Source organism: Aotus nancymaae, unplaced genomic scaffold (assembly GCF_030222135.1).
Source record: "Aotus nancymaae isolate 86718 unplaced genomic scaffold, 86718_ANA_hifiasm-v0.15.2.pri h1tg000020l, whole genome shotgun sequence".
Lineage (NCBI taxonomy): Eukaryota > Metazoa > Chordata > Mammalia > Primates > Aotidae > Aotus > Aotus nancymaae.
In genome coordinates this window covers 18,967,429-19,104,432 of record NW_026988432.1, presented here as the reverse complement: position 1 = coordinate 19,104,432, position 137,004 = coordinate 18,967,429, and the positions used below count along the sequence as shown (strand labels likewise).

The following is a 137,004-nucleotide window of genomic DNA, read 5'->3' as shown; positions in this document are numbered from 1 at the left end:
AAATGATTAAATATTAAGAAATATAGGAGTGATGTGTTCTGTTTTTTGTTTTGTTTTTGTTTTTGAGATGAAGTCTCGCTCTGTCACCCAGGCTGGAGTGCAGTGATGTGATCTTGGCTCACTGCAACCTCCATTTCTCGGGTTCAAGCGATTCTCCTGCCTCAGCCTCCTGAGTAGCTGGGATTATAGGTGCATGGCACCACACCTGGCTAATTTTTGTATTTTTAGTAGAAACAGGGTTTCACCATGTTTGTCAGGCTGGTCTTGAACTCCTGACCTCATAATCTGTCCGCCTCAGCCTCCCAAATTGCTGGGATTATAGGCATGAGCCACTGCCCCTGGCCAGATGTGTTCTGTTTTTCAGTTTTATCTTTATATGAGATAAAAATATATTAAAGCTGAGAACACTGTAAAAGAATGACTGTCTCCTGGGGAACACATCTATGAAATGCAACAGAACACAGAAATTACTAATTCTTTGCAACTGGGTGGCTTTGTGGAAAGCTGAGGTCCTCATAATGTAAGGTCTTTTTCAGATAAGAAAGAGGAGATAACTTCAAGTAGGGAATGAAGAGAGGAGGAAGGTGTGATGATAAAGAATAAATAAATGCTGTCACACACCACAGGAGAGGGACAGCCAAAAGTGAAAGAATGTCCCAAAGCAATAGATTAATGTGATATGGTTGTGAAAGAAGTGTTGCCTGGGAGTTCTTAAATGGAAAAGTTGAAATTCACTATGAAACTTAATTTTATTTCTCTGAAATAATTTGAAAAACCAACTCCCTCCACTCCTAGCATTCATCTCCTAGCAAAATAAATGTAAAGAGCTGAAGGTATATGTGTGTGTGTGTATATATATATACACACACACACATACATGCATATATATACACACACATGTACCTACATATATATAATGGATTTAACTGTATTTGTTTTATTCATCTCATGAATCTGCAGCCACAGAATTTAATATTTTAATCTTAGTTTGGGGACGAGGCATGAAAGAAAACCAGAAACAGAAATCTTGGAAATAACTCAGATTAGGCCTGTAATCCCTGCACTTTGGGAGGCCAAGGCATATCACTTGAGGTCAGGAGCTCGAGACCATCCTGGCCAACATAGTGAAACCCAGTCTCTACTAAGAATATAAAAATAGCGAAGTGTCATGGTGCACTCCTGTAATCCCAGCTACTCAGGAGGCTGAGGCAGGAGAATTGCTTGAACCCAGGAGGTGGAGGTTGCAGTGAGCTAAGATCGCACCACTGTATTCCAGCCTGATGGACAGAGCGAGAGTCTGTCTCAAACAAACAAACAAAAAACAAAACTCAAATTAGACCAGGACACTAGTTGTGAATTTTCTGTGAATATCGAAAGAGGGATGGAAGAAGTGAGACGTTGAAGAGAAAAAGAAAGTCAGTTCTGTGCCCTGGTAATAGCATCAAAAAATACATGACTGTCTTTGTCACATCTACTGTGAGAGTGAAGACCATTCTTAGCAATCAGACTGTTGCCATTCCCGAAGATGTCAATATCACTCTGAAGGGATACGGTTATTGTGAAGGGCCCCAGAGGAACCCTGTGGAGGGACTTCAGTTACATCAGCGGAGAATTCAGTCTCCTTAGAAAGGAAAAGAAGAGGCTCCAGGTTGACAAAGTGCGGGGAGGTAGAAAGTAGCTGGCTACCATTGGCACTATTTGTAGTCATAAACAGAGCATGGCCCAGGGTGCTGCACAGGTCTTCTGTTGTGAGAGAGGGCTGTGTGTGCTCACTTCCCCATCAATACTGTTAGCCAGGAGTCTCTTGCTGAAATCTGAAATTTCTTGGGTGAAAAATACATGTGCAGGGTTTGGATGAGGCCACATGTTGCTCACTCAGTATCTCAAGCCCCAGAAAGATGAGTTAGTCCTTGAAGGAAATGATATTGAACTTGTTTCAAATTCAATTGCTTTAACTCAGCACGCCACAACAGTTAAAAGCAAGGATATTGGCAAAGAGCAGGGGCTCATGCCTGTGATCCTAGCACTTGGGAGGCCGATGTGGGTGGATCCCTTGAGCTCAAGAGTTTGAGACCAACCGGGACAACATGGTGAAACCTCATCTACAAAAAAAATACAAAAATTAGCCAGGCGTGGTGGTGCATGCCTGTAACCTCAGCTACTTGAGAGGCAAGGTGGGAGGCTGGCTTGAACCCAGGAGGCTGAGGCTGCAATGAGCTATGATCATGCCACTGCACTCCTGCCTAGGTGAAAGAGTGAGATCTTACCTCAAAAAAAAAAATCAGAAAATTTTTGGATAGTGTCTATATCTTTGAACAAGGAACAGTTCAGCAACCTGGTATATAAGATCTAAGAGTTATCCAGCTGCACAAAGATGATTCCCCAGACCTATGTGTGATGTTTCATAATTCAACAAAATACCTCAATTGAAAAAAAGTGAGTTTGAGATTAAAAGTAAAGACATAAAAATGTTTAGTATTATTCCAAGCAAAGTGGTATAGAGTATAGGAAATTATGTTTAATCTCTAATTTTCTGAAACTATAGGGATAATTTTCTTAAAACTTAATTTTTAGGAAGATTTTCCTTCTAAGGAATGGAGTTGGAAATGTATTTTTATATCAGATATTTATTAATTCTCTCTCTGCAAGGCTTTTTCAGCTTTCCCAAGTTCCAACTGTTACTTTCTTAGTTTCTTGAGCGAATGAGTGCCATTTGGTTCACCGACCACCCTAGGTTTGCTGGAGACTAGGATTGAATCAGTTCCCAGCCGATCTAACAGTTAAAGTAAATTCATTAGGCTTTTATGCTGCTCTTTGCTCCTATAACATGGACTGGGATTGGTACGTGAGGGGTTTATCTGCTCTTTTTATTCTTGCTGGCACTGGAGGCCCTTGAATGCTCGTGGCAAGGCTGATGGTACACTCTTCCCAGCAAAGCACATTCTTGGCCGAGGCTTAGTACCAATCACATGGCAGATCAGGGACTCTGCCAGGGTCCTTGGCCCAGGCTGGAACTGAGCAGTTCACTTCTGCTGCAGAGAGAACTGTCAGTGTTTGGGGAGCTTTCTCCTAGCACTGAGCGCCTCCCTCTCCAACAATTCATCCCTTTCCAGGGTCCAGGGATTCCCATTAGCAAATGTGACCTGAATCATGCATTTGCAACCTTCATTCACTTCATTTATTTATTTATTTATTTATTTATTTAATCTTATTTTTTTAGAGGGAGTTTTCACCCTAGTTGCTCGGGCTGGAGTGCAATGCCGCAATCTCAGCTCACTGCAACCTCTGCCTCCTAGGTTCAAGCGATTCTCCTGCCTCGTCCTCCCAAGTAGCTGGGATTACAGGTATGCACCACTACACCCAGTTAATTTTTTTTGTATTTAGTAGAGATGGGGTTCCACCGTGTTGATCAGGCTGGTTTCAAAATCCTGACCTCAGGTGGTCAACCTGCCTCAGCCTCCCAAAGTATTGGGATTACACATGTGAGCCACTGTGCCCAGCCCAATTCATCTATTTACAATAGCTGCCAGTCACTTGGGTAGGTCAACTAAACAGGCATTTTCCCCCTTAAGTACAGTGGCAAAAGAAGTATTAATGTGAATAAAACTCTGTTTTCTCATTATGTTTTTCATCCCAGGTTACATGTTTCTATAATATTCTTAATGAGAAGATGAAATTTAAAAATATTTGCAAAACAGACCAGGCATGGTGGCTCATGCCTGTAATCCCACTACTTTGGGAGGCTGAGGCAGGAGTATCAATTAAGCCCAGGAGTTTTAAGACCAGCCTAGGCAACATAGTGAGATTTTGTCTCCACAAAACATCATAAAATTAGCCAGGTGTGGTAGTGTGCACCTGTGCTCCTATCTACTCTGGAGGCTGAGGTGGGAGGACTTTTTGAGCCTCGAAGGCAGAGGCTACCATGTGCCATGATTGTCCCACTTCACTCCAGCCTGGGCAACAGAGTGAGACCCTGTCTCAAACAAAAAAATTACATAACAACAATAAAAATGCAGTGTTATCAGAATTGATACATCTGAGGGGGACTTTTTCAAGCATATGAGTTTTGTTTGGAACCTGGAATTCATTTTCCCCCAGAGAAGCAAAATTATAAATGGTAGTTAGGTTCACAGACACAGAAGTATTTTATCCATCATGCTCCTGAAGGACTATATTTGAACGACCTAAAATCAAAATAGCAAAACCAGCTCAAAATTCAATGTAACAAAATATGAGAATCTAAGTAAGTACCTGAACAAAAAGTACCCGAGTTTCCAAGATTAAAGTTTGTCATGGTTCATTCTAGTGCTTCAGTTTCAGTTTTAGAACAGCCACAAAAATGCATTGCAACTCTCAGAACAGTAGCAAAATTCCAGTTCTGTACATGTGAGGCCCTATTTCACAAATGCTAAGTAAAATTCATTAGTGAGACAGTGTGAAAATTTAAAAATTTAAAAAGATTTGCATATGTTATATGTACTATTTTGGAACAGTTTACCTTGTATGGCCTTTTTTCTGATTATAAGAGCAAAACATACTCATTACTAAAACTTTTTGATATTTACATCCACCAAAGGCATGTAACAATTTGAAAAGCATTTATGGTTGAAAAACGTCTCGGCTTTGGGTACTAACAGTGAGTCTCTGCAGTGCTCTTGTCTGGAACTGCCCCCATTCCCCAGCCCTGCTCTGCTCTCACAGGGGTTCTACCAGGGCCAGCTTTGAGCACTGGCATTTTCACTGCCTTGGTCAAGGGGGTTCACTGGATTTGAAGCCTTGGACAGCACCTATGCACAGCAGTGTTTATTGATGGACGTGCTCCTGGCAGCTGGCCAGTGGAGTGGGACTGGGGCAAGCATCTGGCTGACTTGGGCTGCATGTGTGTGCGGGGCAGACCATGGAGAACCCAGCTATCCACACATCCCCCATTCCCGGCATGCTCAGAGGAGACAGGAAAGGGCCCAACAAAAAGTGAGTATCAGGGCAGACTTGAAAATGGAAGAAACTTAAATGCAACGTTTGTGTTTCACAGACATCATTACCTGTCACACACTGGAAGAAAATATTTGCAAATCATATCTATCACAAAGGACTTGCAGCCAGAATATATATTTTATTTTATTTTATTTTATATTTATTGAGACAGAGTCTTGCTCTGTCACCCAGGCTGGAGTGCAGTGGCACGATCTCAGCTCACTGCAACCTCTGCCTCCCGGGTTCAAGCGATTCTCCTGCCTCAGCCTCCTGAGTAACTGGGATTACAGGCATGCACCACCATGCCTGGCTGATTTTTGTATTTTTAGTAGAGACAGGGTTTCATTATGTTGGCCAGGCTGGTCTCAAACTCTTGACCTCATGATCCACCTGCCTCAGCGTCCCAAAGTGCTGGGATTACAGGCATGAGCCACCGCACCCGGCCTTATTTTATTTTTTCAACAACTTTTATTTTAAATGCCACGGTCCACGTGCAGGATATACACGTTTGTTACATAGGCAAAGGTGTGCCATGATGATTTGCACATGGTCATTTCTTAAAATGTTAAACACAAGCTTGCCATATGACTCAGCAATTCCACTCCTAGAACTCTGCCTATGAGAAACAACAACACAAGTCCAGATAACAACCTGTATGCCAAAACCGGAAACAATCCAAATGTCTGTCAACCAGTGAATGGGTAAGATAAGTTATGGCCCACGTACGATTCAAGAACAAAAAGCAAAGGACAATTGATTCATGTTACAGCTTGGATAAACCTCAGAAACACTGCGCTAGCTCAAAAAAGCCAGACACAGAGGCTACATGTTGAATTATTCCAATTTTATGAAAGTCAAAAAATTTACAAAGACAAAACACCAGTGGTTTCTTAAGGCGGGGGGAGGAGGGTGTGGGTGGTTAGCTGCAAACAGACGTGAAAGAATCTTGGAGATTATGGGACTATTCTCGAAACAAATTATGATAACAGTTGCACAAACCTGTAAATATAGTAGAAATTGTTATATTGTACACTAGCAATGAGAAAATTTTATGTAAATTATGCCTCGATAAAACTTTTTATGGCTGAGTATCGTGGCCCATGCCTGCAATCCCAGCACTTTGGAGACCAAGGCAGGAGGACCAGTTGAGGCCAGGAGTTTGAGACCAGCCTGGGCAACATAGTAAAATCCTGTATCTACCAAAAAATTAGCCAAGTATGGTGGCATGCACCTGTAGTTCCAGTTACTCAGGAGACTGAAGCAGGAGGATCACTCAAACCAAGGAGGTCAAGCTGCAGTGAGCCATGATTGTGCCACACTGAGCTCCAGCGTGAGTGACAGAGTGAGACCCTGTCTCAATATTTTTTTTTTTTTTAGTGATGAAGTCTCGCTCTGTTACCAGCCTGGAGTGCAGTGGTGCAATCTCCATCTTCCGAGTTCAAGTGATTCTCCTGCCTCAGCCTCCTGAGTAGCTGGGACTAACAGGTGCATACCACCACACCCAGCTAACTTTTTTTGTATTTTTAGTAGAGACAGGGTTTCACCATGTTGGTCAGGCTAGTCAAACTCCTAGCCTCAAGTGATCCACCTGCCTCGACCTCCCAAAGTGCTGGGTCAATTTTTTTTTTTAAAGTAAAACAGCAGAATAAAACAGTTAGTGGATCCCTTGCTTATCTTGCCCTGGGCCAATAGAGTATTTTCTGACCTTTATTCTTAAGTCATGTTAAAAAGCATCAGACCTACTTGGTAAAACTGTGACTTAAACGACTCCTTCAGATTTTATCCCATGAGCTTGAGAAGCAGATACCTAGTGAGTAAATCCTCCTGAACATGATAGTCCTCGTGACAGAAACCCAGAGAGCCAAAAGTCTAAGGCAAGAATTATCACCAGCTGCCTCATGTCCCATTGCTCATTTGACAGTGTTACTACGCTGTTCCCTTACGTACCAAGACAGCGTGGAGCCTGTCCTCTGACAGATGGCAAGGTGGCAGGGAGGGCAGGGTGCTCTAGGAGCCCCGCAAAGGTCAGGAGATGGAGTCCTGGACTCTTTTGATGCCTGTTGCCAGCTGGTCAGGGAGCCTTGAAGAATGCTGTGCCCAAGTTCTGCATTAGTGACATTCTTTTTTCATAAAAGGTGTAATGAAGCTTACCTGGTCTTAAATCAAAGCTTTTGGCAAAATATTATGTTTCCTGTCCCTACCATTTACTTTTATGGTTACATGGCCAATTAAGAGATAGATCACTTCTACCTGATGGATAAATCCAGAGGAAAAGTGTAAGCTTCTTGCCTGGAGCATTATTTCACAAAGGAAGTTCACTTCAAGCCACAGCTTTCTAAAGTACGGTCTATCCCGTTGCCCTCTTTCCCTTTCTTGAGCGCCTAAGTCTCATTCAAGCTTCATGCAGTTAGTCTTTTTCTTGGTGTTACAGATCCACAAGACTGAGTTCTGGGCTCAGTTTTGCCAGCCTGGCAAAATCTCGTCCTCATTGCCCCCAGGAGAGGCCATGACTACACCCCTGAGGACTCGGCCCTTTCTGCTTTTTGTGTTCCACACCTGCTTTCTCATAAGCTGTCCAAACTTGTCCTCCTGAGGACAGAACGAACTTCCCTACAGGGTGAAAAACTATCTTCCCAATCTGCAAATGTGGCTGCACGTGGCAGTAATAATCACTTCTCATCCTCATTTGCTTTATGAGTGTTCATTTATGAATCCATTATTTTCTGTCCAATACCATGCACTGTTAGATATAGTGAACCCCAAGTTTCTCTTCAAAGAATCAGCATGTCAGTATGTTCAGCTCTCTTATTCTTTCATTCTGTATTTTAAAGTTTAACTTTCTTGTAGTGTCAGTAACCAACCTTTTCCACCAGTTCTAATCAGTAGTTCACATCTGTTCCCCTCGTCCCCTGCCCCATCCTGAGTCATCCTGGTCACTTTCTATGGTCACCTGCTCTGGTCACCTGCTTTGGCCCCTGATTACCTGCTCTGACCTGCTGTAACCATCCTTCCCACCAAACTACCCACCCCGCCACTCCAGCTCGTACCCCTACTCCCTTTAAAAAAGTCAATCAGAATTAGACTAGACTGTGTAGTCTAACTCTAGCCAGTAGGGGAACGACACAGCAGTAGGGGCCACCTCCATCAGGCATAAGGACCCCTTCCTTTCCTTATCCAGGTATGCACTCTCCATTGTTCCATCTGTGAGACACACCCTTCTACAGAAGTAAATTGCCTTACAGCAGAAGTTTATATTGGAGTGCTACTTCTTTTGTGGCATCGAAAATTCTACTTACAACAGCACCCATCAGTAATGAGTCCTCAGCAATAGCCTCCCCATCTCCTCTTTCCAAATCTGACATCACAATCTCTTCCCAGCACCACAGCCACTATCATGGGACTGCCCAGACAGCCATCAGGCCAATCTTCTTAGACACTTGTTTTTCATCTCTCTCTCTCTCTCTCTCTCTCTCTCTCTCTTTCTCTGTCTCTCTCTTGCTTATAAATCTTCTGTGATTCCCCAGCACAAATAGAATAAAGCTAAAACATCTCTACTTGCCATTCCTGAGTTTAGCCAGCTCTATGTGTATAAAACTCTTTCTCCATTGCAATTCTCTTGTCTCAATAAATTGGTTCTATCTGGGCATAAGGCAAAATAATCCACTGGGCAGTTACAGAAGAACAAGAATAACTTCAAAAGCACTTTGCACTAGGGGAGGGACAGTGCGGGGGGTGGGGAGTTGGGGAGGGATAACATGGGGAGAAATGCCACATATAGGTGACGGGGAGGAAGGCAGCAAACCACATTGCCATGTATGTACCTAGGCAACAATCCTGCATGTTCTTCACATGTACCCCAGAACCTAAAATGCAATAAAATATATATATATATATATTTTTTTTTTTTTTTTAAAAAAAACACTTTGCAATTACCTCATCCAACTTCCTCATTTTACTCACTTCAAGATTCAGACAAAGATCCAGACACATTCAAAGACCTGGTGGGGGTAAGGAGTGACGATAATTCTGCTGCATTCTGAAAACCACACCATCCTTGTTAAAACAGATTAATTCCTGGTGTTCAGAGAACCATTTACATTGCTGATGAATTCATTGCTTGTGCCACAATGCTTTCTTACCCATTGCTTGACTGAAAAGAAAAAAAAAGTCTCAAACCTTCTAAGTCCCCATTTTAACTTTTCCCCATATAGTAAAGTTGAAATGCAATAACAAACTCGCTTTCCGTTTTTGTTGTTAACATAGCAATTTATTTCATTACTCCAAAACTAAAGCTTTGAAAAAAATGTCAATATCAACATCTAATTTTGTTACCTCTCTCTCCAGCCAGTCTGTAAGTCTTACGAGATGTTTGCTCACCCTTCCATCTCCAGCAGTTAGTGTAGTGTTTGGCTGGCACTGGCTCAAAGCACAGTCCTTGAGTGAATGAATGGATGGATCTTAGATATACAGTCTTCTCACAGCAGTATATGCTCATTCACTCTCAAAAGACTAACTTAGCAAATGGCAATGATTAAAGCAGAATGTAAAATCGATCCTAGTTATTCTGAGAAGCCATACAGCACCAGCCCCAGGAAAAACTGAAAAAAAAAAAATTTTTTTTGAGGCAGGGTCTGGCTCTGTTGCCCAGGCTGGAGTGCAGTGGTATGGTCTTGGCTCACGGCTACCTCCAAATCCTGGGCTCAAGCCATCCTCCCACCTCAGCCTTCCTAGTTGCTAGGACTACAGGTGCACACCACCATATTGGGCTCATTTTTGTATTTTTTGTAGAGATGGGTTTTGGCATGTTGCCTAGGCTGGTCTTAAACTTCTAAGCTCAAGCGATCCTCCTACCTCAGCCTCCCAAAGTGCTGGGATTACAGACATGGGCCACCGCACCCAGCCAAAAACTGAAGTTTTGAAGGGTCATTTCCTAGGCCTTTTCTTTCAATCTCATTTTCTCCCCATTTTCAATATTTCCTCTGCCCTGACCATATAATATTGTGGAACTATTTTCCCCTATAATTTTCATACTGGTATAAAAGTAGTGAGAAGAACAAAACAGACTGAAAAATATTTTCATCTCATTTTATGGTAAGCTTAATAGACTTAAAGCTGTTAGTTTTGAACTTCACTATGCGTCAGAATCACCCGAAGCTCTCATTCAGATGCAGATTTTAGAGGCCCGGAGATTCTTATTCAATAGATCTGAGTACAGGGCCACAAATCAACGTTTTAAATAAGCTCCCAGTGAACAGCACATCATGAATCACTACTTTAAGACATTTATAGACAATCAACCACATTTTGCCAGATTGCGTAATCATTTTCTGCTCAGTATTTTTCCAGTCTGCTTTAGGCTGGAGTAAATCTGTGAAAAATTCATACTCAATATACTGTTAGGAATTTAATGCCTTAACATCGGAGAACATTTGCATTTTAAAGAGAATGCCCAAAGACAGCAAACGTTTAACTCAAAGCAATGAAACTCCGAGGGTTGATTCTGAGTTTCAACCATCATCATTAAAAATTTGGGCAATGGGTTGAGGTGTGGGGCAGTAAAAAGACACCCTCTTTAATATGCAAATATACTCGTATTATTTAAATAAAGGAGGCAGTCTCATCGGAGGAGTTATCTGTTTTCTTAGGTTTGTTTACACCTTGCTGTTTCAAATGTAGGTTATTAATCTATTATGGTTTAGGTTACTAGTGAGAATAAATTATGTTGTTAATTTCAATTCACTTTTATTAGCACCTCTGCTCCAAGATGTGTGAACCTGGACGTGTTTTATCTCCCAGAGTCTCCTTTGTTAAAGGAGAATGACTACAGCTCCTTCTTTGGGTTGAAGTGAGGGTTAAGTGAGTTGCTTATGCACTATTCCTAACAGCATACTTGCTATGTGGGAAGTACCCACTAATTGTTGCTAATTGACACTATGATAGGGGCTGGGCACAGAAACTTGCAGAGACAAAATTCCTGCCTTTAGGGAGGTATGCACAGGGAGCCAAGGGAGGTAGGGGAGGGGCACATACCAGGATCGGAACAAAGGATGCCTCCTGGAACTGACATCTGAGGGGTTTTGATGGATGGGTAGAAGCTTCAGGCAGGAGGATGCAGGGTCTGTGGAAGAAAATTCTGATAAAAGCAACAGCTTGTACAAAGTGATGAGTAAAAGCTTGGCTTGTTTAAGAGAACTGCAAAAGCAGTTTAGTATGGATGAAATATAATTAATGAGAAGCAGGCAGGATGGCCTCAGGGGCCTGTGACCTGTGCAGACACACAGGGCCCCGTGTGTACAAAGACTGTGCTTTTTATTTTGTTTTTGGTTTTTGTTTGTTTGTTTTTATTTTTTAATTCTTTGTTTCTATTTTTTTGTCTCCCTCATTCCTTGGCTGTAGACTCTGTGCTTTTAAAATGTTCTGTTGTCACCATCTTGAAATTACTCATTTTTGAGCAAGAGGCCTTGAAATTTTCACTGTGCCATGGGCCCTGCCAATTATGGAGCTGGTCCCGAGGGCAGATGTGATAATATCCTTCATCAGAAAATGTATAAGCCTAGGATTACTGGCAAGTTACTCATAGACAGGGAAATACAGGTATTTATAGGAGAGGAATTCATGTAAAAATTAATGTCAGTCAAAGAAAAAAATCTTGAAGAGCTCCTTCTCCAGCTGAGGGACTGTATTATAGAAGCTTCTGTTCCTGGGTCCTCAAGGGGCGTGGTTTCAAAGGCAGGCGTTTCCTGGCTCCACCCCTCCATCCAGGAACCAGAGGGGTTTCAAATTTAAAGTTCTTTGTCTGGGTTTCCCACCAGATGAGGCTCCTTTGTCCCCCAAAACCCCTGAAACCTCTGGGAGTAGGAGGCTCTGTAACTCAAGAGTTGTCGACCAAGCAGCCAATCCAGTATCAGAGTCAAAGATCAATCACTCCAGAGGACGTTTGGAAGAACTCCTCTCATTGGATGAGAACATGAATAGGGAGGGAATAACTCAAGGGCTAAAACTCCAGCTGCTCCTTCCTATAGGGATTCCTTCTCTGCGTCCCCTCCCACGACAGTGTGGGAGCTGTCTTTCTTTCTCTTTCTGTCTAATCCCTTTTCCGCAAAACTCTTTGGGGCCACAAACGGCAAACTCACCACGCTTCCGCGGCCCCTTTCCCCATTCTTCGGGGTTAGCGAGGCCAAGAACCTCGGATCTCTTGGAGTTGGATATGCTCCCCTAGTTACACAACCTTTAGAACTCTGGAAGCAATAGTTTTTGCTTCACTTAGGTTTTTTAAGTCATCCATATGAGCATACATGAACCATATCACACATCAGCTGTCAGTGAGGAATTTCTTTTATTGTAGCTAAGAAAGTGTGTGATGTTTTATTCTTCTGGTGATGATTCCCCTCTGAAAGTTGCTTGTGTATCCTCCCTTGCCAGAATTAATAATTGCTTCTAGAATGTTCTTAGGGTATCTTTATAAAGACATCTTTCATAATTTTCAGAAAAATTACTGTAAGTGAAATTGCTAGAACAAACAGGAAATATGTTTTTCATTTTGATAGATATTTTTAAATTGTCCTTTGAAGAGTAATGGCAATTTACATTCTTCCTAACAAATATATGAGATGTCAGACTTGAAATACTTTTGCCAACACAATGTAATACCTGAAATTTTTCTTTGGTAACTTGATAGATAGAATTAGTATTGTATTATTTAATTCCATTTCTGTTATTTAAAAAGAGGTCAAGTATCTTTTCATATACATATTTAGAAACCATCTTAATTATTATTATAAGTATTATTATTTTTAAGGCAGAATCTCCCTCTGTCGCCCAGGCTGGAGTGCAGTTGCCCAATCTTGGCTCACTGCAACCTTCACTTCACTGGCTCAAGCGATCCTCCCTGGCCTCTGCCTCCCGAAGAGCTGGAACTACAGGTGCATGCCACCATGTCCAACTAATTTTTGTATTTTTTGTAGAGACAGGGTCTTGCTATGTTGCCCATGCTGGCCTCGAACTTCTGAGCTCAAGTGATCCTCCTACCTTGGCATCCCAAAGTGCTGGCATTACAGGCATGCGCCATGGCACTCAGACGATTTGAATTATTTGTGTGAACTGCCTGTCCATGTTCTTTGTTAACCCTCCTGTTTATAATTGTTCTTTTTAATTGATTTGTAAGAATACTTTATATATATTAAAGATAGTAGGCCTTGTCCTTCGTATATTTACCAGCGTGTCATTTCCATTTTTCCAGGAAGAAAATCTTAATCCGTATGTAGACAAATTTACCAATCATTTCTTTGAAAGATTCTGAGATATTTCATTTTTAGAAAACTCTTTGTATTCTGAACATAAGCATTCTCCTGAATTCTCTTTTTGAATTTTTACAGTTTCACTTGAAAAATATATTTTTAACATCTTGAAACACTTGGAACTTGCTTTGGTGTGATGTGTGAGTTAAGGAAACAAGTTTTTTCCCAATCTTCTCAACACTCAATTATTCAAAAACAAATTTTCCCTGCTGATTCAAATTGCCACTTTATTATAATTTAAATTCTCATCTATTTTGGGTCTCATTTTTGGTTCTCTGTTTTGTTCCATTGGTTTGCCTACCCATTAGCTGATGTGAAACCAGTTTAGTACTTATGGCTTTTACAATCTGTTTGTTTGCTTGTTTGTTTCTTTTATGACAGAATCTTACTCTGTCACCCAGGCCAGAGTGTAGTGGCATGATCATAGCTCACCGTGTCTTCAAACTCCTGGTCACAAGTGATCCTCCCACCTCAGCCTTCGGAGTAGCTGGGACTACAGGAGCATACCACCACACCCAGCTAATTTTTTTATTTTTTGTAGAGATAGAGTCTCACTATGTTACCCAGGCTGGTCTCAGACTCCTGGACCCAAGCCTTGGCCTCCCAAAGTGCTGGGATTACAGATGTAAGCCACCGTGCTTGGCTTGTAATCTACTTTGATATCTGATGGGGCTGACCCCTTCTCATTACTCTTGTTTTTCAAAAACTTTCCTAGTGTTACCTGTTTACTTTTCCATTTGAACTTTATAATCGTCTTGTTAGGTTTCTCCCAAAAACCTGTTGGTGACATGATCAGATCTGAATTTCAAAAAGATCATTTTGGCCACAGTGTGAAGAAAAGAGTATATGTAGGAAGACCAGCAAGATATGCAGAGGTTCACCAGAGATGAGGGGACCTTGGACCAGGATCATGGCAGTGGAGATGGAAAGAAAGCAAGATCAAGTGATATGGAGGAATACAAATTGGCAGGACTTGGTGATGAATGTGATTTAGCAGCTTAGGAAAATGTAGGTGTTTTTCTAGTCTTGCTTAGAGCAGTCCTAGACTTCAGTTCAGTTCCAGAAAAACCCCAGTCCACATCAATCCAAGGTTATAGCTTTAGTTTTAGAGTTGCCCAAAAACTAAGGGTTTTTTTGGGAAAGGACCTGGGGCTCTTCTGTAGAGAGATATCACAGATTCAGATAAGGTACCCCAAACTGAATTGCCCTGTGTGAGAAATACCAGACCAGCTTCTAGAGCATTTGATAGGCTGAAGGGATATCCCGACGACCCCAAGCCTCATTCTAAATGACAATGGTGTATTCTGAGATATTCTGTCACATCACATTTGGGGCATGGAACTACAAGTTGTGGTTGGTAAAGAGAAAAGTAAAAAAGTCTGATACCGCAAAAGTATCAGATGGATTATTTAGCCTTAAAACCGAATGACACTCTGATTGAGGCTACAGCATAAATCCTCCTAGAAAACATTATGCTGAGAGAAACAAACCAGACACGAAAGGACAGATATTGTTTGACTTCACTTCTATGAGGCACCTGGAGTAGTCAAATTTACAGAGATAGAAAATAGAACGGTGGTTCCCAGGGACGGTAGAGGGGAAGAGGGAGTTATGGTTTAATGGGAATGGATACTGGTGATGGTTGTACAACCTTGTGAACTTAATGCCACTGAATTACACACTTGAAAATGGTTAAAATGGGCCGGGTGCGGTGGCTCACGCCTGGAATCCCAGCGCTTTGGGAGGCCAAGGTGGGCAGATCACTTGAGGTCGAGAGTTTGAGACCAGCCTGGCCAATATGGTGGCCAGGCTCGTCTCTACTAAAAATGCAAAAATTAGTTGGGCGTGGTGGTGGGTACCTGTAATCCTAGCTACTTGGGAGGTTGAGGCAGGTAAATCACTTGAACTTGGGAGGCAGAGGTTGCAGTGAGCCAAGATTGTGCCACAGCACTCCAGCCTAGGTGACAGAGCGAGACCCCATCTCAAAAAAAAAAGAAAAAGAAAGAAAATTGTTAAAATGGTAAATCTTACGTTACATATATTTTACTACAATAAAAAATTTAAGTTTCTTCTTTCCTAGGAAAGAACTGGTCTTGGGAGAAGCACCTCCTCTCATCACTGGGACGAATTATGATCATGTGACTATGTTTATAAATCATATCTCTGCAGCCTAGGTATCACAGAGTAGTCAATGTGCTCTCTCACACAAAATGATGCAAAATATTTTGGGAAACAAACTGTAAAGCCTGCATCTCCGGAAATCCCCTCCCAAAGTGGCTAACCACAAAGGGAGGAAACGTAACAGGGCGAAACCAAAAGTTTACAGTCAAAACTTAGAGTCCTTGTCATTTCATTCTGGACTAGATAGGTGCAGTGCAAATGTGCATTCAGGAACGATAGGATCGGAGCATTTAAACTATCTTTGCTTTAGTCTTTGCTCCATATTCTAGCAATAGTCTTATCCCCCAAATGTCTTTTGAAGCAAATAAGTTTGAAGCATTTGGTTAAACAAAAGCTATTTAACGCAATTGTCAAACCACCTGAATATGAAGTTAACAGAGTTAGTATCCATTGAAAACATAGGAAGACAGCTAGGGACAAAACTGAGTTATTATCAGTCAATGTGGTGTTACAAATGAACACTGACCTAGGAGGCTGTCAAGCTGCCCGTACTACTTCCATGACCCTACCCAAAAATTTTCCGGAGGACAGCTTTAGTGATCTGTCGAAAATATGGGAACATACACATGCATACATGCATGAACAATCTATAGAATGAATAGTAACATGGTATCCAAAAAAAGGAAAGCATAATTTATTAATAATATCATGCTCATTGGTGGCTATCAATTACTTATAGTGATAAAGTTCTTTGGCCAAGTTCCACATAAAAAACAAATTTTTCTAAACACATAGTCAACATAGGATTATAGAAGATGCATCTGCTCAGGTGCTGGCTTTATGGTAGGAAATGAAGTGTAGGAATGAAGGGAAATGTGTCTCAAGGGAGGAAGGCAACAGTCCTTTCAGAAGTCATCATTGGCCAGGCACGGTGGCTCATGCCTGTTATCCTAGTACTTTGGGAGGCCGAGGTGGGCAGATCACCTGAGGTCAGGAGTTTGAGACCAGCCTGGCCAACATGACAAAACCCCATCTTTACAAAAATACAAAAATTAGCCAGGCATGGTAGCACATGCCTATAATCCTAGCTGTGCAGAAGGCTGAAGCAGGAGAATCAAGTCTCCTGGGAGGTTTAGGAGGCTTGAGCCCAGGAGGCAGAGGTTGCAGTGAGCTGAGATTGTGCCACTGCACTCCAGTTTCTAAGGTTCTAAGGATTATTTTTTCTAATTCTGTGAAAAATGGCATTCGTAATTTTTGTTTTTTTTTGACATGGAGTCTCACTCTGTCACAAGGCTGGAGTGTAATGGCTCCATCTCAGCTCACTGCAATCTCCACCTCCTGGGTTCAAGCCATTCTCCTGCCTCTACCTCCTGAGTAGCTGGGATTACAGGTGCACACCACCACGCCCAGCTAATTTTTGTATTTTTAGTAGAGACGGAGTTTCACCATGTTGGCCAAGATGGTCTCAATCTCTTGACCTCACGATCTGCCCACCTTGGCCTCTCAAAGTGCTGGGATTGCAGGAGTGAGCCACACTGCACCCGGCCGGCATTGGTAATTTAATAGGGATTGTATAACTTAATAGGGATCTCTTGATTGGCCTGGAAAGTACAGTCATTTTAATGATATTCATTATTCCAATTCATAAGCATGAGATGCCGTTTGTTTATGCCATCTATAATTTCTTTCATCAGTGTTTTGTAGTTCTCCTTATAGAGATCTTTCACCTCCCTGGTTAAATATGTTCCTAGGTAATTAAGAAAAATTGTAGCTATTGTAAATGGGATTGCCTTCTTGATTTGGTCCTCAGCTAGATCATTATTGATGTATAGAAATGCTACAAATTTCTATGTTAATTTTGTATCCTGAAACTTTCCTGAATTCGTTTATTAAATCTCAGAGTTTTTTGGTGGAATCGTTGGGGTTTTCTAAATATAAGATCATATCATGCAAACAGTGTAATTTAACTTCTTCTTTTCCAATTTCGATGCTTTTCATTTTTTTCTCTTGCCTGATTGCTCTGGTGAGAACTCTCAACACCATGTTGAATAAGAGTGGTAAAAGAGTTCTTCTTCTAGTTCTTATAGGAAATGCCTTCAACTTTTCCCTAATTAATATGACGTTGGCTGTGGGTTTGTTGTATATGGCCTACATTCTGTTGAGACATATTCTTTCTATGCCTAGTTTGTTGAGGATTTTTATCATGCATGAAGGGATGCCAGATGTTATCAAGTGTTTTTTCTGTGTCTATTGAGATTATCAGTTTTTGTACTTAATTCTGTTTATGTGATGTATCATGTTTATTGATTTGCGTATGGTAAATATTCCTTGCATGCCTGGGATAAATCCCACCTGATTATGGTGCATTATATTTTTGGGGTGCTACTGGATTCAACTGCCTACATTTTGTTGAGGATTTTTGTGTCTATGTTCATCAAAGGTATTGATTTGTGGTTTTGGGTTGTTGTTGTGTCCTTGTCTGGATTGGGTATCAGGGTGATACTCCTCCTGGATTTTTTGGAATAGTTTCCAGAGGATCAGAATTAGTTCTTCTTTGTATGTTTGGTAGAATTTGGCCATAAATCCATCTGGTCCTAGACTTTTTTTTTCCTTGGGGAATTTTTTTTTTTTTTTCAGACGGAGTTTCGCTCTTGTTACCCAGGCTGGAGTGCAATGGCGCGATCTCGGCTCTCACCGCAACCTCCGCCTCCTGGGTTCAGGCAATTCTCCTGCCTCAGCCTCCTGAGTAGCTGGGACTACAGGCACGCGCCACCATGCCCAGCTAATTTTTTGTATTTTTAGTAGAGACGGGGTTTCACCATGTTGACCAGGATGGTCTCGATCTCTTGACCTCGTGATCCACCCACCTCGGCCTCCCAAAGTGCTGGGATTACAGGCGTGAGCCACCGCGCCCGGCCCAGAAATGTTTTTTTATTACTAATTCAATTTTGCTGCCCATTATTGGTTCATCCATGTATTAGTCCATTTTCATGCTGTTGATAAAGACATACCCGAGACTGGGCAATTTACAAATGAAAGAGATTTAATGGACTCACAGTTCCATGTAGCTGGGGAGGCCTCACAATCATGGTGGAAGGTGAAAGGCACATCTCACATGGCAGCAGACAAGAGAGGAGAACTTGTGCAGGGAAACTCCCCTTTATAAAACCATCAGATATCGTGAGACTTGTTCACTATCACAAGAACAGCATGGGAAAGACCTGCCCTCATGATTTGATTACCTCCCGCTGGTCCTTCCCCCAACACAAAGGAATTGTGGAAGCTACAATTCAAGATGAGTTTCGGGTGGGGACACAGCCACACTACATCAATCCAGGTGTTCTATTTCTTCCTGGTTCAATCTTGGCAGGTTATGTGTTTCCAGGAATTTATCCATTTCCTCTAGATTTTATAGTTGGTGAGTGTACAGCTACTCATAAGTCTCTAATGATCTTTTGTGTTTCTGTGGTTTCAGTTGTAATGTCTCCTTTTTAATTTCTGATTGTGTTTATTTGGATCTTCTCTCTTCTACGTTAGTCTAGCTGGTGGTTTATCATTTTTGTTTATCTTCTCAAGGAACCACTTTTCATTTCAACCATGCTTTGTGTTTTTAAATCTGTATTTCATTGAGTTCTGCTCTGGTCTTTGCTATTTCTTTCCTGCTAACTTTGGGGTTTGGTTTGTTCCTGTTATAGATTGTTAATTTGTGATCTTTCTACTTTTTTGGTGTTACTTCTCACCTAGCACTGCTTTTGCTGTATCCCACATGTTTTGGTATGATGTGTTTTCATTTTCATTCTTTTCAAATTGTTTTAACTTCTGTCTTCATTTATTCACTGCCCCAGCAATTGTTCAGGAGCATGTTGTTTAATTTATATAGATTCCAAAGTTCCTCTTGATACTGATTTCCAGCTTTATTCCACTGTAGTCTGAGAAAATATTTGATATAATTTTGATTTTTAAAAATTTTTTAAGACTTGCTTTGTGGCCTAACATGTGGTTTATCTTGGAGAACATCCCATGTGCTGATGAAAAGAATGTACATTGTAGTTGTATGTGGTTTTTGGGCAGAATGTTCTGTAAATGTCTATTAAGTCCATTTGGCCTATAGTCCAATTTAAGTCCAATGTTTCTTTCTTAATTTTCTGTCTTTCTATGAGTTGTCTAGTGCTGTCAGTGGGATGTTAAAGTCCGCTGCTGTTATTGTATTGCTGTCTATATTTCTTTAGGTCTAGTAATATTTGTTTTGTGACTTTAGGTGCTCTGATGTTGGGTACATGTATGTTTTGAATTATTATATCCTCTTGCTGAATTGATCCCTCGATTATTATATAATGGCCTTCATTTTTTAAATTATATTACTGTTTTTGGTTTAAAATCTGTTTTATCTGATAGAAGCATAGCTATTCCTGCTCACTTTTGGTTTCATTTGCTTGGAATCCCATTTTCCACCTCTTTACTTTTAGTCTATGTGTTTTTATGGTTGAAGTGAGTTTTTTGTAGGCAGCATATAGTTGGATCATGTTTTTTAAATCCATTCTGCCAAACCATACCTTTTAAGCGGCACATTTATTCCATTTACATTCAAGGTTAATATTGATATTTGAAGCTTTGTTCCTGTCATATTGCTGATTGTTTTCAAATTGTTTTTTATAAATTGTTTGTTTCTTTTCTTTTCTCTGTCTTTGTGGTTTGATGAAACTCTGTTGTGTTGCTACTTGATACCTTTCTTTTCCTCCTTTGTGTGACTGTTTTATATGAACTGTGAATTTTATATTTCTGTATGTTTTCATAATGGTGAATATTAATCTTTCATTTCCGTGTTTAAGACTCCTTTGAGCATTTCCTGTACAGCTGATCTAGTGGTGACAAATTCCCTCAGCATCTCCTTGTCTGGGAAGGAGTTTATTTTTCCTTGATTTATGAAGTAAGCTTCTGGCAGGACACAAAATTCTTGGCTGACAGGCTCTGCTTAAATTTAATATTTTTCTGTGGCTGCTGATTGTTCAGATGTTTTCATTACGAAGTCATTTTAATGCCACTTTAATGGGTTGTTAATCCCTTTGGGGCCTCATACAAGCAAGAGCCAGCACAAAGGATCAATTTAGATTTTGTCCTGGGGGTTACCTGGAGGGGCAACAAAACCTCAGCAGAGTAAGCCATAAATAATCTGAAGTTCTTAATGGCTGAAGAAGGAAATGACCATCCAAAATAGAGCTGTATTTGCCCCAGCTGGGGAAATTAGGAATGAGAGATACCCAGTGATGAGGGTTGGGTGTTTGAAGAAGAGTCTATTAATATGGCCACCAGAGAGCTCTAAATATCTGCCAAGTTTCTAGAGCCCACTGTTAGCTCAACATAACAGTACCAGCCAGGTAAGCATTCCCTGTACCCCACACCTCTTCTCCATCCCTGCTGTTCATGTTTACAGCGTCAGAAACCACACTTGGCAAACCGCAGAAGAAAAGGTTAAAGCATTAGGTGGAATCATATGGAAATGATCTACCTTCTTCTTTCCTCACTGTAGACTTCTCATCTGAACTTGGGAGAGGAGGAGAAGTCTCCTAGATTTGATTATGTGATGATTACCTAGGATTCAACATTTTAATTATAAGACTAATTACTTTTTTATTACATATGAATAAATGGAAAAGTCATATTGCCCTAAATTTAATCAAGGGTGAGACAAAGGCTAATTCGACAGAATACATTTAAAGCAATGGTGGGAGTTTAAAGTAAAATATCATTATAATTAGATCCTCCAAGTCCTGCTTGTTCAACATAAGGTTCCTCCACTACTGAGTTGACATAGAAAAGTAGTTGGTGAATTTCAACTGGAAAAGTGTAGCCATGAGAAGGAACCTGGGAGTTTCATCTCTCATCTGCCCAACGTCTCAAAGACCTCAAGAATTATTTTCAAAAAAGTATTAGAATGCAAATAAAACCACCATTCTACTTTTGACTAGAAATCCTCTGGTGGTTGCCTGAGATGGGGAGGTATTGTTTAATGGGTATAGAGTTTCAGTTGGGGAAGGTGAAAAAGTTCTGGAGGTGAATGGTGGTGATGGTTTCACAACAATGTGAATGTACTTAACATCACTAAACTATACGCTAAAATATGGTTAAAATGGTAAATTTTATGTAATGTGTGTTTCATCACAATAAGAAATAGCATAGGATAATTGTTTATCCACCGGGAAAATAAAATAATATAATCATTCTTACTTCTAAAACTAAAACAAAACCCTGATGGATCCTTTGCCAGTTAAAGCATCTCCAGAAAGATGACAAGAAGTTAGACACTGTATCCAGAGGGACAATTTCGCTTAGGCAGAAAAGGGAGACTTGTTGGCTCACCCAACTGAACTGCAGGAAGGGTGGGTATGAGCTGGACCTCAGGAATGACCACACCTGGGACTGGAAAGCCACCCACCCTTTCTCTGTCTCTTGTTTCTGCTTCTCTCAGTTTACCAGCCACTCTTTGTCACCACAGACTGGCTTCTGCACAGCCTCTTGGACATGGCCACCAAACTGCTCAGACTCATACCTCACAAGTTTGCCACCTGAGCAAACCCAAGATCTTCTATCTGGTTGAAGGTCAGACGTCTCTGGGCTGAACTTGGGGAACATACCTACCTTGAGTCAATTACTGAGTTAGGGAAGGAGATCAGTCAGAAACTGGAGGATCCCATTAAACTACACTGTGGGAAGCAGTATTTCTGAGAACAGAGTGCTACTCCACTCTAGGCAGACAAAACAGTAGCCAACATCCATCTGCACAGCCCTTCCCTTCTCTGGAACAGATCACAAACAGTGCTGGGAAGACCTCAGCAGCATTGTTGGACCGCCTACGTGCTCCCTTCTGTCCTCATTACTTGGACATCCTGGCTCCCGGGATTTCTCAGCTAATGCTGGGTTGGCAGAAATGAGGGGGAGGGGGACAGTAGAATCCTGCCCTAAATTGCAGCCAGTCATCTAAGGCCATTTTTTCCTTGTCAATGCTATGTCCCCAGAGGGTTGGACCCTTCTCTATTCTGTCATGCTTTATTCAGACAATTTCTAGAGCAACATTGGCCAGTATAGATGATTCCCATCATCTTCTCTCTACTACCTAGCTCCAAAGATTCCCCACCCCCACTCCCCCGACCTTGTACTTTTCTGACTCAGTGTTATTAGTCTTAAAAACCCAGGTCCTAAACCAGACCATGCTGTGCTCCTCTTTGGAGTGGATCTTGGATTATCAAATAATCAAATGATGGCTCAGATCAGCCCTGTTTCCCCATGTCCCTGCTCAGTGCCTGCTCTGTCTTCATCCCCTTCCAGGCTTGGCTCCCCTTCTGCTGAGATGTACCCTGGCCTGTTGCTTATAAAGGAATGTGAGAAAAGTATCTACATTTGTGAAAATAGTGTGCTCCACTCTTCAAAGATTTAGGAAGATAAATTTAGACATAAAACAGGAAGTATTCTCTGTGTGGCTGAGAGTGATCTAAGAGAAGTTGTTGCCTCGAAATATTTTGAAGCTGTAGTGTGAGGAAGCAGTTCTCCAACCCCAGTGTGGATCAGGATCAGCTGGAGGGCTTTTTAAACCACATATTGTTGGGCCCACCCGACAGTTTCTGATTCAGAGAATCAGGTAATCAGAGATGGGGCCTAAGAATTTGCATTTTTTTAACTTTTTTTTTTGAGACGGAGTCTTGCTCTGTTGCCCGGGCTGGAGTGCAGTGACAAGATCCTGGTTCACTACAACCTCCGCCTCCCTGGTTCAAGCAATTCTCCTGCCTCAGCCTCCTGAGTAGCTGGGATTACAGGTGCGTGCTGCCACACCTGGCTAAATTTTTATATTTTTGGTAGAGACGGGGTTTCATCATGTTGGCCAGGCTGGTCTCGAACCCCCTGACCTCAAGTGACTCACCCACCTCAGCCTCCCAAAGTACTGGGATTACAGGCGTAAGCCACTGCGCCCAGCCAGAATTTGCATTTTATAAAGGTCCCTGATGATGCTGATACAGGACCACATTTTGAGAACCACTGTGGTGGAGGTTTAGGAAGAGACAGAGAAAAATCTCAGACTTCAAGGCTGTCTGATGCTGAAGGTCTTGGCCTAGCTCAGCTAAGGTGCTCTTCAGGGCTGACATTCTGTGATTGTTAAACAGGTGACTAAATATGTACCTGTGTCAGGCTACTCTTATTATCATTAAACAATTCTTGACTGCTTACTTTATTAAAATATCATAAGAATTTCCAGGAGCTTCGGACTTCTCATCTATGTACAGCAAAACTTCATTACACATAACTCACTAAGTCACTTAGTGAAAAGCTTGAATTACAGCATCGTCTAACTAAATGCCCTTTCAACTAGGCATTTGACAATAATCTCAACTAGCCTCCTACAAAAATGTTTCACAGCAAAGCTTTCACTGATGTTGCTTTGCAAAATGAATTTAATGAATAATTATCATATAAGGGTTATCATATGCTGATATGTAACTATCTTGAGTATGATTTAAACTGTTGAGTCAACTGAACATGTACCTTCCTCTCCCCCTTCCTCCAACAAATAAATCTTACTTGTATTTTTATACTGTGTCCATTCTTCTGAAATAGCTATGTGTATTTTCAACATCTAATTTTAGACATATAACTAATATGTTACAATTTTCAACTCCCAGTTATTTAAATGCTGCCCCTCTCCCTGACACAAATAAATCTTATTTACATATTATTTGCTTCATAAGTATTTCGCCATCCTGCAGTCACCGTGATCATTGTCCCCAGCTAGTCTTTGATCTGTGGTAATTGTCCACAGTTAGTCTTTGATCATATGTTCTTCTGTCTGGAGGAACTAATGCGCTTCCAACTCTGTCCAGCCTTCAGGGTACAATCTAGGCCCCTTCTTTTCTCTTAGGCATTCTTTAGCCACTGTAGCTTTCTTTACCTTCTCCCTTATCCAAAGTCCCTTACCGCTTAGAACCTCAGGAGTAAAAGGACCTCAGAGAACATCCAGGCCACCACACTGCCCTCTGATTAAATGTGTCTACAGTGTGCCACACCAAGGAACTCCCACACTCTGAATGAACAGCCCAGCAATCAGGAGCTTTGAATCAATTCTTGGCACCTAACACTTTGTGAAGAGTCTGCTAAACTCCCTCTATCAGGAGTTCCAGAAGACTGGGAACAGGTCATCCTTGGAGGCATGGAATATAATATTTAACCACCCTTCTGCCTGAGTGGGCATACCTGCAAAGGGTAATGTTGACATTAACCAGGAATGATCACGGGTTTCACATTTAGAATAATAATAATAAAGTACACAATTATTATGCAGGAAGAATCATGCCTTTATAATCAGCCTTCACAAAGATTCCTCACTCTCTGCACCCACCATTCCTGATCCTAGAAAATGATTTCTCTTTGCTCTTGGCTCATCCATAAGCCCTTTGACAAAAGTCTCTGAAAGACTACTGAACTACATACATCAACAATACAGAAGTCCTAATGTCCAAAACCTTGCTTGTTACTTTTTTGTTTGTATAATTTATCTCCTTAACTAGATCATAGGCTTCTAGAAAACATGAGTTCTGTTTTACATTCTGCCCTTTGGCAGCTGTATCTGAACGGAGTTAGGATCCAGAAGCCCAAGTCTCCTTGTCAATGTCTGCTGGGTTCCCCAGGACACATGCAAATGGAAGAGGGGCATAGTACACGGGAAACGTTGCTGGAAAGTGTGCTCTCTTTATAACTGGCTGAGTCATCCGCTGAAATATTTCTAATGGACTTCTACTTCGATGAAATGGGTTGGACTAACGAGGAAGCACCCTTACCCCAAAGCTCAGAGCAGAGCTGGCCTCATCATCTGTCTCCACACGTCCTGTCTTCTAGGTGCCACCCTGATCCCTCATTGCCTTTCAGCTGCAGGTCTAAATCCCCACCCCACCCCTCATCTAGTTGGCTTCGGTTCCAAGGACCTAGGGCTGGAGTAGGGTTTTCACAAATAAGGCGGCAGGAATGTAATGCAACCTAATAAGCAGACTGAGAAAGCGTCTATACAGAAGAACAGACATACAAATACCAAGGCAGATAAGAGTGACAAAAGACAAAAAAAAAAAAAAGAAAAGAAAAAGAAAAAGCTGAAGTCGGTCAGAATTCATCGGGGAATGATGTATGTCTACCACCTCAGTGGTCCTTTAAAGGTAAACAGGCTTATTTTTCATGCACCAGCCTATGGTCTCTTCATTGGGACACTCTCAACAGCCCCGTCTTTTTATAACTCTGGCTGGACAGGTCAGCTCTGAACTGCTCCTGGACAGTCAGAGGAATTCAAATGGGGGTTGGGGATGGAGTAGGGGATCAGGGGAGCAGTGCCTATATTAGAAACTGGTAGGAAGGCCGGGCTCAGTGGCTCACGCCTGTAATTCCAGCACTTTGGGAGACTAAGGTGGGTGGCTCAACTGAGGTCAGGAGTTTGAGACCAGCCTGACCAATATGGTGAAACCCCATCTGTACTAAAAATACAAAAATTAGCCAGGCATGGTGGCATGGGCCTATAGTCCCAGCTACTCAGGAGGCTGAGGCAAGAGAATTGCTTGAACCTAGGAGACGGAGTTTGCAGTGAGCCAAGATCGTACCACTGCGCTTCAGCCTGGGTGATAGAGCAAAACTCCCATTTCAGAAAAAAAAAAAAAAAAAGCAGCAGCAGCTGGTAGGAGCTGGAAGCCTGGAAGAATAAAGAGCCTTTCTCCCTTAGGAGTGAGCCTAACAGATCATCTTCACTCCCCTTCTCCTGGGCCCTCTACTGGTCTTTGCTTCTCTCGTTTTTCACATTCTGACTGCATACACATACACGATACATAGAGAATGTGGCCCCTTGACTCTCACCAGAAGCCCCTCCCCCACCGTGTCTTTGATTTCTTCAATGATATATGTTAAGTACTTTTTCTCCAAAGGTGAAATGATCCTGGTCTTTCTCAAGAGCAATGATTTTGAGCCTTAACCACATTTTAGAATCAGCTGAGGAATCAGAAAAAAAAAATCTCAGTGACCAGGCAGCACCTCCACGCCAATTAAATAAGAATCTTGGGTATAAGACCCAGACATGAGTGTAATTCTTTACTTGTTTATTGTTATGGGTACATAGCAGGTATCTATATTTATGGGACACACGAGCTATTTGGATATAGGCAGATAATGTAGAATCATCACACCGGAGGAAATGGGGTGTCCATCACCTCACGCATTTCTCATGTCTTTGTATTTCAAACATTCCCAGTATGCTTTTAGTTATTTTTAAGTGTACAATAAATTATTTTTTACTTTAGCCACAGATCTGGGTATATTTTAAAACTCCCCAATTGATTCTAATATGCAGTCAAGGCTGAGCCAGCTCCCCTGGAGATGGCCCATCCCTTCTCAAGCCTGGCTGTACATCAGACTCATCTGAGGAACTTTTAAAACCACTGTTGCCTGTGCCCCACCCAGACCAATTAAAATCACTGTCTCTGGGGACTGCAGCCAAGCTATCGGTCATGTAAACTATACATAAACTGTATGTATAAACTATATGTATAGTTTATCGGTTATGTAAACTATACATAACATAAAATTTACCTTTGAACTATTTTTGAGTGTGCAAATCAGTGGCCTGAAGTCCATTCACAGTGTGTGCAGTCATGACCACCAGCCAGCCCCAGAACTTCATCATCTCAAACAGAAACTCTGTACCCACTAACCAATACCTCCCCATTCCCTTCTCCCGCTAGCCCTGCCAATCACTATTCTACTTCCTGTCTCTATGAATTTGACCATGCGAAGTACCTCCTATAAGTGAAGTTGGACAATATTTGTCCTTTTGTGCCTTATTTCACTTAGCACAATACTATCTAGGTTTATCCATGCTGAACATGTCTGAGAATATCATTCCTTTTTTATGGGCCAGACATAAAGGCTCATGCCTGTAATCCCAGGTGTGGAAGGGATCATATGCTTTTGAGAGACCAAGGTGGGAGGATGGTTTGAGCACAGGAAGGGTTTGAGACTAGCCTGGGCAACAAAGGGAGACCCCATATCCAAAAATAAAAAAGAGGCTAAGTGTGGTGGCTCATGTCTGTAATCCCAGCACTTTGGAAGGCTAAGATGGGCAGATCACTTGAGGCCACGAGTTTGAGACCAGCCTGGCCAACATGGCGAAACCCCATCTCTACTAAAATATACAAAAATCATCTGAGTGTGGTGGTCCATGTCTGTAATTCCAGTTACTCCGAAGGCTGAGGCATGAGAATTGCTTGAACCCAGGAGGCAGAGGTTGCAATCGGTCGAGGTAGCGTCACTGCACTCCAGCCTGGGAGACAGAGTGAGACCCTGTCTCAAAACAAAAACAAAACAAAAAATAAAAACAACAAATAGACACTTTTTATTTATTTATTTTTAATTATTATTTTTTTGAGATGGGAGTTTTGCTCCTGTTGCCCAGGCTTGAGTGCAATGGCACAATCTCGACTCACTGCAACCTCCGCCTCCCGGGTTCAAGTGATCCTGCCTCAGCCTCCTGAGTAGCTGGGACTACAGGCATCTGCCACCACAACCAGCTAATTTTGTATTTTCAGTAGAGATGGGGTTTCTCCATGTTGCTCAGGCTGGTCTCAAATTCCTGACCTTAAGTGATCCACCCGCCTTGGCCTCTCAAAGTGCTAGGATTACAGGCCTGAGCCACCATGCCCAGAGGAGACACTTATTTTTAAAAAAAGAGAAAAAGGAATGTCATTCCTTTTCATGGCTGAATATTATTCCATTGCAAGGATATACTAATTTTTAAAAAGAATTTTCAATTCCTTGGGGTATGTACCTAGCAGGGGCATTGTTGGATAATACGGTAATTCTATGCTTAGCTTTTTGAGGAATTCTGTTTCCCTCGTGTAACTCTTAGGTGCGGCCAAGGGAGAGGAAGAAACACTGATATGACCGGCATTCCTCTTAAAACCTAAGAGTGTACTGATTGGTAGTTGGTAAACATGATTGAATGAATTTCTTCATAAATTACATTATAGCCCCAATGCATTTGTTATTGTCACACATTTAAAAACATTCTGTGGATTAATGTAGTTTATTACCCTATTGAAAATCCCACTTTCCAATAGAAATAAGATCCCAACTGAAGTTTCTACCTGCAGTTGAAATATCCCCTGTGATAATTTAAGTATCAGAGTTTCTAAATGATTTGCTTCATAGATAATAAATTAGGCCTGATTCAAGACTTGTTCTATCACAATGCCATCTTTATAATAAAGCCTGGTGTTATTCCTCTTGTAATACTAATGCTCAGCTAGCTTCTCTTGAATAGGAAGGAGAAGCTGGCTATATCCATAGGAGCAAGTACATATAAATGTCCTCCTTCTCATAAAGCATGGCTAAACTATCCTTTTTTTATCAAGCCCCCAAATTTCTACCTGAAAATTAACTGCAAGGATGCATTAGTACATGATAATATACCCTTCCTATCCAAGCGGTGCCTGCTTTAAGATGTTAACACCTTTTTCAAGGCACTATCACCTTTTCTGCAAATTGGACAGTTTCTTCAGAATTTACAACTTCTGTTTCAATGTAGAAGCCAGGTGGGACGCTCCACGTAGAGACAGGGATTGGTAGAGAGAGACAGAAATACATGCAGTCCCCCTATAAAGGTTCTTCAACCCCATACCTCAATGTATACAAATCTGTAAAAATGTACACATGTATAAACATGTATCAAATACAGAAATCCCACCATGAACTTTAGGAGGAAAAAAAGAGAAAAATTTGACAACCAGTCTGAGCAATAGTGAAAACCCCTGTTGTCTCAAATAATTGATCAACCTCTTCCCTTTTTCTTGTTGCTGTACCATTTTTTAAAAACGTGTCTGAAGTTTTACAACCATTTCTGGATGTGAAGAGAAACGATAGTGGTTTGCGGCATCAGCTGGGGTAGGTCAGCAGGTAGGAAGAGCAGAGGAGAGTCAGTGCTGCCTGGACAGTTGACTGAACTGAGAGGAGACGTGGCAGCGCCTGAGTTTGGAGATCTACTAGATATGTTCTAAGATAGCACTTTCTAAAGGAAAATCCGCAGGACGCTAGTTCTGGGACACACTTAGCAAAAACAGGCCCAGTCAGTTTGGAGACACTCTATAGATCCATGAAGCCACAACATTTTGCAGTTTATTAATTAAAGGCTCTGAGACATACAGAAAAGAAGCCTGAAAACATTAACACAGGGTTTACCAAATTAGTTTTGCCATGGAACTCTTTTTTAAAATAATGTATTAATAATGTGTTTCAAGGAACTGGTGTACCCCAGGACATAACTTGGGGAATTTTCCCCTAGAACAACTGGATACTCTTGCAACCATTGTTCATATATGCCTGGACCTTCAAACCCTATTATAATTATTATTACTATTTTGAATGGAGTTTGGCTCTTGTTGCCCAGGATGGAGTGTAATGGCGCCATCTCATCTCAGGTCACTGTAACCTCTGCCTCCCAGGTTCAAGCAATTCTCCTGCCTCAGCCTCCCAAGTAGCTGGGGTTACAAGCATGCACCACTACGCTTGGCTAATTTTTTATATTTTTAGTAGAGACAGAGTTTTAACATGTTGGCCAGGCTGGGCTCGAATTCCTGGCCTCAAGTGATCCATCCACCTTGGCCTCCCAAAGTGCTAGAATTACAGACATGAGCCACAGCGCCCAGCCTTTCAAACTCTATTCAATCCTCCTAGTGTTCCAAGCCCTCATTCAACCACAGATTCTCACAACTCTCATTTTCTTTTATTAGCCACTTTTCTTTCCAAAACAATGTGTATCCCATCCCTTAAATGCCGCCTGTTAAAATCCACCTCCTGCACCTTTGACCCTTCAGATTTCCTTCACTTGGAACATATCCAACGCTCCCTTCAAGATCCAGCCCTAAACTCTGACTATAGGAAGACTTTTCTGAAGAAGTCCACTTACATGGAATGTTCAGTTATTTAAATTCTGCTTTATTTAATCCTGGTTTATCACAGAGAAGCTGCTGATTGATACAGTTACATGAATTTTCTCTTGGGAATAATCTGTCATCTCTGCTTTTCACTCTTACTCATTTAACAACAAGGCTAAATCTTCTAATACCATTGCCCTCTCTACTGCACACTTACTATATTCCATACAACAAAAATGTTTGTTTCATTTCCTTCTGACTAAAGCAAGTAGAATGTAGAATAACACATTCGTAAGTTGGTCAAGGCAGGTAGATCACTGAGGTGAGGAGTTCGAGACCAGCCTGACCAACATGGTGAAACCCCGTTTCTATGAAAAATACAAAAATTAGCCAGGCATGGTGGCACATGGCATAAAACCCTGTTTCTACTAAAAATACAAAAAATAGCCAGGCATGGTAGCTGTAGTCCCAGCTACTTGGGAGGCTGAGGCAGGAGAATCACTTAAACCCAGGAGGCGGAGATTGCAGTGAGCCAAGTTTGCTCCATTGCACTCCAGCCTGGGCAAGAAGAGCAAAACTCCATTTCAAAAAAAAAAAGTTTAAGCATTCTTTAATGCATTGTGATTCATACAACTGGGTACGACCACAGACTAGTGAAAAATAATCCCAAATATTTGTTCAGTGTGTCCCTCCTCTCCATGCCCAGTGTTGTGGCTCTTGGAGGCCTTTTTTCCCATCTACGTTATTAGAATACTTCTTGGACTTCCAGTCTTTCCCCTCCCTACATTGCTGCCCAAGAGATGTTTCAAAAGCCCAAAAGTGAAATCACCATTCTACTTAAAATATTTCAATTATTCTCCATCACTTAAAGCAGAGTTTCTCAAACTGTAAACATTTAACAGCTTTAGGGGTTTTGACATATCCACATACCACCTGTACTTTTGGGTATTTAATACACTTTCTTAAAATCAAATTTTAACAAGGAAATTTAACATCATCCTAATCAATACTATGGATTGAAATGGCAGTTTTGACTGGCAGCTATTTTTCTTTTCTGAATTAACGTATAACTACTAAGATAAAAATGTTTATCCATGTATGACTTAAAAGCATCTTGTATAACACCAGTGGGGCATAGATGGCTCTGTGGTAGACATGTATCTATAGAATAAAATCTCAGAATTTTGGCATGACATCATCTGGTCTTCACTGCCTTTTACATCCTGGTCTCTGTCCCTTTCCCATCAGTATCCCCAGCAATCCTGAAGCAACTGTAGTTCTCCAACCTTGCTGTGATGTTTCTGGCTCTGTGCTTTTACAGGATGGTATTCTTTCTACCCTGTTTCCCAAGCCATCTCCTCTCATCTTTTCACATGGACCGAAGGGCTCTCCCCTGGATCTGTATACTTCTTGCTATCCACAGAGCACTCACTACTCCCATTCCTTGTCTTAAGCAGACATTGGGTTTGGTCAACATTGTATTCTGCAAACTCTAAGGGAAAACTGGTGAAGACTGAACTGTTGTGTGGAAATCCTGACTAGCTCATCTGCCTGGGTTGTCTTCGTCTTTGTCTCATGACTATGCTATTTTACAACTCTGAGATAGGAGTGAACTTGTAGAAAACTGATAGTGATGCAAGTGAATCTTGTTTATAATTAAATAAATTCTGTCAGGTATAGATTCAATTGAATTCCCTCCGCCACTGTGGAGGAAGCCAGTTTTGCATCTAGAAGCAAGTTCATTTCTTTTTTTTTCTTTCTTTCTTTTTTTAAGACGGAGTTTTGCTCTTATTGCTCAGGCTGGAGTGTAATGCCGATCTTGGCTCACTGCAACCTCCGCCTCCTGGGTTCAAGCAATTCTCCTGCCTCAGCCTCCCGAGTAGCTGGGACTACATGCGCACGCCACCAAGTCTAGCTAATTTTTTGTATTTTTAGTAGAGACGGGGTTTCACCATGTCGGCCAGGCTGGTCTCGAACTCCTGACCTCAGGTGATCCACCTACCTCAACCTCCCAAAGTGCTGGGATTACAGGCGTAAGCCACTGCGCCTGGACCAGCAACTTCATTTCAATGGTCTGACATATTAATCTGGTCTTTGGATTCTCCTCTGAATTAATTGTAACACCTTTCTGATTCCCTCGTTAATGAGTTAAAATCTCTGATACGTGTTCATTGTATATTTGTTGCATCATGATTTAAACTTTGTTTTATAAACTATTCTTAAAGCTGGGTGCGGTGACTCATGCCTGTAATCCCAGCACTTTGGGAGGCCGAGGTGGGTGAATCACCTGAGGTCAGGAGTTCAAGACCAGCCTGGGCAACATGGTGAAACCCCATCTGTATTAAAAATACAAAAAATTAGCTGGGCGTGGTGGTGCACACCTGTAATCCCAGGTACTTAGGAGGCTGAGGCAGGAGAATCACTTGAACCTGGGACTCAGAGTGTGCAGTGAGCTGAGATCCACACCATTGCACTCCAGTCGGGGCAAAAAGAACGAAACTCCGTCTCAAAATAAACAAATAAATTAATTAAATAAAAACTATTCTTTAACAATATGTATTTGATACAGAGCCTGGTGCCCAATGAATATGTGTTAATGTCAGAATGAATGATTGAGTGAATGAATAAATTTAGATAAGTAGGTGTAGTCTTTCCATGGTCAGCATCAAGTATTTAGGTTTAGATAATTCATCATGAAGGAAGGGTGTGGAATACTAGTATGACACTTAGCTACTATTGCAAAGTTGAAATCGAAATGAGAAAATTTCCCTAATTCTTTGGAAGATGGTGGCAAGAATGGGCTGCAGGGGATGTACTGAGTCTGTGTCTGTGGATCACCTGAGTGGCTCCTACAGAGGCTGAGTCAGAAAGGTCACAAAGCAGGCTGAGCATGGAATGAGGGATGGGAGACAATGAATGTCATTTAAGCCACATAACTCCTGCTTCCTTTCCTCCACTGTACACAGATCCAGGGACCAACAGATTTTCTACTGCACTGGGTCTTGTAAACCCTGTCCAACTGTGAAATAATGTATCATTCTGACATTTTCTTTTTTTAGTTGGAGTATCATCTTCAGTTAAATTGTATAAAGGAAAAAATCCTGAGTCAGTTTCCAGATCTATGAGTACTTTGAAGATTACATCAATGGAGTTCCATATATTGAAACCACAAGCTTGTCTGGATTTACAAAGATCTATCTCACTTTGGACTAATGAGGAAGAACTCTCAAGGCCATTATTTATAGACGTGCATGAACTTTTAAGGAACATTTAAAAGCCAGATCTTTACCCCCAATTTTTCTCCTATCTTTATACAAACATAATGGTTAATACAGAAAAGGAAGCTGAATTACTACTTATACTGTTCCCAAAATTGATGTAGCAATTTGAAGAGTACTAATATGCAATGCACATACTTTTTCCTGACACTATATCGTACTATTAGGTACTATATTATTTTCCACTTTTTACAGGTGTGGAAAATGAAGTTCAGAGAGGTTAAGTAACTCCCTAAGGCCCACCGCTAGTAAGGGGCAGCAGCAGCAGCAAGTTTCCAATTCAGAACTAACTTTAAAGGTCACATTCTACTACACCATTATGCCCATAAGAGAACCAGAGGAGTGAAATGATATAATGGAACTATTGACATTTGGTTGAGGGGAGAAAAAGACCAGTCAAAAAATGTAATATCAGTTTGGGTAGAGGATGGAGGGTGGTGGGTAGAGTGATTGGATACATTATAAAATAGCTAGGTGGAAAAAAAGATAGGGTAAAATGAGGGAGCCAGTCACTTGGGAAGCGGCAGGGTGGGGCGGGAGGGGGTGTTTACAACTGGAGCTCAAAACAGTGCCCAGCTGAGCTATACTGGCTAAGAGTAAATAACACTGGCGCCCATTTAACTCATAGCCACACATGAGAAGGCGCATAAGCAACAATTTACATGTTTGTGCTTTTCTAAGAAGTCTAAATTTAGAAGACATCTGTTGAATTTAAATTAAAAAGTAGGATTCCAGTAAAGACTAGAAGATTTGATTTCCATAACTGGCACATGCAGGTAATAGATCCTCAGAAAATATTCGATCAATGATTGAGGACAAAACAGGAAGGCGCCCGAAATGACTGGGAAAGGCTTACCAAGTCAAACTGAGTATGAGACAGCATTTGTATGTGTAAGGGTAATAGCATTTATTGAATATCTACCAGGTACCAGTGACCGAGTTAAGTGCTTCACATACATCAACTCCTTAAATTCTAGTAATAACTCTGTATAAACTGTAATTTTGGTCCCATTTTAACAGATGAAGTGGAGAAATTATGCAAGCTCGTAACACTTGAATCCAGCAGATCTTTCCAGGTCCAAAGGTCATGCTCGTAGCCATTGCACTGCAGTCTGAATTCGGAATTTATGCTAGAGTGAAATTTAATGACTGCTTGTGCTGGAATGTGGTGGAGACTGAAAGGCGCACCTAACTCGCTAACATGTATAAGAATTTAGGTATCCAGGCCGGGCGTAGTGGCTCACACCTGTAATCTCAGCACTTTGGGAGGCCGAGGCAGGTGGATCACGAGGTCAGGAGTTCAAGACCAGCCTGGCCAAGATGGGGAAACCCCTTCTCTACTAAAAATATAAAAATTAGCCAGGTGTGGTGGTGGGTACCTGTAATCCCAACTACAGGAAGCTGAGGCAGAAAATTGCTTGAACCCGGGAGGCGGAGGTTGCAGTGAGCCGAGATAGCGCCATTGCACTCCAGCCTGGGCAACAGAGCGAGACCCGGTCTCAGAACAACAAAATAATTTAGGTATCTAAATTATTGCCCAGAAAATCCTGCTGCCTTGGGTGATGAAAAGCTAATGGCAACAGAAATTGGGCGAGGAAGCCTTGAATAGGAGGCTACCTGGCTGGTCACATTTCATAAGTTGCTTCCTTTTTGTCCCAAAGTAACCCACAGTTTTCAAAGGCGTTAACAGCCTTGGATGTTGCTAAGATTGGCAGAGAGAGCTCAGGTGTCGTCCATTCCGGATCATTCCAGGGAAGGGCATCCTCAACAGGGTTGCCTACTTTGATGAGAAGATTGCCGGCGGCAGTCTGACTCGGTGTAAACCAGATGATTCCTGATGAAAACAATCATTTCCAAGATCTGATTAGCCTTAAATAGATCACAGCTCAGTTTGCAAAGTAGTAATTTTTTTAAAGTCTACGCAAAGATTTTGGCCAATTCCAACTCAAGTATCAGGATCTCCAGCACTACTTCCCTCTAGCAATGCCCTACACATCTAACCCTAAAACGAGGAAGCGTCCGCCTGAGGTTGCCCACTGCAGGATGCTGGTGAGTCGCCGGACACAGGCAAGTCCCGGAGTCACGGGAGAGCAGCCTCCGGAGCCTGTGGGCGGGGCCGGCGACGGAGAACCACTTGCCCCGCTCGCTGGCGTGAGCACGCAAGCTGCCTCCCACGGTCTCGGGAAGCCCAGACGCCGCAGGCTTCCTCGCCGCAGAGGAGCTGCCGGGGCGTAGTTCCTCCACCGCTTCCTCCTCCAGCTGCACCCACCCGTCCCTTCCTGCTCGGCAGGACCTCCCCACCTCCCGGGTTTGAAGCGCGCGCCACGGCCAGCCCGGGGCCACGGGGGAGGGCGAGGGAGGCGCGCGGCTCGCCCCGCCCCTCGGGGTCAGGCCACGCCCCCCGGTGCCCGCCCTTCTGCGCGGCTGGCGCTGCAGGACGGCCCGGCTCCCCCAGGCAAACCTGTCTCGTTGGGGCGGGGAGCGGAGCTTCCTCTTCGAGGGCCGTGCCGCGCCGCCAGATTTGTTCTTCCGCCCCTGCCTCCGCGACTCGGCGGCGAGCGGAAGGTGCCCCGGGGTCGAGGCCCGTGACGGGGCGGGCGGGAGCCGCAGCAGTCCGGGGTGGCCGGCGCGGGCCATGTCGCTGCCGGGAGACCCACTGCAGGCCCCGCCGCCCCCGGCCACCCCCGTGGGGCCGCCGCTTCCCACTCCGGCCGGCGCGACCCTCAACCGCCTGCGGGAGCCGGTGCTGCGGAGGCTCAGCGAGCGCCTGGACCGGGCGCCCGAGGGCCGGGGCTGGAGGCGACTGGCGGAGCTGGCGGGGAGTCGCGGGCGCCTCCGCCTCAGGTGAGTTCGGGACAGCGGCGGGCCGGGCGCGCGGGCGGAGCGAGGTGGGCTCTGGCGGGGAGGCGGGGGCCGGCGGCGTGAGTGAGCGGAGGTGCTGAGGAGCTTGGGTCACTGAGACGGAGCGGAACCCACCAGCGCCCCGGAACGCCTGGGGTTCGCGAGCGGGGCCCGGGGCTCCGGAGGGCGGAGACAGAAGTGGCCCAGCGCCTGCCTCACTCCCTGTTCCCACCCCCGCCCCGGGTGAAAGGGAGAAGTCGAGGTCGACCCGGGAGGACAGTGAAAGAAGAAAAGCAGTCAGGAGACCCTTGGGACGGGGCAGTCATCCAGAGGACTTAGAATGCAATAGAAAGGGATGTGGACTCAGCCCTGGGAGACCTAAGGAAGGTTGAGAAGAAGCGCAGGCGAGGAGGTGATGAGAGCGGAGGGTGGGGTGCAGGAATTCGTGAGTATTTTGCAAGGTATTGGAAAAGACGGCCGCCGAACTCATCATCTCCCTCCATCAAACCAGGTTACCACATTCTCTTCCTGACTTCACCATGAACATGAAACTCGAAGTAAAACTATTTTCCTTGTCAGGTGTGGAATGGCTGTTAGGGTTCCTAAAGTTTTTGGTCTCGAGACTCCTTTACCCTCTGAAGAATTATTGAGGACCCCAGAGGGCTCTTATGTGGGTTAGCGATATTACATTCATGTAATTTATACGGATATTTACCACCTTTGAAATTAAAGCTAAGACATTTTAAAAATATCAATTTATTATTTGAAAAGAACCCATTACAGGATAACAAATAATACTTTCGTGGAAAAACAAATTTTCCAAAACCAAAAAGTTAATTAGAAAAGCGGCATTGGTTTTCATTTGGAAGATCTCTTTAACGTCTCGGCTTAATCCCAGAGCTGGATGCTTTTATGTGCTTCTGCATTCGGCCTGTTGCACTGTTACAGGTGCCAGGACACTGGAAAGTCCAGTGTTCACTCCTGAAAGAATGAATGGAAAAGCTAAATAAAATCTTACTATGATTTTGAAAAATCGTTTTGACCTTGTGAACCCCGCGAAAGGGTCTCAGGAACTGCATTAGGGGTTTCCATTACTCTATACCATTGTTATTATTTTGGCCTGCCTTTGAACCCCTTAGCAGCTTTTAAACTTCTCAAATGACTAAGATTTGTCGTATAATTATTTGTACACATCTTTATAAATGCCTTAAAAGCAGAAACTGTCTGTTAATATTCTGTGACGCCTAGAAGTTTGTAAATACTTGATGAGAGGGAAGTCATTCATTCAAAATTGTATTAAGTGCCTATTATTGGCTAAAATCTAGATTTTAGCTCATGGGACTGAAGGATAAGACCAAGAGGGTGAGAGGGAAGGCTTTTTTAGTTTAAATGCTTACGCCATTTAAGAAAATTTAGATTGCTAGATTTTGGCAAATAATCAGCACTTAATACAATTTTGAATGAATGACTTCCCTCTCATCAAATAATGTTAGAAGATAAACTAACAAATATTCAGTTCCTATTCCTAAGGGTTTATCTAGCAATGGACTATTATTTGGAGACATTTACAATAACATATTAAATGCTATGTTGGGTATGAATGATAATGGATTTTTATCATTTATTGAGGACATAGTATGTACCATAAAATGTACTAAATGTTTACATGCTTCTTCTTTATTCTTCTTATTTTTGCATTATCTTCTCCTGACCGCCCCCTCTCACCCCCACAGAGTTTTGCTCTGTTGCCCAGGCTGAAGTGCAGTGGCTCTGTCTTGGTTCACTGCAACCTCCACCTCCCGGGTTCAAGCAATTCTCCTGCCTCAGCCTCCTGAGTAGCTGGGATGACAGGTGTGTGCCACCACTCCCTGCTAATCTTTTTGTATTTTTAGTAGAGACGGGGTTTTACCATGTTAGCCAGGGTGGTCTTGAACACCTGACCTCAGGTGATCCACCTGCCTGAGCAGCCTCCCAAAGTGCTGGGATTACAGGTGTGAGCTATGGTGCCCAGCCACATTCTTTTCTTTCTTGTCTTCTTTCTTTCTTTCTTCCTTTCTTCCTTTCTTCCTTTCTTCCTTTCTTCCTTTCTTCCTTTCTTCCTTCCTTTCTTCCTTCCTTTCTTTCTTCCTTTCTTTCTTCCTTTCTTTCTTCCTTTCTTTCTTCCTTTCTTTCCTTTCTTTCTTTCTTTCTTTCTTTCTTTCTTTCTTTCTTTCGAGACAGGGTTTCGCCATGTTGGCCAGGCTGGTCTCAAACTCCTGACCTTAGGTGATCTGTCCGCATTGGCCTCCCAAAGTGCTGGAATTACAGGTGTGAGCCACTGTGTCTGGCCAACACGTTATTTTCATAGATCCTCCCGACAACTCTGAGTTTCAGAGTTTGGGATTGAGGTAAAGGGTAATAGTGACTTGGAATTATTGCTCATGTAAAGGAGTGATGATGTGAAGAGGGAATAGCTGGTAACATCTATCAGAGAGGTGGCATAATTTTTTTCTGTTCTATCTAGGAAAAACATGTTGGGCTTTTAGCTATGGAAAAATAAAATCCAAAATACTGTTATGCTAGGCCCATAAATTTCTGAATTTCTGGACCTACAATAATGTAAAAAGTTGTCTTTGGGGGCAGATCTCCAGAGTATTTCGGTGTTAACAAGTACTCTAGTTAGGGAAGGTTCTGGGCTTCCTGAAGAAAGCCGAGTATCGAGGACTCCTACATGATCATGCAGGAGAGAGAGGAAAGTCAGTGAGACCCTGCCAGGGAGGAAGCATGGCTGCTTCTAATCTAAAAGCAATGGATACCTGATGTTGGGTATTGTGTTTTCCTCGTCTGCCTTCAGTCTGTTTTTTGTTAAAGGCTGCAGAATGGTCTTAGCTTTGTTTTGGGAACTAAAGGAAAGATTTGAGGCCACTTTTCTGTGGATTCACACAGAGACAAGGACAGTTGCCTAGCCAGAGGCTGGCAAGCACCTAGGCATACAGTTGTGGAATCTGAGAATCTGGAGTGGGAAGTCTGATGAGAGGTAGATGAGTTTCACCCATCTTTCAGGATGGTAAAGGTTAGTTTTGAGGAGGTTGGTTGGGGTGGGAAGGGTTGGAGAATTTGGGAACATTAAGCTCATCCCTGTTGAGATCAGAAGAATTAAACTGACTCTTTTTTAATAAACGGCATTGGGAACTTGGAGGCTAGACGGTGAAGCAAGGTCAGCTGGGATGCTTACTCTATTTAAGACAAAAAAAATAGTTATTTTAAAGTGATTTCATACTGATGGGAGAAGATCTGTGATGCTAAAAGTCCTAAAGGTATTTTTTCTCTAGTGCCAAAGAAGGGAATTGTATGAGTGTCTAGTCCACGTGGCTGACAAAGTCCCACGAGGCTGAGAGGTGCTTTCTTCAGTCACTGGATCTGCAGCCCTAAAATTTCAAAAGGTTGCCCATTCTGTTTCTTTTTCTTCTCTTCACTTTTTTTTTCCTGACACTTTACATCTTCCCTCAAACTAGGTGAAAATTTAATAATACAAACAAGTAAACCACAAGCAAAAGAGCCTGTTCAAACTGTCTACAAGGGATTGGGAATAATTGTAAATGTTTTCATTGCTGATGACTCAGAGTAAATCCTTGTTTATAGTTTAGTTTCCCGAAACCGTGTACATTTGGGAATGCACTATAGTCAAACCCAGCCCTAATTCCATCAAAACTGACCTGGACACCCTTTGCTGTTAGCGTAGATGGGCACAGACTCTGAGGGTCTTGTCCAAGCTATGTAAATTCTTTGGTGGCATGGAACATCTGAGCCCTAAGGATGACAGACCTTACAAGAGGCTCTAAATGCTGCTTGAAATTCTGTTAAGTAGGGAGCTTAGAAATGGGGCTGGACTGAGGAAAAACAGTCATTGCATACCTGCTGAGTAGAAGGTATACTTTTAGCTACAGAAATCCTGCTCTTAGGCAGTTTATTATAGGAATGAGAATGTGTAAAAGGCTCTAACAAAAGGTTTCCTTCCAGCCTGGGAAACATACTGGGACCCTGTTTGTACAAAAAATAAAAAATTAGCCAGGCTTAGTGGCACACGCTTTTAGTCCCAGCTACTATGCAGAATGAGGCAGGAGGATTGCTCGAGCTCAGGAGTTCGAAACTGCAGTGAGCTACAAGCACATCACTGTGCTCCAGCCTGGTCGACAGAGTAAGACCTTGTCTCTGAAACAAACTAAAAAGGTTTCCTTCTCACCCTCTTGGTCTTATCCTACAGTCCCATGGCTTTACATTTATTTAGGTTGATTACTCCCAATTTCTATCTCCAGCCCATTTCTCTGCTTTGAACTCCCAAATTCAGGTGTGTAAACACCTGTTTGCCATCTTCTCTTGAATGACTAAGAGACATCTTAAATGTAATATGTCCAAGATTTAACACGTCTTTCCTTATAAACCTCTTTCTTTCACAGTTTTCTGCACCCTCTGGTTGTTCAGGCCAAAAACTTCTAAGTCACCAGGCATGGTGGCTCATGCCTGTAATCGCAGCACTTTGTGGAAGGCCAAGGCAGGCGGATCACCTGAGGTCAGGAGTTCAAGACCAGCCTGACCAACCTGGTCAGGAGAAACCTTGTCTCTACTAAAAAAATACAAAAAATTCGCTGGGTGTGGTGGCACATGCCTGTAATCCCAGCTACTCCGGAGGCCAAGGAAGGAGAATCGCTTGAACCCAGAAGGTGGAGGTTGCGGTGAGCCGAGATCACACCATTGCACTCCAGCCTGGGCAACAAGAGCGAAACTTCGTCTCAAAAACAAAAACAAAAACTTCGAAGCCATTCCTGACTCCACTTTTACACACACATGGTTTTTGTCAGCACCTCCTGCCTGCTGTACGTTCACTATATATATAGGTAGAACCCAGCCTCCACTGCTAGCACACTGGGCCAAGCCATGTTGTCTCTCAGCTGGATTATTCCAGTAGCCACTTAACTTCTCCCTCCTTCACTTTGCTCCCACCCCATATATTGTCTGTTTTCAGTATAGCACTAAGAATTATTCTTTTAAAACATCACATCAGGTCTTATTCCTCCTCTGCTCAAAACTCTCCTATTGTGGCCAGGCGTGTGGCCTCACACCTGTAATCCCAGCACTTTGAGAGGCTAGCGTGGGAGAATTACTTAAGCCTAGGACTTCAAAACCAACCTGGGCAACTTAGTGAGACCCCCTTAAAAAAAAAAAACCAACTCTCGTATTGCTTTTCCATCTCAGAGTAAAAATGCCATTAGCTACCAGTTCACTCTTCATCCTGATACCTTCTTACCTCCAAAGCAAAAAACCCACACGTGCTTTCTTGCTTTCCTTTGGACACAGTAGTCCTTGTACTTGCTGCCTACTCAGTCTGAGATGGTCTCCACAGGTAACCACATGACTTACTCCTTTACTTTGTCAAGTGTTTGCTTGCAAGTCACCTCACTGAGCTCTTCTTTGATCATAATATTTAAAATTACCCCCTATATCTGCTCAGTGTTAACCTGTCCACCTGCATTACCTTAGTTTTCTCCAAAACACTTATGACCATTGGCTAGATGGGTACACACACACATAACTCCGTGTATATTTAAATTTATCTCTGTATGTCTCTAGAATAAAAGATCCAGGAAGATACAGAATTTTGTTTTGTTTGCTGCTGTATCCTCAATACCTAGAAAAAAAAATGGCCTATTTTAGGTAATTGATAAATGGATCAAATTAATGAATAAAGATTCCAGATAGCAAATGTAACAAGAGGAGAAGCAGAAAAACCTAAAACCAGCATTGTGGTTTGTCCCCTAAAGTGTGTATATGTTCTATTTGATTATTTTATTTATTTATTCATTTTTGAGACGGAGTTTCTCTCTTTTTTGAGATGGAGTTTTTCTCTGGATAACTCCAGTTACCCAGGCTGGAGTGCAATGGCATGATCTCGGCTCACTGCAACCTCCGCCTCCTGGGTTCAAGCAATTCTCCTGCCTCAGCCTCCCGAGTAGCTGGGACTACAGGCACGCGCCACCATGCCCAGATACTTTTTGTATTTTTAGTAGAGATGGGGTTTCACCATGTTGACCAGGATGGTCTCTATCTCTTGACCTCGTGATCCACCCGCTTCGGGCTCTCAAAGTGCTGGGATTATAGGCGTGAGCCACCACGCCCGGCCTTGATTATCTTTTTTTAAAGTGAAGATAAAAATAGAGATTTTCTTTTAAAGCAAAGTACATTTGTTTCAGTAGTAAAGCAGTTTTTAAATTAAATCAAAAATTCTAAATTAGGACTTGCAGAAACCACTTCAAAGCACACTCTTACAGGAATGTAACTTAAAAAGGAAAGAAAGAAAAGTTAGGTACGTATAAGTATCATCTCAGCTGAAAGCCAGTACCCTTGCGGAAAATCAGTAAAACAAAAGAAGACACAGAATCTTCTTTTTCTCCTGTTCCTCTTGTAATGGAAGAGAAGTCATCTATAGTTTAATTTGATCTTTGTTCTTTTGGGGGAAAGGAAAGCCAAGTGTTTTTAATTTTCTCTTTATCAATATAGACATTAATTAAAGTATCACTTGGTTCTATTTGATGAGATGGCTTCTTAATTTCATGTATCAGATCCTGGTAAACTTCTGAATCATAAAAATTATATTTAGCATACAGCATTTTTATTTTTACAGATCTCATTATTTACAAAACTAGTAATCCTTATATTGTTTAATATAAGTTTCTTCACTTGGGTATTTTGGAAACTAGTAAAATTTTACAAAATGAGAGCACTAATAGGCAACTTTTTATGTTTTCTGTCATAGTCACTATTTCTGAAAAGAAAGGACACTTGAACACTTAAAAATAGAAAAGACAATTTTAGAATATAAAACAGTTTTATTGTCCTTATTTTTATCATTTTACCTTGGACCTCAGCTTGTGCTGCTGCACTGGTCTACAGTCCAGAATTTGGGACTGGTTGAGTTATGATATGATTCATATTTAATAAGAATAGCATATTGAATATAATAAAATGGAACTAGAATGCCTAGAAAAGAATACCTAGTAAATACAGTGATCACAGGAGGCTTTAGAGGACATTTTCAGGTTACCAAAATAATAGTTACTCAAAAAAATGTTTAAGGAAAAGCTAAAATTGTTCCAGAAATAAGCATAGTTAAGAAATTAATATTCTTTTAATATTCCCCACATTCTTACTGCATAATAAGAGTTAACCTTTATTGAATATCTGTTACCTGCCCAGCACTGTGTTAAGTACTTCTTACATGGACTAGCTATTTAATTCTAACAACCCTATGAGGTAGATAACATTACTAATGAAGTTAATTTGATTGGATACATATTTTCCATATGAAATAATCAGCATTATCACTGAATTATAAATCCTGGATGACTATAAATGTTATGATAGCATCTTAAGACTGCTCAAAATGAATGAGGATTAATATTTCAAGCAATAAAATAGCTTGCTAACCTCGATTCTGCCGCACCCCTGGCGCTATTATGTTTGACCCCTTTCACCTATTCAGGCTTTCAGCCTTGACAGTGATGATTGAAATTCATTCAGTAATCATTTATGAATAATTAATATGGACAAGACAATTTTAGATACTGAGGGATTTTATGTCATATTTTATTTAACATGATAGGGTTTCTGTTTTCAAGGAGTTTACTGTAACCTAGTTGGATAAAGAAGCTTTTCTTCATGCCCATAAAGAAAAGCTCACAGTTTTAAGGTGAAATTATGTCAGATAAAACATGAAACAGGTCTGCACATGACTGCTTAAGTCCCAAATCCAGGCTGCTACCTGTTTTATATAGCCCATGATCTAGACTGATTTTTGTATCCTACAAGTTGTAAAACAAAAGCAACAAAGAAGAATGTGTTATAGAGACTCTGTGACCCAGAACATCTAAAATATATACTTGCTGGCCACTTAGAAAAACAGTTTGCCAACCTTTGGTCTATAAAGTAAGTCTAATAGGAGACTATGTCTATAAAGTATGTTTGGTGGACTGGTGTGGTCTAGGAGGACCTTATAGAGAAGCTAGAGTTTATATGGGACTGTAATTCTAATTGGCAGGAAAAGGAGCAGGATCTGCAAAGATAGATGTGGTGTGAATTCTATGGTGTATTATGCAGATTATCTAAACACTTTGATTGGCTGCTGTTGTTGGTTATGTTTCTTTGGGAAAGTTTTTGTGTCGTTGATTGCTTGGTTTTACTTTATTCTTCCGTCTCCTCTTAAATGTTTCATACTTGTATTTTCCCCTTCTATAAAGTGATTACAATTCATATTATTGTTCCATTCTTCATGGCATTCTATGATCTGATCTTAACCTGTCTTTCTAATCTTATATACCACTACTGCACACAATAACATGGAAAAGGAAATTGTATATATATGTTAAATACTGGTATTTTTAAAAGAATAGTTTCAACAAAAGGACAATAAGACATTCTTTAAAGCAGGGGTTAGCAAACTATTTCCATGAAGGGCCAAATGGTGAATATTTTTGACTCTGCAGCCAGCTATTCAGGTCTGCTGTTGTGTCAGGAGAGCAGCCATAGACATTTGTAAATATGTAAATGAATGAGTGTAGCTGTGCTCCAATAAAACTTTATAGAAATCAGGTAGCTGAAAACATTTGGCCCACAGGCCATGGTCCCTGCAATAGGATATTTCTAGGTGCTTAGAAGTACTTTGGTTTTTTTTCTTCTTCTTTTTTTTTAAGACAGAGTCTCACTCTGTTGCCTAGGCTGGGGTGCAGTGGTACGATCTCAGCTCACTGCAACCTCCACCTCCTGGGTTCAAGTGATTCTCATGCCTCCTGAGTAGCTGGGACTACAGGCGTGCACCAGCACACAGAGCTATCTTTTGTATTTTTTAGTAGAGATGGGGTTTCACCATGTTGGCCAGGCTGGTCTCAAACTCCTGGCCTCAAGAGATCCTCCCACCTCAGTCTCCCAAAGTGCTGGGATTACAGATGTAAGCCACGCGCCCATCCTAATTAGTTTGAATGCTAGTAGTACTAGTTTTCTTTCTAAATATACTTTTTAAAAATTATTGAAAGAGCCAGGAGTGGTGGCCTCAGCACTTTGGGAGGCAGAGGCGGGAGTATCGCTTGAGCTCAGGAGTTTGAGACCAGCCTGGCCAACATGGCAACACCCCATCTCTTTTTAAAAAAAAAATTATCGAAAAATAAATGCACATAAAAAAATCAACAGTACAAAAGGTTTTATAGTGTAAAGTAGATCATCCAGCCATGAGCTCTACTCCCTTAGTTACCCTCTCTGAGGCAATAACAGTTACCAGTTTCTTAGATATCTTTTCAAAATTTAGTCTGCGTGTATGAGAACACACACAAATGATCTTGGTAATAGCAAACGCTTTTCTGTATCTTCCTTTTTTGTATGAATACACACATAGACATACCACCTTGTTAATATAAATAGTAGTGTATTATATACAGTTTTTTATGTTAATTCCTTCATTTTTCAGTATGTCTTGAAGACCTATGCCTTTACCTCAGCCTCAGTTTTTTAATGAATTATTTCATTTGATGTACATACTGTAATTTATTTAAATGGATATTTTAAGTATTTTTCAATTGCTAACCTTGTAACATTGATTGTTCTATGTAGTGTCATCTTCTAGACATCAGCCTCTCTTCCTTTCAATTCAGAGTACTACTAACACCTTTTATGAGCATGCGTGTGCTATGATTTAAGATATTTTGGCTTCCTAATGGAATGAATGCATATTTCTTTCACTTGGGAGGCAACAGAGTCTACCCTACTGGGGCTTCATTTGGGGTTATTTTGTATTTCATCACTTTTGAAGAACAAGTAAGGACATTTTTCTGGCCTTCCTATTCCCCATTCCCAATTAAAGGCCAAAAACCTTCATCAGTGTCAAGGCTCAGTTTCTCTCACATCCTGTTTCTGCATTTCTCATTCTCCTGATTTAATGATCATGGGAGCTGAGTGCGAGAAGGGAATAAAGAAGAATTCCCCATGATGAAGGAAGAGGAAAGGACACTCGGATTCATTCTGTGAATAGTTTCTCGCCACCCACCCACTCACTTGTGATTTATTCTGTACAGCACCACCGTGGTCCAGATATATAGCAGGTGTATCACGTGGAAGAAAGCTGTTGACGTGAGTTCTTTCTGTTGCTTTCAGTTGCCTAGACCTGGAGCAGTGTTCTCTTAAGGTACTGGAGCCTGAAGGAAGCCCCAGCCTGTGTCTGCTGAAGTTAATGGGTGAAAAAGGTTGCACAGTCACAGAACTGAGTGAATTCCTGCAGGCTATGGCACACACTGATGTTCTTCAGCTTCTCAGCCCCCCAGGTAGGTTTTGTTCTTAGGAATATTCTCCAGGAGTTCATGGAGTCAGACTTAGAAGAAAATACCTCTTTTGAATAGGTGAATTGTGTTAAGTATTTTTGGAAAATGTAAAGGTGTAGTGCCTTGTTTGCTTTCCCAGGTTGAGACTAAAGAACACGCAAAAAGCAACTGCAATGCATGAATATTGATTGGATTGTGGTTGAAGAAACCAGCCACATGAGACATTTTTGAGATAGTTGGAAAAATTTGAATGTAATTACATATTTGATATATTAAGTAATTATCATATGATAATGATATTGTAGTTCTATAGGAGAATGTCCTTTTATAAAAAAGAAGATGTGTTTTAAAGTGTTTAGGGAGAAGATTTCTATAACATACATTGGAATAGTGCAACCAAAAAAATGAACATTTATTTATTCCTATGTATATATATAGATGAGATAAAGCAAGTATGACAGATATTTATTGTTTGAGTTTTTTTGCTGCTATGAGGCTTTTGAATGTTGATTAACTCAACCTTATGAGTTTTTCCTGAATTACCAATATTGGGTGAGGCTTTGCGCTTCCCACAGCAGGTGAAAGTTAGGAAACAGTCCCTCTGTTCCACTCAGTTCTTCTCCTCTCAGCTGCAGATAGAGTTGGTCTACAGCACTGGTGGGAGGCAGGACGGACATGCCATTGAAGTCATCTGGTTGTGGCAGCACTGCAGGCCTCCTTCCTTACCCAGGGCTCCAGCACTGCGGGCCTCCTTCCTTAAGGCCTCCTTCCTTACCCGGGGCTCCAGCACTGCGGGCCTCCTTCCTTACCCGGGGCTCCAGCACTGCGGGCCTCCTTCCTTACCCGGGGCTCCAGCACTGCGGGCCTCTTTCCTTACCCGGGGCTCCAGGACTGCGGGCCTCCTTCCTTACCCGGGGCTCCAGCACTGAGGGCCTCCTTCCTTACCCGGGGCTCCAGCACTGCAGGCCTCCTTCCTAACCCGGGGGTCTAGTGCTGCAGGCCTTCTTCCTTACCCGGGGGTTCTAGTGCTGCGGGCCTCCTTCCTTACCCGGGGCTCCAGCGCTGCGGGCCTCCTTCCTTACCTGGGGCTCCAGCGCTGCGGGACTCCTTCCTTACCCAGGGCTCCAGCACTGCGGGCCTCCTTCCTTACCCGGGGGTCCAGCACTGTGGGCCTCCTTCCTTACCCGGGGCTCCAGCACTGCGGACCTCCTTACCCGGGGCTCCAGCACTGCGGGCCTCCCTCCTTACCCGGGGCTCCAGCACTGCGGGCCTCCTTCCTTACCCGGGGCTCCAGCACTGCAGGCCTCCTTCCTAACCCAGGGGTCTAGCGCTGCAGGCCTTCTTCCTTACCCGGGGGTTCTAGTGCTGCGGGCCTCCTTCCTTACCCGGGGCTCCAGCGCTGCAGGCCTCCTTCCTTAAGGCCTCCTTCCTTACCCGGGGGTCTAGTGCTGCAGGCCTTCTTCCTTACCCGGGGGTTCTAGTGCTGCGGGCCTCCTTCCTTACCCGGGGCTCCAGCACTGCAGGCCTCCTTCCTTAAGGCCTCCTTCCTTACCCAGGGGTCTAGTGCTGCAGGCCTCCTTCCTTACCCGGGGCTCCAGCGCTGCGGGCCTCCTTCCTTACCCGGGGTTTCTAGTGCTGCAGGCCTCCTTCCTTACCCAGGAGTCCAGTGGGCCATTATTTGTCCCACTGGAAGCAAAGAAGCTGGTCAAGCTTAGAAGGGCAGTGGACAAAGAGCCTGATGTGCTCTATTTTACATGGTTTTGATTTATACCATTTCATTATATAACCAGCTTGCTTATGATATATTTTTAAGTTAACTGAGGAACTTAAAGCTATAATTGAGATCTTATTTTTTACTGTTAGTTCTGGGATAGGGAATTAGGAACACATGGTATAGTGGTGTGCTGTCAGTTACATGTACCAGAAACCCCAACTCAGATAGGCATAATAAAGAGAATATATTTCTTCTAATTGAAAAGCTTAGAGCAGGTTTGGCTTCAAGAGAAGCAAGGAACAACCCTGTTCCCAAGGAATTGGTTGGTTTTTGTCTTTGCTTTTCCTTTCTTGGCATTGGTGTCCTTCCACGACTGACTCTCCACATGGGCCAAGATGCCTGCTTGCTGTTTCTGGGCTCCTTCATCCTGTCCCAGCAAAACCCAGAGGGTTCACTGTAGTTAACTAGCTTCAGTCACATGCCTGTCTCTAAACTTGTCACTGTGCCAAGGAGATGGAATGTACCAACTTGCCTGGCTTAAAGCCAGGAGTGGAGTTGGGTTGAGTCAGCTTTCCTGGATCACCAAGCAAAATTGGAACTATTAGAAGGAAAAAAGAAGCAGCAAATACTGGAGAAGTAAACAAAAAGTTTAGTACAAATGGAAAGGGCCCTGGATTATAAATAAGGAGACTTAGACTCCCAGTCATCCCCTGTTTTACAAGGCCCGCTGTAGATGGTGAAATAGGCCTCTGATAAATGCCCTGTGAATGTGATACATACTATATTGGATGCTTGCCTTCTGTTCCCCAGTGCCTCTTCACACCAACAGCGCTTGAGTGGGAATAACTAGCTGCTCATGCCACCCTCCCAAATGCAACTGTTGACTGGCACCAAACAGTAAACTTTCTTTTCTAAACCTGGCCCATTACTGATAGAAACAGTAGACTTCCTAAAGTGGTATTTATTAATTTTTATAGTGCTAGTGCCTGAAGTAGCACCCAGGAGTTGTGACAGTTGAAATTTGCTAGTCTAGGTTCCATACTGGTAAAGTCTATGTTCTCATACTTTAGGGAAAGTCTTATACTTAGTAAAGTCTACTTTGCTTACTTTACTAAGTTCTCATACTTTATGGAATACCAGGGACTCTGAAAGCTTAGGAAACCTTTCTGGGAAGTAAATATAACATGTGTTTCATTCTCTTTTTCAATAATTATGCTTAATTACTGTCACTGTTAGTTGCCAAGTCTATAAAATGAACCTAAGTATTCTCTACCTTGAAGAGGTATAGGAGCTACGTGAAATAATGCGGTGTTGAATTTCATCTATACGATGACAGGGGCCTCATATCTCCTATGATTTGTGGTGTGATCACTAGCCTGAGATGTAGGGTTTCGGATTTTTAAGGTTCCCATATGTGAAACCGGGCTTGACTGAAATTGAGTCATACATTTTTTTAGGTGTAACAATTTGCCTGAATTTTAAAAATAACGCAGTATTTTTTTTTTATTTTTGATAAGCCAGCAACTAATAAACTGCCACCCTAATAAACATTAGTAATCTTCCTTTGAAAAATCCATTTTTGTTCTTCGTGTTTTTCTCCAAATAGGATTAGCACTTTTCTATCAATGTTTCCCAGTACAGATTATCCTGATATTTGGCTTACAGGCTATTTCAAGATTATTTTACAGGACTTTTTTTCATTTGAGGACAGAATAGGAAAAGGAAAGCAGTTTTTTTTTTGTTTTGTTTTTAATTTTCTCTTCAGTCCATTTGTGAGCTGTAGATAAATATTTGTTTTATTTTACTTTTTAAATTTTTTGTGAGAAAGGATCTTGCTCTGTCTCCCAAGCTGGAGTGCAGTGATGCGATCTTAGCTCACCGCAACCTCTGCCTCCCGAGGCTCAAGCAATCCTCCCCTCTCAGCCTCCCGAGTAGCTGGGACTACAAGCACGCACCACCATACCCAGCTAATTTTTGTATTTTTGGTAGATGTGGGGTTTTGCTGTGTTGCCCAGGCTGGTCTCAAACTCCTGGGCTCAAGTGATTCAACTGCCCTGGCCTCCCAAAGTGCTGGGATTACAGGTGTGAGCTGTCAGCCTGTTTCTGTGTTACTGCTTGTGCACTGTTTCTGTGAAGTTTTATGTCGTGTTAGCCATATAATATTCTTAGGAATCAGTTGTTGCTTGAATGTTACTTATTGATTTAAGAGGAAATATTTCGGGATCTAATAAAGCTCAGTAATTTTAGGAAGAAGTGATTAATTTGTTAGCTTACTATCTGCATTTAATACGAATAATCTAAGCTTACTCTATAGATAGTAGAATAAAGAAATATAAGAATTATAGAGAAGAATTTTAATATTTTTATAGATGTTGAGGATAAAAACTATTGTAATTATATAAAAATATAGGCTCTGATACTTAATTGGTGGTTTGCCTCATGCATTCAATGAAGTTTACTGTATTGCAATACCTTTGCTATACTAGGCATTATGCTAGGTACTGTGAGTTTAGAGATGAATAAAACAATAGTTTCCACCTGCTGATCGATCATAGTTTAGTAGAGGAGACAAATATGTAAATGATCATATCCAAGACAATTGTAAATATATATATATGTATAGTGAGTTTATCTGATCTCCAGTTTTACCGCTTTGCTATATTCTTAGTCATAGTGAAAATACGAAATAGAAATATTCTAATGTTTTCTCTTTTTTTGCATTAATACTATTTGTAGGAGGACGTTACTTCTTATTCCACAGAAAATCTAATGATTTTTCTCTGTTCTTAGAGAGAAGTCTGGTTTGGGTTATGCTGTGAGCCTCTGAACTGGCCTTTTGGGTCTAAATGCAGGGAGAAGGTGATACTTTAGATTTATTTTTATTAAAAGAGAAACTGTAGTCCTACGTTGCCATATTCTGTTCCAGGTGATGGTGGAACAACAATCAGAGGTAGCTCTAAGAGGTAACTGTCATGTGATGTGGAGTTTCTCTGTCTTTTGAGAAACTGACCAAGTTTCTTTTCTGGATTTGTTTTGGTGCCCAGAAACAGCGAGGGCAGTGTCCATCCATCTCTAACTAGAACGGTTTCCATGATGAGGATACAGTTTCAACAGTCACTCAGCATGAAGTCTGAGTGTAAACTTACTCTGGAATTATAATTTAATATATATTTTCTGAAGGAGCCTCAGAGGATCAAGGTTTACTTTCTGTTGCTTTCTGTCTTGTCGAGCATTTCCACAGCACATGAGTTGGCCAAATTGCCCCTCAATCTGGTCTTACTTGAATTATATGATAGAGAAATCATTTCTAGTTTTTGTGTGTGGATGGTGTTCATCCCGTTTTCCAGCACTAATAAATTGTTTTCCTACTTTTACTCCTTTATTCATCTCAGTGGGAATTGGAGAAGGGATTTAAATGAATATGTTGAAATGGTTTTGAACCAAAGGTCTGTAATGATTTTTTTTAGATCTTTATTTATTTTTAAGTTTCAAAGACTCTTAATTCCAAAGCAACCAGTATTGACATCTGTATTATGGGTAAATGTAGATAGACTTAGATATGTAATTCAAGGGTGCTTTTGTTTCTTTTGGTGGTGTTGTGTATTTGCTGTTTGAATCTCACCCTGTCACCCAGGCTGGAGTGCAGTGGCGCGATCTTGGCTCACTGCAACCTCCTGGGTTCAAGCGATTCTCCTGCCTCAGCCTCCTGAGTAGCTGGGATTACAGGAGCACACCACCACACCCAGCTGATTTTTATATTTTCAGTAGAGACAAGGTTTCGCCATGTTGGCCAGGCTGGTCTCGAGCACCTGACCTCAGGTAGTCTGCCCACCTCGGCCTCCCAAAGTGCTGGGATTGTAGGCATGAGCCACAGCACCCAGCCTATTTGTTTCTTTTGTTTTAAATGAAAACATTGTGAGTGTAGAATTATAGGATTCATCAGTCCTAGTTACACACATCACAAAATGGTTGCCTGGGGAATTGATGCCCTTAACCTGAGGGCAGAGACTGAACGATAGGAACTGTTTAGAGAGAACTAGCATTCTTTATGTGGGTTTCATGAGGATGAATCCCAGGTCTCTTTCCAGCTGCAGTGTTGCGATGTTGCCGTTTTATTTCAGTCTTTATATGAAAGGTGCCTCACTGAGGGTACCTATGAGATGTCTGTGGCAGGGTCATGTGCTGTCTCTTCAGTAGCATCTTTTCCATTTGCCTCTACTCCTTTTTTATTTCATATCATTTTTTCTCAGATCCGTTGTAACATACACATTGTTATGTTTCGGCTATTAATTTTTATCACTTTATCTCTAAAGTAAGTGCAAAGATTGTTGAATATTATTCTTCAGTTTCTGAAATACCTTTACTTCACATTTTGTCTTCATAATTCTTTGAAGCGACAGAACAGTACTATTGTGAACATTTAAATTTTAATCAGCAAACATTTACACCGAAAATGAGATTTCCAGAAGTTGTCATTTGGCCAAAGTCACAGTTAGTGACAAAGGGAGGATTAAAAACCAGGTCTGCCGACCCTGACTTGAACTCAATGCCATTTCCATAATGCTAGGAAATTTCTGAATTAAGAAACTTAGTTCTGAATTATTATTACCTCCGTTGCCTCTTTGACCCAGGGACTTAAATTTTTTTCTTCTTGCCAACTTAAAAAGTACTCAAAGACTGTATCTTATTTGTAAGGGACTTTTCTTATTTCATGAACATCAAGAAGTTGGCAATTATTCCTAAAAGAAAAATATCAAGAAGTGGAAAGAGAAAAAGGTGATATGGATGGGCATGAGGATAAGGAAGAAGTAGAGGGAAAGAAAGGGCTGAAGGAATGTCTTTCTGGGTGTGGAGTGTTGAGGGGAGTCTCAGGCAATGTGGCAGAATAAGGATTGTGATGTGGGAAACTAGATTTAGCTACAGTTGACACAAATGTCAGTTGACACATGAGAGAAACGTGTGGACATACTTTGTATAATGCTGTAGGAGGGACACACATGGACCTGCTTTGGTTATGTAGTCTGGGAGATCGTTAGAGGAAGAAGAATGATATTTATTCAGGCACACTGTAGGGTGTGTAGGTACTTGGCTGTGATGGCATAGAAGATTGCAAAGTAACTTCGAGGACAAGTTTTAGATGGAAGTTGATGAAAATCATTTTTTGTTTCATGGCCTCTGAAAGTAGATGCACTTCACTGTAGGGAGTAAATCTGTTTCTGGAAAAAGTATTTATTGATAAACTACATCAACATTTGAATGCATTGTGAGACAGAATAACTTCAAGGGGAGCTATGATGTGTCCTTTTGTCAAAAATCATCCTAGTTTATCTTTCTTGTAATTCCAGTGAGGTTTTAAATTTTTGTTTTGTTGCTTAATGGCATGTACTTGTTTATCTGCATGTGTGTGTGTGTTGAAAGCACGATCCTTAGTTCCATTGTACCTAGTCACATTCTCCCAGGCTTACAGGAAATCAAGTAACCTCTCTGACTTCTTTGTAGATGTTATCTGAAAAATATGCTTGTTTGCCAGGAAGCTGTGTTCGCCGTTTAAAATAGAACTTTCATTTGTATGCCTTCGTACATCCTACATAGCACTATACCATATTCTTTTTTTTTATTTTTGTTCAGCACCTTCTCACTATGGGTGCTGCATTGGGGTGGCTAAGGCTTGACCATGGGTCCCTGTCACACAAGGCTTTGTGGGAGGAAGGAAATTTGTGTGGTTAAAACATGGGAGGTATTGCATCTCATTTTCTTTACTACTCACCAGGGGTGGTTTCCAAATCACATTTTGCCTTTCAATTCTCAGTCTTTGAAGCAATAAATTGTATATATATTTTATACACACACACACTCACACAGACACACACACTTGCTTATTGAAGACTAGACTTCTAAAGCTGTTGGTGCAGGACAGGCTTATAAACTGTGAATTTAAATGTACATTAAAAGTCACTTTGTCTTGGCTGGGCACGGTGGCTCACACCTGTAATCCCAACACTTTGGGAGGTTGAGGCAGGAGGACCCCGGAAGGCCAGGAGTTCTGGGCAACCTATTAGGCCAACCTGGGCAACATAATGAGACCGGTCTCTACAAAATATAAAAATAATACTAATTTTAAAAATCACTTAATCTTATGTCCCACACAAAGGAAGGATAACTTTTAGAACCTGGCCATTTAACCCCTTTCCAGTAGTCACCTACTTCTTTGTAAGATACTCTAGGGGAAAAACTCTTACCATCATTCTTGTCTCTTATATCCTTGTATAATGGCAGAGAATATTTGCCATGGCATATTTATGAGCAGTGTTCTGGTGAGGGATTGCTTTTTGTGTGATGCGCTTTCTCAGTAAGATAGGCTTGCTGTGGCAGAGGGCGGGATTACCACAGGAGATATATTGAGAATCACCAAGAGGCTGGGTGTGGTGGCTCACTTTATAATCCCAGTGCTTTGGGAGGCTGAGGTGGGATGGATTGCTTGAACCCAGGAGTTCGAGACCAGCCTGGGCAATGTGGCAAAACCCAGTCTCTACAAAAAATGTAAAAATTAGCTGGGTGTGGTGGTGTGTGCTTGTAGTCCCAGCTGCTGGGGGGCTGAAGTGAGAGGATGGCTTGAGCCCAGGAGGTTGAAGCTGCAGTGAGCCCTGATCTTGCCACTGCACTCCAGCCTGGGTGACAGAGCAAGACCCTGTCTCAAAAAAACAAAGAATCACTGAGAAAGCAAAACATAAGGGTGTTAAAGCCAAGAAAATAAAATATTAGTCTTGGAGAGTTTAATTTAGTAATTTGGGATACTTTCTGCAAATTATGTACCTTTTTTTCGTTGTAAAATAGATCTAATTAGTATCTACCTTGTGTGGTTATTTCAAAGGTTAGTGATAAAAATGCCTACTGCATTTAAAGCAGTCAGTAACTTGCTGCTGTAGTAATTTCTATTATTATTATGTATATTCATTCAACAAACACGTATTGAACACCCACTAACTCCCACTGCACGGCTATATGCTGGGCACAATTCTAAGTGCCGAATGAACTGGTGAGTAAGACCATCAAGGTCCTTGTTCTCATGGAGCTTCTATTTTAGTGCCTAAGATAGACAGTAAGAAACAGGGATTTCAGAGAATGAAGGATACTGAACTAGATGAATATAATAGATAACTGGGGGGTGGGAGGAGACCTAATTTGGAGACATTTCCCAGAGAAGCTAGTGATATTTTAGTAAGAAACCTGGATGATGAGAAAAGAAAGAACCTACCATGAAACAGTAGAACAGTGGAAGCCAGTGGGGTGGCGGTGGGGGGTGGTGGCAGAGTGGAACCTGAGGGGAGAACCCAGCGGAGGACTGGTGAGTGGAAGGGCAGAAAAGAGCTTGACTCGTGAAAGGAAGGAGGCCCAACACAGCTGGAGCTTGGTGAGCCTGAGAGCGGGAGGGACCGAAGGAAGGGAGCAGTTCATGGAGGGCTCTGAAGCCATGGTAAGGAGTTTGGGTTTTTATTTAAGTACAGGCACACTTTGTTTTATTATGCTTCACTGTACTGCCCTTTGCGGATACTTCATTTTTTACAAATCAAAAGCTTGCAGCAACCCCGTGTCTAGCAAGTCTGTTGGTGCCATTTTTCCAACAGCATGTGCTTACTTCATATCTCTGTGTCATGCTTTGGTAATTCTTACAATCAGACTTTTTCATTATATTTGTCATGTGATCTGTCATTGGTGATCTTTGATGTTACTCTTGTGATTGTTGGTGTGTGGTGATTGGTGGCATCCAAGTGGCAATCTTAAGAAGACCAAATCAGTATGGTGTTGGCACTGAGGCCCACTAGGCAAGCGCTGGCTGGCTCCATACAGCTCAGCCTTTGGGGCCTTGGGGCTTTGGGCCCCAAGATGTGGAGCCTGTGAGTGGGACATGTGCTCCATGTGGAAGCCAGAGCCTGGATAGAGTGTATGAGATCCCTGGACTGGAGCCCATCACCTCTGTGGGAAAGATGTACTTCATGCCTGGAATACCACCGCTGATCTTCCTGCCCTGAGACCATGGCTAGAAACACCCAAAGTTCTGCTCACCCCCTTTTCATGACCCTAGCGCCCTGGCTAGAAGCACCCAAAGTTGTAATGCTCAAGCCCCATTCATGAGCAGCCACTGTACAGAGATCAGGCCTGCTACGTCTTTCACCAGTGTTGCCACCTTCTCAGGGGTGTAAAGCAGGCCTTCTGGCTTACCAAGGCCAAGTTAATAAAATGCCTTCCTTAGAAAGTACTTAGCCTTACTCTGATACAAGGAACCACATAGAGAACCAAGATGAGCGTCTTCTGGATTTGGTCTCTCATGCCTGTCTCTGGCACTGTACTGAGGACATCCCCAGAAGAGAGGCCTGCTGTCCAGTCATTGTGTACAGTCTGATACAGTTGTGTAAGTCTCAGATTCTCAGGCATCCTTCTCTGGCCAGGCAGATTTGTGCCCAAAATTCCACATTATCCACCACCTGGAATTGAGTCTCTTCAAAGTAGGGTCTTGGTTCTAGTGGAGCCCATCCTGAGTGCCAACTATCCTCTTCCCCCCACCCCATCTCCTCCAGAGAGGAGGTTGAAGCTACTAAAAATCATGTTTTTGAGACCTTCTATCCCATATCCCCCACTGCTGACCTTTAGGAATGTAATGTTTATGATGTGAAAGATGACACAGACTTCTGGGAGGGCTATCCTTACCCCATCTCCATATCCTGCACTTCCTGGAGAGAGCCAATTTACAACCACACAGCCTTCAGCCAGATCAGCTGTGGGCAAAGATGATCCTGTTTGCTTTTGGCATTGCCGTGGCTCAGGCCTGGCTCCTCTATGGGAACGACACCAAGATCTCAGAGCAGCCCATGGTTGTGCGGACTACGGGCACAGACAGATGTGTGTTCCATTTCCTGGTGTTACAGCTGAACACCACAGACCTGGCCTCTAACAAGTGTGGCAAGAGTTTGGTCTGGGTGGAATCATACCAGCTCCTCTCTCCGCATTTTTGATGTCTCGCAGTGATCAAAAAGAAGGTAGGACTGGGCACGGTGGCTCATGCCTGTAATCCCAGCACTTTGGGAGGCCGAGGTGGGTGGATCACGAGGTCAGGAGATCAAGACCATCCTGGCTAACACAGTGAAACCCTGTCTCTACTGAAAAAAATACAAAAAATTAGCCAGGTGTGGTGGCACGTGCCTATAATCCCAGCTACTCAGGAGGCTGAGGCAGGAGAATCGCTTGAACCCAGGAGACAGAGGTTGCAGTGAGCCGAGATCATGTCACTACACTCCAGCCTGGGTGACAGAGCAAGACTCCGTCTCCAAAAAAAAAAAAAAAACAAGGATGGCTGTGTAATGTGTTGGGCTGACTGGTTTTCAGTGGAGACATCTAGGAAGTTTTTAGCTCTGTATTTGCGTGCTACTGTGTGAGCTGAGGACCAGTCTGAGGCCTGAAACCCCACTTTCCCTTCTCCCTCCGAAGAGGGCCTGGGGTCCCCCTGGAGGCTCAGTGCTCATCTGGCCTGGTGGTCTCACTGACAATAAAGAGCCCTTGCATTACAAAGGGAAAAAAAAAACTATTATAATTGTTTTGGAGTACCACAAATTATGCCCATATAAGAAGGCAAGCCTAATTGATAAATGTCATGTGTATTCCGACTGCTCCACCGATTAGCCATTCCTCCCTCTCTCTCTCTCTCTGTCTGTCTCTGTCTGTCTTTCTTCCCCCACCTTTCCCTCCCTATCCCCCTTCCCCCTCCCTTTTTGCACCTCCCTATTCTCTGAGACGCAACAGTTTTGAAATTAGGCTGATTAATAACCCTACATTGGTCTCTGACTGTTCAAGTGAAAGAACAGTGAGACACAACAATGTTGAAATTCGGCTGATTAATAACCCTACAGTGGTCTCTGAGTGTTCAGGTGAAAGGAAGAGTCACACGTCTCTCACTTTAAATCAAAAGCTAGAATTGAGTATACTTAATGAGGAAGGCATATCAAAAGCTGAGACAGGCTGAAAGCTATGCCTCTTGTGCCAGTTAACCAAGTTGCAAATGCAAAAGAAAAGTTCTTGAAGGTAATTAAAAATGCTACTTCAGTGAACACATGAATGATAAGAAGGCAAAAACAGCCTGATTGCTGAGATGCAGAAAGTTGTAGTCATCTGGATAGATCAAATCAGCCACAGCATGCCCCTAAGCCAAAACCTGATCCAGAGTGAGGCCCTAACTCTCCTCATTTCTATAAAGGCTGAGAGAGGTAAGGAAACTGCAAAAGAAAAGTTGGTTCATGAGGTTAAGGAAACCATAACATAAAAGTGCAAAGTGAAGCAGCAAGTACTGGTGGAGAAGCTGCCGCAAGTCTGCCAGAAGATCTAGCTAATGCCAGCCATGGTGGATCACGTCTGTAATCCCAGCACTCTGGGAGACCAAGGCAGGAGAATTGCTTGAGCTTAGGAGTTTGATACCAGCCTGGGCAACATGGTGAAACCCCATCTTTACAAAAAATTAGTCAGGCATGGTGGCACCTGCCTGTGGTCCCAGCCACTCAGGAGGCTGAGGTGAGAAAATCGCCTAAGTCTGAGAGGCAGAGGTTGCAGTAAGCCGAGATCATACCACTGTACTCCAGCCTGGGTGACAGAGTGAGACTTTGTCTCCAAACGAAAAAACAAAAAAAGATCTAGCTAAGATCATTAAAGAAAATGGCTATAATAAACAGATTTTTCAATGTAGATGAAACAGCCTTCTATTGGAAGAAGGTGCCCTCTAGATTTTTGATAGCTAGAGAGAAGTCAGTGCCTGGCTGACTCCCTTGTTAGGGGCTAATGCAGCTGACAACTTTAAGTTGAAGCCAGTGCTCATTTACCATTCTGAAAATCCTAGGGCCTTAAGAACGATGCTAAAAACTGCAAAGATTTTGTCCTGAGTAGCCGGATGGATGGTGGTAGGCTGTAAGCCTGGTTTACCATCTTTAACATGGGCAAACTGTAGGGGACTGGCAGAGAAGTAGATTTTGCGTCAGAAAGGATTTGGGACGTACAAAGTTTGTGGTGGCTATAGGACGTCCTAATTTAAAGCCAGGGTAGCCAAAACTATATTTTTCAGATTTATTACTTGTTCCCTTTTGTCACTGTTAACAGTTTTTTTTTCCTATCATATCAAAAGCTGGGAAATCAGGATCTTTGTATTTTAAAGTTGTGATATAAAACTGTCCTGGCAGATAAATGGTAAATGTGGGGATGTTAAAATTCCGTGTTATGAATTTGCTGGCTTCAACAAGAGTGCTTATCCCGTTTTCCAACTTTCCTACCAACATGTGTCACAGATTTCAGAAAAATTCTGAACTTCATCCATCCTGTACCAAGTTGGCCTTGACATAAAGGATTAGTAAATAGAATGTTCTCCTTTGGCAAGAGTTTAAAATTCTCAGAGGCTCTACTATATTTACTAAAGATTTTCTAGGGTTTCTTGAGACCCTCAAATGTGATAGGTATCTAATAAATATGTACCCATTTTTAATTTTGGTTTTATTTAGCATCTTTCTGCTGTGACTTTCGTGAACATTATTTTTTTCCTAGAAAGTTTAGTACCTTTGATGTATTAAGATTACTGTTATTTACTCTGTTTCCTTTTTACTTGTAATCTTGTTTTGTTTCTTTGCGTTGGTGGGTGGTAGAAGAAAAAGATACTGTTATGAGATGACATTTAGTATAAACAAGGAAAGGAAAAGTAGGTGCATGAAATTAAGTTTTTTAAGTTTGAATTATCATTTCTCTTTACTTCCTAAAAGTATAAACCTAGTTTTGTGTATTACAACTTTTGCAAATGTAAGCTTTTCTATCTTTGGTTTCTTTTATGTCAGTTATCTATTGCTGCATAAGTAAATTACACCCAAGTCAGAAGTGAAAACAACTATTTATTATCTCACACAGTTTCCGACGATAGCAGTCCAGGAATAGCCTAGCTGGGTAGTCCTGGCTGAGGGTCTCATGAGGCAGCAGTCAGACTGTCAGCCAGGTCTGCAGTAATCTGAAGGTTTGCCCAGGGTTGGAGTATCCTCTTCTCAGATGGCTTGCTCACAGGTGTTGTCAAGAGACCTCATTTCCTCACTGGCTGTGGTGGGAGGTCTCTTTCTTTCCATAGTGATATGATTTGGCTGTGTCCCCACCCAAGTCTCATCTTGAATTCCCATGTGTTATGGGAGGACCCAGAGAGGTAATTGAATCGTGGGGGCAGGTCTTTCCCGTGCTGTTCTTGTAATAGCAAATAAGTCTCATGAGATCTGATGGTTTTATAAGGGGGAATTTCCTTGCACAACCTCTCTTCTCCTGTCTGCTGCCATGTGAAACATGCCTTTCACCTTCCACCATGATTGTGAGTCCTCCCTAGTCACGTGGAACTGTACGTCTACTAAACCTCTTTCTTTTGTAAATTGCCCAGTCGTGAGTATGTCTTTATCAGCAGCATGAAAATAAACTAATACACTTACCACTTGGACCTCTCTGCAGGGCTACCTGAATGGCCTCCTGCCACAGTCCTGTGCTTCCCTGGGGCGAGTGAGTGAGAGAGAGAGGCAAGAGAAGGAGTAGGGGTGTTCCGTTATTGACTCTAGGATTTTCTTGCAAATTCCTGTCAAAAGTCTTCCAAGCTTCAGTGTTGGCAGTTGTTCCTCAAAGGAGAGATGTTTGTGTCACAGGTATATCAAATACGTATCCCACTGCTCTGTGTCCTTCTCTTCCAAAATCATTTTCATTTTAGTGCTAAATAAGAATGCAGTCATTTGGGCCGGGCGCGGTGGCTCAAGCCTGTAATCCCAGCACTTTGGGAGGCCGAGGCGGGTGGATCACGAGGTCAAGAGATCGAGACCATCCTGGTCAACATGGTGAAACCCCGTCTCTACTAATACAAAAAATTAGCTGGGCACGGTGGCGCGTGCCTGTAGTCCCAGCTACTCAGGAGGCTGAGGCAGGAGAATTGCCTGAACCCAGGAGGCGGAGGTTGCGGTGAGCCGAGATCGCGCCATTGCACTCCAGCCTGGGTAACAAGAGTGAAACTCCGCCTCAAAAAAAAAAAAAAAAAAAAAAAAAAGTGCAGTCATTTGAAGACATTTTCAATGGTGTCGTCTTTGTCCATTGCATGCTGCTGTGATAGAGTACCACAGATTGGGTAATTTTTTAAAAACACACATCTGTTTCTCACAGTTCTGGAGCCTCGGAAGTCCATGATCAAAGAACCAGCTTCTGGTGAAGGCTTTCTTTCAGTGTTCTCACATGGTAGAAAAGAGAGAGAACCCACTCCTGCAAACCCCCTTACTACAGCAGCATTAATTCATTCACGAGAGTAGAGCCTCCCTCTAGGCCCTACCTCCCAACATTGTTACATTGGGCATTCAGTTTCCAGCACATGAATTTGGGGGCACACATTCAGACCACAGCAGGCATTGCAACTTAACACTTGTAATACTAACAGTGCATGTAACTCAATTGATGTGGCAGCCATATGAGCATTTATGACCAGGTATGTCCATGAGCTGACACTGAGAACTACCCTTCGACTGTTGCCTGACAGGCATTGTTATAAGGTGCATCCTGATTTCAGAAGTGTTAGAATGCAGGAAAAAAGCTTCTAAAAATTGAAGAAATGTGGTAAATAATTTTCTCCCCCACCCAATCATGGGGGAAGTACAATAGATCAAAGTCTTCTGCAAGTAAGTTTCTTTCCTCTGATTTTACAAAGCCTGCAACTCACAAACTATAAATCTGATTGAAAAGGAGATGTGAATGAGTGATTTGTGACAAAGATAAATATGCAAGTTATTTGTAAAATGTTTCAGTTTTTGGTTTCAGATGTATAAACAAGGAAAATCCCTCTTTTGTGACTTTAATTTTTTTTCTTTTTTTCTTTTTTTTAGGAATAAAGATTACTGTAAACCCAGAGTCAAAGGCAGTCTTGGCTGGACAGTTTGTGAAACTGTGTTGCCGGGCAACTGGACATCCTTTTGTACAATATCAGTGGTTTAAAATGAATAAAGAGGTAATTTTTTAAAATATGTCTTTTAATTCTTCTGTTATAAGGAGAGAGAATGACAGAGAATTAATTAACATTGTTGTCCTAAATGTAGTTTTAACAGTTTGGTAAAAGAGTCTGATAGACATCGCTAGGTTATTACTGCAATATTCAATAATCATTAGTTTGCTAAGACAGTTCCAGAATTGTCTCATGAAAACATTGTAAACAATAATGAAATCAATTCTTCACTCTAAAAATTGTGGAAAATAGAGATTACTTAGGGCAACAGTGTTAGCAAGTGTGAGACATCACCAGTACTTTCTTGAATATACAAAACTCTTTACAACAGATTATGTTCCATCCAAAAATCTTTAAAAGATTTTCAAGGCTATATGGAAAATTAATATGCTTTTTTTTTTTTTTAATTCCACATGACTGTTTTATTGGTATCAGAAGATTTAGGACCTTGTGGTAGATCCTGAAGTAAAATTTGGGTTGGCAGAATGGGCCATTTATTCCTTTTGTGGAGTGATTGGATCCCTGCAGCACCCAACAAAAAATTTAAAATAACATCTTAGAATTCTCTTTTCTTCAGAGTTCCTTGAGCCATCCTGCACTGGGGATTTCTCAGTGGGCAGGCTGCCCGTGTTGTGTCCCACTTCTGTGGGCTTTTCTCTTCCATTCCCTCATCCCTATCTGCCCTCCTCCCATCTCCACACTACCTTGAAAGTCCATATTCTTTTCACTCTGTTAGTCATAGTAATTCAGCTTTCTTCCATACTGGATGCCATGTCTCCCTTTGCAAATCTGAAACTAAATAAAAACTGTTCTGAGAATGACTTTTCCTTGAATTGCATTGCCTCATACTATAGGAGAATTCTGTGGTCTTATAGTCATCTGTTACACAGAGGTAAGACAGAACAACTGTGGAATATTGTAAAAAGATTGCTTGTAGCTTTGGCACTAGATAGGTCTGTGTTGGAACCCTGACTACCATTATTAGCCATGTGAATTCCTATCATCAGAGGTTGTGAGAATTAAGGAGAGAGGATGTTTTACATGCCTAGGCTCTTGAAAGATGGTAACTAAAGGTATTTTTTTAATCATATTTTCTCAATTGCAAAGTTACTTTCATTTTAATAAATGCCCTTTGAGGGGACACCATGGAATAAACCTACCACATTAAGTATATCATTTGTAAAATATGTCCTGATTGAAGAAAGGTAGAAATGTAGGGGATGGAAAATGCATCTTAGATTTGAAGAGTTGTAATGGATCTTAAAACTTAGCGAGTCAAGTTTTGTCGAACCACTCTTATGATCATAAGTGTATTGTAGATGTTACTTAACAAGTGCTTGTTGAGCACCTGTTTTGTGCCAGGCCATGTTCTAGGCATGATGATATAGCAGCGACCATAAGGTCTCTGCCCTCAAAGAGCTTTCACGCCAGTGGGGACAGAGCAAGTACTGTCAATTCGTGTGAGTTAAGAGCTATGAGGAAATTCAACAGGGTGGCGACATAGTATGAGAAGCTACCAAAGGTTTTAAGCAAGGGAAGTAACATGTTTTTAAAACGTGAACTTGCTGCTTGAAGAAAGCAGAGAACAGCAAGATGACCAGTTGTCTTCCTGTGCTTGACTGGAAGTAGCAGTAGTGTGGACTAGGGCAGAGCAGAGGAGGTGGATCACAGTGTGTAATTCAGTGTGCGTTTTAGAGATAGTCAACCCAGCTAACAGATTAGATGTAGAGCATGGGGAGAAGAAAGAAATCAAGGATGAACCCTAGGCTTTCCACATGAGCATCTGAGATACGTTATATACTGAGGGGTTGAAGATTGAAGAGGAATAGATTTGGGGGAAAAATCAAAAGTGTGGCTTTAGACGTGTTACGTTTCAGATGCCTAGTACATGTCCAAATGAATCAGCTAGGCCATTTGAATATCTGGGGAGACAACATTGAGATTTATGTAGTGGAGGAGGCACCAGTGAAGAGAATAAGAAGAGTCTGCCAGAGAGATGGGAAGCTAGCCAAGAAAGGATGGTATAAAAGTCTAACAAAGTAAAGATGGATGGCCAGCTTCTTCAGTCCCGCTGAGAGAGCATAGGATCAAGAGAGGTTTGTTAGGGTTTTTGGTTTATTTAAGATAGAAAGTACTAGAGCATGCTTTTTAGTCTGATACAGTAAAACATATGCTGAAGCAAAGAGAGAAAATTTCAGAAGTGAGGTCAGAGAGGATGGGATTGTTGGGAAGGGAATAACTTTTCCTCTACTTTCTTAGGTTCCATGCCTGGGGCGCGCAGATTAACTGACAGAAGACAGATTAACAGAGAAAAAGCTTATTTGTGTGCATACAAGAGCCTACAGAAAGGGTAGCTTGCTGACTGGTTAAGTTATACGCCTAATTTAGTAGGGAAAGGCAGGGACCCTATGAGAAGAATGAATGGGTTTCTTCAGGAAAGACAAAGGGGAGAGAAGAACAAGGGGAGATAGCAAAGTTTGTGGTAATGTTCATTCATGCAGGCACCAGTGGTGTCTCCTCTTTATCGTGATCATAAAGTCCCCCAAGAGGGAATTTATGGCAGCCTCATTTCCCAGAACTTTCTGTCTTGGGTCAGATAAAGGAAGCCTGAGAAGACTTCTTTCTGCATCTGTTGAATCCCAGATGTCTTCAGTTTAATATACTCTTCATACCAACTCTGGAGTTCTACTTGGGTCCCCCTCACATCTTTAGCCCAAGTAGCCTTTGTTAAGAAGATGCATCTTCATTTTAACAGGAGGGAACAGAGCAATTATAAAAAGGTACAGACATGGATAGGTTTGTGATTTGTTGGCAGGAAAAGGAGATAACTTCTATCTGAAGTCAGTGCCTGAGAGACGTAGCATTACAGGAGGTTTGAGGAGAGCATATACATCAGTAGTCTAGAAGGAAAGCACATTTAGGACAATACAGTAGGATTGTCAGGCAGTTCTAAGAGCAGCCTGTAGTCCCAGTTGTCACATCTTCAGCAAAATACTCTTGCTTTGGTGTAGGTACTGAGAGGGGAGAGAGTAGAGTTCAGTTACTTGGGGTTTGGAGAGGGAGGGGTGAGCTTGTTAAAATACAGGTTGAATATCCCTTATCTGAAAAGCTTGGGACCGGAAATGTTTCAGATTTTGGATTTTTTGGGGTGCTGAAATATTTGCACTGTATACTTAAAAGTTCAGCATCCCAATCTGAAATGTTCCAGTGAGCATCATGGAGGTTCTCAAAGAGTTTTGAATTTGGGAGTATTTCAGATTTTAAATCCTCAGATTGACCTGTTCTTTACAAGGGAGTTGTTGTAATGAGGCACTTGAGTAAGCCCTGGGCAATGTGCCGAAGTTGGGTGTAGCTGATAAATTGCTGGGAGCAATAAAAGCAGTAATAAAAGAAACCTTAGTATTGGAGGTGGGGCCTGTGGATGGTGGTCCCCTCTTTTACTGTCTCATTGATATGCTTTCCATAGCCCTTCTCTGTCTAGACCTTGAAAGAGATTGGATATTGTTCGGTTAAGCAGTCTATCCTCTTACAGAATTTGGCAGATCAGGAGATGGGTTCTCAAGGTAAAATAACTTACCCATCTCCCAGCTAATGTGGTCAGAGCTGAAAGCAATAGCCAGGCCTAATTCTCTGTGTTTTCTATAAGCCCCTGTGGTGTTTGTATGTTGTACAAACATATAAACTGCTAAACTCATTAATGTTACAGTTTTAGATTCTTTCAGTACTGCTAAACTCGTGTTAGAGTTTTATATTCTTTCAGTACTTAATGATACTTTCAGTACTCAAATGATGACTTAAATGACAGATCAGCTAGTTTTCTGTTAGTGAGCCTTTAGAAGATGTTTGGGGGCCAACTTAACTCTCTGGTTAATGGATTCGTAAAAGACTGGATTTATAATACTTCAGTCCTAAATAACTCAAAGTGTTACTGTTTTTAACTCAGAAGTATTTTAGAACTCAGGGGCGGGGGTGAAGTTACACTTGGAAAGCTCCATACTGAACTCACAGATTTTGTACAGCGTATTTTATAAGGTGTGTTTTTGATGAATCATCCACTGCAATTCTCTTATTGATTCTTTCACAGATTCCAAATGGAAATACATCAGAACTTATTTTTAATGCAGTGCATGTAAAAGATGCAGGCTTTTATGTCTGTCGAGTTAATAACAGTTTCACCTTTGAATTCAGCCAGTGGTCACAGTTGGATGTTTGTGATGTCCCAGAAAGCTTCCAGAGTAAGTAATGAAAGAAGCTGAATGTTGGGATGGGGATTACCCTTATTTATTTTTATTTTGTTTATTTTATTTTAAATGTTTATCTTTAAATAATTTCAAAGTATCAAAAATAGTAGCAAAATTTCACATATGTACTTCATCCAGTATAATGTCAACCATTGTTAAGATTTGATCCATGTGCTTTGTCTTTCTTTCTTTTCTTTTTTTTTAATTTAATTTTTCGGTTTTTGAGACAGAGTCTCACTTTGTTGCCCAGGCTGGAGTGCAGTGGTGCCATCTGATCTCAGCTCACTGCAACCTTTGCCTCACGGGTTCAAGCAGTTCTTCTGCCTCAGCCTCCTGAGTAGCTGAGATTACAGGCACGTGCTATCACATTGGCTAATTTTTGTATTTTTGGTAGAGACGGGATTTCACCATGTTGGCCAGGCTGGTCTCGAACTCCTGACCTCAGGTGATTCGCCTGTGTTGGCCTCTCAAAGTGCTGGGATTACAGGTGTAAGCCAACATACCCATCCTGCTTTAATTATCTTTCTCTATTATACATGTATACGTGTGTGCGCAGATTTTTTAGGATGACATAGACAAACCTTAGTCTGGTTCCTGCCACTGACTTCTTCAAGTTTGCCTTTCTTCATGGTGCATTACTCTGCCCTCACATGCAGCACTTATACTCAACTTAGTTTCTTCCTGCTGCTTCCATTGTCTCGAAAATGCCTTGCATGTTTACACTCCACATCTTTGCATCAGTTCTTCCTTTCATCTTGAATACCTTTTCTGCCTGGCATATTCTTATGATTCTTTCAAGCCTCAGCTCCCTCTGCTCCCTTGGCATTCTGATTTTACCTCTATTACAGAACTCGTTACATTGCTTTTAAAATTATTTCTTTGCCTAGCTGTCTGAGCCGTATAGGGGTAAGGAGTTCCCTTTTCTCTTTCTAGTTCTTAGAACAAAGCCTGACAGGTAGTATTCCCTGCAATTCACTTATGCAATTCAGTGCCACCTTCATGAGGCACACCCTTGGGCTTAGGTGTTACAGCTATTTTAAACTAAGCATAAAAGAGAGCCCCTGACCCCAAATTATTTACACAACTGTCAGGAAGGATTATCTGCTGCAGTAGAAAGCAGGAAGACTTCCTTGCTACCACCTCTTTTCCCTAAAAGTTAATCTTTTGAACATAATTCCATATTATGGTTGTTTATGTTATCAGGCTTGTCTCCCTATTTGACTAAACTCCTGAAGGGAAAGTCTGGGTCTTACTAATCTTTCATGAAACCAAGCACTTAATAACCAATAGCACTCAGTAGATGTTTGTTGACAGAATGAAGAACCAGGGTGAATTCTGTTTAACAAAGCAGAGATGGAAATATTTCCATCAAAAACTTTTAATATTTTTACATTTAAAGCACAAATTCAAAGCTATCTAAAAATCTTTGAAGGATTCTTGATATCTAAAACTTTTCCTTACTTAAGAAACAGAGTGTGGGTCTGGCATGGTAGCTCACACCTGTAACCCCAGTACTTTGGGAGGCTGGGGCCCTGGGGTGGGTGAATCACTTGAGGCCAGGGGTTCAAGACCACCCTGGGCAACATGGCAAAATCCCAGCTCTACAAAAAAAAATGCAAAAAAATTAGTTGGGCTCACACCTGTAGTCCCAGCTACTCGGGAGGCTGAGGTGCGAGGATCACTCAAGCCCGGGAGGCAGAGGTTGCAGTGAGCTGAGATCACACCAGTGCACTCCAGCCTGGGTGACATAGCAAGACCCTGTCTTAAAAAAAAAAAAAAAGAAAAGAAAAGAAAAAAAAGAAAAAGAAACCGATTGTTAAAATACCATCATGGAAAAATGCTATTTCCTGAAATTACTCTTACTCATGAATACTAAATATGATCATTATAAAAAGTAAATCAGTAGATAAACACCTAGCATTTAAGACCTGATAGTTTTGAGTTCTGTATTTAGGATGTGAATCAAGAAGAGGTCAGTTTGTTATGGATTTGAATGCTGTGGTCTCCAGTTTTGTAGAAGAAAAAACTCTCATATAGTAGTCTTGCTGCTCACTTTTCAATTCTTTTCCATAATGTATATTTTTGTCCCAAACTATTGTATTGCTCCTAAAAAAATTATGTTGTAGAAAAAAAAAAAAACCTCTAGAGTTGATGTCAGCACTAAAGGCCATGTAGTGTATCATTCCCTGCAAGGAAACTTGCATGTCTACTTTGCGACTCACTGTGCTCCATCTTTTTAGTTCAATAGCTAGTATTAAGACAAAAAACCAGTCTACTCTAAAGAGTAGTTGTCAGATATTATTTTGTTTATGCGGTGCACAATCAAGAACCATGTTCTTTGTTGTTATTTGCAGACAAAAAGAAGAATAGGGAGGGAAACAGACTTTTTGTTAAAAGAGTTAAAATGCTGCTGTCTATCATTCTTCTCTTTCTCTTTAACCTTTCTTTAACTCAATGTTACGGTTGTTGAGAAATAAAAATATCACCATTTTCTTTCTTTTTTTTTTTTTTTTTTTTAAAGTTGGGGTTTCACCATGATGGCCAGCCTGGTCTTGAACTCCTGACCTCAGGTGATCCACCCACCTCGGCCTCCCAAAGTGCTAGGATTACAGGCGTGAGCCACTGCGCCCAGCACCAATTTCTTTAAAGAAAGAATACCTCATGCATCTCTGTATTAGCCCATTCTCACACTGCCATAATGATACTACCTGAGACTGGGTAATTTATAAACATAAGAGGCGTAATTGACTCACAGTTCCGCATGGCTGGGTAGGCCTCAAGAAACTTACAGTCACCGGGGACGGTGAAAGGGAAGCAAGGCACATCTTACATGGTGGCAGGAGGGAGAGAGAGCAAGCAGGGGAAATGCCAGACACTTAAATTAAATAACCAGATCTCTTGAGAACTCACTATCAGAACAGCACAGGGGAAACTGTCCCCATGATCCAGTCACTTCCCACCAGTTTCCTCCTGAAGGGATTACAACATGTGGGGATTACAGTTCAAGATGAAATAACCAGATCTTGTGAGAACTCACTGTCACGAGAACAGCATGGAGGAAACTGCCCCCATGATCCAATCACTTCCCACTAGGTCCCTCCCCCAATATGTGGGTATTAAAGTTCGAGATGAAATTTGGGTGGGGACTCAGCCAACCCATATCAGCCTCTCTCAATTTTATTTAATTTTTTATCCCATTTTTATTAAGGAGTAATTTATGTACAGTACAATGTACAGGTCCTAAGTGTACAGTCAAGTGAATTTTAACATATATATAAAACATGGGTATATGTATCCATTTAACATATATATAGTCACTGACCAGTCTAAATATTTTATATCCAGCTTATTCCATTCAGCGTAATGTTTTTAAGATTTACTCATGTTCAATGTGTCATTAGACAGTCCTGTCTTTTTGCTGAGTAATATTGCATTGTATGAATTGACTAGTTTGTTTATTCATTCTTCTATTTACTCATGTCGTTCAGTGTATCATTAGGCAGTCCTGTGTTTTTGCTGAATAATATTCCATTGTATGAACTGACTAGTTTGTTTATTCATTCTACTATTGATAGACATTTAGTTTGTGTCCAGTTTTGGAATATTATGAAAAAAGCTGCAATGAACATCCTCATACAAGGTCTTTTCTGGACATATGTTTTATTTCTTTTGGATAGTTACATAAAAGTGGAATTGTTGCGTCATAGGGTAGATATGTGTTTTTTCTGCCAAAGTTTCCAAAATAGTTTACCATTTTGCATTACCACCAACAGGGTATGAGAATTCAGGTTACTCGCTCCATATCTTGGCCAATGTTGGTTGTTAGATCTTATTGATGAATTGACCTTTTGGTCATTATGAAATGCTTCTTTATCTCTGGTAATCCTCTTTGTCTTGGGGTTTACTTTGTATGATACTAATATAGCCATGGAAAGTTTCTTTTTTGTTTTGTTTTGAGAAGGGGGTCTTACTCTGTCACCCAGGTTGGAGTTCAGTGGCACAGTCATGGCTCACTGCAACCTCTGCCTCTTAGGCTCAAGTAATCTCCTACCTTAGTGTTCCAAGTAACTGGGACCACACACATGCACCACCACACCTGGCTAATTTTTTGTGTTTTTGGTAAAGAGTGGGTTTCTTCATGTTGCCCAGGCTGGTCTCGACCTTCTGAGCTCAAGCACTCTGCCCACCTCAGCCTCCCAAAGTGCTGGGACTACTGGCATGAGCTACCGTTCCTGGCCAGCACTGTGGTAGCTTTCTTAAGCTTTTTGGTATAGTATATCTTTTTCATTCTTTTAATTTGGAATGTCTTTGTTTAAAGTTTTATTTCAGATAACAGAATATAGATAAATGTTGCTTTTTGCTCTAGTCTATAAAAAAGTCTCTTTTAAGATGTTTAGACCATTTACATGTAATGTGATTATGTTTAAGTCTGACATCTTGGTGTTTGTTTTTGGCTAGTCTCCTTTGTTCCCTTTTGATCCTCCTTTCCTGCCCTCTTTTGGATGAAAGAGTATTTTTAAATATTTTTAAAATATATATTTTTAATATTTTTTTAAATATTATAATTTTTTTTTTTTTTATTGCATTTTAGGTTTTGGGGTACATGTGAAGAACATGCAAGGTTGTTGCACAGGTGCACACCTGGCAGTATGATTTGCTGCCTCCCTCCCCTTCACCTATATCTGGCATTTCTCCCCATGCTATCCCTCCCCACCTCCCCTCCCCCCCACTATCCCCCCTCCCCCCAACAGACCCCCGTGTATAGTGCTCCCCTCCCTGTGTCCATGTGTTCTCCTTGTTCAACACCCGCCTATGAGTGAGAACATGTGGTGTTTGATTTTGTGTTCTTGTGTCAGTTTGCTGAGAATGATGTTTTCCAGGTTCATCCATGTCCCTACGAAGGATGTGAACTCCTCCTTTTTAATGGCTGCATAATATTCCATGGTGTATATGTGCCACATTTTTCCTGTCCAGTCTATCATCGATGGGCATTTGGGCTGGTTCCAGGTCTTTGCTATTGTAAACTGTGCTGCAATGAACATTCGTGTGCATGTGTCCTTATAGTAGAACGATTTATAATCCTTTGGATATATGCCCAGTAATGGGATTGCTGGGTCAAATGGAATTTCTATTTCTAGGTCCTTGAGGAATCGCCACACTGTTTTCCACAGTGGTTGAACTAATTTACACTCCCACCAACAGTGTAAAAGTGTTCCTATTTCTCCACATCCTCTCCAGCATCTGTTGTCTCCAGATTTTTTAATGATCGCCATTCTAACTGGCGTGAGATGGTATCTCAATGTAGTTTTGATTTGCATTTCTCTAATGACCAGTGATGATGAGCATTTTTTCATATGTTTGTTGGCCTCATGTATGTCTTCTTTTGTAAAGTATCTGTTCATATCCTTCGCCCATTTTTGAATGGGCTTGTTTGTTTTTTTCTTGTAAATCTTTTTTAGTTCATTGTAAATTCTGGATATCAGCCCTTTGTCAGACGGGTAGGCTGCAAAAATTTTTTCCCATTCTGTTGGTTGCCGATTCACTCTATTGACTGTTTCTTTTGCCGTGCAAAAGCTGTGGAGTTTGATTAGGTCCCATTTGTCTATTTTGGCTTTTGTTGCCAATGCTTTCGGTGTTTTGGTCATAAAGTCCTTGCCTACGCCTATGTCCTGAATGGTTTTGCCTAGGTTTCCTTCTAGTGTTTTTATGGTGTTACGTCTTATGTTTAAGTCTTTAATCCATCTGGAGTCAATTTTAGTGTAAGGTGTCAGGAAGGGGTCCAGTTTCTGCTTTCTGCATATGGCTAGCCAGTTTTCCCAACACCACTTATTGAACATGGAATCCTTTCCCCATTGATTGTTTTTTTCAGGTTTGTCAAAGATCAGGTGGTTGTAGATATGTTGTGTCGCCTCCGACGTCTCTGTTCTGTTCCATTGGTCTATATCTCTGTTTTGGTACCAGTACCATGCTGTTTTGATTACTGTAGCCTTGTAGTAGAGTTTGAAGTCCGGTAGTGTGATGCCTCCTGCTTTGTTCTTTTTGCTTAGAATTGACTTGGCTATGCGGGCTCTCTTTTGGTTCCATATGAAGTTTAAGGTGATTTTTTCCAGTTCTGTGAGGAAGGTCATTGGTAGCTTGATGGGGATAGCGTTGAATCTGTAAATTACTTTGGGCAGTATGGCCATTTTCACGATATTAATTCTTCCTAACCATGAACATGGAATGTTTCTCCATCTGTTTGTGTCCTCTCTTATTTCGTTGAGCAGTGATTTGTAGTTCTCCTTGAAGAGGTCCTTTACGTTCCTTGTTAGTTGTATTCCTAGGTATTTTATTCTCTTTGTAGCAATTGTGAATGGCAGTTCGTTCTTGATGTGGCTCTCTTTAAGTCTGTTATTGGTGTATAGGAATGCTTGTGATTTTTGCACATTGATTTTGTATCCTGAGACTTTGCTGAAGTTGCTTATCAGTTTCAGGAGATTTTGGGCTGAGGTGATAGGGTCTTCTAGGTATACAATCATGTCGTCTGCAAATAGAGACAATTTGACTTCCTCCTTTCCTAATTGAATACCCTTTATTTCTTTTTCTTGCCTGATTGCTCTGGCTAGAACTTCCAGTACTATATTGAATAGGAGTGGTGAGAGAGGGCATCCTTGTCTAGTGCCGGATTTCAAAGGGAATGCTTCCAGTTTTTGCCCATTCAGTATGATATTGGCTGTCGGTTTGTCATAAATAGCTTTTATTATTTTGAGATACGTTCCATCGATACCTAGTTTATTGAGGGTTTTTAGCATAAAGGGCTGTTGAATTTTGTCGAAGGCCTTCTCTGCATCAATTGAGATAATCATGTGGTTTTTGTCTTTGGTTCTGTTTATGTGGTGAATTACATTTATAGACTTGCGTATATTGAACCAGCCTTGCATCCCCGGGATGAATCCTACTTGATCATGGTGGATAAGCTTTTTGATGTGCTGTTGTAATCGACTTGCCAGTATTTTATTGAAGATTTTTGCATCTATGTTCATCATGGATATTGGCCTGTAGTTTTCTTTTCTTGTTGAGTCTCTGCCGGGTTTTGGTATTAGGATGATGTTGGTCTCATAAAATGATTTGGGAAGGATTCCCTCTTTTTGGATTATTTGGAATAGTTTCAGTAGGAATGGTACCAGTTCCTCTTTGTATGTCTGGTAGAATTCGGCTGTGAGACCATCTGGGCCTGGGCTTTTTTTGGGTGGTAGGCTCTTAATTGCTGCCTCGACTTCAGACCTTGTTATTGGTCTATTCAGGGTTTCAACTTCTTCCTGGTTTAGGCATGGGAGGAGACTACTGTCCAGGAATTTATCCATTTCTTCCAGGTTTTCTAATTTATGTGCATAGAGTTGTTTGTAATAATCTCTGATGATGGTTTGAATTTCTGTGGCATCTGTGGTGATATCCCCTTTATCATTTTTTATTGCATCTATTTGGTTATTCTCTCTTTTCTTTTTTATTAGTTTGGCTAGTGGTCTGTCTATTTTGTTGATCTTTTCAAAAAACCAGCTCCTGGATTTATTGATTTTTTGTAGGGTTTTTCGTGTCTCTATCTCCTTCATTTCTGCTTTGATCTTAGTTATTTCTTGTCTTCTGCTAGGTTTTGAGTTTTTTTGATCTTGCTCCTCTAGCTCTTTCAATTTTGATGATAGGGTGTCAATTTTAGTTCTCTCCTTTCTTCTCATGTGGGCACTTATTGCTATATATTTTCCTCTAGAGACTGCTTTAAATGTGTCCCAGAGATTCTGGTATGTGGTGTCTTCATTCTCGTTGGTTTCGAAGAACATCTTTATTTCTGCCTTCATTTCAGTGTTTATCCAGTCAACATTCAGGAGAAAGTTGTTCAGTTTCCATGAGGATGTGCGGTTCTGGGTGGGCTTCTGAATTCTGAGTTCTAACTTGATTGCACTGTGGTCTGAGAGACTGTTTGTTATGGTTTCTGTTCTTTTGCATTTGCTGAGGAGTGATTTACTTCCAATTATGTGGTCAGTTTTAGAGTAGGTGTGATGTGGTGCTGAGAAGAATGTATATTCTCTGGATTTGGGCTGGAGAGTTCTGTAAATATCTATTAGGTTTGCTTGTTCCAGGTCTGAGTTCAAGTCCTGGATATCCTTATTAATTTTCTGTCTCGTTGATCTGTCTAATATTGACAATGGTGTGTTGAAGTCTCCCAGTATTAATGTGTGGGAGTCTATGTCTCTTTGTAAGTCTTTAAGAACTTGCCTTATGTATCTGGGTGCTCCTGTATTAGGTGCATATATATTTAGGATCGTTAGCTCTTCTTGTTGTATTGATCCTTTTACCATTATGTAATGTCCTTCTTTGTCTCTTTTGATCTTTGTTGCTTTAAAGTCTATTTTATCAGAGATGAGAATTGCAACTCCTGCTTTTTTTTGCTCTCCATTTGCTTGGTAAATCTTCCTCCATCCCTTTATTTTGAGCCTTTGTGTATCCTTGCATGTGAGGTGGGTTTCCTGGATACAGCACACTGATGGGTTTTGGCTTTTTATCCAATTTGCCAGTCTGTGTCTTTTGATTGGGGCATTTAGTCCATTTACATTTAGGGTTAATATTGTTATGTGTGAGTTTGGTCCTGTCATTTTGATGCTAGCTGGCTGTTTTGCCCGTTGGTTGATGGAGATTCTTCATTGTGTTGCTGCTCTTTACCATTTCGTGCGTTTTTGGAGTGGCTGGTGCTGGTTGTTTTTTTCTATGTGTAGTGTCTCCTTCAGGAGCTCTTGTAAAGCTGGTCTGGTGGTGATGAAATCTGTGAGTACTTGCTTGTTCACAAAGGATTTTATTTTTCCTTCACTTATGAAGCTTAGTTTGGCTGGATATGAAATTCTAGGTTGAAAGTTCTTTTCTTTAAGGATGTTGAATATCGGCCCCCACTCTCTTCTGGCCTGTAGGGTTTCTGCTGAGAGATCTGCTGTGAGTCTGATGGGTTTCCCTTTGTGGGTAACCCGACCTTTCTCTCTGGCTGCCCTTAGTATTTTCTCCTTCATTTCAACCCTGGTGAATCTGATGATTATATGCCTTGGGGTTGCTCTTCTAGAGGAATATCTTTGTGGTGTTCTCTGTATTTCTTGGACTTGAATCTTGGCCTGCCTTGCTAGGTTGGGGAAGTTTTCCTGGATAATATCCTGAAGAGTATTTTCCAAGTTGGATGCATTCTCTTCGTCACATTCAGGTACACCTATCAAACGTAGATTAGGTCTTTTCACATAGTCCCATATTTCTTGTTGACTCTGTTCATTCCTTTTTACCTTGTTTTCTCTAATCTTCCCTTCTCGTTTTATTTCATTGAGTTGATCTTCAACTTCTGATATCCTTTCTTCTGCTTGGTCAATTCTGCTGTTGAAACTTGTACATGCTTCGCGAAGTTCTCGTGTTGTGTTTTTCAGCTCCATCAATTCATTCATATTCCTCTCTAAGTTGTCCATTCTTGTTAGCATTTCGTCAAGTCTTTTTTCAAGGTTCTTAGTTTCTTTGCATTGGGTTAGAACATGTTCTTTTAGCTCACAGAAGTTTCTTATTATCCATTTTCTGAAAGCTGATTCTGTCATTTCATCACACTCATTCTCCGTCCAGTCTTGTTCCCGTGCTGGTGAGGAGTTATGCTGCCTTGTAGGGGGAGAGGTGTTCTGGTTTTGGGTGTTTTCATCCTTTTTGCGCTGGTTTCTTCCCATCTTTGTGGATTTATCCGCCTGTTGACTTTGTAGTTGCTGTCTTTCTGATTTTGGTAATTTTAAGTCTGCAGCAGCTGAACTCATAAACCCCCTTTTCTTCTCCCCAGGTGTTCTGGCCCAGGAGTTTAGCACTTTATGTTTTTCAGCTGTGTTGCTACCGTTTTCCCTGCCCACAAGGTGGCAGTCTAGTCACACTCAGCCTGCAGAGGCTTCGCTGAGCTGCTGTGGGCTCCGCCCAGCTTCCGTGTGAGCTTCCCAGCAGTCCTGTGGGTGTAGTTAGAACTGCTTCCGCTATGCTGGCCCGCCCCTGTAGTGACGGAGTCTCTGTAGTGGCGGGTTGTCTTGGTTACGGAAAATTGCCCCGGGAACTGCAGGGTGTTTCCCGATGGAGGACGCCCCTCCCCCACAGAGCTGAACCGTCCCGGGTTCAGCCGTGTTTCTAGAGGGGCCCTCTTTGTCCTGTAATCTCTTGGCTTGCCTCCTTGCCACAGTTCCCCTTGCTGGCCCAGAGGGAACACAGTCTCGTTCACTTTGTTCAAGGAGCCGCTGCTCCCCGCCCCCCGTGCAGGCCGAGCGGCTGCTCCGGTCCAACCAGCGGCGCTGGGAATGCGGGGAGCTTCTCCGCGCAATTAAAAGCCGCTGCCCTGTGTGCCGCTGTGTCAGCCGAAGCAGCGGCTCTGAGATTCGTGGCACTCCCTTGCCCGGGGGTCTCCTGGCTTGGCTCCCTGCTTCAGCTCCCCTTTCTGGCTCAGAGGGAACTCTGTCTCTCTCGCTCTGCGCAAGAAGCCACTGCCCCCCGCTCCAGGGCGTAGGCTGAGCGGCCACTCCGCTCAAACCAGCGGCGCTGGAGACCCGTGGGGCTTTTCCTCCTGTGAATCTCCTGGTCTGTGGGCAGTAAAAGTCCGTCTGGAAATGCGGCGTCCACTCACCCTCTGCGCCTTCTCTTGGAGCTGCAATCCCGACTTCCTCTTAAGTGGCCATCTTGGATCGATCTCTCTAAATATTATAATTTTTTAATATTTTATCTTTTATTGACTTTATTGTCTTAATGTGATTTTTTAGTGGCTGCTTTAGAGATTACAGTATACCTCTTTAACATTGTAGTAAACCTTCGAAACATATTCTACATTAAAATATAAAAACCTGTATAGTGTGCTTTCATTGTGCCCTCCCATTGTATATTTGTCATATTTTACTTCTACATTTACTTTTAGGCAATCTTGTAAGGATACATATGTGTGTGTAATTTTTAAAGGTTTTGTCTAAAATATTCACTGACGTAGTTACCTGCTGTGGTGGTCTTCAGTCTTTCCTTCTGACATGGGTTTCTGTCAAGTAAAATTTCCCTCTGGCTGAAGAATTGCTTTTAACACTTTTTATAGTTCAGATCTACTGTTTGTCTGTAATAATTTATAAAAATTATTTGTGAAATAATTTGTAGGCATATTATCTCAGCATTTGAATTCTTTATCTCTCATTGTCTTCATTTTTGAAGGATATCATTGCTTATAGAATTTTACAGATGTGTTGGTTGGTTTGTTTTCACCACTTTAAAGATGCCATTTCATTGTCTTTTGGCCTCCATTGTTTATCATGGAAATTTGTTTATCCCTTTTGTAATTGTTCCCTTGAATTTTTCCTCCTTGGAGTTTTCTGATTCTTGGACCTGTAAGTTGATATCGTTCATCAATTTTGAATCATTTTTAGCCATAATCTTCAAATATTTTTCTTCAACTTTCCTTTCTTTCTGGGACTTTATGTATATGTTAGACTATTTGATATTGTCCCACAGATCTTGTAAGCTCTGTCCTTTTTTTTTCTTTCCTTTACTTTAATCTCTTTATTTCCAGTTGGATTTCTTTTAACCTGTTTTCAAGGTTACTGATTCTTTTCTCTGGTGTGACCTGTCTGCTGGAAAGCTCATTAAATGCACTGAAGAGTAAAAATCTTGATATTTTTAATCTCTGTTATTTCCATTTGGCTTTTTTTTTTTTTTTTTTTAATTTCTTGCTGCTGAAATTGTAAGTTGACCACCATCTTCTATGCAAGTTGATTAACTGCTTTTCTCACCAGGTCCTTTAAGATGTTTATCTTCGAGTTAATATGAGTCTCTCTCTGATTATTCCAGAATGTAGGCCAGCTCTTTTCTTTCTTTCTTTCTTTCTTTCTTTTTTTTTTTTTTTTTTTACAAGTAAACATGGTTTATTTTAGAAATGTGAGACTATTTCAACATTAGAAATTTTTTTTTAAATTATATTTTAAGTTCTGGGGTACATGTGCAGAACGTGCAGTTTGTTACGTAGGTATACATGTGGCATAGTGGTTTGCTGCACCCACCAACCCGTCATCTACACTAGATATTTCTTCTAATGCTATCCCTTCCCTAGCCCCCCACCCCCAGCCACCCACCAATGGGGTTACATTTTCTTTCTTTTTCATAAGTCTCATAATTATATATTCAATGCTGAACATTGAGTATAAAAGAAAAATAGAATTAACATACTATATGTTAACATATAACATAGAGATTGAAATTAATATTTTTATGGCCAGGAACTAGGCATACCCCTTGTGATGGCTACTACGATGGGCATATTAGTCCATCCAATTTGTAGTTGTTAGGTCTGGGCATTAGATATATTCAGTTTACTACTGATGGAATTGAGGGTAGAATGAGGATTTCCCTTTGGCAGGACTGAGATTGGCATATCAAGAAGACTTTAGAAATCTCTATTTTACAGCTCTAGTGCCAAACTATAAGAGATCTCACTCTACTTTACATCCAGACTCTCAGCTTATTGGACCACTGAGGCATTTTTGTTCTCTAACTCCACCTGTCTTTCTTCTGTGTCTCGGGTCGGGGTAGGGAGGGTCTGAGACCCCCTGCCTAGCTGCCCTGCTCCTAGCCAGCCTTGAAAAGCAATGGCACTGCATTCACTGAGTGCCTCCTGGGCCTCCAAGAGTTTCCCTCAGGCCTCTGTTGTGCCCTCAGCCTTAAACAGGCCCTGTGGCCCTCATTTCACAGGTGATCTTTTAGCTCTCCTCTCCTCCTTAGCCTTCTGCAAGAGCATTAGAGAAGGACCCAAGAGAGGGAGTTGGTGAGTGAGGCAGAACCTCTTTGCAGCTGGGGTTCCTTGAGGATCTAATTGGTCATGCCTGCTAGGGTGACCGCCCATCTGGTTTGCCCAGGACTTTCTGGTCTTAGCACTTTTAAGTGCTGCATTCTGGGAAACCTTTCTGTCCTAGGCAAACTGAGACCACTCGTTACCCTAATGCCAGCTCACACTCTGCCTTTAAAAATTTGTAAAACATTGAGCTGGTTTACCCTTCCTTGTCAACTCAGTTCTAAAGACATTAGGTGGGGCCAAACATGGTAGACATTTGAATGGAGTGGGAGGGACTGGAATGACCCAGAGCAGGATATTAAAGCCCTGGTAAGATGTCCGTGTGGGAGTAGAGCAGTCTCCAGAAATAATCTTGATGATTAAGAGAGCAGTGTATATCTTTCTAGACTATTTCTTTGCATGTAATAATATATTTATAAATGGAATCATAGTCAACGAATATTACTGATCACCTATAATGTGTTAGACACTGAGTTTCATAATGGAGACTTGTTATTGCATAAAATTGACAAGCTTTTTGCCTTCAAGAAGCTTAAAGAGTAATAAATGAGTGTTAAGTAAATGATTTCTAATATCTGCCTGGGGTAAAAATGTTAGTAATAACCCACCCATATTTATTCAGTGTGGGTAACAAAACTTATTTCAGTATGCCAAGGAACAGAACATAGAGCTTTCCATGTTGAATGCCAATATCACTCAAGATGTTAATAAGTTGTTTGCCTCCATCAAAAAGATTCTGCAGCCAAACACGTTTGGAAGACAGTTGAACTATATTCCTCTCCTTAATTCACAATGCATACTAACACTTTGAAAGTCTTGAGAAGTCCTGCAATCAAGAAATGTGTTTAACCTTGTTTAACTCAGAATTTTCTCAATTTTTTTGTCCACAGCATTCTTTTGTCCACAAAATATCTCTTCATATTTCTATGAGTGCTATAGTTTTTTGAAACATAGTTTGGGAAATGTTATTAAAGATTGTAACAAATGAAAAGGGAACTTGACACATCTATTTTTTTAATTACAGGAAAATTTTATTTGTATTTTTAACCTAGAGATTTTACTTTTTCTTTTAATTTAAGGAAGTGTTGATGGCGTCTCTGAATCCAAGTTGCAAATCTGTGTTGAACCAACTTCCCAAAAGCTGATGCCAGGCAGCACACTGGTTTTACAGTGTGTTGCTGTTGGAAGCCCTATTCCTCACTACCAGTGGTTCAAAAATGAATTACCATTAACACATGAGACCAAAAAGCTATACATGGTAGGAAGCTGATTTTGGGGGCATTTGGGGGAGTTAACATATATAACAAATGGTACAATTGAAATATATAGTGAACATTAAAACTCATAGCCTTTCAAATGTTTTAATGTTTTTAATATTTTTATTTAAAGTCCCTTATGATTTCATATTAATTAGCTTTTATATCTGCTAAAGTGCTAGAATTCGACTCAGGCTTATATGTAAAATGTCAAATAGTATTGCATGAAACTCAGCACTGTTGAAATTATTGCATCATTTACTTGCTGGTATTTAACCTGATGAATGGAGCTAACATAACAATGTCTAAAGCTAACATAACAACGTCTAAAGCCTTCTAAGATGTTATGTTTTGGAGGGTATTTTTAAAACACAAAATGACTTTTTCTCCAAGCTATTAAAACTGAAGAGGAAGTATTTACATATTCTAATATTGACATAGGTGCCTTATGTGGATTTGGAACACCAAGGAACCTACTGGTGTCATGTATATAATGATCGAGAGAGTCAAGATAGCAAGAAGGTAGAAATCATCATAGGTAAGAAGTATTCCTCGATGTTCTGACAAGTGGACTATAATATAAGCTATATAAACGGCAACATTTAAGCAAAGGAAATTCTACTTTTTACCCCATACTATTTATTGATGTGTTAAGTATTAGAAGTTATATTGTTTATATTGAAATTTGAAATAATACATACTAAAGTCATAATCTAGGTTCACAGAAGGCAAAAAGAACCAGGAAAAAAAAGCTATTTTATTTAGATCATTTAAGTTAAAGTTTACTTTAAACATTTATGATAAATATGTATTCTTTAAAGCTTTAGCTACAAAAAACTTGATTCAGTGGAAAAAGATTTTTGGCCAGTGGCTCACACCTGTAATCCAATTACTTTTGGAGGCCAAAGGTGGGTGGTTCAGTTGAGGCCAAGAGTTTGAGACCAGCCTGGGCAACATAGTGAGACTCCGTCTCTAACATAAATAAATTAGCCAGGCATAGTGGCATGCACCTGGTCCTAGCTACTTGGGAGGGTAAGGTGGGCAGATTGCTTCAGGCTAGGAGGTAGAATTATAAATAATAATAAAAGAAAAATATTTTTAATAAAACATTTTTAAAAATAAACATTATACAACTATGAAGGAAAGAAAGATTATTAATCAGCAGTCCCCATTATTAACTGCATAAATTGGGAATTTGTTCTATTTCAGCTTAATATATTTGTAGTTATTGTTCATAGTAGGAGGTATTGATGCATGTGTTGGTTTGCCAACATAGCTCTATGATATTAATCTCTATTTGCTTGATGGCTGCCTTTCTTAAGATCATGAATTACAATATATTCAAATTTGTTTTTTCTGAAACAAGGAAGAACAAATGAGGCAGTGGAGTGCACTGAAGGTAGTGTAATTCTTTGGTTTGAAACCAGATCTCCTGCATGCTAGTTACTCTTGGGATTGGTGGAGTGCTCTTAGCTTACTGAGTGCAGTGATGGAAAAAATACTAGCTGTAAGAAATGATTTTGATTGAAGAATATTGTATTTTAATCTTTGAAGTTTTATAAATGGACAGACAGGACTAAATTGACACACTGTTACAATAACTAATCTTCAGTTGACTTTCTATTAATATTACATATAAGAACAAAGTTCCTGCATTGTGTCTTTTGAGTAGTGAACATTTGCAATTAATTGTTAATGTTAATTTTTATCTATATAAAATTTGTAAAAAAGATAGGTGGCTATATGATCATGGATATGTTTTAGATTATTTTTTCTGTCCTTTAGCCATGATTAGATGCTCTCAAATGAAATTTAGTTTTTATAAAAGTTTCAAGAGAGATTTATTGTTTAACATATGTTTTATCAAATATTAAATATTCTGTTTCAATATAAAATTAATCAGGATTTTTTTGAAGCTACAAGACTGTAGATTAACCTACCATGTCACCTTTACCTTAATATGTAAAGAGAACTGAAAATCTATTTCAACATAAACTTTTAATTTGTTTTAATTAGCCAAAGCATTGTACTTCAATTGTAATGAGTAAATATTAAAACTTGGATCATCTTTCCTTAGTGTGATGTCACATTGTTTTTGCAAAATTAGGTTTGTGGATGGCAAAGTATTTTTTTCAATTTCTGCCTCTTTATTATGTAACCTTAGGCTCCACTTGGGTAAAGTAAGGAAATAATGTTAAATTTTATGTTTTCTGATTTTCCTGTCTTTCATGTCTCTATGGTATCACTTTGAAATTCTATAATTACTGTTTTCATTCTAATAAATAGTTGCGAACAAGAATTCTCTCTTGTAAGGGAGTTCTAATCTCATGATCTGTTAACCCTGTTTGAGGGAAAGAAGCCATGTGAAGAAATCCTAATCGAACTCTTCTTCCTCTCTTAATCCTTTTTGCCTAATTGCATGGTTTTTAAAACTTCCTAACATTGGAAACCTTTAAGAATAAATATAAGCTAGCACTGCTGTTTGGCTCCAAGGTGATGCATGTGAATTATCACCTTGCTGTGCTGCTTCTGTACCTGCAGTATTCGCTGTAATTTTTGCAGTAGCAAGCATACTATTAAATAATAATTTTCAAATAACTATTTAGAACACTTAGAGATGAAAATCCAGTTACGACATTTCTCCAGAAGTCTCAGATGAAAAAATTAGATCCAGATTTTTTCTATGAAAGTCCACAAAGTTGAGAATTGCATATGAACAGTATCCTTTATTTTATTTATATATTTTTTCTACCTATAGAGCATAGGTATCCTCTATTTGATTTTATGTATTTTGTTAAAGATACTTGATCAGACTATTCAGTCATAAAAAAGGAATGAAATTATGTTATTTGTAGCAACATGGATGGAATAGTCATTGTGTTAAGTGAAATAAGCCAGACACAGAAAGACAAATATCATATGTTCTCACTTATATATAGGAGCTAAAAAAGTTGATCTCATGGAGGTAGAGAGTAGATTGAGTCTGGGAAGGGGCTTGGGGGTGGATGAAGAGAGTTTGGTTAATAGGTACAGACCTGTAGTTAGAAGGAATAAGTTCTAGTGTTTGATAGCACAGTAGGGTGACTATAGTTAACAATTTACCATGTCTTTCAAAATAGCTAGAAGTGAAATGTTCCCCACACAAAGAAATAAGTGTCCGAGATGATGGATATCCTAAATACCCTGATTTGATCATTATACATTTTATGCATGTGTCAAAATATCATATGTATCCCATAAATATGTACAATTATTATGTATGAAAGAAAAAGATATTCAATCAGGATGAGGGTTGGGGATTGAATAGGTGGATTTTTTGGGGGGACAGTGGAACTATTCTGTATGATTAATGATTAATACATACACACAAATTTTAAACAATCATTTAGGAGGTCAGAGGAGGGGGGACTCAAGATGGAATACAGACTAGGAGAAAAGAACCTAACTGTATTGCAAATGTATGATACAACCTCACTGAAGAGGGGTGAAAGTACAGTGCTGCTGACCTAAGTAACTAACTGGGAATGAGTTGAGTCTAATACTGAAGGCAAAAGAAATTACACATAATCCATCTGCTGATTCAGACCTTCTTCAATTGATTTTATGTCACATACAAGAATAAAGTTTATACATAAAAAAAGTATGAATAGTATAACATTTCTAATTTATTGTTAATGTTAATTTTTTATCTGCATAAAACTTGAAAGAAATAGATGGCTGTGTCATTGCTTATCTTACCTATCTGTTGGCCATGATAAGATGTCCCATGGGGTACAGGTTAATTCTGAAACCACTGTTTCTCCCAAAAACACCTTATACCTTGAGAAACTATGAGTCTAACCATGAGAAAAACATCAGATAAATCTGTTGAGTGACATTCTGCAAAATACCTAACAGTTACTGCTCAAAACTGTCAATGTCATCACAGACAAGGAACACCTGAGCAAGTGTCACAACCAAGAAGATGTGAGCCTAAGGAGACACAAGCAAATGTAATGTGATACCCTGAATGGAGTCCTTGAGCAAAAAAGACCATTAATTGTTCATTGGTTTTGACAAATACACTATTCTAGCATAAGACATGACAAATACACCATGCTAACATAAGATGTTAATAGAGAAACCAGATGTGGGGTATATAGGAACTCTCTCTGCACTACCTCCACAGTAGTTCTGTAAACCTTAAAGTGTTCTAAAATTAAAAGTTTACTTAAAAAAAGATCATTTGAGATTACCGTTTTTTATTTACCTGGAATATCTAAAACTATGAATAAATTATGAAAGAGCCTAGTTTTTGTCACTTCATGAAAATAATGATAGCTTAGAAGTCCTAAATGATAAACACAGCAATAATTAATATTCTTTGCTATTCAGTATTTGCATGGCTTCTTCATTTAATTTGAAACGTTGTAAATTGATAAAACATTATAACATGATTCACTGGCTCAGAACTACTTTGATTAGTCTTAGGCATTTAGATTACTTAATCTATTTTCTCTTATTTTGTTTTAGATGAATTAAATAATCTTGGTCATCCTGGTGAGTAATACAAACATAAAACTTTAGTTTTAGATTTTTAAGTTGTTGAATATGGTAAAGATACCATAGGTACTCTTTTGCTATAGTAATACTAGTAACTTTTTTCTCTTTATAGAAATGATATAATTTAAGGTTGGAATTAACTACTTACATGAAGTACAATTTCATACAGGTGATACATTAAAAATATTTTAGGTTATAAAAACTAAGGGTAGAAAAGAAGTCTTTGAAGTAACATAAAACCTCAATGTATTTTTCGTCATTTTGTATTTCTGCTTATATTGTAACAAGGAAGTTAATGGGGGAAGTACATGATCTTTAATCTGAAAGCAGGAAGCAGTGTTTGACAGAGTGACAGGGTAACATTTCTGAACTGATCAGACCCCTGGGACCTTTTTCTCAGTTCCTCAGTCACAGAGCGTATCTGAGCTAGTTGGGTGGGTGACTATATCTGAAGTAAGAAGTATGTTTGTGGGGATCGTTGACACCATACAGGTGGGTTGATCGGTAACCATTTCTTAATGAGTGACAATTGGAAAGAGTATGCAGAACTCTGTAGGCTAATGTTAATCAGAACAGATTTCTGAACAAGTTAAGCCTTCAACGGAGATAAAAGGCATATCAACAGTGAGAACTACATGAAGACACGGGATATCAACATAGTGTAGGCTTTCTGAAAACAGTGATGGAACCTGCAGATAGATCGAAAATAAAACCTTTCAGGAGTAGACTAAGAAGGTGGTTATGTCATTTAATATTTGTAGAAAGCCGTATTACTTCTCTACTTAGTTCTCATTATTTTAGCATCATTACTAGTTTACTTAGTGTCATACTCATACTGCATTAGTAAACATCTATTATGGTGAATGCCATTGGGCTGTACTGACTGTATGTAAGCAAATTAGACGGGTGGGGTGCAGTGGCTCACGCCTGTAATTCCAGCACTTTGGGAGGCCGAGGCAGGTGGATCACGAGGTCAAGAGATCGAGACCATCCTGGTCAACATGGTGAAACCCCATCTCTACTAAAAATACAAAAAGATTAGCTGGGCACGGTGGTGCGTGACTGTAATCCCAGCTACTCAGGAGGCTGAGGCAGGAGAATTGCCTGAACCCAGAAGGCGGAGGTTGCGGTGAGCCGAGATTGCGCCATTGCACTCCAGTCTGGGTAACAAGAGCAAAACTCCATCTCAAAAAAAAAAAAAAAAAAAAAAAAAAATCAAGCAAATTAGACAAAGCAGAAAGTCCCCATTACCTGTGCATCATTCTCCTTGTGGTATCCTCAAATTCAAACAAAGCGTTGGTGAGAACTGCTTCAAGTAGGTCTTGAACTGTCAAAAACCATCCTAGTAATTGTTTTTCTTGGTCTGGATAGAATCCCCTTTCCTAAATTAGTCTATTAATTCTTGCTGTTCTTTAATGAACATTATGAAAAGTTATTTCAGAAAAACATTTGTAAATAGCCACCACTAAGATTCTAAAATTTTCATGGCCCTTTCTTTGATTTTCTCCTTATTTCCCACAATTCAGGAAGTATCAAAAATTTAGGTTTAAAAGAAGAATGTTGTAGAGGGAAAGCTTTTAACAGGCTTCAGTGGCATTTATTCTACCAAAAGTACAAAGTTATCTCTCAACAGTAGTGGACACACAACTGATGATACATCTTTCCCTACATGGTGCTCTAGGTCGGGGGAGGGATCTTATTTTATGTATAGTAGATGGCGAAAGCGTAGAATCCAGAATAAGACTCCCTAAGTTAGTATCCAGATTTGCTACTTACTAGCTTAATAACCTTGGCCAAGTGACTTTAATCTCTCTCTGCCTTAATTTCCATATATATATATATATATATAATAGGGTTAATAACAGTATGCACCTCATAGGGTAGAGTGAGGTTTCATTAGATCTGTTATTTATAAAGCATGTAGAACAGTGCCAGCTAAGGCATCAGGAAATGGTAACTACTGCTACGTCTTATTGTGAACACCACCATCAATTTTTTCCATTCAAGAGTGTTTTTATTAAAAATTTGAAGGTTAGAAACTATATTCTGTAAATGATGCTACTGATGTTATATACTTTTCATATATCTTTAACTCTGGAAATATTTATACCATGGACAATAGCATCTTACATGTTTTGCTTTTTTATCTTTGTATAGATAATAAAGAGCAAACAACTGACCAGCCTTTGGGTGAGTAGAGCTTTAAAATGCATGATCATAGTATAATTATTGTGTTTAACTCCAGAAGGAATTTAAGACATTTTCATTTGATTTTTTAAACAAATATTCGAATAACATTGGGACCAAATGTTTTATTTTTTGTATCTGTAAAAGGTTTAGAAGAGAAGGCTTTAAAATGATTACAATTTCAGTTTCTAGGGTCAAATCAACTTCTATGGAGTGATTTGTGTGTTTCTCACAACATGCAAACATGTACAAAAAGAAACCTGTACATGCCACGTGGTTAGCATAGAGGAAGAAGTGGCTGGTGCTATTTCTTGGTGAGAGAGAGAAATCACAAGGGCTGCAGTAGCTTTAGAGTTTGCTTCCCTATCTTCTCCAAAGGGAAGAGAAAAGAATTTAGAATAAACTGTAAATGAACAGTTGCATTTAAGGAATGCCTGAGACAAGAAAATGTAAGGGAGAAAACTTAAGCGATAGAAGTTTAACAGATTAACATTTAAAGATGATAAGAATAGCTAACATCTTGATGCTGGCAGAAGCCAGATAAAATATGTCTAATATTTGTCCATTGGATTCAGCTACTGAAGAAGTGATTGTTGGCTTTGAGTGTTGAAAGTGCCTTATATGTGTGAGTACGGATGTATGCTGGGAATTTAAACATGGATACAATGTATAAAATACTGGAAAAAATGATTTAGAAGTGAGTAAATGAAGACAGTGTACCTGTTAATTTGTTGGAAAGAAAGGGTGATTTGAAATTAATTAGATAGGGCATATATTCAAAGTGTTTTAGTAGGAGGGGAAAACGTGAGGATATTTACATTTGAAAAGGAAGTATCTGTTGAGACTGTAGGTTAGAGTGATCCATCAAAAGAGGACAATTTATAGAACAAGTTCCTGGAAGAGATGGTAGGGATTTGGGCCAAGGTTGAAAACAAGAGAAGTTGTCTTTAATCAGAATGTTGAAAACTCTTTTGAGATTAGAAAGAGGTTGGTGAACAAATAGATTTATTGGAAAGTTGAAGACATTTTTAGTCTATGGCTTTTGTTTCTAGGTAATTAGACATAGTAATATGCTTAAAAGAGTGAGGAAAAAAGTGTAAAGTAAGGCTTAATATAGAACTTACACCATGAAAGAGGCTTAGAAGCTGAAGAAAATGGAAGCAAGGTTGACCAGTCTGATCTGCAAGTGAATGTGTATTGAGAGAGTCCAACTGAGACTTTTAAAAATTAAGAATTTATAATGATTTAGATCAGTTGTGGGTATTTTTTGTTTTGTTTTGTTTTTTAGCAGAATTCAGCTTTAAAATAGGGAAGATGGGCTGGGCATAGTTGTACACACCTGTAATCCCAGCTACTTGGGAGGCTGAGACATGAGAATCACTTGAACCCAGGAGGCAAAGGTTGCAGTGAGCCGAGATCATGCCACTGCACTCCAGCCTACGTGACAGAGTGAGACTTTGTCTTAAAAAAAAAACTCCTTGAAAAAGTTAATAAACTGGGAGAAAATGAAGGAATCAGGAAATTTTTAAAGCTCACCAAGTTAGGAGAGTAGTAGAATGAGTAGTAGAGGGCAAATCTGTTAAAAGCATAGGAGGTTGTTATGATTACAGAAAGGAAATATATTATTTTAGTTTTCAGAGGTGGAGCAGCTTAGGTTGATGCAAAGTCCAAGCCATGCTCATGGAATCAGGAGGCAGTGAAGGTGAAGGTGCTTGATGTTGATGAGGACAAGGGACTGTGAATTACCACCTTAAAAAAAAACCTGCTATGAGGTCCAGGTGCAGTGGCTCACACCTGCAATCCCAACACTTTGGGAGGCCGAGGTGGGTGGATTGCCTGAAGTGAGGCATTTGAGACAAGCCTGGCCAATATGGTGAAACCCTGACTCTACTAAAAATAGAAGAAAAATTAGCCAGGTGTGGTGGCATGCACCTGTAGTCCCAGCTACTCCGGAGGCTGAGGCAGGGGAATTGCTTAAACCCAGGAGGTGGCAGTTCTAGTGAGCGGAGATCACACCACTGCACTCCAGCTTGGGCAACAGAGCAAGACTCTGTTTCAAAAAAAAAACAAAACTTCTAAGTTTTATTCATAGTGGTAAGTTTTCATGTATTCCAGCTTCATGATCTTTTCTTTAGATATCCAGACCTCACTGATTAAGAAATACCTACTAAAATAGTGTTCTGAACAAAGGCATAGCCATTGTATTCTGTAGTGAGGAGCATACATATGTCTAAGGTACACAAAATGACAAGATTCAAATGTAACTGGATTAGTTGTTGAAGATAGTTTAATCACAAGTATGCATTTAGTAGTAATACTAATAAACTAAGTGTTTTCACCTAGAGAAATGTGTAATTTAACCCTGAGATGTAGTTATCTTTCCTCATTCTTAGTAGATGAAAATTTAAAACTCTCTAAGTGTTTAATAAAAGTTGCTCAGGATCATATAATTTAGTAGTTGAGACCGAATTGAAACCCAGGTGTCTCTCATTCCATAGCCTTTGTTAGCTCCATTATGCCAGGTATTCTTTCTCAAACATGTCCCAATTGAAAGAATAACAAGATAAATGGAATATCAGGTCAACTTCCATCATTGAAGTCCACCAAACATTTATCTAATGTTTCATCTGTGCTTTATGACAGGCATTCCCCACCCCCAGGCTGTGGACCACTATGGGGCCATGGCCTGTTAGGACCGAGACACACAGCAGGAGGCGAGTGAGCAAGCATTACCGCCTGAGCTCTGCCTCCTGTCAGATCAGCAGCTGATTCTCATAGGAGCGTGAACCCTGTTGTGCACTCTTCAGGAGAATCTAACTAATGCCTGATGATCTGGGATGTAACAATTTCATCTCAAAAGCACCCCTCCCCTGACACCGTTCATGGAAAAATTGTCTTCCACAGAACTGGTCCCTGGTGTGCCAGAAAGGTTGGGGACCGCTGCTTAATGAAGTAAGAGAACAAGCCTTTGTGAATTCAAGGCCTTGGGATACTAATAGGAGATGGACATTAAATGAATAATATAGTACATGATACATGCCTGGTAGAAATATGTAAAGAATCTAGAAATTGTTCGTAGAATATGGTGATGAGATTAGTCTAGCAGAGTCAGTTTACCTAAGAGGCAAAGTGAAGGTGAGGATTTTCAGCGATGAATGGGAGATCTCAAGGGGATAAAATGAAAATGTGTGTTTAAGGTAGTTAGGATGAGTGTTCATTCAGAAATGAAGGAGGTGGTAAAAAGGGTGAAGACATGGTGAGGATGGAGGCTTGAAATAGATGGTGCGGGTGAGGAGCAAATAGTTCAGTATTGCTGGAAGATAGAAAATAGGGAAGGAGTGGCTGGAAACTATACTGGTAATGTAGTTATCTATTGCTGAATAACATTGCAAAATTTACTAGCTTGAGAACAGCATCAGTTTTATTATCTCTCTTGGTTCTGTGGGTTGGACTGGGTTTAGCAGGTGGTGGTTCTGCTGGTCTTTCTTGAGGTCTCTTACACAGTTGCAGTCAGATGTGGCTGGGACTGCAGCATTCAAGATGGCTTCACTTACATCCCTGGCACCTTAGTGGTGATTGGTGAAAGACTGTGAAGACTGAAAAATTTCCCTCCCTCTCTCTTTCTCTCTCTCTCTTTCTGTCTCTCTGTCCCTCCCTCTCCTTGTCTTTCTCTTTGTCCTCCCCTTCCCTCCCAACCCTACAAACTTCTTTCTCTTCCTTTCCCTCTCCCTCTTTCCCTCTGTTCCTTCTCCCTTCCTGAGTGGTCTCTCCATGTAGCTGCTTTCTCTGTATCGTGGCTGGATCTCCAAAGTGGAAACTGTCAGAGATTCTTAAGGTTTAGACCCTGAACTGGCAGAGTGTCACACGTCTTATGTTGCTCAAAGAAAGTCACAATACAGCCCACATTCACAGGTGGTGGTGACTGTACTACACAAGGCAAGGATACTGTGGTTTGTTGGGGGCCACCTGTTACCACAGCTGGAAAGGTCGGCATGGACTAGAATGTGAATGGCCTTGGATGCCCAACTACACCAGCAGTCTAACCCCCAGCCACTGCTTCCCTAGTCCTCTACCTTCCAGCAATACCCAGCTGCCTGTTCCTCACCCACACCAACAGACTGGGACTTGATTTTGTAGGACATGGAGAGTCACTAAGAGATTTAATACCTGAGATTTTTAAACACATACTTAATAGCATTTACCACATGCCAGGTCCTTTTCTAGGTCCTTCTAAATATTAACTCATTTTAGATAAGTAGCATAATAATTAGAAGTATTAGACACGGGATTAATGATATAACACTGTACCAGTTTTTGAAGAATATATTACCTTAAGCTTTGGAAGATGTTGAGGATCATGACTTAAAATGTCTTTCTGAAGTGGCTTCATTACTCTTTTGCTTAATCCACTGGCATTTTTGTTTCATTTTTTCAACAAATGATTTTGTTCAAGAAGTTGTAGGTGGTTCTTACAGTAAATGTTTTTCTACAGAAAAACTTTGATTTATGTTATCACTTGATAACCATTACAAATTGCTTTATATTTGCTGTCTTGAAGCTTTTTTTATTTCTCACTCTTACCTCCTGAAAGTCAAGTTTTATTATTTGTTTCTCTGTCGTGTCTTTGAAGTCTGATTTTTCCTCTCCCTTTCTACTGCTTCTCGATCTTACATCTACCCCAGTTCACCCATCACCCAGGAACTGTTTTTCAAGTAGATTGGACAGGTAAGACTGACTTACTCACCATCTTTTTCACCATTAAAGTCAAGGAAATGCTCTAAGACATCTTAGGAACTAGCTATTAAAAATTATCATTGGAGAAAAATTTTAGAAGTGTTATGGACAGTTATCAATACATATATTTTAAGACCTGTAGTTCACAAACTGTTGAACCCTTCCCTTCTGTAAACTGTACCACGTGTTCTTTCCCAAGTAGATAACAAAGCTAGTGAATAAAGATTTGATAGCAGCAAAAACATCCCATGATGCTTAGTTTGGCAGTGAATTTTATTTTCCTAAAGACCCAGTTATTTCTTTTTATTATATACTTATAGTTGTTTTCTACCAATAAGAATCTATGATGTTTATAATTTTAATGGAAAAAATGGAATGATTTACAAGCATTTTACCATCTCAGTAACTTTGGTAACCTGTTGCTGTAAACCTGTGATTTGGGCTGTAATGATGTAAACCAGAAACAATGCGTTTTCTCATTTCCCCTTCAGAAGATTGATCTGAGTCTGTCACTCTGTTGAGATTGTGTCTGGATTCTAATAATGCTGATGGACTCATGAAAAATGTGCTATGGAATAGCCGGCTAACAGTCTTGCTATAGTGGGTACTTCGGTGTAAGAATACTGTTTTATTTTAAAAGAAACTTTAGAAAGGAAATACAAGTGATGTTAAGTTTTACGCTGCCTCCTATTGAAATCCATGCTGAGTATTCTCAGCTTTTCCATTGAATTAAAAATGTGGCTTAAGTATCATTTCACTTTTATGTATAGTCATAAGACTGGGCAGTTTGCTAGAAATTTCTGAATATGTACATGTAGAATAAAGATGACATGATGTAAAATTATTGAGGCTTTTAACAAAGTAGAATTTTTTGTCCTTTGAGAGAGTCACATTCTTCTAAGTTGATGCTGGTTTTTAACACTAGGTTTAAATGTTCTATAGAAAGAAAAGAAATTACACCAGAGAGATTTTTGGTGAAGTAATCATCTCAATGATTTGAAACATCTGAAATTATATACTGTATACATCAAGTCAGCAATGTGATTATTTGTGCCTGTTTCAACTTCATAAGAGTAGGGTTCATAATAACTTACAATAAAACTACTTAGCAGCACTTTGTGGCAGGGGTTGGCCTGTATCAGAGGGGGTGGCCTGCAGTTCTACCCAGGCAGCTCTTCAGCCAGTTGGCTGGTGCTGCAGGTACTCTCGTCACCCCGTCTCTCTGCTCCCCAGCATTCCCATCACTGCTGCCTACCATGACAGGTGCTACACACACGTCACTGTCAGCCCTCCAGAAAAAAGCCATCATGGGCTCTTATTGTCATTGATGGTCTTGAGGTTTGGGTGTGTGTGTGTTTTTTAATATTTTAATTGTTTTTCCTCTCTTTCATACCAGCGAGTCTTGAGTTTTTAACCATTGACCCCATTCTAGACTATCAAAGAAAGGTACAGTGTTGAAGACTTCACAAGCACTAAGCTATGTCCAGCCTTCCACACTGTTTTAGATGGGCTACATACCTGGTTAAGCTAGCTGCTCCTTTTTAAAGCATAGATGTAGATCTTTATTTCCTCTTACGAACAAAAAAATTGTTTCTATCAGAATACATTATCTTTGAGCAAAGTCTGAGTGCATTAAGTTCAAAAAAATGAACTTTTAAGGTACTCATACACAAAATCTTCACATACCCCTGAAATAGCCTCATCTGAGTCAAATGGGGAGTATTTTTAAAAGATGCTAAGAGGAGACAGTAGTACATCTACATGGCAACTGCAGAAACCAAAAGTACAGTACTCGCCAAATCCTCTCTCTCTTTGGTATTTCCCCTCATTCACTCTGATGTGAATTCTTCCTGTCCCTTTTTTAGTTATTTATCTGGTTTTTAGCCTCTTCCATTCTCAGCAAAACAGAACCTAATTTGATGGAAACCCAATTTCAAATATTCCTTAAGTTTTCTCCAAAATTTCAGTGTGATGTTTTTTAGCCTCTTTGTTTCTCAGAGAATATTGGTCTGCTACAAAGTAATTCTAAAATGAAATTGAATAATGAAATCTTACTTGAAATGAAATAATGCAATCTTAAAGCATATTTTTCTAGTATAATACCATTTCCATAGGTTGTGTTTTAATCTTTGTATGTTCTTTAAACATCCTCTTTTTTTTTTTTTCCCCAAAGCAAAGGACAAGGTTGCCCTTTTGATAGGAAATATGAATTACTGGGAGCACCCCAAGCTCAAAGCTCCTTTGGTGGATGTGTACGAATTGACTAACTTACTGAGACAGCTGGACTTCAAAGTCGTTTCACTGTTAGATCTTACTGAATATGAGATGCGTAATGCCGTGGATGAGTTTTTACTCCTCTTAGACAAAGGAGTATATGGTAAGATATTTATAATGTTTGTTTTTACAATTATCCATTATTATTTTCACTATACAAGTTAGGTTAACAGTTGAAAATCAGATAAATATAAGGTAAACACACTGTTGAATGGAAGAGTTTTATTTTTCTTATTAAAATGATAAATTTGATCTTCATTCCATCTGAATAACTAATTAGCTTCATATCTTTACTTGTATATTTCTTGTTTTGTCAAAACATATTGTTCCTATTAGAATTCTTACCTGTCTTTTGTAATTTTTTTTTTTGTATTGATAGAGCCACAGTATAGTAAAGCTTGATGACTACACAGCAAAATTTACATTCGTATGTGTAAAATACTTTAGTATGTGGAGTTTTCTTTGGGGGGTTAGCATAAAATGTTCTAGTAGAATGTATATTTTGTATGTTTCTTTTCCGAACTATTGCATGGCATTTTCTAGTCTTTTAGTGGGAACTAGAATTTAACAAGGAAATGTTGGTGGATAGGGCATATAAAAACAATTTATAAATGAAAGTTCTATACAGATATGCTTAGAAATGTACCTCTACAAAAATTCTAACAGTAAATATTTAATGGTTTTTTTCCCATTCTTTCACTCAAATATGTTAAGAACACTATATATATGGTAAAGAATTTCAAAAGAGACAGTGTGCTGTCAGTAGCAAATCATTTCTTGGGTGATTTATGGATTTTCATATGAGAAGGCCAGCTGTCGAGCTCCTCTGAACCATGTTTTACAGGACTGTGCTTCCATGACATTGTGCAATAACATCGGACTGCCAGGGAAGTGACATTTCCAGGCCTGTTGTTGGGCATGCAAGTGATAAACACGGAGTGCCAATTTGGCTTCTGTATCTTTCCAGTTATTTTTTTTAATAATTTCTGAATTTATTCTTATTTATAAGATTGATATGATAAGGCAAGTTTGGTTAGAATTTTTAATGGTTCTCAAAGTAGAATTTCTCATGGAACAAAAGCTCTTTTTTTTTTTCTTTTTTAAGATTTATCACACTGTTGTATAAGGGATGGGGAAAAGTCTTACTTACTAATGAGTTTCCTTCTCTAAATAATGAGGATTTAGAGAAAGGCAAATGAAATTAACAAGGTAAACACTTCAAATGTGAGATTTCAGCCATTATGCTGGTGTGTTCATATCACTTAGCTTATAAGTCTATGGAATGATAACTTGGTTGAATTCATCCATTTTTCTTATGAAAATATGAAAGAATACACTATCCAAATATGCCACTTTGGTAACTGGCTTATGCAGGTTGAGTATTTCTAATCTGAAAATCCAAAGTCTAAAACTTTTTGAGTGCCAACATGATGCCACAAGTGGAAAATTTTACACCTTATGTTATGAGGAGTTGCAGTTAAAACTTCATATCATGCACAAAATTATTTAAAATATTGTATAAAATTACCTTCAGTCTATGTGTATAAGGTGTATATGAAACATAAATGAAGCTGAACATGGTGGCTCATGCCTGTAATCTCAGCACTTTGGGAGGCTGAGGCAGGTGGATCACTTGAGCCCAGGAGTTCGAGAACAGCCTGGGCAACATGGTGAAACCCCATCTCCACTAAAAACACAAAAATTGGGCTGGAGGCAGTGGCTCACACCTGTAATCCCAGCACTTTGGGAGGCCAAAGTGGGCAAATCACCTGAGGTCAGGAGTTTAAGACCAGCCTGTCCAACATGGTAAAACCCCATCTCTACTAAAAAATGTATGGTGGCAGGTACCTGTAATACCAGCTACTTGGGAGAATGAGGCAGGAGAATGGCTTGCAGTAAGCTGAGATCACACCACTGCACTTCAGTCTGGGTGACAGAGTGAGACTCTGTCTCAAAAAAAAAAAAACACAAAAATTAGCTGGACGTTGGGGTGTGTGTCTATAATCCCAGCTACTCAGGAGGCTGAGACACAAGAATTGCTTGAACCCAGGAGGCGGAGGTTGCAGTGAGCTGAGATCATGTCACTACACTCCAGCCTAGGTGACAGAGAGACTCTGTCTCAAAGAAAAAAAAAAAAAAAAAAGGAGAAAAATGAACATAAATGAATTTTGTGTTTAGACTTGGGTGGCATCCCCAAGATACCTCATTATGTATATGTAAATATTCCAAAATTTGAAGAAGAGAAAAATCTGAAACACTTCTGGTCCCAAGTCTTTCAGATAAAGGATACTCAATCTGTATTTTCAAGCTGGCATCAAGTGTGTTGTTTGTTTTTATATTATGCAATTGATCTCAGCTTTTAAGGTGCATACGTGGCGTAAATTAGCAAAAGGCTTCCAAAACTTCACTAGAAGTATGAGGTATAAGAAAAAAATACCAATTTAGGTTTCTGAATTGGTAAAGTATTTAAAGATTAACAGCATTATATGAAGAATTATTACCTTGGTTGTTTATTCTTGTTTCTTACTGATATTTTCACCTTGGCTTTTAAGCCCTTTGTTTGGCTTTTAAAACCAAATCCTGTGGCCAGGGCATGGTGGCTCACACCTGTAATCCTAGTAATTTAGGAGGTTGAGGCAGGCAGATAACCTGAGGTCAGGAGTTCGAGACCAGCCTGGCCAACATGATAAAACCCCATCTCTACTAAAAATACAAAAATTAGCCCAGCGTGGTGGTGGGTGCCTGTAATCCCAGCTACTCAGGAGGCTGAGGCAGGAGAATCACTCAAACCTGGGAGTGGGAGGTTGCAGTGAGCCGAGATCGCACCACTGCACTCCAGCCTGGGCAACAGAGTGAGACTCTGTCTCAAAAAAACAAAAACAAATTCTTTAGTTGCCCCTGTGAAGTAGAGAACCAGAAATATTAAAACTTGTGACAAGATTACAGTTTGGGATGAAGCTTTGCCCAATATAAAAACATCATCTTGCAGTACAAAATAAAGATGCGTGTTAAAGCAAAATGTCAGCTTAAGAAAGCTAGAAAACTTTTAAATCCTACTGATTCATGTCTTAACAGGATGGCTGCATTATATTTTGAAGTATTGTGAATTTTCCAAACATCAGACACATCTACACTAAATGTAAGTGTGGTAGAGACTTGAGGGTTTAGGGCTTGTCATTAAGAAACATTTAGTTTTTCTTTTGGACTATGCCTTTACCTCTAGTTGATATTCCCAGGAGACGCAGTACTTGAGGGCTGTGAGGGAAAATGGAAGGCGGAGTAACAGGAATTTCAGCACGAACAGCTTTAGATATGGAGAACAGAGGAACTTGAGTTCATGCCCTTTTATATTATATTGCCATGCAGGTTTGTAGAAGAAATAAAAATTGCAACAGAACAGAAAATAATTCCGTTTTAAACATATGTAAACATAAAAAACAGGAACCAAAACCAGAAATAACTGACACTACATGTCCTTAAAGATACATAAAGAAAAAGATTTCTAGTTACATTGTATAGATGGCTAGGATAAAGAGTAACCCTTTGGCCTGGTATCTATCCCCCAATGCCTTTCTGTTTTCATCGCTTGCTGCAGCTTAGCTGTGCTTTTGTGCAGAACATTAAAGGAGTCTGGTCTAAAAATACAAAAAAAAATTAGCTGGGCACGGTGGCACGTGCCTGTAATCCCAGCTACTCAGGAGGCTGAGGCAGGAGAATTGTCTGAACCCAGGAGGCGGAGGTTGCGGTGAGCCAAGATCACGCCATTGCACTCCAGCCTGGGTAACAAGAGCGAAAATCCGTCTCAAAAAAAAAAAAAAAGAATATGGCAGAAGTGTTATTCAGCCTGCAGTGGAGCAGTTGTTCAGTTCACAAAGCTCAGTGGTTAAGCAGTAGACCTTAGAGTAGCTAGCCTTGGTTTGAAGCTTTGACTTTCTGCTGATTAGTTGTTGACTGTGGTTCTTTAACTTTTCCAAGCCAAAAGGAATCTGCAAAATGGATAGAACTCAATTAATGAGATTTTACAGGATAAGATAAAATAATTATCCCTGTGCCTGGCACATTAAAAATGCTCAAAATATTGTACCTGTTATTATTGTCATTTCCTGTCAGTTTATTAAAGAAATTCAAGCACCTTTTCATCTTTAGGTTGTAGATTTCGACTAGGTAGTGTTATACTCCTCAATTAGAGAAACCCAGCTTTAATCAGTTTCTGTGTATTAAGGTTTTTTTTTTTTTTTTTTTTTTTGGAGGAAAAATAGGGAGGGAGTTTAAAACTATAGTGTAGCAGAACAATGAAAAAGCAGTACACTGACATTTTACATTGTCTGAGAGTAAAGTTACCTAAAAAGCCAGCAGTAGATTTTAGAGACAGTATTATCTAGCACAGTGGTGAGGCTGGCCTGCATCCGTATTTTGGTTCTGTCACTTACTAGGCATTTCAGTTTGGGTGAGCTTTTAAACCTCTTCATGTCTCACTTTTCCCATCTGTAAAAGAGGAAAGTTAATATTACCTACCTTGTCATGAGGATTGTGTGGGGCAGTATAACCAGTGAGCTTTCTTGGAATCGTGCCTGGCACATAGTGCTGTGTAAGCCTGCTGGGGTGGCTCATCAACCACTCACTGTGCCAGGTGGAGCATGTATTCACTCGAGTGGAAAAGTTTTTTCATTTAAATGATTATTTTCTCTGTAGACAAAAGTAAATATCTGTGACTGTATTCTTGAATCATGCTCCCAAGAAATAAAACTCCCTAAGTATCCAACTTGCAGAATTATATTTCTAACAATGTTATATTTCTACAATAAGTTATTGACATTTGTAATAAAAAAAAATACCTATTTTCTTCTCTATTCTTGGGTAATGGGATAGTTAATTAAATAAGCAGTACTAGCTAGGATGGAGTTTTTTTAAAAAAATGATTTGAGCCAGGCACAGTGGCTCACACCTATAACCCTAACACTCTGAGAAACTAAGGTGGGAGGGTTGCTTGAGCCCAGGAGTTCGAGACCAGCCTAGACAATACAGTGAGAATTCACCTCTACAAAAATTTAAAAATTAGCCACACATGGTGGCACGTGCCTGTGGTCCCAGCTACTTGGGAGGCTAAGGTGGGAGGATAGCTTGAACCTGGGAGGTCGAAGCTGCAGTGAGCTGTGATTGCACTGCTGCACTCCAGTCTGGGTAACAGAGCAAGACCCTGTCTCAAATAAATAATAAAATTTTTTTAATGATTTGGACTAGTTTATTTTACACAGAAGTACTTAATTCCCCTGAATATAATTTGGTTGCAGACTTCAATACAAAATAGTTACACTTTTCATAAGACATTTTAGGAAAGAGAAAAAAATATTTTGGTGTTAAATGCCTTAATTTTATTCAGCAGTAGCAGGGCTGGGCATGTGGCATTAACGTAAGGGAACAACATTCAGCTTTTCCCTGGATGAATGGAAGCTAAGCCTTCTCTCACATTTATATCATCACCCAGTCAAGTCTTGGTGAAGCCAGATATGTTACCTGACATGAGGGAGGCAGCACCCAGGCTTGCTGGTCAGCTGTTTCGAAGTAATACCAGTTGTTGAAATGACAGCATTTCTACTGAAAGTCAGACCCCTGAAAAAAGAACTCCAGATCTGACACTGTCTTGATTGGTTTGCATTAATTTAATGCAATTCAGTAAGTATTTACTGAGTTCTTCCTGTTACATCCATAGTCCAGATAAGGAGAATGCATGCTATGTACTGAGGGAAATAATAGTGCATAAAGATCATGATCTGTCCTCCTAAGAAAATTATACTCCCTTACTGCAATGAGAAAAAACACTATATATAGAGTTGCAACATACATCAACTGTGTGATTTTAAGCAAATCATTTAATCTATGTAATTTAATTTTCTCTATAAAATAAGAGTGGAAAGTGTTTAAAGCTGTTATGTAGATTAAAATTAGATTGTGTGTATGAAAGTCCTTTGAAAACCAAGAAAATGTTATACGGGTTATCTCTAATCTGAAAATCCAAAACACTTCTGGTCCCAAACATTTCAGATAAGAGATACTCAGACTGTACAAATGTAAGAGATTAGTGTCATTATGATGATTTCTTATCAGAAAAACTAAGTAGACATAGGACTCTACAATATCAAGAAAAGCCAGTATGTGATTGTCAGAAAGTGCTGCTACAGCATTTCAAGGTAGGGATTGAAGTGTTTAGAAAGCCACAAACCAAGTAGAAAGTTGCCAAGGATTCTGAACTTTGGAAATAACCTCTGAGGACTGGTTATGGTTTGGGTAGATAGAAAATAGAGTGACTTGAGCACAGTTGTGGAGGTTAAAAATAAGTTTATCTTGCTCTTGAAGCAGTAAAGAGACTGATGGAAAATACAGTTATATTTTGAATACTTGAGTATAAATTATACTCTTTTTAAAGTGTGTAATTTAATGATTTCAGTATATTCACAAAGTTGGATATCAGTCACCACTACCTAACTTCAGAAGATTTCCATCACCCCAAAAAGAAACTCCGTATCCATTAGCAGTCACTCCCATTCCTCCTTACTGCAGCCCCTGGCAACCATAAATCTATTTTTTTTCTATGGATTTGCCTATTCTGAACATTCATATAAATGGAATCACCCAATATGTGGCCTTTTATGTCTGGCTTCTTTCACTTTGCATAATGTTTTCAAAGTTCATTTATATTGTAGCATGTACTAGAACTTCATTATTTTAGGGCTAGATAATATTCCATTATATGATTACACTATATTTTATCCATTTATCATCTCATAGATATTTTTGGACATTGTGAATAATACTGCTATGAACATTTGTGTACACATTCTTGTGTGGACATAGTTTCCAGTTTTCTTCACTGTGTACCTGGGAGTGAAACTGCTGGGTCATATGGCAGTTCTATATTTAACTTTTTGAGGAACTGCGAGACTCTTTCCAAAGTTCCTACACCATTTTACATTTGTGCCACCAGAAATGAATGAGGGTTCCAGTTTCTCTACATCCTTGCCAACACTTGTTCTTGTCTGTCTTTTTTATTGTAGCCATCCTGGCGAGTGTGAAATGGCTTGGATTTGCATCTCACTAGGGGCTAATGATGTTAAGCATCTTTTCATGTACATATTTGCCATTTGTTTCTCTTCTTTCGAGAAGCATCAGATCCTTTCACTAGTTTTAAATCAAGTCATTAGTCTTTTTATTGATGAGTGGAAGAGTTCTTTATTCTGGATACAAGCTTTCCTTATCAGATAAATGATTTGCAAATATTTTCTCCTGTTGTGTGGGTTGTCTTTTCACTTTCCTGGTCTTCGTGGTTTGTTAAAATAAATCCATTCCTTTGGTCATTTTTTTTAAAACCCTCCCTATCTGTGCATTCCTTTTTAAAATTTCCTATGTGTGCACTCTTATTTTCATTCATATTAGTAATTTAGTTTCTTGCTAGGCTAGTCTCTTTTCTCTTAGCTTTCATTCCAGGTCCATTCCATGTTTACTTCTGTTCTCCTGCCCATATCTACCTTGCTGTCTCTCCGCCTTTCCAAATTCTAGCCATTCTCTCCCTTCAGACCATCCCCTGTTGTTTCACTTCATACTGATATTCCTCTCTGTACTTATTTCATACATACATCGTTGTCCCACAACATGATTTATGGCATTTAATTATATGATGACTTTCAATGTTGCTTGATAACATGAGCATGCGTGAATCTCCATGCATGAATCTTTGTCTTTGTCTCCCTCAGTGCCTACATGATAACTTCCAGTGTGCACATGAGCAATAGTATAAATCCATACGTGGTAAATGGGTATATCCATTTTCTCATTTTAGCTGAAATGGTGTATTTCAAAGAACCATTTTTCCTATTTTAATAGAAATTCGAAAAAAGTAGACCTGGATTTTGTCCTCTAGGACCACATGAAGCAAATTGTGTTTAGTTCTCAAAGTCACATTCTCTGCTAGGAGTCGGGGCTGTAATTAAAATGGATTAGCTATTTTTGGTTCCCTATCTAAATGCCTTTTACTATTTGCTTTAAAATACTGTGTAAAGAAATCATCATATCCAGAATATTAAGAGAGTAAAATTAATGGGCTCTAGAGATTACAAGCAGAGGGGAGTATATCTTCAAAGCTATTTCTGTCCAGTATTTTTATAAAGAAGTTCAGATTGATATTTTTGTTGTTTGTTACAGCCAAAACAAATTTCTTTTCAAGAAAACATTGAGTTGTTTGGGTTAGTTTTTATAGTATTAATTCTCAGGAAATCTGATTCATCTATTGAGTCCTTAAACTGTCCCAAATTTTAGATTAATTCAAAAGACTCTAGATGGAAGATTAATGATATTTATATCTCATAGCAAAAAGAAAAAATAGTAATCTGTGAAGTCAGATTTCCCATCTCTGGTTATAAATCTACATTTATATTTTTATAATGCTTAACTAATGTTGATGGTAATACCTGCAGAGTTTCTTGACTTTATATTGCAGTTGCTATTCATCTGAATTGTGTGTGTGTTCCTCCATTTAATGCTTACTAAGCTCCTGCTCTGTGCCAGGAATTCACAAATAAACCTAAGACTGTCTCTGTCCTAACAGAACTCCTAGCTTCATGGCATCAGGAGAGAAATCCTAGCTACATTCTTTTTTACATATCATGAAATAAAATTGTATTTTATATTATACTATTGGTTACAAATATATTTTATAAATTAGGATATACTTCAGATAGCATTCTAATATTGTCTTAAAACACAAAGTTTAAGTGCAGACTATTGGTGATAATTTTTTTATTTATGATTTTTTTTTTTTTTTTTTGAGACAGAGTCTTGCCCTGTCACCCAGGCTGGAGTGCAGCGGCATGATCTTGGCTCATAGCAACCTCCACCTCCCAGGTTCAAGTAATTCTCCTGCCTCAGCCTCCCTAGTAGCTGGGATTACAGGTGCCCGCCACCACGCCTAGCCAATTTTTGTATTTTTAGGAGAGATGGGGTTTTACCACGTTGGCCAGGCTGCTCTCAAACCCTTGACCTCAGGTTATCTGCCTGCCTGGGCCTCCCAAAGTGCTGGGATTATAGGTGTGAGCCATTGCACCTGGCTTGTTGCCAGTAATTTTAAATGCAAATTAAACGTTGTCTGTTTATAATTGGATATTTCTTACATATGCTCACATCAACTTGAAGAAAATCAAAATCATAGGTTTTTTTTGAAAAAGTTATGTAATCTATATGTTCAGAGTACATTTAGAATTGACATCTACCTCTCTTTTATTTTTCTTCTTTTTAGGGTTATTGTATTATGCAGGACATGGTTATGAAAATTTTGGGAACAGTTTCATGGTCCCTGTTGATGCTCCAAATCCATATAGGTCTGAAAATTGTCTGTGTGTGCAAAATATACTAAAATTGATGCAAGAAAAAGAAACTGGACTTAATGTGTTCTTGTTGGATATGTGTAGGAAAAGGTAAATTTTCTAATCTTTATTAACCATTGTTGGAGTTAAGTATCAACCTTGACAAACTAGAGAAACCTGTGAAATGCTAACAGCCATTTGCCTTTATGAATTTTAGTTTATACATTGAAACTGGAAGAACAAAACTAAAGAAAAATATGTTTATTTACTCCATGTAGATCTAATTTTTTAAATTCTTCCTATTTGCTATAGAACACAAATGAACTAACTGGCATGGGCATTTACTCATACTACAGGGGATTCAACACTCCAGAATGCCTTCAGATGTCTTTAATAATCACTATAGTTATTCCCTCAGGACTTAACGAAACCAACACCCATGGAGTTAGGACTTCTGGTCTTGCAGACACAGAATGAGTAGCTGAAGCAGATGTTTGGAGGTTTGGATCCCATTTGTCTGCCATTGCCTTACTAAGGAATAGAACCAATGACTGTTCTTCTAGATTTACTATTTTTTGCTTGCTCAGCATTTACCAATCAAAATCCAGTGCCAGAGTTCAAATGCAACTCCAGTTTTAAAGCTAACAAGAAAAAATATGACTGTCTGCTGTCTTAATAGTTTAGGAGTCCTGGGTTATTTTTGGTAGATACATGGCTACCTAGACGAAAAATTTTAGATCTATAATTTTAAATTATGTATTCTAAAATAGTGTTGTATTTTCTCATTATTTACACTTTTAAGAATGCTCTTTAACTTTTCATATTTCTATCTGTTCTTCTCTGCCTCCCTTAAATAGAAATGACTACGATGATACTATTCCAATCTTGGATGCACTAAAAGTCACTGCCAATATTGTGTTTGGATATGCCACGTAAGAAACTTTTATGTTTATGTTAAAGATTCCTTTATTCTTTGATGTCTTTTTGTTTGTTTTTGCTTTTTAGGAGCAGGGGTCTTACCCTGTCACCCCGGCTGGAGTACAGAGGCACAATCATAGCTCACTGCTCCTGGGCTCAAGTGATCCTCCTGTCTCAGCCTTCTGAGTTGCAGGGACTACAGGCATGTGCCACTGTGCCTGGCTCCTGAGGTCTTTTTGATTATAGATTAGAGGCCTAGAAAATACCTATCAACATGTAGGCATAAATTTACCTCCTTGATATTCTTTGTAGAAAATTTTAAATCATTGACTTTAGCATTCCGTATCTTGGTATCTTACTGTTAAGCCAAAAGCGTATAGTTCCTGCTTAAAGCTTAATTATTTAATTATTGATGTCATGTGAGAGGCAGAAGAGAAAATGAGGCTCATTAGTGTATACAGAAGTCCCATGTGGCAAGTGTTTTCTAATGTTTTCTTTTTTAAATATGATTTTTATTTGATATTGACAAGTTATAATTGTATATGTTTATGGGATACAAAGATACGCTGTGATGTACATATTCAATGTGGAATGATTGAATCAAGTTAATTAACATATCACCTTGAACACTTATCAGTTTTTTCCTCCTGAGAAACATTGTGCCCTGTGACTAACATTCCCCGAACCTTTCCACCCACCAGCCTCTGGTAACTACAATTCTGCTGGCTGCTTCTCCGAGTTCATTTTTATTAGCATCCACATATAATCAAGAACATACAGCATTTGCCTTTCTGTGCCTGGTTTAATGTCTTTCTTTTTCTGTTTTTAAGGTGTCAAGGAGCAGAAGCTTTTGAAATCCAGCATTCTGGATTGGCAAATGGAATCTTTATGAAATTTTTAAAAGACAGATTATTAGAAGAGAAGAAAATTACTGTGTTACTGGATGAAGTTGCAGAAGGTAAAATAAAAAATAAGAGAAAACTACTCAAAAAAAGGAGGAGATATACCTATTCAGGGTTCCCTCTCTGGTGATCGTTTCATTCTTACTGTTGTGTGGATTTAGAATTAGTATCTACTTTATACAACAATTTTGATATTAATATAACGTTCCACAACACTCTTGCTATTTGATGTCTTCTTTCCTTCCGTGTTGACAAAGCTCTCCACCATCTGTGCAGCATTATTTAGACTACAAGGCTAAGCCCAGGCACAGTCATGAAATGAAGTTGAATCCTTAGAGCTCTACTTTGTTTCTATGCTCAGTGCCTTGGTGCTAGCAAATCTCCTTATTTTGGGTAGCGGGTGTGGAGCGGTGGTGAAGAGTTGTCCAGTGATCAGTCTCTCCCAGGATGAGAGAGAGAAAACTTTGCAGAAATGTTTACACACTGCTGGGAAAAGCTGAGTTCATTTTTATCCTTTATGAACTTAATAGTTTTAAAATCATGATTTAAGGATGTGATCCTAGGGGGGTTTAATGCCACATCTTCTATCTGTTCTTTTCCTGCTTGCTGATAGAATGCTATGAACATGTCAGATGCTGAATAAGTACCTATTATATTGACAGATTACACTGTGTTTTTTGAAAATAACATTTTATAAGCCATAGCAAATAGAAGGTAACTTGGCTAGGCATGGTGTTCAAGCTGTAATTTCAGCACTTTGGGAAGCCAAGGCAGGAAGATCACTTAAGGCCAGGAGTTCAAGACCAGCCATCTGGGTAACATAGCGAGACTCTGTCTCCAAAATAAAATAAAATAAATTAAGGAGGTAATTCTTTTACAAACTAGCACCACTAGAAAATGGAGTTTCATGGATGTTCCCAGTGATGGCAGTTTGGGTATAAGTTATTTGACCACTGTCAGCCATATTTATTTTCATGTTTTTATCTGTGTAGCTATTTTAGTTATATCACTTGACTTAGCCGCTTTTCCATTTAACATAACCAGCCAGGGCTTTGGACTTCCTGCCACCGTCCTACTTCAACCAGAGAAGTTCTGCTTTTATTTGTTTATACATTGGGCTGCTTCTTAAGCTCACATTTGAAGAAAAGGTTCTGCTGCTTAAAAAAAAAAGAAAACTTTTGGATTATGTCAGTTATATTCAAACTGAGATCCAGTAAGGTGCTCCAGAAACTCTAAAGTGTTTTATTTGCATTTCATTTTTAAGTACAATTTTAACTGTAAGCACCATGCTCACCCAGATATGATGTTTACCAAATTGTCATAGCAATGAATGGCATCTTGATATATGCTGTGAGGATACTTGAACTTCTTATAGTCTTAGGAAAATTTTGCTTTTTGCTGATCTTTTTCAGTTTCACCATGTCTGCTTAACTGCAGTTGCCCAGGCAAGAAGACACTGCAGTGTCCACAGAGCACACTCAGTTCAGTGCCGTCCACACTGTGCCCTTCATGGGGAGTGGCCAACTCATTGTACAAAATAAGTGAAGGCCTAATAGTATCATGATTTACTTACTTATTTTGTGCAATGATATATCATGATAAATAATATGGTTAAATCCAGCCCTTATTTTGAGTTTTGGGTGCTTTATGTCTGACCCCTGTCTTAGCAGTAAAGAGCAAAAAGTAGTTGTACAAAATTTTTCACAAGTCATTCAACTTTGAAACAAAACTTTGCTGCTTCTCCCTTTGGATCTTCTGGATTATTTAGTAAAAAATTATTCTGTAGCTGGGCCTGTGGCTCACACCTGTAATCCCAGCACTTTGGGAGGCCAAGGTAGGAGGATTACTTGAGCCCAGGAATTCAAGACCAGCCTGACCAACACAGCAAGACCCCATCTCAATTAAAAAAAAAATATTCAGGGCCAGGTACAGTGGCTCATGCCTGTAATTCCAGCAGCTGGGGAGGCTGAGGCTGGAGAATCACTTGAGCACAGAAGTTTGAGACCAGCCTAGACAACATTGTGAGACTCCCATCTCTATAAAAATTTTAAAAATTAGCCAGGCTTAGGTGGGAGGATTGCTTGAGCCTGGGAGTTTGAGACAGTAGTAAGTATGATCATGCCACTGCTCTCCAGCATGTGCCACAGAGCAAGCCCTTGTCTCAAAAAAGGAGGGGAAAATGGTGAGAGATTATAAGCCAAGCAGTTGAAGGGGAAAATAAACATGTTATCAATTTCTTTTTAGTTTTTTTTTGAGACGGAGTCTCACTCTGTCACCCAGACTAGAGTGCAGTGGCACAACCTTGGCTTACTGCAGCCTCCGCCTCCCAGGTTCAAATGATTCTTTGGCCTCAACCTCCCAAGTCTAGTAACTGGAACTGGGACTTTAGGCACGCACCACCATGCCTAGCTAATTTTTGTATTTTTGGTAGAGACAGGGTTTTGCCATGTTGGCCAGGCCTGTCTCGAACTCCTGACCTCAACTCATCCACCCAACTCAGCCTCCCAAAATGCTGGAATTAGAAGTGTGACCCACCATTGCCCAGCCCTTTGACCAATTTCAACTGTGTGATAGGAAAACAAAATATGAGATAAATTGGTTGTTATAAAGCTGCAGCCATCAGTCTGTAACCCCCAATTTTTATTTTGTACTATACAGGACAGCATTATTAGAAGTATTGAATATACTTCTGAAGGTTTTTATTGTGTGTGGATATTCAATATGAATATAGAACCTTGACAGTAACCTACATTTAATTATAGAAACCCTCTTTTCCCTGCTCCCACTCCATGATAACCACCATTCTAAACTTATCATTCCTTTTTCTTCTTACATAGTTTTTTTGAGTTTATATATACCCCAAAAAAGTTTGCTTTTAACTTTATAAAATGGTATTATGCTGTATGTAGTCTTTTGGGACTAGAATTTTTCTAGTTATTATTATATTGCTAAGATTGATCCATATTGTTGCATGACTGTAGTTTTTTCACTTTATCTGCTATGTAATATTCTATTATGCAAACATGCTACGGTTTTTTTCAACTACTCTCCTGTTGGTGAGCATTTGAGCTAGTTGCGGGTTTTTGCTGTTGTGAACAGTGCTGTTTTAACAGTCTTGTATATGTCTCCTGGAATATGTATGCAAGAATTATTTGCGGTGTAATTCTAGGACTTGGAATTGCTGGGTCATAGGGTGTGACGGTATTCAATTTTAAGAAGGAATGCCAGACAGTTTTGTAAAGTGGTTGCCGAGTTCACATTTACCCCACTCCCCTCAGCCAGCAAAAGATAACATGAATCTGTACTCTATCCATCACTTGATAGTCAGACTTTTATATTTTTGCCAGTCACATGTTAAATAGTATCTCATGTGGTCTTGATTTGGTTTTCCCTAACCACTGGTGATACTGAACATTGTTCATATTTTTAATAGCTATATGTATATCTTATGTGAAACATCTGTTCATGTCATTTGTCCATTTTTCTACTGTGAGGGATTTTTTTTTTTTTTGGCCTATTGATTTAGAGGAATGTTATATGGGTTCTTAATATGATGCCAGCTAGGACCTCAAAGACACTATGGAAATAGAAGTGGTGGTTGTAGGCTTCCTTGTCTCGTTTCTGACTTTAAAGGGAATACTGCTAATGTTTTCACATTTGGAATAATATTGTAAGTTTCTTATTAATACTCTTTATTGGGTTTAGGAAGTTCTCTTTACTTAATTTTTTTGAAAATTTTTATTATGAATAAATGTTGAACAAGATTAAATGGTCTTTCTGCAGCTATGAAGAAGATAATAGGATGTTTCTTTTTCAGTTTCTTTTTTTTAATTTTTTTTTATTGCATTTTAAGTTTTGGGGTACATGTGAAGAACATCCAGGATTGTTGCATAGGTACACACGTGGCAGTGTGATTTGCTGCCTTCCTCCCCTTCACCTATATCTGGCATTTCTCCCCATGCCATCTCTCCCCAACTCACCACCCCCCGCTGTCCCTCCCCTATTTCCCCCCATCAGACCCCAGTGTGTAGTGCTCCCCTCCCTGTGACCATGTGTTCTCATTGTTCAACACCTGCCTATGAGTAAGAACATGCGGTGTTTGATTTTCTGTTTTTGCGTCAGTTTGCTGAGAGTGATGGTTTCCAGGCTCATCCATGTCCCTACAAAGGACATTAATTCATCATTTTTGATGGCTACATAATATTCCATGGTGTACATGTGCCACATTTTCCCTGTCCAGTCTATCACCGATGGGCATTTGGGTTGGTTCCAAGCCTTTGCTATTGTAAACTCTGCTGCAACGAACATTCATGAGCATGTGTCATTATAGTAGAATGATTTATAATCCTTTGGATATATACCCAGTAATGGGATTGCTGGGTCAAATGGAATTTCTATTTCCAGGTCCTTGAGGAATCGCCACACTGTCTTCCACAATGGTTGAACTAATTTACACTCCCACCAACAGTGTAGAAGTGTTCCTATTTCTCCACATCCTCTCCAGCATCTGTTGTCTCCAGATTTTTTAATGATCGCCATTCTAACTGGTGTGAGATGGTATCTCAATGTAGTTTTGATTTGCATTCTCTAATGACCAGTGATGATGAGCATTTTCTCATATGTTTGTTGGCCTCATGTATGTCTTCTTTTGTAAAGTGTCTGTTCATATCCTTTGCCCACTTTTGAATGGGCTTGTTTTTTTCTTGTAAATCTGTTTTAGTTCATTGTAAATTCTGGATATCAGCCCTTTGTCAGATTGGTAAACTGCAAAAATTTTTTCCCATTCTGTTGGTTGCCGATTCACTCTAATGACTGTTTCTTTTGCTGTGCAGAAGCTGTGGAGTTTGATTAGGTCCCATTTGTCTATTTTGGCTTTTGTTGCCAATGCTTTTGGTGTTTTGGTCATGAAGTCTTTGCCTACGCCTATGTCCTGAATGGTTTTGGCTAGATTTTCTTCTAGGGTTTTTATGGTGTTAGGTCTTATGTTTAAGTCTTTAATCCATCTGGAGTTAATTTTAGTGTAAGGTGTCAGGAAGGGGTCCAGTTTCTGCTTTCTGCACATGGCTAGCCAGTTTTCCCAACATCACTTATTAAACAGGGAATCCTTTCCCCATTGCTTCTTTTTGTCAGGTTTGTCAAAGATCAGATGGTTGTAGATGTGTTGTGTTGCCTCTGAGGCCTCTGTTCTGTTCCATTGGTCTATAGCTCTGTTTTGGTACCAGTACCATGCTGTTTTGATTACTGTAGCCTTGTAGTATAGTTTGAAGTCCGGTAGTGTGATGTCTCCCGCTTCGTTCTTTTTGCTTAGAATTGACTTGGCTATGTGGGCTCTCTTTTGGTTCCATATGAAGTTTAAGGTGGTTTTTTCCAGTTCTGTGAGGAAGGTCATTGGTAGCTTGATGGGGATAGCATTGAATCTGTAAATTACTTTGGTCAGTATGGCCATTTTCACGACATTGATTCTTCCTAACCATGAACATGGAATGTTTCTCCATCTGTTTGTGTCCTCTCTTATTTCGTTGAGCAGTGGTTTGTAGTTCTCCTTGAAGAGATCTTTTACATTCCTTGTTAGTTGTATTCCTAGGTATTTTATTCTCTTTGTAGCAATTGCGAATGGCAGTTCGTTCTTAATGTGGCTCTCTTTAAGTCTGTTATTGGTGTATAGGAATGCTTGTGATTTTTGCACATTGATTTTGTATCCTGAGACTTTGCTGAAGTTGCTTATCAGTTTCAGGAGATTTTGGGCTGAGACGATGGGGTCTTCTAGATATACAACCATGTCATCTGCAAATAGAGACAATTTGACTTCCTCCTGTCCTATTTGAATACCCTTCATTTCTTTTTCTTGCCTGATTGCTCTGGCTAGAACTTCCAGTACTATATTGAATAGGAGTGTTGAGAGAGGGCATCCTTGTCTAGTGCCTGATTTCAAAGGGAATGCTTCCAGTTTTTGCCCATTCAGTATGATATTGGCTGTTGGTTTGTTGTAAATAGCTTTTATTATTTTGAGATATGTTCCGTCAATACCTAGTTTATTGAGGGTTTTTAGCATAAAGAGCTGTTGAATTTTGTCGAAGGCCTTCTCTGCATCAATTGAGATAATCATGTGGTTTTTGTCTTTGGTTCTGTTTATGTGGTGAATTACGTTTATAGACTTGCATATGTTGAACCAGCCTTGCATCCCCGGGATGAATCCTACTTGATCATGGTGGATAAGCTTTTTGATGTGCTGTTGCAATCAGCTTGCCAGTATTTTATTGAAAATTTTTGCATCTATGTTCATCATGGATATTGGCCTGAAGTTTTCTTTTCTTGTTGAGTCTCTGCCAGGTTTTGGTATCAGGATGATATTGGTCTCATAAAATGATTTGGGAAGGACTCCTTCTTTTTGGATTATTTGGAATAGTTTCAGAAGGAATGGTACCAGCTCCTCTTTGTATGTCTGGTAGAATTCTGCTGTGAACCCATCTGGACCTGGACTTTTTTGGGGTGGTAGGCTCTTAATTGCTGCCTCAACTTCAGACCTTGTTATTGGTCTATTCAGGGTTTCGACTTCTTCCTGGTTTAGGCTTGGGAGGAGGCAAGTGTTCAGGAATTTATCCATTTCTTCCAGGTTTACTAATTTATGTGCATAGAGTTGTTTGTAATAATCTCTGATGATGGTTTGAATTTCTGTGGCATCTGTGGTGATATCCCCTTTATCATTTTTTATTGCATCTATTTGGTTATTCTCTCTTTTCTTTTTTATTAATCTGGCTAGTGGTCTATTTTGTTGATCTTTTTGAAAAACCAGCTCCTGGATTTATTGATTTTTTGAAGGGTTTTTCGTGTCTCTATCTCCTTCAGTTCTGCTCTAATCTTAGTTATTTCTTGTCTTCTGCTAGGTTTTGAGTTTTTTTGATCTTGCTCCTCTAGTTCTTTCAATTTTGATGATAGGGTGTCAATTTTAGATCTCTCCTTGCTTCTCATGTGGGCACTTATTGCTATATATTTTCCTCTAGAGACTGCTTTAAATGTGTCCCAGAGATTCTGGTATGTTGTATCTTCGTTCTCGTTGGTTTCAAAGAACATCTTTATTTCTGCCTTCATTACATTGTTTATCCAGTCAACATTCAAGAGCCAGTTGTTCAGTTTCCATGAAGCTGTGCGGTTCTGAGTTAGTTTCTGAATTCTGAGTTCTAACTTGATTGCACTGTGGTCTGAGAGACTGTTATGGTTTCCGTTCTTTTGCATTTGCTGAGAAGTGGTTTACTTCCAATTATGTGGTCAATTTTAGAGTAGGTGTGATGTGGTGCTGAGAAGAATGTATATTCCGTGGATTTGGGGTGGAGAGTTCTGTAAATGTCTATTAGGTTTGCTTGGTCCAGGTCTGAGTTCAAGTCCTGGATATCCTTGTTAATTTTCTGTCTGGTTGATCTGTCTAATATTGACAATGGGGTGTTAAAGTCTCCCACTATTATTGTGTGGGAGTCTAAGTCTCCTTGTAAGTCATTAAGAACTTGTCTTATGTATCTGGATGCTCCTGTATTGGGTGCATATATATTTAGGATTGTTAGCTCTTCTTGTTGCATTGATCCTTTTACCATTATGTAATGTCCTTCTTTGTCTCTTTTGATCTTTGTTGCTTTAAAGTCTATTTTATCAGAGATGAGAATTGCAACTCCTGCTTTTTTTTGTTCTCCATTTGCTTGTTAAATCTTCCTCCATCCCTTTATTTTGAGCCTTTGTGTATCCTTGCATGTGAGATGGGTTTCCTGGATACAGCACACCAATGGGTTTTGGCTTTTTATCCAATTTGCCAGTCTGTGTTTTTGATTGGGGTATTTAGTCCATTTACATTTAGGGTTAATATTGTTATGTGTGAATTTGATCCTGCCATTTTGATGCTAGCTGGCTGTTTTGCCTGTTAGTTGACACAGATTCTTCATTGTGTTGATGCTCTTTACCATTTGGTATGTTTTTGGAGTGGCTGGTACTGGTTGTTCCTTTCCATGTGTAGTGCCTCTTTCAGGAGCTCTTGTAAAGCAGGCCTGGTGGTGATGAAATCTCTGAGTACTTGCTTGTTTGCAAAGGATTTTATTTTTCCTTCACTTATGAAGCTTAGTTTGGCTGGATATGAAATTCTGGGTTGAAAGTTCTTTTCTTTAAGGATGTTGAATATTGGCCCCCACTCTCTTCTGGCTTGTAGGGTTTCTGCTGAGAGATCTGCTGTGAGTCTGATGGGTTTCCCTTTGTGGGTAACCCGACCTTTCTCTCTGGCTGCCCTTAGCATTTTCTCCTTCATTTCAAACCCGGTGAATCTGACGATTATGTGCCTTGGGGTTGCTCTTCTTGAGGAATATCTTTGTGGTTTTCTCTGTATTTCCTGGACTTGAATATTGGCCTGCCTTGCTAGGTTGGGGAAGTTTTCCTGGATAATATCCTGAAGAGTATTTTCCAGCTTGGATTCATTCTCTTTGTCACGTTCAGGTACACCCATCAGACGTAGATTAGGTCTTTTCACATAGTCCCATATTTCTTGGAGACTTTGTTCATTCCTTTTTACCCTTTTTTCTCTAATCTTGCCTTCTCGTTTTATTTCATTGAGTTGATCTTTGACCTCTTATATCCTTTCTTCTGCTTGGTCAATTCGGCTGTTGAAACTTGTGCATGCTTCACGAAGTTCTCGTGTTTTTCAGCTCCATCACTTCACTTATATTCCTCTCTAAGTTGTCCATTCTCGTTAGCATTTTGTCAAATCTTTTTTCAAGGTTCTTAGTTTCTTTGCATTGGGTTAGAACATGTTGTTTTAGCTCACAGAAGTTTCTTATTACCCACCTTCTGAAGCCTGATTCTGTCATTTCATCATACTCATTCTCCATCCAGCCTTGTTCCCTTGCTGGTGAGGAGTTGTGATCCCTTGTAGGAGGAGAGGTGTTCTGGTTTTCCTTCTTTTTGTGCTGGTTTCTTCCCATCTTTGTGGATTTATCCACCTGTCGTCTTTGTAGTTGCTGACTTTCAGATTGGGTCTCTTGAGTGGACGTCCTGTTTGTTGATGATGAAGTTATTTCTGTTTCTTAGTTTTTCTTCTAACAGTCTGGCCCCTCTGCTGTAGGACTGCTGAGGTCCACTCCAGGCCCTGCTTGCCTGGGGATCACCTGCAGCAGCTGCAGAACAGTAAGGGCTGCTGCCAGTTTCTTCTTCTGCTATCTTTGTCCCAGAAGGATACCCGCCAAATGTCAGTCTGATCTCTCCTTTATGAGGTGACTCTTTGGATATACGGGGGTCAGGGAGCTGCTTGAGGAGACAGTCCGTCCTTTATAGGAGCTCAAGTGCTGAGCTGTGAGCTCTGTTGTTCATTCAGAGCTGCTGGGCAGGTACGTTTAAGTCTGCTGCAGCAGAACTCATAAACCCCTTTTTTTTCCCCAGGTGTTCTGTCCTGAGGAGTTAGGGCTTTATTTATGAGTTTCCATTGTGCTGCTGCCTTTTTTTCAGGGCTGCCCTGCCCAGCAAGGAGGCAGCCTAGTCACTGCCTGCCTGCAGAGGCTTTGCTGAGCTGCTGTGGGCTCTGCCCAGCTACCGTGTGAACTTCCCTGCAGTCCTGTTTATGTGGGTGTAGTTAGAACTGTCTCAGCAATGGTGGCCCACCTCTGTAATGGCAGACTCTCTCTGTAATGGCAGGTTGCCTCAGCAATGGCGGGCTGTCTCAGCAATGGCGAGCTGCCTCCGTAGTGTTGGACTGCCTCGGTAATGGCAGATGCCCCTCCCCCACAGAGCTGGACAGTCCCAGGTTCAGGTGTGCTTGCTGTGAAACTCTCAACCCAGAGCATTTCCAATTGCTGGTTTTTTTGTGGGGGTGGGACCAGCCGAGCCTGATCACCTGGCTCCCTGCCTCAGAGCCTTTTTTTTTTTTTTTAGTTGAATGGTCGACTCTCTCCCAGGTATTCCAGTCGCCTGTAGAAAAGGCGCCGGGATCTGTGTGATTTCCCGTGTGGCGACTCACTGCGCTGGTTGAAACAGCGGTGCTGAGATTTGTGGCGCTTTTTTTGCCCTGGAATCTCCTGGCCTGGCTCCCTCTTTCAGTCCCCTTTTTAATCTGATGAATGGGCAACCCTGCTTTCTGGAGCTCCAATCGCCAGCTAAAAGGGCACCCAGATCAGCGTATTTTGTACGGAGAACCGCCACGCCAGGGCACCGGCAAAACAGCCGCGCTGGTGACCTGTGGGGCTCCTCCGCCTGGGAATCTCCTGGTCTGTGGGCAATAAAAATCAGTCTGGAGATGCGGCGTCCACTCACCCTCTGCACTTTCACTGGGAGCTGCAATCCTGAGCTGCTCCTAATGGGCCATCTTGGATCTTCTCCCCTTTTTCAGTTTCTTAATATGGTGAGTTAAATTAATGGATAGTCTAACATTAATCCAATGAGATAAATCATTTTCATTGGGATATATTTTTAATACACTACTAGATTTAATTTGCTATCATTTTTTTTAGAATTTTCATATAGGAAATGGGCCTGTAATTTTACTTTCTTATACTATTTGGTTTCATTTTAAGAGAAAATAAAATTAGTATTTAGTGGTATCAGTGGCATACAGAGTATCATTGTTATGCTGGCCTTGTAGAATGAGATGGAGGTTGTGATGGTTGATTTTATGTCAACTTTTGCCAGGCCTCAGTGCCAAGGTATTTAGTTATTTAGTTATTTAAACTATTTAGTTTATTTAGTTATTTAGATTATTCAAGATGTGATGGATCCAACATTATTCTGGATGAGATTAAAGTTTAAATTGATGGACTTTGAGTAAAGCAGATTGCCCTCCATAATATGGATGGGCATCATCCAGTTAGCTGAAGGCCTTACTGGAGCAAAGACTGACCTCCCACAAGCAAGGAGATTGCCAGCAGCCTGCCTTTGGGGCTCAGATTACAACTCTTCTCTGCTCCCCACCCTGCCTGCCTGCCTGCCTGCCTGCCCTGCAGATTTCAGACTTGCACCACCACAATTTCATAAACCAATACCTTAAGTTAATCTCTTCTTCTCACTCTCCCTCTATGTACACACGCACATGCATGTACGCACATGCGCATCCTGTTGGTACTGCTTCTCTGGAGAACTCTAATACAGAAGTACACCCTGTTGTTTACTGGGAAATTTTGTATAAATTATGATCTGTTTCCTAATGTTTATGGGAGAACTTGCCTATAAACCAATCTAGGATTTTTGTTTGTTTTGTTTTGTTTTGTTTTTGGTAGAAGATTTTTAACTACTGCTTTAATATCTTGACTATTTCTTTTACCATGTAGGCTTTTCATTTCTTTTTTGAGTCAATTTTGATAAGTTATATTTTACTAGGAATTTGGGCAGTTTTCAGATTTGTTGTCATTTAGTTGCCCGTATTTCTAATAGTATTCTTTAATCTCCGCTTTCTCTGCAGTTGTGCACCCCTTTTCATCAGTGTTACTTGTACCTGCTTTCCTTTTTTCTTTATTGCCAGCTTTGGCCCATTGTGCTGTTTTGTATTGAAGAATCAATCTTTGGCTCTGTTGATTTCTTCTTTTTCATTTTTTTCTGTATCATTAACTTCTGTTTATTTATGTCTTGCCTTGCATTTAATTTATTCTTTTTCTAACATCATAAATAGTTCATTCACTTTTAGCCTGTTTTTTCCAATTTAAGTTTCTAAGTCTCTCTTAAAACATCATTTTCATCACATCCTACAAGTTTAGATTTTTTAATTTCTACTTTTTCTTTGACCTTTAAGTTATATAATACTGTCTTTAATTTTCAAACATGGCAGGAATTTTTATTTAGCTTTCTGGTTTTTATTTCTACCTTAATTGCTTTGTGATTGAATAAAGTCTGTCTAGTTGCCATGCTTTGAAATTTGTGAGTTTTCATTATGGCCAAGTAAAAGATGAAATTTTGTCAATTCTGCATGTGTACTTGAGAAAAATTGATATTTTTATAGTAACTGGTTGTAGAGTTCTATGTATGTCCATTACATTTGGTGTATTAATTTTTGTTTTGTTCAGTTCTGTATTTCTGATTGTCTTTTTGATCAATAATTGAGAGATGAAATCTCTCAATTTACCGAATTTTTCTTGTAATTATAGCAATTTTTACTTCATACATATTATGACTATTTTATTGTGCTTTAAATGCTTATATTTTCTTACTGAATTGAACGTTTCATTATTATGTAGTGATACCTCCATTCCAAATAATGCTTTTTGTCTTTTTGTATCATAATAGAGCCATACCAGCTTCCTTTTTGCTGACCTAATATGTTATTTTTTACTTTTACTTTCAAACATTTCATGTCACTCTGCTTTACTGTAGCTTTTGGAGGCATCATATAACAAATTGTTTAAAATCCAATCTGAGTCTTTTAATGAGAAAATTAAGTTCATTTGCATTTGTTATTTTTTGTATCTGTTTGTTTTTACCATCTAATTTTTTGATTTGGCTCATTTTCCTTTTTATGTCTTTTCTTCTCCAACAAATATTAATTTTAATGTACTTTTACAATACTTGGTGTCTCCTTTTAACCCCCAACAGGTTGATTTAACTTAGACTTTGTTCTGGATCACTGTATATTTTTGTCTTTTTTTTTTTAAAAGAACCTTACTATTGTTAATTTATAACAGTAGACAGAAGTAGGATAAACTATAAAGAATGATAGTTCTAAATTTAAACTGATGTGTATCCATATACATTAGTCTGTATCTAAAACATGTTGAAGGAAAATGGCACATTACAAAGACATACATGTAACATTTTTGTTGAATTCAAAAACGTAAAACATTGGCATATACTATTTATGAATACCTACATGAGTAAAAATTAAAACATGCCTGCTGTGTCTAGCACATAGTAGGTGCTCAGGAAATATTTGTTGAGTAAATAAGTGATACTGAGAATATAACCTGATAACGTAGGATAGTTCTTAGCCTAAATATTTAAAACATAAGAATTGGTGGTCTTAAAAATAGTATTGGCTAAACATGGTAGTTCATGCCTGTAATCCAACGCTTTGGGAGGCAGAGGCAGGTGGATCATGAGGTCAGGAGTTCAAGACTAAAAATACAAAAAATTAGCCAGGCATGGTGGCAGGCACCTGTAATCCCAGCTATTTGGGAGGCTGAGGCAGAGAATTGCTTGAACCCAGGAGGCAGAGGTTAGCTGAGATTGCGCCACTGCACTCCAGATTGGGTTGGGTGACAGAGCGAGATTCCATCTCAAAAAAATAATACTTATTTTCATATCTTTTAGATATGGGTAAGTGTCACCTTACCAAAGGCAAACAGGCTCTAGAGATTCGAAGTAGTTTATCTGAGAAGAGAGCACTTACTGATCCAATACAGGGAACAGAATATTCTGCAGAATCTCTGGTGCGGAATCTACAGTGGGCCAAGGCTCATGGTATGGTAAAGTCTGTTTTTTGTTTCATCTATAATATACTTACGTTAAATCATATAGTTTTTTTCTTCTGAATAACTAACTTTCCTCCCAATTTTACAGTGAAAATATTTTGGCCTACTAGGCAAATCTCAAACCAAACAAATGTTTCAATTATGGATATTACACTGGTTTATTTGATGTTGGAAATATCAGATTATTTAGGCCATTATTTTCACTATTGGTAAAATTAAAATGACCATTTAAAAATTTTTCTATTTTAAAAATAGGTTAATTTTCCATTTGTCTAATACACGGTCCCTTAGATTCTCCTGTGTTGTGACCTGTTAAAGTGTGCAGCTGTCAAAAATCATGGATTTAGGTTCTGATCCAGTCTCTACCACTCTATGAACGTGTTATCTATAACATGTGAATAAGAGATAGTATCTGCTTCAGGCCAGGTGTGGTGACTCACACCTGTAATCCTAGCACTCTAGGAGGCTGAGGCAGTTGGATCGCCTGAGGTCAGGAGTTCAAGACCAGCCTGGGCAACATGGCAAAACCTTGTCTCTACTAAAAACACAAAAAGTAAGCAGGGCGTGGTGGCATGTGCCTGTAATCCCAGCTACTAGGCACTGATGCAAGAGAATCACTTGAACCTTGGAGGTAGAGGTTGCAGTGCAGTGAGCAGAGACTGTGCCACTGCACTCCAGTCTGGGTAACAGAACATGACTCCGTCTCAAAAAGAAAATAAATAGTACCTGCTTCAGAGGTTATTGGGATTGAGTGAGTGCACACGTAGAAATGAGCATGGCACTCAGCAAGTCCTCTGTGCTTGTGATTATTAATATAACTCAGCATCCTCTCTTGGACACTTGATCAGTAGGTTGATCAACAGAGAAAATGAGGTGAAAATCAATCTGTAGCTTAATTGCCTCTGGGTAACTGTATATGATTTACTGAAAAAATATGTTTAAATTACTGATTGAAATATTTTGGATTTTCTGAGTCCAAGTATCTATTCTGTGAGTCTCTTATAATTGTATTTATTAAAGTTCCATAAAATATTTTTACAATAATTTTTGTTCTTGGCCAGGCTTGGTGGCTCACGCCTGTAATCCTAGCACTTTGGGAGGCCGAGATGGGTGCATCACCTGAGGTCAGGAGTTCGAGACCAGCCTGGCCAACATGGTGAAACTCCCTCTCTACTAAAAACAGAAAAATTAGCTGAGCTCCTGTAATCGCAGTTACTCTGGATACTGAGCCAGGACAATCGCTTGAACACAGAAATTGGAGGTTGCAGTAAGCCAAGCTCGCACCATTGCACTCCAGCCTGGGCAGCAAGAGCAAAACTGTCTCAAAAAAAAAAAAAAAGAAAAGAAATTGTTCTCCAATACATATTTTTGGTAAATTAACATATTAAAGCACATTAAAATGTAAAATGCCATACATATCTCACCATTCCAGATAACTGGAGAATTAATTGAAATTGAATGTCTTTTCTCTATAAAAGATCTAAACAACAAACAATAACAAACAAACAATAACAAAATTATAGCGGTAAAGATCAACAGTAAACGAAACCTCATAAAATTAAAAGGTCATAGAGAAAGTATTTGTAACAGATCAGGCATGGTGTAATCCCAGCACTTTCGGGGGCTGAGGTGGGAGGATCACGAGGTCAGAAGATCAAGACCATCCTGGCCAACATGGTAAAACACTACCTCTACTAAAAATACAAAAAAATTAGCTGGATGTGGTGACATGCACCTGTAGTTCCAGCTACTAAGGAAGCTGAGTCAGGAGAATCACTTGAACCCAAGAGACGGAGGTTGCAGTGAGCTGAAATCACACCACCACACTCCAGCTTGGTGACAGAGCGAGACTCCATGTCAAAAAAAAAAAAAAAAGTATTTTTAACAAATTTAATTAAGTAGGTAGTTTTTAAATATTTTTTAATAATAAAGAGCTCATACAAAAAGGTAAGAGGAAAAAACATTAAGACTCTCCTCAGTAAACAAGCAAATGATGCAAATTCAATGATCCACACTTCTAGAAGTATATTAATTGAGAAAGAAATCTTAAAAATGGATAATTTAAGTAATTAAGGAATAATTAAAACTATGATGATATCTTTCTACTTTTTAATCCCATCAAGTAGACAAATGTTTTAAAAGTTATTAATACTGTTTTGGATGTGTTATGGTAAAACTTTTTATTCTCTGTAAATTGAAAATAATTTGTCCCATATGTAAAGGAACAATCGCATAGCTATATCTAACAATCTTAAAGCATCACATATATACAAACAAATACTAACTATGATAGAAAAACAATAAAACCTGGAAGTATTATAATTCAAGAGTTAACAGAATCGTTAAACTACAGTGTGGCCATTCAGTGACATTGTGCTTTATTAAAAATTCTGGTCATGGGCCAGGCGTGGTGGCTCACACCTGTAATCCCAGCACTTTGGGAGGCCAGTGCAGGCAGATCACAGGGTCAGGAGTTCGAGACCATCCTGGCCAACATGGTGAAACCCCATCTCTACTAAAAATACAAAAATTAGCTGGGCCTGGTGTCGTGTGCCTGTAATCCCAGCTGTTAGGGAGGCTGAGGCAGGAGAATCCCTTGAACCAGGGAGTCAGAGGTTGCCGTGAGCCAAGATCGCACCACTGCACTTCAGCCTGGCAACAGAGCAAGACTCCGTCTCGAAAAAATATATATTCTGGTCATACAAATTGAGGCAACAGTGAAAATGTTTCTACAATTATATGCATATTTTTGATTGCCACAATAAAAATTATATATACAGATGGATAAGAACTATTAGCAAATGATAAATGAAAGATTTTGTTTGGCCAACAGAGTATTGGGCTTTATTTTTTTAAATGTGTGTTTAAAAATGTGTGTTTAAACAATATGATTCATGTTTTTAAGCAAAAGAAAGGCTAACTATATTCTCCTTCATAAATATGTGCCTCTTATCAGGAAATCTACCAAAGTTGTTCTTATTGTTCTTTTTCAGAACTTCCAGAAAGTATGTGTCTTAAGTTTGACTGTGGTGTTCAGATTCAATTAGGATTTGCAGCTGAGTTTTCCAATGTCATGATAATCTATACAAGTATAGTTTACAAACCACCGGAGATAATAATGTGTGATGCCTACGTTACTGATTTCCCACTTGTGAGTCTCTCCTTTTTTCTCTTATTTAAAATACAGTGAGAAATTCACTTATTAAACCTATAGGAAATATGTATATTTATATATGTGTGTATATTTGTTCATAGTTTAGTAACACTGGTCATAATATTTACTAATGGCCAAAAAGCTTAAGTTTATCAGATTTAGAAATGTCTAAAGTTTACTCAAGAAAGATGCCTTTAATTTCTCATATCTTAAAAAGGATAGCAAATGTGAAGGAATAAAATGTGCTATAAATATGTCAAGAATAACTTCCTTTTAAACAGTTATAACTTATATTGGAAACAACAGTTTTTAAGTCTTGTCAAGTTATGGTCACTGGAATAATAGAAATCTAGTTCTGTTCTCTTCAAACATTTAGGTATGATATTTATTTTACATTAGTCTAAAGAAGCCAGTAAATAGTACCCCTCTTTCCTACATGAGTGTGACAAACTGAGAAGCAAGCAAGGAGTAAGACACACAGAAACCCAGAATATCACTTTTATTACTGATAGAGGCTTTGTGGAGGGTATTGCTTCATGTGAGAGTAAATGGTCTAGCACCAAACCCCAGAATTCAGTGGCCACCCCACACCTCCAGTCTCAGCAGCACAGAGCCCAGATAGGCTTCCTGGGGTGTTGAGCAATGGTGGGCCCTGTGGGCTTCTCACTAGAGGAGCAGAACCCTCTTGGCCTTTGGGTTGGCTCTAAAGAAAAAGGAAAAGGCTGCTTATTTATCTTTCTTAAATATTCTAATTACATAAATTTCCCTGCACCTCCCCAAAAGTGATGATTAAGAGAGAATCCAAGAGTCAAACAATAATGGGACTCTCTCTGCTTAAAAGGAAACTTGAGGAGCTCAGGAAGCATTTCTAGGAATCATCTGAAACTCTTTCAGAGCTCACCTTACTTTTTAAATGGCTTAGTACAGAATTGAGAATTCCTATTATAACCATAGATTGTTGTTTTCATTTAGTCTTGGATAAATAATTTTGGGCTTACCAAAATTCACGAGAGGCCAAAATTCATGAGAGAACAGTATCAGTTAAGACATCTTATGTGCTAGATTATATTGTGGCTTTCATTGATTTTATTATTAACTGTCACTGATTTTTCTTTTACAGGACCTAGATATTGATCCAAAAGATGCAAACAAAGGCACTCCTGAAGAAACTGGCAGCTACTTGGTATCAAAGGATCTTCCCAAGCATTGCCTCTATACCAGACTCAGTTCACTGCAAAAATTAAAGGTTACTACCTTTTCTGTTTATTGCTTCTAATGGAAAACTTTACAAAACTGGAAATTTATTTTGGCATAGACCATAGATATGCTGCCTTATTGGGTATTAAACTAGAGATAACCAATCTACAGAAGGTCCTATCAGTGACCCTTTTTATATTCTGTTTCTGACGTTGGGCAGAGGACTTTATTCGTGCTTACTCTCCATATTGCTGAAAAATTAGGAACATAGAACATATTCTTTTTCTTTTTTAAAGACAGAGTCTCGCTCTGTTGCCCAGAGTGGAGCACAGTGGCGTGATCTCAGCCCACTGAAACCTCCGTCTCCTGGATTCAAGTGATTCTCCTGCCTCAGCCTCCCAAGTAGCTGGAATTACAGGCACGTGCCACAAGCCCCGGCTAATTTTTGTATTTTTAGTAGAGACGGGGTTTCACCACATTGGTCAGGCTGCTCTCGAACTCTTGACCTGGCGGTCCGCCTGCCTCACCCTCCCAAAGTGCTGGGATTACAGGCGTGAGCCACTGCGCCCAGCCTAGAGCATATTCTTCTTTTTTCTTTTCTTTTTTTAGAGACAGGGTCTTACTCTGTCACCCAGGCTGGAGTGCAGTGGCATGAAGATAGCTTACTGTAACTTCAGACTCCTGGTCTTAGACAATCCTGCCACCTTAGGTTTTCAAGCAGCTGAGTCTGCAGGCATGAGCCACCACACTAATTTTTTTAAATTTTTTGTAGAGAAGGGATCTCACTGTGTTGCCCAAGCCAAAGTTGAACTCCTGGCCTCAGGAATCCTCCCTTCTTGGACTCCCAAAGCACTCGGGTTACAGATGTGAGCCACCATGCCCGGCTCCATATTCTACTTTTAAATATGTTGAGATTTTCAAGTAATCATTTCCTAGTTTTATAACTAAACATATAGCAAATTAGAATTGGAATTTCAATTTTTTTTTTTATTTCTAGTTGACTTACAAATGAGAAGCTAGTTCTGCATGTTGGGTGTTGTAATGAAAGCTTTTATTTGCAAAAATTGAGATTTTAATTTGTTCACAACTATATCAGCCAAAACTCAGGAAATGGAATGGGCACGATTAAGAATTACACACATAAACCTGTTGTAATCCTGTTTAGAGCTCATCTACTTAAAATCCTTTCTTCTCTTAAAAAGTTAGCCTATTATCTCTTTCAGTTATATTTTCCACCTATGATTATGGATTATAATATTTTAAAAACAGCTTAAGCTTTTTTTGTAAAACTGGTATAAAACCAGTTGTTTTGGGGCCAGGCACGGTGGCTCATGCCTGTAATCCCAGCACTTTGGGAAGCCCAGGCAGGTGAATCATAAGGTCAAGAGATCGAGACCATCCTGGCCTACATGGTGAAATCCCATCTCTACTAAAAATACAAAAATTAGCCTGCCATGTTGGCGGACGCCTGTAGTCCCAGCTACTCGGGAGGGTGAGGCAGGAGAATCGCTTGAACCTGGGAGGCAGAGGTTGCAGTGAGCTGAGATCACACCACTGCACTCCAGCCTGGTAACAGAGCAAGACTCTGTCTCAAAAAATAAAAACAGTTGTTTTTAGTTGTTGGTGTCTCACTCTGTCGCTAGGCTTGAGTGCAGTGGTGGCAGTCTTGGCTCACTGCAACCTCCACCTCCCGGAATCAGGTGACTCGCCTCAGCCGCCCAAGTAGCTGGGACTATAGGTGCACACTACCATACCCAGTTAATTTTTTGTACTTTTAGTAGAGATGGGGTTTGACCACATTGGCCAGCCTGGTCTTGAACTCCTAACTTCAAGTGATCCACCTGCCTCGTCCTCCCAAAGGGGTGGGATTATAGGCGTGAGCCACCATGCCCGGCCCAGTTCATTTTTTAATTAAAGGATAATTCCCCATCTCTAATAGGGAAGGATAAGTTTCCTAAGCCACACTGCTTGGAAAATATGTTTTCACTGTTCATCTGGAATATCAGGTCTCTTTCATTTTGACTATTAACAATAGTTAAGAACTAGAAATTCTACTAAATTTGTTACAAGTATTGCATGAAGGAAAAGGAAGATGATGAGAGCTGGTGTTTCTCAGTTTAGGGGAGATAAAAAGGATGCCTTGAGGATGTGGAACCTGGGAAAGGAGAGCAAGTGGATGTGTGGTGCGGGTATGTGTAATATTTCTTCAGATTACTATATATTCCCTGTTGATGCCAATAATAAACCAGATTTTTTTTTCCTTTGCAGGAACATCTAGTCTTCACAGTATGTTTATCGTATCAGTACTCAGGATTGGAAGATACTGTAGAGGATAAGCAGGAGGTGAATGTTGGGAAACCTCTCATTGCTAAATTAGACATGCATCGAGGTTTGGGAAGGAAGACTTGCTTTCAAACTTGTCTTATGTCTAATGGTCCTTACCAGAGTTCTGCTGCCACCTCAGGAGGAGCAGGGCATTATCACTCATTGCAAGACCCATTCCATGGTGTTTACCATTCACATCCTGGTAATCCAAGTAATGTTACACCAGCAGATAGCTGTCACTGCAGCCGGACTCCAGATGCATTTATTTCAAGTTTTGCTCACCATTCTTCATGTCATTTTAGTAGAAGTAATGTGCCAGTAGAGACAACTGATGAAATACCATTTAGTTTCTCTGACAGGCTCAGAATTTCTGAAAAATGACCTCATTTTTGAAAGTTTGCACAATTATAGATGCCTCATGTGAAATAGTACTGTACTTACTTACATAAAGTGAGACATTGTGAAAAGGCAAATCTGTATATGTAGAGAAAGAATAGTAGTAACTGTTTCATAGCAAACTTCAGGACTTTGAGATGTTGGAATTATATTATTTAATCACAGACTTCCTCTTCTAAGATTTTGTGAATGGGTTGATTAGTTCTGTACAATTGAAGTATGGGGGTGTGTTTATATGTATATACAAAATATTTTCATTGTGACCACTCTGAAGTAAGAGCAATGGGAATAGCATTATTGTAGAATAAGTCATTGTATTTTTAATACCAGAAAGAACCTTGCTGATCACCTTTCTTCAATGGGAGAAACACATAAAGGCATCTAAGTTAGAGCTGGCACCAGAATTCTATTCCACTATTTTTTCCACTACACACTGCCTTCCTGACAGCTTCTGAGATGTGTTGTTATTTTTGTAGATAGTGAAATATATTTATATATATATAAATACAGAGAGATACATATCTATGTATTAGCTCAAGGAATGTACAAACTTTAGTTTTTGATTATAGGAGTTTGCTGCAAGTTTTACTTAAGAGGTTTGTATATAAATCTGATATAGAACAGGCTGAAATTTCTTGTTCATAAGATTATGAAACCACATGAGAAGTAACAAAATGTTCGTTAAAGCTAGATCTAGCAGAGGTTGAGAATCAAGATATAATGGTTAATTTTCATAGAAGCCTAGCTGAATTTTCCAGATATTGAGCATCTATCTTCCTTGATAATATGTTTGATAATATGTGTTTTCTTCTTGTATTTTTCTGGCCTAATGAGATAATAATATTCTTATCATTTCTGGTTCTCCCTAAAAGTTGGTTAAAAATGCAATTGGCACTAACAAGGAAAAAATATTGAATTTGTAATGTTAGAAGTCTCACAAAGAAAATCCCAGGCCTAGATGGCTTCCCTGCTGAATTCTACCAAACATTAAAATTAGTACTAATATTTTTTTACAAACTCTTTCTAAAGTAGAATAGAACACTTCCCAACTTATTCTATGAGATCAGTATTACCCTGATACCAGACTAGACATCACAAGAAAACTATAAGCCAATATTCCTTATTAATACAAACATAAAAAGCATTAACGAAATACTAGCAAACTGAATCTAGCAACATATAAAAAGGATTATACATCATGACCAAGTGGAATTTATCCCAGGAATTCAAGGTTGGTTCAACATGTAAAAAAAAAAAAAAAAAAAGCTAATATTACAGTCAGTTCTCATTATTCACAGTAATTAGGTTCTACAAAATATTCTCCCACAAACACTGAATTAAATATGGAACGACCGCTTTTAGGAGAATGTGTGTTTATGTGTGTATACATATGCTTATGTAATGCACATTATGAGTTTGAATTCTTAAAATGGTTCATCCTAGCAGATTCTGTTTTACAGAAGTCAAAGTGAGGTATCAGAAGTGTTAAGTGACATACCTGACACACCCCACTAAAACGTGCCAGAACTGAAATTCAAACCCTGTCCAGCTGCCCCCAGAGCCAGAGCTTCTTATACTACACTGAATTGCCCCTGCCATTTCCATCCTCCAGTTATTTCTCTATAAGGCTGAAATGGGAAGACAGAGCATCATCTTGTTCATCCTCAGCTGGGAACGTGTGAATTGAGTGACTCAATTTTTTCACCTATCTACACATATCCACAAATGACCACAAAAGTGTCACAGATATCAATTTGAGGGTTATAAATAAATTTAAGCAAGTTGGTAAATTGACGAATACATAACCGTGAATAATGAGGATCAACTGTACCAAATTTAATCAAACACAAGCCCCACATAGATTGTCTTAAGAGAGACAGAAACAGCATTGGATAAAATCCAAAACCTTTCAAGATAAAAACATTCAACAAACTAGGAATAAAAGGAATCTTCCTAGATATGATAAATATAACACCTATGAAAAGCCCACACCTAACATCATACTTCATGGTGATAGACTAAAGGCTGCATGTTTTCCCCTTAAGATTGGGAATAAGAACAAGGATGCTCACTCACACTACTTCTATTCAGTATTGCACTTGAGGTTCCAGCCAGAGCAATTAGGCAAGAAAAAGAAAACCTGTCTATACTGCAAAAGAAACTATATGTATTCACAGTTCATATATACTTGTACATAGAAAATGCTAAGGAATCCATAAAGTAATAAATGAGTTCAACAGGTTGCAGGATACAAGATCAAATATACAAAAATCAGTTTGTATTTTTGTATATTTTCAGAATGTTTGAAACTGTACTTACATAAAGTGAGACGTTGTGAAAAGGCAAATCTGTATATGTAGAGAAAGAATAGTAGTAACTGTTTCATAGCAAACTTCAGGACTTTGAGATGTTGGAATTATATTATTTAATCACAGACTTCCTCTTCTAAGATTTTGTGAATGGGTTGATTAGTTCACTATTAAAACATTCTGAAAACGAGAATAAGGACATCCTATATACAGTAGCATCAAGAAGAATAAAACTACAAAAGTTTAAAGAAATTAAGATCCATAAATGGAAAGACATCATGTTCATGGATTGGAAGAGTTAATATTGGTAAGATGGCAGTGCTGCCCAAATTAGTCTACAGATTCAATACAATTCCTATCAAAATCCTAACTGTATTTTTTGCAGAAATTGACAAACCGATAAAATTGATATGGAAATGCAGGGGACCTAGAATAGCCAAAAAATCTTGGAAGAGAACAAAGTTGGAAGACTTACCGATTTCAAAATGTGCTACAAAACTACAATAAGACAATGTAGGCATATGGATAGACATATTGATCAAAGGAGTGGAACTGAACATCCAGAAATAAACCCATACATTTCTGATCAACTTCTTTTCAACAAGCATGCTAATACCATTCAATAGAGAAAGAGTGGTCTTTTCAACAAGCAGTGCTGGGACAACTGGTAGCTACATGCAAGCAAAAGGATCCCTACCTCCTATCCCATTACAAATTCTAATTCAGAATGGCTCATAGAACTGAGTATAAGAGCAAAAACAGAAGTAGATCTTTGTGGTGTCGGGCTTAGGAATGGTTTCTTAGATACAACACCAAAAGCACAAGCAACAAAGGAAAACAATAGATAAATGGGACTTCATCAAAACTAACTTGAGCACCTTAAAGGACACCATTAAGAAAAGGAAGATAACCCTCAGAATGGGAGAAAAAAATTTGAAAAATCATGTATCTGATAAGGAGTTTGCATCTAGAATAGAGAGATCCCATAATAATAAACATGCAGGTGCTCAGCTGTGGTTACTACAGAGCAGCACTATCCAGTGAACTTCCTGTGATGGGATGCTTGGTATCTACACTCTCGGTGTGATAGCCTTTAGCCTCATGGGGGTGTTGAGCAATTGAAATAATAGCTAGTGTGAGGAACTGAATTTAAAATTTCAGATTGACGCTGGGTGTGGTGGCTTAAGTCTGTAATGCAGTTTGGGAGGCCAAGGCGGGTGGATCATTTGAGCCCAGGAGTTTGAGGCCACCCTGGCCAAGATAGCAAAACCCTGTCTCTACTAAAAATACAAAAAAAAAAAAAAATAGATGGATGTGGTGGCACACACCTGTAATCCCAGCTACTAGGGAGACTGAGACAGGGGAATTGCTTGAACCCAGGAAATGGAGGTTGCAGTGAGCTGAGACTGTCCCACTGCACTCCAGCCTGGGCAACAGAGTGAGATGCCATCTCAAAAAAAAAAAAAAACTTTTTGTTTGAATAATTACATGTAGCTATTGGCTTCCATATTGGACTATGCAGCCACAGAGAATGAGACTAGAGGTCAGAGAGAGTAGAGGACATTTTTACCTTCCCCTTTATATTCTTCTGTATATTAGAATTTTGTTTTGTTTTGTTTTGTTTAGACAAGAGTCTTGAGTGCAGTGGCACAATCTTGGCTCACTGCAGCCTCTGCAGAGGCTGGGACAGGAGAATCGCATGAATTTGTTTAAAATCTAAACTTTATAATTTTAAAACTCGCTTTAAAAACAAGAAGAATGGCACAGTTTTCATCTTTTTTTTTTTATCAACCATGTTTTTATTTTACTTGAATCTCTCATGCCAATTGCTTTGTAATATTAGGGTTGGATTTACACGAGTGGAATTTAGAAAAGGTAATCTATTAGAAACAAAAAGAAAAGGTAATTATCAATACCAATTAGAATGTAATAAATTAGGATAGTGGAGGTTTGAGCAATTAAAGGGTCACCTAAATCCAAAGCCAATACTTCATGCTGAGAGGGGATATTTTCTGAAGGTAATTTTTAAAAATTAAAGTCACAATTATAAGTTATACATTTTCAGGCCGGGAGCAGTGGCTCACGCCTGAAATCCTAGCACTTTAGGAGGCTGAGGAGGGCGAATCACCTGAGGTCAAGAGTTCGAGACCAGCCTGACCAACATGGAGAAACCCCATCTCTACTAAAAACACAAAATTAGCCAGGCATGGTGGCACATGCCTGTAATCCCAGCTACTTGGGAGGCTGAGGCAGGAGAATCATTTGAACCCGGGAGGCAGAGGTTGCAGTGAGCTGAGATCACGCCATTGCACTCCAGCCTAGGCAACAAAAGTGAAATTCCATCTCAAATAATAAATTAATGATACATTTTCTAATAAATGAAATCTCAACTCATGGGATAATTTGAATATAAAACACTGGATTGTTCCTCATTCAGTGTAGTCAAAACACATTTCAGGAAAGAAAGTCTTTCAAGAAGAATACTGGCACAGAAGAGGTGTATTTAGACACTGCCTTCTTCCCCCATCTCTAATGCCTCTTACTTTTCAAATCTCTGACTTGCACATGAAGTAACAGTGAGGTGGCCTCTAAAGTAATCGCAATTTTTGACTTGTCAAATTCAAGAAATTCAATTATGTAGCCAGAACTTAGATCATTGACATGTATATTGGCATAAGCTTTTTTTTCTTCCTGTGTTTTTAATTTTATTAGAAGTGGGGTCTCATTTTGTTGCCCATGCAGGTCTCAAATACCCATCTTCAAGTGATCCCCCTGCCTCCTCCCAGGTTCAAGCGATTCTCATGCCTCAGACCCGGCGTAGCTGGGATTACAGGTGCACACTGCCACGCCCGGCTATTTTTTTATTTTTAGTAGATACGGGGTTTCACCATGTTGGCCAGGCTGGTCTCGAACTCCTGACCTCAGAGTGATCCTCCTGCCTCTGCCTCCCAAAGTGCTGGGATTACAGGTGTGAGCCGCCGCACCCACTGGCAGTGTATCTCTTCTAAAGTAAGTTGCAGCTGAGTTTTATTCACTCCAGAATCACTTTTCAAAAAGCACGCAGATTTAATGCCACCAATTGTTTGTGTTACGTATCTACCCCGCAAAACAGCTCTAAGGGTGAGTTACTCAAAAACTAACAGCATTCATCTCTGGCGGGATTTTTCTTTGCTTGCTTACCTGTATTTTGCAAATTGTACACAGTGAACGATGATTGTATAATTTTAAAATACAGATATGCATGATTGTATAATGTTAATATGCTCAGCTTCAATAAATTTGTTTTAACATATTTTTAACTTAAGGAGTCTTCAGTTTAAAAGTACAATGTCATTACAGAGTGCTTATTATTCTGTTACAAAATTAGTAAAGCTGATTCTACCTCAGTCTGAAGTAATTCCCACTTTTCATCATGCTAGGAATTTATTTAGTTGATAAATAGCATTTTAGGTACTAAAAATGATTGGATGAGTATTTCTGCATTAATAAGCACCAAGGTAGCAGATGGAATCCGTTTCTGAGTGCTAGGTTTAAACATTTTACACATGGTCTAATTTAACCCTCAACAGCCTTGCAGTTTATAGATGAACTGATTCTTAGGCTAACCTGAGATATTACTTTGCCCTCCAGGATAACCCAGCTAGTAAGGGCAGAGCCAGCATGATTCAGACTCCGACCAGACCTAGGTATTTTGTCCACAGTACTGCAGCTACTTATACCATAATGGGAAAAGGACACAGTGTCTTAATACTTCATCCTTACATGAAAAACACTATTAAAATATTGAAACATTGGCTGGGCACAGTGGCTCATGCCTGTAATCCCAGCACTTTGGGAGGCCGAGGCGGGCAGATCACGAGGTCAGGAGTTCGAGACCAGCCTGACCAACATGGTGAAACCCCATCTCTACTACAAATAGAAAAAAAAAAATTAGCTGGTGCGTGTCTGTAATCCCAGCTACTCAGGAGGCTAAGGCAGGAAAATCGCTTGAATCCAGGAGGCGGAGGTTGCAGTGAGCTGAGATTGTGCCACTGCACTCCAGCCTGGGCGAAAGAACGAGACTCTGTCTCAAAAAAAAAAAAACATTATCAAAGCAAAAGTACATCTCCAAATGTGAAATTGAAAAAAATTTCCAAAGGATTTGACCTAAAATTAATGTTGCTATATTATGCTCAATACAGGAGACTGTTCTGCTATGGCGCTTTTTTTTTTTTTTTTTTTTTTTTTTTTTTTTTTGAGACAGAGTCTTGCTCTGTCACCCAGGCTGGAGTGCAGTGGTGCAATCTTGGCTCACTGCAGCCTTCTCCCAGGTTCAAGCAATTCTCATCCCTGAGCCTCAGCTTCCTGAGTTGCTGGGATTACAGACACCCACCACCACACCTGGCTAATTTTTGTATTTCTAGTAGAGACAGGGTTTCACCATGTTGGCCAGGCTGGTCTTGAATTTCTGACCTCGTGATTCACCCACCTTGGCCTCCCAAAGTGCTGGGATTGCAGGCGTGAGCCACCACACCCTGCCGAGACATTTTTAATATTTTTAAAATATTTTCCTAAGCTTTAGTTTTACCACTTCCAAGTCTGTACAGACTGGTTATTTCTACATTACAGACACTTAGTGTCTCCCTCCAAGGCGGACAGTTTTTATAGTCCGCCTTTGTAACATACACATCTGTTCCTCTTGCCAGATGGGGATTCCTACATTGCCATCTGACCTCAGTGTCCTTTAGCTCCAACTTGGGTAAGCGGCTTTGTTTCCTTCCCAATCTCCTGGTCAGACAGTTGATCTCATATCTATCTATGTCTAGTGGTTTTCAAACATCAGAGTAGCCCCTCGGAGGGGTGGGGTTGCGGCTCCCCACTTTTACCTGTTTTCCACACTGCCTTTCCAGGTAAGCTTTGGTCTGCACTAAACCCCGCCATTTGCTTTGGGATTCTCCCCCATCACAGCCGCACCCCACACCAGCTGGGTGCCTTTCGGAGACCACAGTCCTTAAAAAAAGGGAAGAAAAGTGAGGGCTGGAGGCGTCTGTTCTGGAAGGAGTCCTGTCAGCCAGTGTGAGCTGCTGGTAACAGGGCAGAGCTGTGTGAGCAGGTCCTGACCTGCAGTGCAGGCCCCTGGAGCAAAGAGCACCAAAGTTGGCCCCCTAATTAGCTTTGTCATTCAAGATGTGGCTTGCTGGCAGGTGCTACTAACAAGGCGAAGCACCATCTGGTACCTCCCCACTGGAATCAGTTATTGCTAACTAGGTATTAAGTGTCTGAAAACCTGATTTGATACTTTGGTGTCCCCTGGCCGTTACTTTGGGAGGGATACAGTTTTGAGGTATGCAGTGGCACTCTCACCCACAAGGCAGAAATGTGCTTGTTGGAAGGTCAGATACAGGGCACATGGGTTTGGCATGCTGGGACACGCTCTTCTTGGAAGTACACGTGCAGAAAGCCACCTCACAGCCCAAGGCTTTATGAGCATGAAAGGAACACAGGGCAGGGGGTCATCTAGATGAACCTGATGGTTAATGACAGCAGACTATTATGAGCCAGATGTCCCTCTCATTGGCCAACCTTGCCCAGTGAGTCTAAATGCTTCCAAGCCAAGAGTCTGTCCGTCCTGGACAGCACCTACAGGACCCCGCCAATGTCTGCTACCCAGGGTGCTTCCTGAGCAGTTCGCTTCAGCTACAGTAATTCATTTGTTCAGCTCGCAGGTCTGCCTTGGAGCCACTCTACCCTTGTAAGCTGACTTCCCATCTCAGGCCCGACCCACAGTGTGACTCACAAAATTACCTTTTCCTACATTTTCGTGTCTTGGCCCCTTGTTGGCAGCATGTGACCAACACTGGCCACCAAGGCCCAAGCTGGGCTGCCCAACACAGAGCTGAGGGCTGAGGGCTGAGGGGCTGTGGGCTGTGGAAGCCACAGTCATTATTAGATAGGACTGATTCTGCCTTAGACTGAAAAGAAGTCACCAAATAACGTAGAGAAGAAAGATAAGGAAGACCATACCACGATGCCCTGCTCAGCTGAGCTACCCTGGAGGCTCCTGCTGAGGAGAGGCGGGAGAAGGGATGTCCACGTGGGCCAATGGGAGCAGCTGGCCTTCAAAATGCCACTTTAAAAGGAGGCTGGCTATTGGCCTGCACTGCACAGGAGCTTCCTGGCCAGATGCCACAGGACCTGGGGTCACCAGCAAGCCTAGAGCTGAGGCTCCTTGACCCCATCTCCAAATATACAATCCAAGTGGGGCTGTGAGAGGACAGAAGGGCAGTGCGGGACCCGCTCCTGGAGGATTCACCTGGTCCCTGAAGGGCATGTGATCCATGCCCCAGGCCAGTGCTGCTGGCTGAGTGTGAGAAACTTTGGACTCCATTCATCAGAAGCCCATGTGCTTCAGCAAGAAGGCTGGGGACCTCTGGGGCCGGCCTTGGGGGCAGCGCAATAGACGAGCCGAGTGGGCAGAGGGTGTGTAGGAGCTGAGCCTGGGGAGATGGGCGGGGGAGCTGCCACACAGCTGGGTCCAACCCAAAGGCCTTAGGGAGCAAATCTGCCACCCCAGCCAGCACTGAGTTTCTCTAAGTCCCTCTCCTTTTGGGGCTGTGTTATTTACCAATTCCTAAAGGGGACCTCAGAGACTAACTCACAGGCCATCTCTCTTACTGCATCCTCCCTGATCCCCTCAGCAGGAAGCCATATGGGGACACAGCAGGGCTTTCTGTATACATTTCACCCAGAAAACACACACATCTTGGCATGAGTGACTCCTGACAGTGACCCCGGATTGCACCAGCCATTACATTCCCGGGATGGGAAGGCCCACCTGTGACCTGGCTATTCTAGGACATCCCAGGCCAATCCACAGAGCTGGCATCATTTGTTCTGGTTCCCATCCACACCATTCCACTGGGAGATCAGGTTCATTAATTCACAAGGACTACTCAAAACTCAGAGAAGCCATAACTCATGGTCATGTTTTATCACAGTGAAAGGATATAGACTCCAATCAGCAAGGGAAGAGCCACGTGGACAGAGGCAGGAGAGCCCAGGCACCCCCTCCACCATCCTCTCCTGGTGGAGTTGCACGGCCAGCGCTTACCCCTCCCAACAATGATGTGTGGCAAAACACACCAAGTGCTGCCAACTAGGGCCGCTCACCTGAGCCTTGGTATCCAGGGTTTCTACTGCGGGCTGGTCACCCAGACATGGCTGGCCACCCACTTGGTTGATCCTGGTTTCCAGCCCCTGCAGAGGACAAGTTGATACCAATTGGCCCAAGGGGCCCCCCATAGGTCACATTGTTAGCAGAGACTATCTGGTGGGGCCCAAGGCTCTCAGGTAAATAAAGGCACTCTTAGAGAGGCAATTCCAAGGGCTTGGACATTGCCTCCTGGGAGCCGGAGATAAGGGCCAAACCTTTCCTTGGTCAAGATTAATCCTAACTGTACCCCAGGACACACGAGGCTCTCTGACTCTGGAGTTTTGTGCCTGCTGTTGACTGCCTAGAATGCCTTCCTCACTTTGTTAGAGGCATTTGAACCAGAGTGGCTCCATCTTGAATAGGGGCTGCATTCCCAGGAGGTTAGGCATTCTGAGTCACAGGATGAGACAGGAGGTCAGCAGGACTGGTATCAAAAGATACAGGTCACAAAGACTGTGCACATAAAACAGGATACAGTAAAGAAGCCAGGAAAACCCACCAAGACCAAGGTGGCGATGAAGGTGACCTCTGTTCATCCTCACTGCTAATTATTTGCTAATTATAATGCATTAGCACACTAAAAGGCACTGCCACCAGCACCATGACAGTTTACAAATGCCATTCAATGTCCAGAAGTTACCCTATGCAGTCTAAAAAGGGGAGGGACCCTCAGTTCCAGGAAATCACCACTTTCCCAGAAAACTCATGAATAACCCATCCCATGTTTTGCATATGATTAATAAGTAACCATAAGTACACTCAGTCCCGCAGCCCGTGCCGCTCCTCTGCCTATGGAGTAGCTACTCTCATTCCTTTACTTTACGTTTTTTGTTTTTGATTTTGCTTTTTTTTTGAGATGGATTCTCACTTTCGTTGCCCAGGCTGGAGTGTAATGACACGATCTCGGCTCACTGCAACCTCCACCTCCCAGGTTCAAGCGATTCTCCTGCCTCAGCCTCCCGAGTAGCTAGGATTACAGGTGCCCACCACCATGCCCGGCTAATTTTTCTATTTTTAGTGGAGACAGCATTTCGCCACGTTGGCCAGGCTGGTCTCGAATTCCTGACCTTGTGATCCGCTCGCCTCAGCCTCCCAAAGTGCTGGGATTACAGGTATGAGCCACCGCGCCCGGCCTCATTCCTTTACTTTTTAAATAAACTTGTTTAACAAACTTTATGGACTCACCCTGAATTCTTTCATGGGCAAAATCCAAGAATACACTCTTGGGGTCTGGGTCAGGA

General features: G+C 40.3%; 1 protein-coding gene and 1 pseudogene across 2 annotated transcripts; both read left to right on the top strand.

Moving 5' to 3' along the window:
- Positions 1–36,247: 36,247 nt before the first annotated feature.
- Positions 36,248–131,863, top strand: MALT1 (MALT1 paracaspase). 2 transcript variants are annotated; one of them, XM_021672038.2, is made up of 17 exons: positions 36,248–36,456; positions 46,627–46,793; positions 62,412–62,533; positions 66,612–66,762; positions 80,689–80,867; positions 81,307–81,403; positions 82,232–82,264; positions 85,378–85,404; positions 87,565–87,597; positions 94,502–94,705; positions 103,889–104,066; positions 104,813–104,887; positions 105,704–105,831; positions 119,030–119,179; positions 122,184–122,341; positions 123,465–123,590; positions 125,810–131,863. In XM_021672038.2, exons 1-17 carry the CDS (start codon positions 36,248–36,250, stop codon positions 126,245–126,247), a joined length of 2,475 nt encoding a protein of 824 aa, XP_021527713.2. In that variant the 3' UTR covers positions 126,248–131,863. The 2 variants fall into 2 exon arrangements, with proteins under 2 accessions (XP_021527713.2, XP_021527714.2); XM_021672039.2 differs by lacking the exon at positions 82,232–82,264.
- On the top strand, positions 55,739–61,844 carry LOC135276087 (uncharacterized; annotated as a pseudogene).
- Positions 131,864–137,004: the final 5,141 nt, after the last annotated feature.

Bases quoted from the DNA above. Each gene is read 5' to 3' on its own strand.
- MALT1 (XM_021672038.2), top strand. From the start codon at position 36,248: ATGTCGCTGCCGGGAGACCCACTGCAGGCCCCGCCGCCCCCGGCCACC. The intron at 80,868-81,306 runs GTAGGAAGCTGA...ATATTGACATAG, and splicing joins AGACCAAAAAGCTATACATG to GTGCCTTATGTGGATTTGGA. The intron at 104,067-104,812 runs GTAAATTTTCTA...TCCCTTAAATAG, and splicing joins TTGGATATGTGTAGGAAAAG to AAATGACTACGATGATACTA.